This window comes from Macrotis lagotis, chromosome 2, assembly GCF_037893015.1.
Source record: "Macrotis lagotis isolate mMagLag1 chromosome 2, bilby.v1.9.chrom.fasta, whole genome shotgun sequence".
NCBI lineage: Eukaryota > Metazoa > Chordata > Mammalia > Peramelemorphia > Peramelidae > Macrotis > Macrotis lagotis.
The window spans coordinates 42,714,648-42,831,429 of record NC_133659.1 but is presented as its reverse complement, the minus strand read 5'-3'; the positions used below and the strand labels follow the sequence as shown (position 1 = coordinate 42,831,429).

At 38.2% G+C, this 116,782-nt stretch overlaps 2 protein-coding genes across 2 annotated transcripts; both read left to right on the top strand.

The window, feature by feature from the left end:
• The first annotated feature begins 16,277 nt into the window (after positions 1 to 16,277).
• Positions 16,278 to 56,949, top strand: LOC141510976 (calcium-activated chloride channel regulator 1-like). The gene is made up of 14 exons (XM_074220343.1): positions 16,278 to 16,595; positions 21,692 to 21,832; positions 22,009 to 22,156; positions 26,188 to 26,293; positions 27,713 to 27,890; positions 37,249 to 37,470; positions 38,597 to 38,824; positions 42,329 to 42,503; positions 45,396 to 45,502; positions 47,753 to 47,968; positions 48,635 to 48,896; positions 54,160 to 54,324; positions 55,389 to 55,625; positions 56,359 to 56,949. The coding sequence occupies exons 1-14, from the start codon at positions 16,437 to 16,439 to the stop codon at positions 56,739 to 56,741; spliced, it is 2,727 nt and encodes a 908-aa protein (XP_074076444.1). The 5' UTR covers positions 16,278 to 16,436; the 3' UTR covers positions 56,742 to 56,949.
• A 22,871-nt stretch (positions 56,950 to 79,820) lies between these two features.
• LOC141512657 (calcium-activated chloride channel regulator 1-like) lies at positions 79,821 to 112,071 on the top strand. The gene is made up of 14 exons (XM_074221760.1): positions 79,821 to 79,989; positions 81,973 to 82,113; positions 82,290 to 82,437; positions 83,713 to 83,821; positions 86,385 to 86,562; positions 91,433 to 91,660; positions 95,341 to 95,565; positions 98,316 to 98,493; positions 100,946 to 101,046; positions 102,355 to 102,579; positions 105,245 to 105,512; positions 106,290 to 106,460; positions 106,889 to 107,125; positions 111,360 to 112,071. Exons 2-14 carry the CDS (start codon positions 81,976 to 81,978, stop codon positions 111,704 to 111,706), a joined length of 2,553 nt encoding a protein of 850 aa, XP_074077861.1. The 5' UTR covers positions 79,821 to 79,989; positions 81,973 to 81,975; the 3' UTR covers positions 111,707 to 112,071.
• The last annotated feature ends 4,711 nt before the right edge of the window (positions 112,072 to 116,782 follow it).

The following is a 116,782-nucleotide window of genomic DNA, read 5'->3' as shown; positions in this document are numbered from 1 at the left end:
TCAACAAAGTCCTTGCCCAAATGTAGCCCCAAAACTTGAGGACAATTCACTAGATATGAGCTGACCAGGACAGAGATTGATTTCCCCTTTGGGCTACCAGATTTGAGGGTATGGGATGTTCAGAAGGATATCACTTTTGGGATGATGACTTGTTGAGAGTTTTTCAAGGCTGCTTATTGCTATGACTCCAACCAGTCATCCAGATCTCATCTGTGGTTTCCAGAGTCTATAGAATGTGCAATAGCCACACCTTAGTAAAACAATCTTTGCAAACAGATTAAATCTGGTTAAGTGTTGGCAAATTGGGGGATAATCACACCAAACATGTAAAAATTTCCCCCAATGGAATGGACAATTGAAAATAATTTGTTCTAAGGGCTATGAAGTTGGATGCATGCTTAGATTTTGGCGAGACATTGAAGTTGCCAAGGTCACCCATTACATCTTGGGCCATCACCAGTTACCTTGACTTTTGTCCTACCACTGGACTTTGATGAATCTGTAAGAGAAAATGAAGTTGACCACTTTGTACAACTCTGCCTTACTTAAATCCAATTCATGTGCAAGTCAAGATATCACCTGTGATGTCACTGATCTTCGTCAAAACAAAGGATGAACAGCATCACCTCCTGGTACAAGGCATTGTCTCAGATGTATATTTGAAAGAAAGATATAAAATCAGAAACTGGCCCTAATTGTGACTGTAAAAAGTACCACACTTTGTGGTGGCCATTAAAAAAAGCTATTATAAAGAACTATCAAATATTTCCAGAAATAACTACATGATTTGAATCAGTGACTCTATGGCCTGAACCCAAACAAATGATCAATATATTTTCAGAATCAAAAGTCTGAAGCAAATCATTTCACTAATCATAGCTTCTGTTTAAATAAAAAGAATGCATCTGTGAGTTAAATTGCATTAGCCCAGTAAATCAGCAATAGGAGGATGTCTACCCCTACAGTAGATGCTTTTTGAATTTCTGTGGGCAGCCAGGATTGAGTTCTAGACCCATAGTCTCATTTCCTTATGCCTTATGGATATATGTCCATAAGGCATAAGGAAATATATATATTTGCTTATATGTTCCATCAGCATATCAGGTTCAAATTCTAGCTCAAATGGAATCCTTTCTCTTCCCTCCCCTGCCCTTCCTCCTTCTTCTGATTTCCCTGTTTCTAAAAAGGGTATCACTAGTCTTCTGGTCACCCATGCTTATAACCATATGATCATGTGGCCCCAAGGTCTGTCCAGTCGATGTTTGCAATATTCCTGTTCTTAATCAGGTCTCATTTACCTTGACTATTACAGTAGCATCCTATTATATGACTTCCCCATGTCTGATCTTCCCCTCCCCCTCAACCTATTCTACTGGGCTGGCAGATCAAACCCTAAAGCTCCTGTCTGACCATGACACCCCACTTGTCAAAAATTCCTTGTGACTTCGATATTGCTTCCTGAATATCATTCAAAATTCTCTTTTCTAGAAATCAAAATTCTCCATAATAGAACTTCTTTCTGAATTGTTATATGTCCACAGAGAGCATGAAGGAATGGGTATGAGTGAGACATGCTTCCATGCAGACCCCAGAGAGAAGCTCATTGAGTAAATAAACCATGCCAAGACCCTAGACTGCTCTGATTCTCATTCCCTGCTGAGTCTCCCATTGAAAAGGTACTTCCTTCCTTCCTGAGCTCTCTGCTGGGAAAGATACTCCATGATAGAAAGAGATGATCAGCTTAATCAATGGTCAAATCCATCAACTGTTAATCCTCTTTCCATTCTAAGCACTGAGGATTCCTCTCCAGTTCCTTCCATCAACATAAAGGACACAAACCCAACCCCCCCCCCAAACCCCCAACAACTTGTATAGATTTTCAACTACGAACTTTAATGCCCAATACAATACTAGGACACTCAGTGACTTAGACAACTCTTCTTGAAAGCTCTAAATGACAGATCAGGTGTCAACCTGCATTAGTAGAAGGTGGTTTTTTTTTGATCAATGAGCTCCCTGGACCAATGAAATCATAGATCCAGACTCTGTTCCAATCCTAATTTTAGGGAAACTGTACTCTTATTATTATGAAAGTGTTAACCTGAGAAGAAAGATTTGTATCAGAAAGATCTATTTTATCCACAGAAATTTTGGATTATTTCCAAGGAAGGGCTAGCCATTAAGACTGACAAAGTCCCTAAATACAGAACTGAATCCTCCTTAATGTTTTTGCAACTAAAAGGCACAGCAAAGAATTCTGATGATCCTTTCTACCCTTCTTTGTACCTGCATAACTTTATTCCAGCTAAAGAATTTTGGGCTTAAACACTGTAATGTAATATAGAATACATTTGGCAATTAGGAGACCACTGGTCACTTTGAAGAAAGCCATTTCAATTAAATGATTTCAAAGATAACAAGTGAAAGCTCAAGAGACTGGAATGATAATGATGTCCTTGAAAAACATTGCTGCTCATCCTTCATTTTCCAAGTGGATCACTGACTTCACAGGTGACATTTTTACTTGCTCATGAATTTGATTTAAGTGAGGCAGAGTTGCATAAAGTTGGCAGCCTAATTCTAGAATCATTGAAGTCCAGTGACAAAAGTAAAATCGACTGTCAATGTCCCCCAGTAGGGGATGACCTTGGCATCTTTGATGTCTAACCAAGCTCTAAGCATGCTTTACTGGCCATTGGAACAAGTTGTTCTCATTTGCTCATTCTCCTGGGAGGAATTCTTCCCATTGGGGTAGACATCCTCCTACTTCTCTAATGGATTTGAAGTCTGCTGGTTTAGCTTGTCTACTGGGGTATGGACCACTATACAGGCTACAACTTCTAGGAAACACAGGTGAGAATTGGGTCGCAGATTGACACTAAAGGTGGGTGAGCAGCCCTCACACCAGAATACCAGTTCTTCCTGAACATCCTATATGTCCCTTTGGCATGTGAGCACCTGTGTCCCTGAGAGGCTTGGTCTCAGGTCTCTAGTTGCACCTTCTTGTCTTTTTTTCCTGGAACATAGATGATTGAAAAGAAATCCTAAGATGAATGTGTCCAGATTTAGTAACTGCCACATGAAGTTGAGAACTCCTGAATCCAGGTGCTAATTGCCCAGCAGGAGGCAATCTCTACAATAACTTCTCAGAGGAAATGACCACTGCCAGAAAGATCTACAATGGAAAAGCTTAAGAAAGTATATAAATGGATTTAGACAGAATTGTCATTTTTATTATATTATATGAAATCAGTCTACTCATGAACAATGAATATCTCTATAATTCTTAAAATCCGTTTTTATTTATTTATATACATTTATATAAAAAGTTTTTTATAATTTGTTTATATAGTTTCTTTGTTTTAGCAGGTATACTCCAGGTATTTTATACTGTCTACAGTAATATTAAATAAAAAGAGAAAGTTCAAGCCAGATCATGGCCTGCTCTATAGATCTAGGATTAAATTTCTAGGACAGTGTGGCTTCACCCAGCTTAGTCTTATATAGTGTTTCCTTTATTAAGAATCAAAAATCTTGGATAGTATGTTTTTGTTTTTTTGTTTGTTTTTTTTTTTTTTGCAAGGCAAATGGGGTTAAGTGGCTTGCCCAAGGCCACACAGCTACACAGCTAGGTAATTATTAAGTGTCTGAGACCGGATTTGAACCCAGGTACTCCTGACTACAAGGCCGGTGCTTTATCCACTATGCCACCTAGCCGCCCCTCGGATAGTATGTTAGAAGCAATGGATTGCTGTTTTGAAATTTAAGAATTTACCAATATGCAATTCTAAGTGTTTTTATTTTGTGGTGGAATAAATTAGCTACTTGATACCTTAAGTAATTGTTCAAAGATTAATTGTTAATCCCTTTTAGAGCAGATGCTGGACAGGATTTCTACCTAAACTCTTATTTGAGATTTCCCCCCTAGAGTTCTGCACTGGTATGGGAGCATAAATGGGCTAAAGAATAGAAGAAAAGCCTGATTCCTTGTCTTTGGGGTCAGATTCCCTCAGGGTCACATCCAGAGCTAAGGGTCCTTGGTGAAAAGAGAAGTGCCCTTCTCCCTCCCTCCCCAGCCCCAAGCTACAGGTTGTTGTATACAGCATTGCATCTGATCCTCATAATAAATCTATGAAATGAATGATGTTATCATTCTCACTTTACAGATAATATAAAAAGAGCAAAATGATGAAGTGACTAGGATACAGCTAGTAAGTGTTAGGGGAGAGATTGGAATCCAGTTCTTCCTGACTCCCAAGTCCATCATCCTGCTGACCACATCACACTGTCTTAAGAATCAGCAGAATTTCTAACTGCAAACTGGGTCCACTAAAGTAGCTTAATAGTTATGTGGTCCTGGTCAAGTCACTCTAATGTTAGTTTCTTTATCTGTAAAATAAGGGGTTGAACTCATTGACCTTGGCCTTTCTGGTCCTAAATCTATGAGCCCGGGAACTTTTTGTTGATCTTATCTTGTCTTTTAATTTAATTGGAACATGCTAACAAATGCTATTAAGAGGTTGATGCAGGAACATTCACTCTCAGGTAAACAATGCTTTGTAGACTCATGGCTTGCCTGGAATCTGATCTTGGAATCATATAGGATCTCTCAGACTCCTTAATTAAAAATGTGGTGGCTGTCCTTAGTAAATCTCTATTTTCTCAGTTAATTAACACACACAGGCAGGGGAGTGGTGCTTAGTTAATATACATCCCCTCTTGATCATGTTGATAATATATTCCATTGGTTTGGCACATTATTCAGTTCAATAAATGTTGAGTATCACCTATGTTCAGAGAGTTTTTAGGAATTGGAGATAGCAGTGCATATAAAGTAAGGATATGGCATAGTCTGCAGCTCAGGCAATGAAAATTCACATTCATTTAGTACTTTGCAGGTGATGCAAAAAAAGGAAATTCCAAAAGGAAGTTTGTTTGGAGATTAAATATAATACACATAGTGAGAGCTATGATGGAGACTGCAAACCATCCATGACTGCTCATTCTGTATGGTTCATGTTGGAAGGTGAGAGCACAGCTTTCCTGCCTCTCCTGTCTTATATCTGTGAAATGATCTGGGAGCAGGGTTTGGCTATGCTGAGAGAGCTGAGGGAATTTTTCTCTAGAACCTGCATAGATGTTGTCAGGTTCTTGTTCTCAAAGAGGGCCATTCTATAAGGGAAGTGACATGACAAGCAAGTGAATTGGGTTTAAGTGAGGGAGGTCTCTTCAAATTCTTATTTTTTCCTCAAAGGCCATCTGGGTTCAATGGTCAGATATGAATCTGGATAGCTGGAGATATCCCTGGTCACAATAGGGGACCATAGCCTTTTTAAACTAGGGTCTTTTAACAGGTCTCACTTTAAGTGAAGCAAGGTTCATTCAGTGATTGAGACTAAGTAAGAAAGAAATGAGGCAGGGGAGGGGGACTCTTTAACCTAATAAAAAATCAATCTGGGAGGGGAAATCAAGGTTTCTAGGCAAAATAGAAACCATTGCTATTTCTATTCACTATGAGTCAATCACTGAGTTTGCCTTGAAGAATTGATGGAATGTAGAAAGGGAGAGGTTAAATTGTCCATAGCCAGTCTTATATGGATGTCCTACCTGGCTCTCTCAGCTGCTGAGAGGGACTGCTTCCATTAAGGTTGTTCATCTCACAAGGTTGTTGGTAATGTGGACATTTTTCTTTTGGTTCTGCTCCTTTCACTCAGCATCAGATCCTGTAACTCATTCCATGCTTCTCTAGAATCCAAGCAGATTCTAGAGGAAGAAAAACAAAACAAACAAAATATCCTTCAGAATATGATGAATACTTTCTAAAAATTATTTCTTATATATCTCCCTTAATCCTAATTCCTCATACCAAAAATGACTAATCTGTAAACATGTTTATCAAAATATGTATGTACAATGCTATGTTTGATGCTGAGGGGAGGAGGAGTGTGGGAAGAGATGGTAGAAGGAAATTTTGTAACTAAAAAATTAAAAAAAAATAAAGTCCAAAAAAGGGAGAGGTTTGGGGCCTAAACAGGAGGCTGGTTGCTAGAGGAATTGGAAGGATGATATGTCCCTTGATAAAAGGTGAAAGACATGGTGGAGTTATGGGGGAGACAATCCTAGAGATTTGTTTTGATGGAAAAGATAGGATGAGACATATCTTCTCATCCTTTGATGGTAATCTCTCAAGGTCATACCACAGTCCCCTTGGCTAAGGGCCAGCAGAGGTATGCAACCTTGACTTTGGAAACCACTGATTCAGTTATAAATACATGTGAAGTTTGGGCCAAAAAGAAATGGTTTTAAGAGAAAAGCAAAGTACTCACTCTTGGTTGTGCCAGCACACCAGGCCCATACTTTATGTTGGCCTAGGTCAACCAGATGAGGAAACAGGATACATGGCTCAGATTAGCTAAGTCTTGTCTTATTCTGACAGCATGGTAGGACATATTACACGAAGAACTAAACAAGGCATAGATAGTGGAGAGGAAAAATGGACATATTTTCTCAAATATGCTCGTGTTCACAGATCCTCATCCCTATGGTCTACCTATCTTCCCCAAACAGGCAATGAAGTTAAATAAATAAATAAATAGACAAATAAATAAATAATAGTTAGCTAAGAAAATGCCTTTTGGGTCTTCTAATTTTTCTAAATTCCACATACCACTTGACATTTAGTGGAGATAAGAAGCATTTGGAGGAGAATTCTGATGATTTCCCAGAGAATGTGGGAGAAGCACCTCGAGGTAGCTTTATAGTAGGAATGACATAGTGTCTCAAAGACCCAGGTTGGTAGCCCAAACTAAGAAACTTTGTTCTACCTCGTGCCTAGATCTTTTTTTTTTTTAGTTTTTTTTGCAAGACATTGGGGTTAAGTGGCTTTCCCAAGACCACATAGCTAGGTAATTGTCTGAGGCTGGATTTAAACTCAGGTACTCCTAACTCCAGGTCAGGTGCTCTATTCACTGCACCACCTAGCTGCCCCCGTTATGCCTAGACTTTTAAAGAAATTCATGGACTTGTGTGAGAATCCGTCTATTTATTGAAAATTGGCAACAAATTGGTCATTCTGTTTCTCCTTGCCTCCTGTGGAGCAGAGTCCACTATATGCATCCTTATTCATGGTCATCCCACTGTCTTCCAAGTGGGTGGTTTGGCTCCATCCTTCACCTGACTGATTTTAGCTCTTACTCATACTCTGACCTGGTGAGGATGATCATTTAGCCCAACCCAGATCTACCACCCAGTTCTCTGGTCTTTATTGTTCCAGGTCACAATACCTTTGCCCTCATCCCTTTTCACCTCTAGTTCTGGAAACAGTCATCTAATCAACATCAACATTACTAGGAAGAATGTGTGATTAAGAGCTATGTGATATCATTCCTGGAGGGGAGGGAAGGAGGGAGGAAAATGTGGAACTCAAAATCTTATGAAAAATGAATGAAAAAATTTCACCATATGTAACTGGAAAAAAAATAAAATACTATTTTTAAAAAAGAATGTAAGCTTCTAGAAGATAAGACCTCTACCTTTTTGTACTGGCATCTCTAGCTCTTAGAACTGTGATTGACACAGTAAATATTTATAAAATGTTAAATAAATATGAGGTAAGTGCTGACATCCTCAATCATCACCATTTTACAGATGTAAAATAAAAGATTTGCAGAGTTAGTCTCTTGGGCACCTTACACTCTAAACCATATGATGCCTTGATTTTAAAATTAGAATCTTGGTTCTGGATCTGTGAATCTGTAAGTGTAAAATGGGTTTATAATTAGCATCCTCTCTTCTCCTACCCCCAAACCTACTCTCACCAAAATATATAAAATAGGGGGTGGAGTCAAGATGATGGACTGAGGGCAGGAATTCACAGACATTCGTCCTCCCCAAAACTCCAAAAGCCGTCAAATTATGACTCTAGCCAAAATTTAGAGGGGCATAAACCACAGAAAGACTGAATAATACAATTTCCCAGTTCAAGACAACTTAGAAGATATGCAAGAAAGGTCTGTTTGAATGGGTCTGAGGGTTAGAAAGAGCTGGCAGCACAGCCAGGCCAGGGCAAACCAGTCCAGCCTTTCAGGAACAGCCCATGGAGCACCTGGATCCATGGCAGATGGGGCAGTATCCAGACTTCTTGACACTGGGATCATCAGGGAAAGCTTGAAAGGGTAGTGAGAGAACTCTAGGACACCAATGAGAGCAGAGCCCTGACCAGCTCCAGTATCAGAGCAGTCCTGTGGTGGGAACCTGTAGCAGGAACTGTGGAGCCACCCAGCACTTCCAGAGCTCCCAGTCCACAGAAGGTAAGGGGATGGGGAGAAACTGAAGAGGTCTCTCTGCTCTCCCTGGGACAGGACTCTATTTACCCACATTCAGATCCAGGTAACAGTCTGGGCTCCAAACTACCATAGAGAAGCAGGGACCCTCCTCACAGCTCCAGCACAAAGAGGAGGGCCTGTAGTCATCCACAAACCAGAGCACAGACGAGAGCAGTCAGAGCCTTTCATAAGCCTTTAGAGGAATTGAGGTCCCTGTGGGGTGTCCCCAAAACCCCCTAAAGCTTTGGATGTGCAATCAGTAATAGACTAAGGAAATGAGCAGACAACAGAAAAAGAAGAACCTGATCATAGAAAATTACTTTGGTCCCATGGAGAATCAAAATACACATTCAGAACTTCTGTATCCATAGCCTCCAAGAGAAATAGGAAATGGGCTCAGACTATGGAGGAGCTCAGAAAAGACTTTGAAAAACAAGTAAGGGAGGTAGAGGAAAAACTGGGAAGAGAAGTGAGAGTGGTGCACGTAAATAATGAAAACCAAGTCAGTAGCTTATTGAAAAAATATAAAAAATATTGAAGAAAAATACATGTTAAAAAACAGTTTAGGTCAATTAGAAAAAGCAACCCAAAAGGGAAATAAGAAGACTGCCTTAAAAAGCAGAATTGGCCAGCTGTAAAAGGAGATACAAAAGCTCTTTGAAGAAAATAACTCCCTCAAATTTAGGATGGAACTAATGGAAGATGAAGACTTTGTGAGTAATCAAGTAATAATAAAACAACACCAAAAGAATTAAAAAATTAGAAGAAAAATGTGAAATATCTCATTGGAAAAACTACTGACCTAGAAAACAGATCCAAGAGAGATATTTAAAAATTATTGGGCTACCTAAAAGTTGGGACCAGGAAAAGAGCCTAGGCTTCATCTTTCAAGAAATAATACAGAAAAGTTGAGATCCTAGAAGCAAAGGGTAAAATAGAAATTGAGGTAATCTACCAATCATGTCCTGAAAGAGATCCCAAAAGAAAAACTCCCAGGAATATTATAGCCAAATTCCAAAACTCCCAAGTTAAAGAGAAAATACTACAAACTGCCAGAACAAACAATTCAACTACTGTGACTCTACAGTCAGGATTACACAAGATTTGGTAGCATCTACATTAAGGGCTCATAGGGCTTGGAATATGATATTCCAGAAGCCAAAAGAGCTTGGATTACATCTAAGAATCAATTACCCAGAAAAACTGAACATCCTCTTTCAGTGGAAAAGATGGATTTTAAATGAATCAGAAGACTTTCAAACTTTCTTGTTGAAATGACCAGAGCTAAACATAAAATTTGATCTCCAAGTACAGGACTCAGGTGAAGCATAGAGAGGATGGATGAGAAGGACTAATTATGAGGAATTTAATGATATTGAACTGTGTGCATTCCTACATGGTAAGAGATACTGATAACTCACATGCACCTTCTCATTTATAAGAGCAGTTAGAAGAAGTATATATGACAAGGCACAGGAGAGAGTTGAATATAATAGTATAATAGAGTAAAAAGATAAGAGTCAATGGGTGAAAAGGAAATGAACTGTGAGAAAGGGAGAAGAGAGGTAGTATACTAAGATATTTCTCATAAAAGATTTGAGAAAAAGCTTTTGCAATGGCGTGGAAGTGGGGAAGGAGAGGGGAGAATGAGAAGCCTTCATTCTCATCAGAAATGGCTCAGTGAAGAAATAACATACACATTTGATAGGGTATAGAAATCTACCTTACCCTAGAGAAAAATGAGAGGAAAGGGATGGGATAAGGAGGGACAGGGGATGGAAGGGGGAGAAGGTAATAGAAGAGAAGGAAGATCATGGGAGACGGTAATCAAATACAATATACTTCAGAGCAGGGATAGGGTGAAAGGAGAGAGAGAGAGAGAGAGAGAGAGAGAGAGAGAATAGAATAGAACGAATGGGAATTGGGAGGAATAGAATGCAGAGAAATACAGCTGGTAATAGTAACTGTGTGAAGAGACATCAAAGCAACTTCTCTGGTGGACTTATGTTAAAGGAGTCAATTCAACCCAGAGACAGAGCTGATGGAATCTGAACACAGACTGAAGTACACTTTTTTTCCCTCTCATTTCATTTCTCTTGAAGTTGTTCTATTTGGGGGAGGGATGGGGGTGTTATGTTTACTTTCACAACAAGAATATTTTAATAATAATATAAAATAAATAAATCATAAAAATCAAATATATTAAATAATCTCTTCTCCTTTCCCTATCCTGATGATTAATCCTCCACTAAATCTGATATTGCTTGACTTCAGTACCACCAACTCCCTTTTCTTATCTGTGATACATTGCCTAACCTGGAAGAGTCACTGCTATTTGGGTCTGTTACACAGTCATGTTCTAAGTATTCAGGAGATGAATAGAGCACATTTCAAAATTCAGGATGGTAAACAGCAGGATTGATTGACCATTAACTCAGATTTATATTCAGACATAATTCTGACTAAAGGACAGTGTTCTAATTGCTCACTGTTTCTAAACTTTAATTTACCTAGTTAAAAATTTTTTAACAACCACAGATATAACCACTTGAATGCTTTGAGATCCTACTAATTAGAAAATGTCAGAGAAATAACACCTTGCATGTATGATAAAAAAAAATTTTAAAGTCTCAGGCAAGACCCTTCACTTCCCTGAGCTTCAATCATCTTCTCTGAGGGCATATGAGGGTATTGTATTTAACGGCCTCTGAGAGTCTTCCCCGACCTCCCCAATCTATGATCCAATGAAAGCAGAGAACTCTCATCTTTCGTTTATAATTCTGAAGAAGTAACTAAATAGTTCAAAAAATGTGTTGATGTTCTATATGAATGACTTTGAGATTTCTTCAACATAGAACACTCCCACTGTAACAACTACTTTTGCCATATAGCCAACTACCCATCCATTGCCCAGTTGATAAATCCTGGAAAGTTTCCTGAGCTACAAAGACTAGCCCAGGATTATTCAGCTACTTACGCTCTAGGGTGGGATTTGAACCCAGATTTTCCTGACTATCTATGAAGTCAAATAGCCTCTATTTAATATGTCAATTTAAACTATTATTAAATATTTATGTCTGTACATTTTATATGATTAGAGTTTGCATTTTAATGAACTATGAAAGATCGTCAGTATGATATTTTTTCTTTTAGGTTTTTGCAAGGCAAATGGGGTTAAGTGGCTTGCCCAAGGTCACACAGCTAGGTCATTATTAAGTGTCTGAGACCAGATTTGAACCCAGGTACTCCTGACTCCAGGACCGGTGCTTTATCCACTGCACCACCTAGCCGCCCCTCATCAGTATGATATTAACACATCAGTTTATACTTGACAATTTTAACTATTTCATGAAATAAGAATTCATAAAAGTCCTCCAAAGATAAATTAACTTCAAATATGAGTGAATATTCCCTTCTAGTTTCAAAGAACAACGAGGATGGATGATAGAAGGCCTCACAATCATTCCAGATTAGATGGAGAGAACTTGGTGTGTTCAGATTGGGGAGTTGAGCTGGAATAGGTAAATAACTCAGTGGATAAAATGCTGACCCTAGAATAACCTATGTTCAAATCTGATCTCAGACACTTACTATCAGTGTGATCTTGGGTAAGTCACTTAAACCTATTGCCTCAAAAAAAAAAAGGAATGATAACTAATTTGTGATATTTGAAGGGTTAGCAGATGGATGAGAGATTAAGTTTTTTTCCTGGTTGACCTCAAAGATATAACTGGTAATAATAGAAGAAAGATGTAAAGAGGAGAGCTGGGAAGACAGTCTATGGAAGGGCTAGTGGGGAACTTCTTTTTTCTAGACTTAAAAGATGACATGGTTAAAACAGAAGCTTTGGGGCTAAGGGACGCATAAAGGGGATCTATACCAGTGGTGGTTACACTGGTGTGGAGAAATGAACAGCATAAAAATTCTCTCTACTACTGAACTTTGGCAACTTAGAAGCAAAGATTTAGAGCTGAGGCCATCCAGTTCAAGCTCTTCATTTTACAGATAAAGAAACTGAGGGCCAGAGAAGACAACTGACTTGCCCAAGACCACTGAGCCATTTAATAGCAGAGTCTGAATATATTCCAGGGTTCTCTAATTTCCATCCCCACCTATTGCATCACACACCCTTGCTAGTCTCTGTCTTATTGACTGAAAAGAATGGTCTGGGTGCCTGCGCAGGGTGCCAGGTTCATCAAACGCAGGATTTGAACTTAGGTCTCCTTGACTCTGAGGTCAGTCCTCTCTCTACTCTACCATGCTGCCTGTCACTCAGGAGAGCAGTAGCCATCCTTGACTTTGAGCTTTTGAGAGAGAGGTTAAACATAAAGTAGTTCTTCTTTGACTAGGACTAGATGAGGCCACCATGTGCCTCACCTAGTTCTTTCTTTCTATGGTCCAAAGGACCCCTGAAGACTTTGTCTTGTTCTCTTTTCTTCTGTTCTGAAGGCTGTTTGTTGCTCTGATTTCTTATTCCTCTTCTTCACAAACAACAGTTTTCAATTACTTTTAAATTTTTTTCAGTTACATGTAAATAAAAATTTTAACATAAATTTAAAAATATTTTCTCTTTCCCTTTTTTCCTCCTTACCCCTCCTTGAGAAAGTAACCAATTTTATATTGATTTTACATTTGCAGATGTAAAACATGTTAAAAAAGAAAAGTTAGACTATAAACCAAATAAATAAAAGTTTTTAAAAGTAGAATTCAATAGCCATTCAGACTACATCAGTTCTTTCTCTAGAGATAGATAGTATCAGTTTCTTCATTTCCTCATTTTCAATAACTTTTTGTGTTTTGTTGAGTTAGAAATGTTCCCCTTTTTCTCTATTTCTCTTGGTTTTACATGGTTAATAAGTAGCCTTGATAAAGAAATTAATATAGGTTTCATTTGCTGATTTGGGTCTTACTGGCTTATTGTCAAAACTCTAGTAGAAGCTGTAGGAGTTGAAGAGCAACACTTGAACCCCATCCATCTGGATGAACAAAGGTTAAATGACTAGGACAAAATCATACAGAGAGTCAGTGACTGATCCAAGTTTGGAGCTCCATTCTAAACCCTTCAATTATAGGGTTTCTTATTGTCTTGGTGGGCAGAGGTTGCTAGTAAATACTGAAGCCAAGAGGAACAGCAGTAAAAGATAAAGCTTAGGGCAAAGCCAGGCTGTCAGCAGGTTGGCAGGCACCAAGAATGGCAGGTCAGAATGTATGCTTTGACATAAAACTGAAATGTCCAAATGACTCACCCAAGGCTTTGTGACATCCCACTTCAAGTAAAGTTCAATGTCCTCCATCAACTCCTGACTAGTGAAGTCAATTCCTATGACTATTTTCTTCTCTTCCTCTTTCTATGTTCATGATTCTTTTTATGATGCTGTTTTGGTGCAAAGAGAAACATTTTCTGAGTTTCTAGCCACACCTTCACCTAGCCATAGGATGGAGTCACTACTAAAATGATTCAGAAATGTCAAAGGAGTGAATAACAGAACCTACCTTATGGGCTTGTGATGAAGAGTCAATAAGATAAGAGGAGCAAAAGATATGGAAGATATGAAATCTATATAACAGAGATGGCAAAGATGTCCTTTGACAATCTAGTAAAAAAATTAAAAACAAAACTATGGACTTCTCAGAACCATAGTCTTAAATAGTTGAAAGAAATGCAAAATTTCAGGTATAGAGTTGTGAAGATAAAGATGACATTTATTTTTCCATCTATGGACAATCTGAGATTAAAATATTAAGAACCTCTGTACTATACAGATATGAGTTATTAGTTTTGTTGAAATGTTATTGTTGGTATTATTATCAGTTCTTTTTATTACTTTAGAAATTCTTTAACACTGAATTATCATAAGCATTACACATTAAAATCTAATTTCCCAAATTATCCTCAACATTACATTTCATCAGCATTTTAACAAATATATACTCTATTCTATTACTAGACTTTTAAAGTAAAGTTCTATAATAAATTTGGGACTTTAAAAAATGAAATTTAAAATAATAGAGATGATGATGATAAAATTTTCAATTAACAAGAATATTCACTTCCCAGCAATGTCTCCTTCTGATTTCCTCCTCCATGATGTTGATGGCCATGAGCTCTTTAAGTACATTGCCAGCACAGTTCAAACTATGGTAGATTCTTCCAATCTGGAAAGGCTTCAAGCAAGGGCCTGTTGGTGAATTGTATCTCTTGTTTTCTGAGAACCAGTTTCAGGTTCATTTATTAGCTGCTTCTAAGGTGATGCAGTTTCTGAATATAGGCAACTCAGAAAGACCACTTGCAAAGGCTGAATTTCTTAACCTTTCCTTTTTTTGGCACGATGAACACTTGCCTATCACACAAAGAAATAGATCTACAAAAGCAGCAAATTGTATTGAAAGACAGTTATTAAAATACTTATTTAAAAAATTTGTGGACCTTAAGAAGCCCCACATGAAGAGGTTTGGAAATATGAGTGCCCACACTTAAGAAAACACAAAAGCTTCAAATACTGAAATAATTCTATTTTACATTCTTGAAGTTCCTACCTCAGGAACACATCCATATACCCATGTCCTTAAGAAATCAGCTTTCATAGTTAGGAATAATGTTTTGCCATCTGGCAAACATATTAAAAGACATAATGCATATATAAATACATACACATATACAGAGATTTGTGTGTTATGACTATGTGTATGTGATAGAGATTGGATTTGGTATTTCATTGAAAAAAAAAGAGATTTCCCAGATGAGAACATCCTGCCCTTCTAGAGAAAATACTTCCTAACACTGAAAGGGGAGAGGGTATGCTCTGTTTCCCACAGGCAGCCTGGGTCAGAGTCAGAATTTGAATGCAGGTCTTCCTCTCTCCTCTGCCATCTCTCTATCCACTCTGCCAAGCTGCCTTTTTTCCCTCTATATAATAGAGGCATAGAAAACAGCTATTTGCTTTATACTTTGTTCTGTAACAATGGTCATATGAAAGCATTGTGTAAATATTGAGTTGAGCTTGATGCCATTGGCTGGGGCTTGTGAAAAACCAAAGGGATCCTCAAAAACATGGAATCAATTCACACAATTCTCTGATCCAGAAGTGTAAGGTGGTTATGAAAATGGTAAAGGTAACAAGTAACAAAGCACAGAAATTTGGATAGCAAAATGGACTAGATTCCCCACAGAAACTCACAGAGTTCCTTTAAAAAGTTGAAAGGTAAAGAAAATGAGTTCCTAAAGAAAGATAATGAAGTTAAAAAAAGAGGGGAAGACCGTTGCAAGATCCCACCTGCAACTAGGTTGGTAAGACCAGCAGCATGGCAGAGAGAAAGGGCAGAGTTTTCAAAGGGACCTAGAATCTTGTCTGTGTTGGAAGCAGTTTGGGGAGAAGTAAAGATTAACGGTAGAGAAGGTGCTAAGGAGTGGAAACACCTGAATGCGACTGGTGTCAGTACACCATAATGATGATGATGATGGTGTTTGTCCGACCTTTTTGAAGAAGACCACAATATTAGGGAAGTGATGCCACAAGTGAATTGGATTTGAATGGGGGGTGCTAGGTTAAGTCACAAACCTCCCTTTCTCCTCCAGAGCCATCTGGATTCAGTTGCCCAATATGAATCAGGACAACTGGAGATGGTCCTGGATGTGAGGCAGTCAGAGTTAGATGACTTGCCCAAGGTCACTCAGCTAGCAAGGATCTGAGAATGGATTTGAACTCAGGTCCTCCTGACTTCAGGGCAATGCTCTATTCATTCTGCCATCCTGCTGTTGTCAGACATACAGCCAGATAGGTGAGGGGTTTAGTTTATTCCTCTAATCTCAATGGGTTTACATCTCAGAAGGGGTTGAGGTCTAGATAATAATGAGAAGGAAATTTGTCACCCACAGGATATGACAGCCTAGCACAGAAAATACTTCCCTTAATATTTCCACAATATCATTTTCCCCTACATACTGTTTCTGACGGATAATGATGACCAAGTTCTATTTTATGAAAAACAGGGTCAAAGTCCTAAGTAATTTGCTTTAGTAGCTATGAAGAGCACACACATATATAGCAGCAGGAGGCAAGTTTCTTAGATTGCAGTTTTCTCCAAGAAGGACTGTAGCATAGACAGTCAGTCATGGTGTCGTCTCCACTGCTTGTTTTAACCTTAGCCTTGTACCTGCTTCAGGGGGCCAGCACATCCCTCATTAAACTGAATAGCAATGGTTATGAAGATGTGGTCATTGCAATTGATCCAGATGTGCCAGAGGATGAAAATCTTATTCAGCAAATAAAGGTAGGAGAGTGTTCCATTCAATTTTACTTGAAATACATACATGTAAGGGGAAAATCTTTATTGTTAACTTTAATTTGAGAGGGTTCTTGGTATTTCATTAGCTTGCAAGCACCATAAAAATTGACAGTAAATGGCAAGCAAGAAAAATGATGCAATCTTTTAAAAATTTTTCTCATTGTTCCCTTTTGTATTTACATTAGTTAAATTTAAAAGGGAAGGAAGGAGATCTTCTCTCAGAAGTAACTAAGAATTACTAACCAGAAATTCAGAATCCCCAAGGGTGCAGAATCTACTAACAAGACCAGAGAACACCTTTGAAACAATCATCTATACTATTTTGCCATCTCTGCCACTCAGAAATACCATTCTTTTCTTCTTCCATCTTCCCAGTTTGAGGTTATTATCATCTATAGAAGCCTTTCCCCATAGTGCCTGGTTACCTGGGGAGGTCAATGGGTATCACAGGGCAAAGTAAATCCTGCTGCCCTCCTCTGCCAACTGCCTGGCTCTGACACTCCTCTCTGCCCCTATCAAGGATTGGAATTCCTCATTCTTACTAACCCCGCATCTGCCCTCAGTGTACTCTGAGATGAAAGGACAAGTCTCCTTAGGGTGCTTTTCACCAGATACTCCATCTCCTTACCCTGTATCTATCATTTTCTGGCTCTTTCCCCTTCCCAGAACTCTCTCCCTCATCATCTCTACCTCCTGGGCTTCCTTCGAGCCCCAACTAAAATCCAGCCTTCCACCAAAAGTCTTTCCTAATCACTCTTAATTCTGGTACTTTGCTAATTCCCAGCAGAACTAGCTACTTTCCGCACCTGTATCCTTGCATTTATCATGTCCCCTTGTATTATAACTATTTGCAGATATGGCTCTCCCCTCTAAGAGGTTCTAGAAAGGGTTCCTTTAGGGCAGAGGTTTGCTTTTTGCCTTTGTATCTTCTGTGCCTCTCTCAGCATCTGGCACAGAAGAGATTCTTCCAAAATGCCTGTCCCCTAATGTGGGCATTTGAGAAGTTCCTATCACAATTGGGCAGTGAGGTAGTCCAGTGACTAGATTGGACTGGCATCAGAAAGAAAGACCTATCTGACCTCAGACATTTCCAAGATGTGTAATCCTGGGCAAGTTTTTTGACTCTTATTTTCTCAATTTCCCCTTCTGTAAAATGAGCTGGAAGTTACCCAGCCTTTCTGATCCTGATTCCTTATTTGTAAAATGGAGACTCAATGCTTGATTGGCATTGTTCAGTTGTGCCCAACTCTTTTGAGCTCCATTTAGGGTTTCTTGGTAAAGATACTGGAGGGTTTTGACATTTCTTTTTCTAGCTCAGGAGTGCTTGGTTGAATGGACAATGTCAGAAGGCTGGAGAGGACCAAGAGGAGGGTAGATTTGAAAGGCTTTGAATGCCAACCAGGGACAGTCACTAGAAGGTACTGAGTAGGAGGCTGAGATGGTCAGCTCTGCTCTTTGAAGATCAGACAGCAGAATGGAGGATGAACTGAAGTGGGGGAGGCTTGTACCTGGTTTCATTTATCCAGTGGACCATTCAGTTCAATTTAAAGAGACTTACTGAGCTCCTATGAGAGGGAAGTAATTTTGGTAAGCACTGGAAATACAAAGTCAGAAATTAAAATTAGTCCCTTCTGTGAATGAGCATAGATTTCATTGGAATAAAAACAGAAAAATAAATAACAAGATAATTTGTGAAGGGAGAGAACAGGACTCACAAGGGGGACCAGGAAGATTTCCCATCCCTCCTGATTTCTAATAGAACAATAGTGTTCCATCACATACGTATACCATATTTTGTTAAGCCATTCCCCAATTGATGGATGTTCACTTAATTTCCAATTCTTTGCCACCAGAAACAGAGCTGCTATGAACATTTTTGTACAACTGATTTTTTTGTACATTACTAAAATATTCTTGTTTAAGAGTAAGCATAATACCCCCCCAAAAAAATATAGAACCTCATGAGAAATAGAGAGAAAAAAATGCATTTCAGTCTGTGTCAGCTCTGTCTTAGGTGGATCATATTCTTTATCATAACACCATCACAGAAGTTACTTCCATATTTTTCGACAGTTGCTGTTGTTGATTGTAATTCCCTCCATTCATTCCTCCCCACTACCATATATTATATTTTCACTCTGCTTTTACTCTGTCCCTCTTCCAAAATGTGCTGTACAGTAGCTGAGTGGCCCAAAGGACTGAGTACTGGCCTGGGCCCAAGCCCACATACCACCACTGAGATCCAGCAACCACCCAGCCCCATGGTCCCAATCAGGCCACCCAATCCCAGCCCCTTGCAAGAAGTTAAAAAGAAAGTGTGTTATATCTGACTGTTCTCTCCTATGATCTACCCTTTCCTCTATCACCTACATCCCCCCTTCCCCCTTTCCCCCTTCTCTCATTTTTTACTCTAGATGTCTATACTCTATTGATTGTGTATGCTGTTTCCTCTCTGCACCATTTCTGATAGGAGTGAAAGTTCCTTCATTCCCCCTCACCTTCCCCCCTTCCATATCTTTGCAAAAGCTCATTGAAAAAAAAACTTTTATATGAAATATCTTAGCCTATTCCACCTCTCCTTTCTCTTATTCCCAGTACATTTCCCTTTTAGCCATTGATTACATTTTTATAATATATCTTCAAATTCAGCTCTCTCCTGTGCCTCATCTATAAAAGCTCCTTCTACCTGCTCTATTAAATTACAATATTCATATGAGTATCATTTTCCTATGCAGGAATACAAGCAGTTCATCATCATTAAGTCCCTCATATTTTACCCTTCTCTTCTGCTCTCTATGCTTCACCTGATTCCTGTATTTAAGGGTCAAACTTTCTGTTCGGTTCTGGTCGTTTCAACAGGAACATTTGAATTCCTCTAGTTCACTGAAAATCTACCTTTTCCCCTGGAAGAGGATGTTCAGTTTTGCTGGGTAGTTGATTCTCAGTTGCATTCCAAGCTCTTTTGTCTTTTGGAATGCTATATTCCAAGCCCTACAAGTCCTTAATGTAGTTGCTGCTAAGTCCTGTGTGATCCTGACTGCAGCTCTACGATATTTGAATTGTGTCATTCTGGCTGCTTGTAATATTTTTCTCTTTGACTTGAGAGTTCTCAAACTTGGCTATAATATTCCTGGCAGTTGTTTTTCTTTGGATATTTTTCCAGGGGAGATTGGTGGATTCTCTCAATTTCTATTTTGCCCTCTGCTTCTAGGATATCAGGGCAATTTTCCTGTAGCAATTCTTTAAAAATGAGGTCAAGGCTCTATGTCTGATCATGACTTTCAGGTATCCCAATAATTTTTAAATTAGCTTTCCTGAGTCTGTTTTCCAGATCTCCTTTTCAAGGAGATATTTTACATTTTCTTCTAATTTTTCATTCTTTTGGTGTTGAAGTATTGTGTCTTGACTTCTCATAAGGTCATCAGCTTCCTTTAGCTCCATTCTACATCTGAAGATTTTGTTTTCCTCAGAGAGCTTTCTTATCTCCTTTTCTATCTGGCCAGTTCTGCTTTTTAAAGTATTCTTCTCCTCAATAACTTTTTGAATTGTTTTATCTATTTGACCTATGCTGGTTTTTAACATGTTATTTTCTTCAGCATTTTTTTTGTATCTCCTTGACTAAGCTGCTAACTTCTTTTTCATATTTTTTTCCTGCATCTCTCCCATTTCTATTCCCAATTTTTCTTCTATCCCCCTTACTTGATATTCAAAATCTTTTTTGAACTCTATTATAGCTTGAGCCTAACTTCCATTTTTCTTGGAATCTTTAGATGCAGAAGCTTGTACCTGCTCATCTTGAGATTGAGTACTTTGATCCTTCTTGGGATCATAGACAAAGTATTTGTCAATGTCCTCTTTTTTTCTCTGTTTACTCATTTCCTCAGCCTGTGCCTGGTTTTGGGGGTGCTTCCTGAGCTTTTGAGTTTTAATTGGGCCACCCCTTCAAGGATCTCAGTGTATGAGGCTCTATTTTCCTGGTCTGTGAATAACCACAAGAGCACCCCTTTGCCAGGGGGAATTAGGGGGGAGTCCTTGCTCTTTGGGGGGCCCTAGACTGTGACCAGGGTCTGAATGTGATCAGATCCCCAGAGTCCTGTTCCAGGGACAGAGGACATACCTCGGCAGTCTCCCTCCACTCCCATACCTTCAGTGGGCTGGGTACTCAGGGCACATCTACCTGAAGGTGCCTGCTTCTGTTTTCTGGATCTGCCTCCATGCCTCAACAACTTCCCTGCTTCTGCTGCAGGGAGCCATGGCTCCCAGGTGTCCTGGAGCTGTTTCCAGGGGGCTAAAGTTCTTTCACTCTGTCAGCGCCACCCCTCTAACCCTGTGAAGCAAAGTTTTTCCACTATTTTCCAGGTTACCTTAGGCTGGAGAATTGCCACACTGGATCTTTCTGTGGGTTCTGTCTCTCAAAAATTTAGTTAGAGTCATAATTTTAAGATTTTTGAAATATTTTGGAGAGAACACCTAGGAGATACTCTTCTCCATCACCATCTTGGCTCTGCCCCCTTAGGATGCTTTTCATCAAATACCCCATCTCCTCACTCTGCATCTATCTTTTTCTGGCTCTTTCCCCTGCCCAGAAATCTCTCTCTCCCTCCCCTCCCCTTGCTTATTGACTCTAAGGATGGGGATGAACAATGTTGGGACCCCACTAGGACATGCATCAAATCCTGGATGTTTTGGAATAATCTTCTAAAGCAACTAAGTTTCCTGATAAAGACTGAAGAAAGATTCTTACAGCATCCCAAGTAGTCTGATCTCACTGAGAAATTGGTTAATTATGATGCAAGGAGAGCAATTGACCCCAATATCACAGATAAATACACTGAGAATCTGGTTAAATATCTTATTCAAAATTATAGCATTTATGGGGCTTTTAGAAAGGGAGACTGAGCCTCCACCCCAGAACATCTGACTCCCACTCAGATACAAGTATATCAACATATCTCCATTTTTATTTGATTAAAATTCTATATTTTTTAAACTATCAATCTTCATTGTGAGGTTCAATGATTGGTTGTTTATCCTTCCATCAACTGGTCATGTTTCCTGATAGATTTTTTCTTTCCACATAGAACATGGTATCAGATGCTTCAACCTACCTGTATAAGGCCACAGAACAAAGATTTTACTTCAAAGGAGTCTCCATCTTGATTCCTAAGACATGGAAAACAAACCAAGAATATGAGAAACCCAAACTTGAGACCTACAAAGATGTAAGATCATCAAAGTGTCATTTTTTTATTAAACATTATTTTTATTAAATATTAAGTCATGTGTGACTGTTTTTTAAATGAAGTACTCTGATAATTAATGAAAATTTCTTCAGAATCTTTCAATCCAAAAGTTTTGTTTATGAGATAAAAAAAGACTTTTGAAATAAATTTTCCAGGCTGATATCATCATTGAAGTCCCTAATCCACCAGGGAATGATGCTCCACGAACTGACCAGTTTGGAGAGTGTGGAGAAAAGGGAGAAAGAATTCATTTAACACCTGATGTCATCTTGGGGAAAAAGTTGAATGAGTATGGACTACCAGGTACATTTGCTGATGAAATTGTAGTATTACATTATATCTGTACTATATTTCATAACTTTTGTTTCACAATATATAGAATGTGGTTCTCTTGATTTGAAAATACAGATTAAACAAAAAGATTGCAGTGGCATGCTTTCTTTTCATCCAAAAGGGTGTAGCACTATTTTACTTCTCCTTTGGAATTATAATTGTTTTAAATCAGTATTCTCTAACCTTTTTTGATTGTCCTCATCAGCAAGTAAATTGTGAGTGCAATACCCAGTATGTAAATATGTACTTAATTACAAATTATTATTGTATAAATGATTATATATGTTCAAAAACTTACATAAACATTTTTAAAGGATAAGAAAAATTAATCAATATTTATTCCAAGACTGATTGCTATAATTTAATTGAGTAGAGGAATGACACAGTCAGAACTGCACTTTAGGAATATCATTTTGAGAGTTGTGTGGAGGATCAACTGGAATGGGAAAAGGTCAAAAGGAAGGTAGGACACAATTCAGAAGACTATATTGCAAGAGCCTAGATGTGAGATGATGAGGGTGTCACTCAGAGGATTAGCTGTGTTAGCAGAGAGAAAGGAATGGATGTGAAAAATAGAACTGAAAACAAAAGACAACTGTGTATATGGATGTGGTGTTATCTCTAAGAAAGAATAGGAGAGCTTATTGCATTTGGGAGAAAAGCAAAAGTAATGAGATATTTATGTCAAGTCACAAGTGACCCTTCCCATTCATCCCTAGAGGATTCTATGCCACCCTGGAAGAAATGGGGGAGGTGGAGCTCTTATTCATTGTCATTGTCTTCAAAAGGAGAGGAAATTGTGAGGTGGGCACAATTTCTTCAGTGGTATCTTCAGCTGATGTGCTTAATCTAGTGAGTTTAGTTAATTCTTTCTTAGAGGGTGTTGACATCCTTCTCAAAAAAGGCTAAATTGGACAGTAGAGCAAAAGTGGAGAGTGGGAGAGTTTGGGAGATCAGGTAGCTATGGTTCTGTTGGAAACACAACTATAGCAAAAAGGGAGGGAAGACTGATTCCACACTACTTAGGATCAGGCCATAGCTCCTCATAGGTTGGTCCTTAAATGTCCTAGGAACAGGGCTAAGTAATGGTTATACAAAAAAGAATCCCTCCTCTCAAGGGGGATTACAATATAATGGGGAATATAGCTAGTAAATATGCACAAACCAGTTATATATAGGAGAAATGGGCAATAATTAACATAGGGAAGGTACAGGGTTTGGAAATGACTTCCTTTAAAAGACAAAATTTTAGTTGAGACTTAAAAAAGAGGTCGAGAAGGTTATTAGTGGGAGTTATTAGAGGGAGAAAATTCTAGGCATGGGGGAGAATCAGAGAAAATACTTAGAGTCGAGATATAAAGTGTCTTGTTGGTCAAACTTAAGAGGCCAGTGCCACTAGACTTAAGAGTATATGTTGCATAGTAAGACATAAGAAGACAGGAAAAGTAGGAGGCAGTGTAGGTTTTAAGGGACTTTGAAGACCAGAGGATGGTATATATGATTCTGAGGGTGATACAAAACCACTATAGTTTATTAGGGGGTGAGGAATGGCTGCAGGGTATGGATGGTCAGACCTATACTTTGGGGAAAATCATTTTAGTTCCTGAATGGAGGTTGGATTGGTCTGCGGATAGATTTGAGGCAGGCAGACCTATCAGAAGGCTATTGCAATAGCCCAGATGTGAAGTAATGAAGGACTACACTAGAGGGTTGGAAGAATCAGGTGAGAGGAGGGGTCATATTCAAGAAATGCCTTGAAGGTAAAAGAAACAGACCATAGCAGCAGATTGAATGTTGTGGGTGAGACATAGTGAAGAATTCTGGATGACTCCTAGGTTGTGAACCTGAGGGACTGATGATGGTTGACCTCTATAGTAATAGGAAGAAGAGGAGAGGTTTAAGGGAAAGATAATGAATTTGTTCTTGGACATATTGAATTAATGATGTGCACTGGATTTCAGTTCAAGATGTTTAAAAGGCAATTGAAGAGATGAGAATGGAGGTAAGCAAAACAATTTAGGCTGGAGAAATTCAGGAGTGTGATAGATTATCAACTAAAACAATATAGAGGGAGAAGAGGGTTTACCTCAGAACTGTGGGAACAACTCTGAGGTTAATGCCTGGGCTTCCCAAGGGTCTGGGTTTTTAAAAGACAATCCTCTAAGGAACATATTCAATTAAAGTATTTCTTATATAAAACATTTATAAATCAGTGTAACATTCACTATGAACATAAGAATCTAAAATTGCTCCAAAAGGATTCAGGCATCTAAGAATAAAAGGTTATTAAAATAATGGGAGTCAAAACTAATTTGACTTATTTTATAAATTCAACAAGTATTACTAAGTACCTATCATATGTGAGATACGGAGTAAAGTGTAGAAGATACAAATATAAAAATGAGACTCTGTGCTCTAAAGTAACCACAGTTTACTGGAAGGATATAAAACAGACATAGAGAATTAGAAAACAGAGTAAGGAGTCAAGAGGGAAGAAGAGAGAGATCATTCAGTGAGCTCCAGGAAAATCTGAAAAGGGACTGCACATGGAAGAATGGAGGGGGCAGGAATCAAGCATTACTTCATAGAAGGGGGGGCACTAAAATTGAATTTGAATGAGTATAAGGATTCTGAAAGGCACATGATAAGAAGGACATGTATACTAGGAATGGGACAGAACTTGGGAAAATATATAGAGAAAGGAGAGTGGAACTGTGGGAACAGCCAATTATTCAATTTGACTGACAGAAACATAAAGAGCACAAAGAGAAGTAAGAGGGAAAAAAGGTTACATTGGAGTTAGAATCTGAAAGGCTTTACTTAAAGATCAGATTGAATGATCTGCATTTTATCCTAATATAATAGGGAGCTAATCAATATTTTTAAGCTGGAAAATAACTTGGTCAGATGAAGGATCATAGACTTTAAGGGGACTTTAGAGGAATCTAGTCCAATAATTTCATTTGGCACATAAGGAAAATGAGGCCCAGGGACATTAAATGATAAATCCAAGGTGACATGAGCAGCTGGGTTTGGGCCAACATTCATTCTACTACAGCACATTGTTAGCCAACATGTCCCTAGAAAAGCATAAGGCACTGAAATGTGAGGATGGGGAAAGGATAAGGAATCAGGCAGTCACATCAAAGAAAACTTCATGGCAGAGAGAGTGCCTGAGCTGAATCTTAAAGAAAGATGAAGCTTCTAAAAAGCAGAGATAAGGAAGGAGTACTTTCTAGATATGGAGGACTACTTGTATTAAATGGAACATCTGTACTGACAACCAACACAGAATACAAAATATCCAAGGGACAGAAAACATAAACATCAGGTGCTAAGTGTAGGAAAACTGAGGGATAGTCCATTGGTACCCATACAATGTCAAGAAATTTATTCAAAGACACACTCCTCCAGAGTGTTGATTAGGCTCCCTCTGATAGATCTGTGTTGGGGAAATGAGCATAAGATGGGTAGAGTTGATGATGATAACTGAATCAATGAGATCACAGATCCCTTGAGTATTAAAGTAAGAGTGAGGGGAGGAAGGAAGGAAGGGAGGGAGGAAGGAAGGAAGGAATTAAGGAAGGAAGGATAAAACGTTTATTATCATCTAATATGTTCCAGGTTAGTGCTTTATAAGGATCATCATAATACAATTGAGGAAAATGGAACAAAGGTAAAAAGATTTTCTAGTAAATATATAGGACCAGTTGTGAACTTGGATGTTCCTGACTCCCTCACAATAATCTATCCACTGTACCACCTAGGTTAGCTTGAGTAGAACACTGGTCATCATGAAATCTAAAAGAAGAGTCTCAATGCTTTGGGTAGTTTATTTACCATGGGAGACCATGAATAAGAATTTCACAGTAGAAGACAGCATGACTAGGGGGTGATCTGTATTGAGGAAGGAAATACCCATAGAGATGTGAGGGAATAACCACAGAAGCATGGTACTGTAGAAATAACTATATTTTTGCATTTCAAATATATTCCCACAGGTAAAATTTTAGTTCATGAATGGGCCCATTTACGATGGGGAGTGTTTGAGGAATACAATGATGCTGAGCGTTTTTATGAGTCTAATGGAAAAAATGTACCAGTAAGGTATGATTAGCATTTAACTTTTTGATAAACACATCAAATTGAAATCTTCAACTCAAGTTAATTTTTTCAAATGAGTTCAGTCTCAAGGTTGTTTTTTTCTTTTCATTTTTAGATTAGAATAATGGTGTGAGAAGCATAAATTTCATTGTAACCTTCTTTATATGAGAATTGAATGGCTCCTACCCCAGTATACTTCAGAGCAGAAGCAGTTATAACAAGATACATATTTCTGAACTGGAGGCACAAAATTATCAGAGAGCAACTCTTTGCTGTTGCAATATATATCTGGACCTGGGACATGTGCTAACCTGGCCTCAGAGATGCGCTACCTCTAGAGAGAGATAGACCCAATCCATGTCCTTATTGCCTCCTCGACAGCAGCAATACACATTGATGGACAGAGACAGAAAAGTCCTACAGAATGACAGAATGTCACACCCTCACTGCACCAAAGGACCTGGTCCTTTTCCTCTTTCTCCTCCTACATAATCAGTCTAATTCCTCAGGGTGTTGAATGGGTTTAGGAGGAAGCACAGGTAACATTCAATTACATCTCAGTGCTTAGATACAGCAGGTAATTACAGCTGTCAAGGAGAGAAAATTCCAGTATCCTTCCTTGTGAAGGCTCCATCTGCTCCCTTCCTGTCCCTGTAGGAAACCCACATTGCTCTCCATGTTGGGGCTAACAAAAGGTTTGACCAACAATCATTCCACAAGTAAAGAAGCCCCTGATGCTGTCCTAGGTGCTAGGGATACAAAGAGAAAAATGAAAATCTTGGATCTCAGAGATCTTGTGGGGAAAACAATATGGAGTCATATAAATATATACGCAAAATAGCTGTGAAGTAAATACAAGAAATCTGGGAGTGCCCATGATTCCTCTCCATGTTTGGCTGGGGCAAAGGGCTCTGAGAGATATTCTGCTGAACACTTTTCACCTAAGGAATGAATTACTCTTATGAATGAGGTCACTGGAAAGCATATTGCATTCTTAGGAATACAAATTAAGAAGCTTAGTGCCCCATATATTAGAGGTGATGTCACAGCATCATCAGCTACTCCATTTACTGAGAATGAGACAGACTCTCTCTATGTTCCCATGAAGATGACAATGAGAAACCTAGGACCCATTCCTGTGAGCAGCACAGTCAGGGACCCCAGAAAAGCTGATGTGGTGCTCCCCACAGACAGGCTAACATCAGAATATTCCAAGGAGCCCATCTGAATCTCCCACCAGGAGTTCTCTGCCAAACAGAAATGGTTCTTTCCAATAGCCTAAGACTTTGCTGCTGAGATGCTTGATACCCGCATCTTCTGTGATAAAGAAATAAGTAAGGTGATGACATGAAGAATACAGAAAGGTTGCAGTGATTTTAAATGATCTAATCACCTTAAAATCTAATCTTAATATCTTTTCAGATGTTCGGAAGATATTGATGGTCAAAATAGGGTGTTTGCATGTTCTGGAGGAAGCTGTGTACTTAAATCATGCAGAACAGATCCAAAAACAGGAAAACTTAACAAAGACTGTTCATTCATACCTAACAAAGTTCAGCATGCAAAAGCCTCCATCATGTTCATGCAAAGCATCGATTCCGTAAGTTTTTGTTTCATTAATTCTGAAGTTTATAAACAGAAGAAACAGGACATATTCTGGCCCTAAGAATTGGCATTTATTTAGCGTTAAGATTTCAAGACACTTTGCCTCTATCTTCTTGTTTGTTGCTTAGAATGACCATAGTCTTCATTCTTACTTCACACATGAGGAAATGGAGATTTGGGAAATGAAGTGAGTGGTGCCTGGTCCCATGGTTAGCTCATGGCTCTTTCTATGACATGCTCTCTCAGAACATCTGTCCAGATGACCTGAGGAGCTTGGAATCTTCAAACTATTCTTAATACCCCTTAAATCAGTAAAATAAATCATCAAATTGAGAACTTTGAGGGAGAATACATTCTTGAAAGTAAAGTTGGGTAGAGATGTCAGAATATCCTCAATAACTCATTTTTAATGTTTAACATTCTATTATATATATTTATGAATATACATCTCTGTATGTGTGTATAGATACACACTTATATAGAGATATATTCCTGACTTGGTTCCTTTTGTTTCAATTTGCATTCTCTTAAAGAGTGAATTTGGCCTCATTATCTATCTTGGTGTATAAAAAGCAGCAAGGTTAAGGTTAGGTGGTATATGTCACAGTAGCAAGGGACAGAGTCAGAATTGAGACTCAAGACCTCTGAATGCAAACCTGGTCCTGTCTCTAGTGAATGATGCTTCCTCTCTTCTAGTCCCTCATGCTGACTTTTCAGTTCACTATAACTATTAGGAGAGCAGCTAGATGATGCATGGTCCTCACTCTCCCACCCAAGGTTACTATGAGGATCAAATGAGATAGTAATTGTGAAGTGATCAGGATGGCCTTTTCATAAAGACTTCCTCCTTTATTCTCCTCATGGACTCCTTTCTAGACATGTACTTGTGATTTTTGATCCCATTCATCTCCTCACTTTATGGGCCAACCTCACTTTTTGTTCCAGCCTGTTGAGGTTTTGGGGAATCTTGATATTGCCACCCAGTGCATTAGCTATTCCACCCTGTTTTGCAACATCTGAAAAGTAGACATGGATACTTTTTATGCCTTCATCCAAGAAATTGATTTGCATATATATATATATATATATATACACACATATATGTATATATATGTACATTTGCTGACAATTATATATATATATATGTATATATATATATATATATATATATATATATGAAATTCACAAATAAATAAAATAGAACAGGACCAGGGAATTCCATGAAACATGACCTGCTAGATCAATACCTTTATATTACTACCTTAGCTGCTACTTCTGAAAACAGTCAAACATAGCTGAAGCCAATTAGCCCCTATTATTTTTCTTTCCATATTTTTTCAACACGATAACAAAGAAACTCAAACAGTTTACTGAAATTCAGATGTCTGAGAAGTTTTCATGATCTTCTTGTCTAGTGAGGTGGTGATAAATGAACCTAAGGCCAACCTACCAAAAGTGGTTCTACAAGACTCCTGCTAGTTCTCAGTCATTGCCTCTTCTCCTTGAAAGTACTCACCCCCCAAATAAGCTCAGAATTCTAGACTTAGAGAATCCTCTACTTAGAAAGGAATCTGGAAATCACCTAATTCTATTCTCAAATTATGGACCGGGGAACCCTATGGGCAAGGGTACACTGGCACAGGTTTAACTAGCTCTCTGAATATTTCCCAATCTCCTTTCCAAGGGCATGGACTGCCTAAGTACTCAACAAACAATAAACTTAGCCCTGATTTGTAGTATTTGCTGATTTCTGAAATGTAAATGCTCATGCTGAATATTTGCAGTTGGCTCTCAACAATCCATTAGACCTGATTCCAGTGCATTCTGCCTGTAGTCCCTGAGACCCTTTCTGGGGTTCTCTGAGTTAAAACTATTTTATAGCCACACTAAGAAATATCCATTTCTAAGGTGGTAAACAGCAAAAGATAAAGTCAACATAAACAGGATGGGGTGGGTGGGGGGAAAATATGTCCTCAATAATTTTTTAAGCATAAATAAATCTCAAGAACTACTGTTCTAGTCCAATCTCTTCATTTTGTAGGTGAGGAAACAAAGGTTAAGTCTTGATCAAGATAGTTGACTAGAATCTCAGTGGTGTTGAAGAGTTTTTCAAAAAGTGGTTTCCCCCCCCAGCCCAATGATGATCATTAGGTTACTTGTTGGATTTCTTATATTTGTGGTTATTGAAAATGTTCTTTTTTCTTTCTGTGTTATTAACTCCTCAGTCAGATGGTGAAAATTTTGGGGGGACCCTTCTCAGAATCATGTTTTTTAAATGCTTAAAATAATGTATTCAGGAAGAATTTCACCTGAACTCTCCCAAATCCCCCTCCTAACAACTTTAAATAATGCCTCAAAACCATTTCCTGAGTGTCATAACTCACAAAAGAGTGAGTGAAACATTTTTTCAGCCCAAGAAAGCTTAAGTCAGCAGGATAGGTCAATTTCATTGAAGTGGGAAAGGAACACATGCACCCCAGCAAACCAGTCACAGACCTTGGGAGCAACTGAATAAAGAGACAACTTCCAGAGTTCTCAGTCCACAGAATATCCTGTCTGAATGAGATTACAGGGATCCCTCTGTGGCGATATTGCATTGGCCATATGTGAACTGAATTTTGCTATTCTGCATTACAGTCTCATATCAAGGAAGAGCCTTAGACCAGGTAGCCAAAGAGAAGCAAGAATCTGGTCACAGTTCCAGTGTGAAAAGCTCATAGACTAGAGCATAGACTAAGATAATAGTCAACACATCTTAATGTGGAAGAGCTAAAAACTTACAGATCCCCATAACTAGCCTTGAAAACAGCTACACAAAATAGATATATCTATATCTATATCTATATCTATATCTATATCTATATCTATATCTATATCTATATCTATATCTATATCTATATCTATATCTATATCTATATCTATATCTATATCTATATATCTATATACAACAGCTACACAAAAAACTCCATGAAAAACCAAAGTGCAGCTTCCACCTAACAAACACAACTCAACATTAACACAAAGATGAACTTAAAGAAATAGACTTAAAGCTGAACAATCAACAGAAAAAAGATCATGATCTGGGAAAGTAACTATGGTGACAGAGAAACTCAAAAAACAAACTCAGGAGAAGACAGAGTCAAAGTGTTTTATCAAAATCCTCAAAGAAAAGTCTGAATTGGTGTGGAGTCCAAAAAGAATACCCAGAAAAGTAAAAAATGAATTTTAAAAATCAAATAAGAAAAGTAAAGGAAAATTGGAAAAAATGAGAATGATGCAAGAAAATCATGGAAAAAGAATCAACAGTTAATAAAAAAGCACAAGAAAATATAGATGAAAACATAATATCTCAAAAAGAGTAGACTAAGTCAAATGGCACAAAAATATACTGAAGAGCATTCAGTAAGAAACAGAATTGTCCAAACAGAAAAAAATATTGTAAAATTCCTTAAAAATCTGGTTAAATTGAAAAGGAGGTACAAAAGTTAAGTGAAGAAAATCATTCCTTAAAAATTAGAATTGGGTAAGTGGAAACTAATGACTCTATTAGACATCAAGAAACAATCAAACAAAATCAAAAGAATGAACTTATTTTGAAAATAGATCAAAGAGAAAAAATCTAAGATTTAGATGGACTATTTCAAAGTGATGATCAAAAATAGAGCCCAGACCTCATCTTCAAGATATTATCAAGGAGGGGCAGCTGGGTAGTGCAGTGATGGAGCACTGATGCTAGAGTCAGGAAGACCTGAGCTCAAATTCATCCTCAGACAATTTAATAGTTACCTAGTTGTGTGACCTTGGGCAAGTCACTTAACCCCATTGACTTTCAAAAAAAATAGAAATTATCAAGGAAAATTTCCTAATATTTTAGAACCAGAAGGCAAAATAGAAATTGGAAAAAATCTACCAATTACCTCCTGAAAGAGATCTCAAAGTGAAAACTTCTAAAAATATTATAGCCAAATTCCAGAGTTCCTAGTATTGGAAGGCATGTTATATGATATTTCAGTGGGTAAAGAAGCTAGGATTATAACCTAAAATCACCTATTCAACGAAGTTGAGTGTAATTTTTCAGGAGGGGGAAATGAATATTCATTGAAACAGAGGACATTCAAGTATTTCAGTTGAAAAGACCAGATCTAAATAGAAAAATACAAGAATCAAGAGAATGTTTAAAAGGAAAAGAAGAAAGAGAAATCATAAAGAATTGCATAAGGTTAGCTTAATGACATTCTTACAATAGGAAGATACTTGTAACTCCCAAGAACTTTCTCATTATTAGGGGAGTTAGAAGGAATGCACAAAAAGATAGGGAATGGGAGTGAATTGAATATGATGACATGAAATCTAGAACAATAAAAATAGAATTAAGATGGGAAAGGAATTGGGGTGGGGGTGGAGGATAGGGATTGATGGAAGGGTGGAAGATTTAAGGAAGCAGTAATAAGAAATAAAATATTTTTGAAGATAGGGTGAAAGGAGAGAGAGCAGGGAAATATACTGTAAGTCATTTTATACAGTAAGTTTCTTTAATAAACACCTCATTTCTCAATAAGTGGAGAATTGGGTCAAATTTACAAAAAAGAGCAATTTTCCTAATTGATAAATGGTTAAAGGATATGAACAGGTAGTTATTAGATGAATTAATCAAAGCTATCTATAGTCATATAAAAAAGCTCTACATCACTAATGATTAGAGAAGTCCAAATTAGAGAAATATGAGGTATCACCCCACCCCTATTAGATTGGCTAATATTACAAAAAAAGAAAAATGACATGTTGGAATGAATGTGGCAAAAATGAGACAAACCATAAGTGTAACCTCCTGAGTGATCTTGGAAACTTGGAAAGTGTTCCAAGAATCAGAAGACTAGAAGATACCCCATCCTATGATGTCAGCACAACCACTCAATCCCCATTTCTCATTGAAGCAAATCAGAGAAAGAATACTGTGTTTAGATCTAAATAAGTCTGGAAACATGGGGGTAAGCCAAACCTGTCTCATTCTTCTGGATGCCAGAGGAAGTGTTTATTACACTTGGAGGGCACATAGAATATTAGGTTAGTTGGAAATTACATAGATTTCATGGTTTAAAGGAAACTAATGTATTATTGGTAGGATTGTGAACAGCTCCAATCAATCTGGAGAACAATTTGGAATTATGTCCAAAGGTCCTTAAAATTATGCATTTGATACAGAACTAGCATTTGGAAAGTCTGTATCCCAAAGAGATTTAAAAAAAAGAAAAAGGATCAATGTAAAAAAAATTTTTGCAGCTCTTTTAGTCATGGCAAAGAATTGGAAAATGAGGGGATGTCTATCAAAAAGGGAATGGTTGGAGTTTGGGGGCGGAGCCAAGATGGGGACAAGATAGGATCATTTCTTAGGTGCTCTTGCTCAAAATTTATAAGCTAAGGACTCTAACTACATTTTCAAAAGACAGAACCCACAGAAGGATCCAGTGAATCAGTTCTCCAGCCCAAGGTAACCTGGAAAAGAGGGGAAAGGCTCTGTTCCACATGGTTGGAGGGGTAGCCCACCAGAGCAAAGGAACTTCAGCCTCCTGGAGGCAGACCCAGGGTGCCTGGGAGCCATGGAACATGGCAGCAGGGGCAGTTTCCTGATCTACACCCCGGGGAGCACCAAGCACAACTTGGAAGACCAGTGGGGGGACCTCTGCCATAGCAAGCACGTGAAGCCCAGCCCTCAGGGCACACAGTGAGCAGCATGGTTGTGGCAGCCCAGATCCAGAAACCAGAAGCAGAAACCAAAAGCAGGCAGAGCTGGTAAGGAGGAGACCCCAGAGCATGAGTGCTGAGCCTAGAGAGGGGAGTGGAGAGAGACTTCTGAGCTCTGTCCTCTATCCCTGGAACAGGACTCTGGGGTTCTGACCCCATTCAGATCCTGATCACAGTCTAGGCCCCCCATAGAACAGCAGCCTGCCCCCCCCACTGCACATCAGGACCCTGGCAGAGGGGTGTGCTTATGGTCATTCACAGACCAGGAGTGAAGACAGAACCTCGCACACTCAAAAGATCAGGAAGCACCCCAAAACCAGGCACAGGTGGAGAAATCAGTAAGCAGAGAAAAAAGAAGAACACCATTGAGAAATACTTTGCTGTGATCCCAAGAAGGATAAAAACACTCAATCTGAAGATGAGGAAGTATAAGCTCCTGCATCTAAAGACTCCAAGAAAATCAGAAATTGGGCTCAGGCTATGACAGAGCTCAAGAAAGACTTTGAAAATCAAGTGAGGGAGATAGAAGAAAAATTGGGAAAAGAAATGAGATGCAGGAAAAACATGGAAAAGAAGTCAGCAGCTTAATCAAGGAGATACAAAAAAAATGCTGAAGAAAATAACATATTAAAAACCAGCATAGGTCAAATGGATAAAACAGTTCAAAAAGTTATGGAGGAGGAGAATGCTTTTAAAAGCAAAATTGGCCAGATGGAAAAGGAGATAAGAAAACTCTCTGAGGAAAACAAATCCTTCAGACAAGAATGGAACTGAGGGAGGTTGTTGATTTTACATGAAATTGGGACACAATATTTCAAAACCAAAACAATGAAAAATTAGAAGAAAGCGTGAAATATCTCACTGAAAAAACAACTGATATGGAAAACAGATTTAGGAAAGTTAATTTAAAAATTATTGGAATACCTGAAAGTCATGACCAGGAAAAGAGCCTTGACATCATTTTCAAAGAATTACTACAGCAAATTTTCCCTGATATCCTAGAAGCAGAGGGCAAAATAGGAATTGAAAGAATCCACTGATCTCCCCGAGAAAGTGATCCAACAAAAAAGCAACCCCCAGGAATATTATAGCCAAATTCCAGAACTCCCAAGTCAAAGAGAAAATATTACAAGCAGCCAGAAGGACACAATTCAAATATCATGGAGCTGCAGTCAGGATCACACAGGACTTAGCATCAAGTACATTAAAAGCTCATAGGGCCTGGAATATAATATACCGGAAGGCAAAAGAGCTTAGAATGCAACCAAGAATCAACTACCCAGCAAAACTGAATGTCCTCTTCCAGGGAAAAAGATGGACTTTCAATGAACCAGGGAAATTTCAAATGTTCCTATTGGAATGGCCAGAGCTGAACAGAAAGTTTGATCTTCAAATACAGGACTCAGGTGAAGCATAGACATCAGAGGAGAAGGGGAAAATATGAGGTACTTAATGATGATAAACTGCATGTAATCCTGCATAGAAAAATGATACTGATAATACTCATATGAACCTTCTCATTTAATAGAGCAAGTAGAAGGAGCTTTTATAGATGAAGCACAGGAGAAAGCTGAATTTGAAGATATATTGTGGTGTAAAAATGGAGTCAATAGATAAAAGGGAAATGTAATGGGAGAAAGAAAAAAGAAAGGAGGAATAGGCTAAGATAATATAATAACATTTTTCTTTATTATGATGAGCTATTGCAATGATATGGAAGGGGGAAGGCAAGGGGAATGAGGGAATCTTCACTCTCATCAGAGGTGGCTAGGAAAGGAAAGAGTATATATATTATATATATAATATATATATATATCATATATATATATTATATATACTCAAAGGGGTATAGACACCTAGAGTAAGAAGGAGAGAAGGAGGACAGGGAGCAGGGGGTGATGTGAGTGATGGAGGAGAGGATGGACCATGGGGGGGGGGGAGTAGTCAGATATAATACATTTTCTTTTTTACTTCTTGCAAGGGGCTGGGATTGTATGGCCTGACTGGGACCATAGGGCCGGGTGGATGCTGGGCCTAAGGGGTAGTATGTGGGCTTGGGCCCTCTTGGCCCCAGGGCCAGGGATCTGTCTGCTGTGCCACTCAGCTACCCTACAGCAGAGTCAGAGTGAAAGGAGAGAGAAAATATAGTACATGGTAGTGGAGAAGTACAAATGGAGGGAGCTGTGATCAGCAAAGGCAATGGTGGAAAAATATGGAAGTAACTTTTGTGATGGACTTATCATAAAGAATGTGATCCACCCATGACAGAGCTGGTGCTGTTGGAAAACAGACTGAAGCACATTTATTATTATTACTATTATTATTTTTTGAGGGGTGCATGGCAAATGGGGCTGGGTGGCCTGCCTGGGGCTGCACAGCTGGGTGATTGTTGGGTGTCTGAGCCTGGATTTGGACCTGGGTGCTGCTGGCTCAAGGGCCAGTGCTCTGTTCACCACCCGGCCACCCCTACTATTATTATTATTATTACAATTTTATTTTATTTTGGGTCTTTTTCTTTTTGTTTTTTGCAGGGCAATGGAGTTGAGGTGACTTGCGCAGTGTCACACAGCTGGGTGATTGTTGGGTGTCTGGGGCCGGATTTGGGTTTGGGTGTTCCTGGCTCCAGGGTCGGTGCTCTGTCCACCGTGCCACCTGGCCATACCTACAATTATTATTATTATTATTATTATTATTTTTTTATTTTTATTTTTTCCTCTCCCCTTTATCACTCATGCAGGTCCATATTTTTTGGGGGGAGGGGGTATTGTGTTTACTCTTAAACAAGAATATTTTAGTAATGTATAAAAAATTATTTGTACAAAATAAAAATAAATAAATAAATGATATAAAAGGGAATGTTAAACAAGCTGTGGGATATGACTGTGATGGAATATTATTCCTCTAAAGGAAGTGATGAGTAGGATACTCTTGGAAAAATCTGGAAAGACTTACATGAACTGATGCAAAGTGAAATGAGCAGAAGTAGATCACTAAACACAGTGATAGCAATATTGTGCAATGATTAATAGTGAATGACTTAGCTATTCTCAGCTACAAAATGATTCAAGTAAATTCCAAAGAGATTTGATAAGACAACTGTTATCAACTTCCAGAGACAGAACTAATAGAATCTGTTTGTAGATCAAAGCATACATTTAAAGACTTTTTTTCAGTTTTTCTTTTTGCTATGTGTATGTTTCTGTCACAGCCAAACATAATAAATTTTTCTTGGATGCACATATATAATTTAAATCAATTTAATTGACTTCTTAATGATGGAAGAGGGGAGGAAAAGAAGAAAAGGATTGGGAACTCAAATTTTTTTCTTTTCTTGTTTTAGTTTTTGCAAGGCAATGGGGTTAAGTGACTTGCCCAAGGTCACACAGCTAGGCAATTATTAAGTGTCTGAGGTCAGATTTGAACGCTGCCTGGATGCCTCTGGAACTTAAAATTTTAAAAAATGAGCACAAATTATTTTTACGTGTAATTGGAGAAAAAAATGTTAGATTAAAAATTTATAATAACTTTTTTTTCAAAAAAGTTCATGGAACTCAGGTTAAGAAGTTCTGGTTTATAGTTTTCACATTTATTTTGTGACTTGACTTTTTCAGGTGGTTGAATTTTGCACAGAAAAGAACCATAACAAAGATGCTCCAAATTCTCAAAACAACAAGTGCAACCTCAGGAGCACATGGGAAGTGATCAAAGATTCTGATGACTACAAGACATCCACTCCCATGACAGCAGCACAACCACCCAAGCCCAACTTCTCACTGAAGCAAATTGGAGAAAGGATCTTGTGCTTAGTTCTAGATAAGTCTGGAAGCATGTTGGTAAGCCAAACCTATTCCATTCTCCTGGAGGCTGGAGGGGTCTGTTTAACATACTCCTGAACACTGAATACTGGGTTGTTGGAAATCAAATTGATCTCATGGTTTAAAAGAAAGTAGGAAGCATGCAACCATTAATTTCCTTTAATTAAATCTTCAAACTCACACTCCCTTTCCTCTTCCCCACAAACAATGAAAATTACACATACTTTCTTCAACAAAGATTCATGGCAAATTATTCCATTTCTAAATCCAGATGACATTTTGATCAACAAACAATGATTAAATTAAGAATTTGCTCTATAGTTAGTTTCCCAGCCCATGGACAACTTTAGTTTCAATCAACCAAAATACCCAATCTATGATTTCATATTTTCCTCCTTTGTTGATAATTGGGCAACATCCTACCTAAAAATGCAGCACCGATTCCAAAGTTTAAGTGACCTGCAATTCCATCAATAATTTCTTTGATCAACATAGCTGAGAAACCATAGAACACAATTTCATTTGTTTGCTTGGTCAAAAATACTTCATTAAGAGACAATGTGGTAAATGTTGATGGAAAGCTGATCCTTGAATTCTGACCACCTGCTTTCAGTTCTGGCATGTTCTCTTACATAATTCACTGAAACTATAACTTGCAGAATAGCTGTCAACCTTGATATAGAGAATTTTCTCATTTGGGAGTCCCCTAACCTAATGAAATAACACATCTAGTATCTCATTCCTAGTGATGTGCCTCAAATTAAAAGGCAAAATTATTTCACAGACGCACAATACCAACCTATTCAAATTATGTTCTCTCTTATAATCTCATGTTTCAATATTCTGAGAATCTGCTCTTTTGTTAACAAGGGTTAACCAATGCACAGACAAACTCTTCCACCACTTAAGCTTTGATAATTATTGTGGCTGAAGTACTCACTGCTCCTATGGTCATCTGGTGATGTGTGGCCTTGTCTTCAATTGACAAATATACAGCCCATCCTCAAATTCCACAGTACTCTAGACTTTGTATTCTGCTGTCCAACTGTTGGATAACTTAAACCCCTAGAGTTACATGTATGGGCTTACTCAATTCTTTCTTGTAAATAACCACTTACCAATTTTATTTGTTGTTTTCATTCAGAATGAGGGCCGACTAAATCGATTGAATCAAGCCTCCAAATTCTTCCTGCTTCAGATCATTGAAAAGGGATCCTGGGCTGGGATAGTCACATTTGACAGTGCAGCCTCTGTTCAAAGTGAGCTGATACAGATATTGACTGATAACGACAGGAACCTCCTTGCTACAAAGTTACCTGGTAGTGCTTCAGGAGGAACATCTATCTGCTCAGGACTCACATCAGCATTTCAGGTGAAATCATCTTATCTGTACTCTCTATTGTAGTAGATATTTTAAAAGTGAATTTCTATTCTGAAGGTCCCTCACATATCTACTGTCTGGTATAAATCTGATGTCTCTAAAAAGTAAATGCATTTTCAAGGGAGGGAAAGAATATCCATAAATGGTTATTTTGGAGAAAGCCTAATTAAATTCAGTTCAACTCATATTAAGGACTTGGTGTATAGAAGAAAGGAAGGCAGTCTTATAAGTTAAGAAGACCTGAGTTCAAGTCCCTCCTGAGGGATGACAAAAGAGAGTGTATCAAACAGTCAACTTGGAATCAGAGAGAGCCAAGTAGAAAGCCTTAGAAACTTAGTAGCTGTGTTATTTGTGTCAGCTTCAGCTTTCTCATCTGTAGAATAAGGGGCAGGGGTAGAGTTGAAGATCTCTGAGGTTCCTTCTCACTCTAAATCTATAATACTCTAGACCATTGGGGTTGTGCCCTTGTGAAACCCTTGATAAAGACCTTGGGCAGGATATATAGTAAGGCTCATGATATGCAGTTGAAACATCTAGAGAAAACAGGTGCAATGATCTTGAATCTAGGTTCCATCTGGCAAAGTTAGACATTTCTGTATCTGTTGCTTTATTAAACACATTTAGACAATGAGCTGTTAGGCATCCAGTTGGGAGATATAATAGCAAAGCAAAGGAATGATGAATTGGGTGTTTACTCCCAGTGTGAAGGGCTTTCCACGTTTTGAGACCCCCATACTACCTCAAAACTGCTGCTCTTGATAGGAAATAAAATTATAAAACTATCTTGGTGATCATGCAGTCCAACTGTCTCATTTTACCCAAGAGGAAGAGGAAAGAAATAAAAGACAAGTTAGTGGATAGGAACTGAAACACTCGGTATAGTGTACATCTGTAGAGTAAATAATTTGTTCATAAGAAGAATGAGATAAAGGTCAAGAAGAATAAGGACTGAGAACTTGTGGATGATGTTGTAGATACATGTTCCAAAGGGAAAGAACAGATGGAAAACAGATTGCAGGAACTTGAGTGGCCTAGAAGTGAAGGTGAACAGTGAAGAAGAAAAAAGAGAGAGCTTGAGCCTGTTGTCAAGGTCAAGTTTACTTGCATGGCATGAGAGTAAATTTGCCTCTAATTGTGGCAATTGTGTTTATAGGATTGGAGGAAGAAATTAGTGGAGGGAGAGACTGAAGATATGTGACAGGAAAAGCAGGGAGGTCAATGGAACAAGGTCCTGGAGGAAAGGGAAGGGAAGGGAAGGGATCAAGGACCGTGTAGAGAGGCTGGCACTTTGATGCTGTTTCCTCTGATACAGGAAGAAGGAAATAAGGGAGAAACAAGAAAACTTGCAGGGCAGCTTCAATTTTTTCAACAAAATAAGAAATGATGTCACATGCTGAATGTTGCTAGACATGGAAGAGAAACTGGGTCTGAAAGAGTCAGGAAAATATGAGGGATGTACTAGAGAATCAGGAGTAAATACAATAAGCAGAGCAAAGGTCTGACTGAAGTGAATGTGATGTATGTCCCTAAGGGGATGAGGCAATTATCTGAAGGATTTTGTACCAATTCTCCATTGCTCAAGTACAGGAGCAGAGATTTGAGTTAGTCACTGTTGGAGAGTAACAGGATGTCAAAAACAAAAGGGTAATGGGGCAAGAGATTGATGAACTTTGGATAGGGAAGTCAGAGGGAGGATAAGAGTAAAGAGGGCAGAAGAAAAAGAGTAGGGTTTTGGGGAGTAATTGCGATTGAAATAAGAAAGTGGTAAGACAGTGAGATTGTAGTAAGACAAAAATCTTCAGGCCTGAGATTTTTTCCATGGAATGATTTCAAAAAATGGTAAAATCTATAGTGGGGCCACTTTTGCAGAAAATAAATCTTGGGTTCATTAAATATATGGTCCCCATAAAAGGCAATGAGTGAATAAAGTATTGGACTCAATGTATGGAAAACCTGTTCTCGCATCCTGCTGGAGCCACCATGTTCCTGCTGGAGCCACCATGTTCCTGCTGGCAAGTCATTCAGTCACTACAGGTCTCAATTTCCTGACTTATAAAATGGAAAAATAGTACCTTACTCATAATATATCAAAGGAAAGTTGAAATAAAACCGAAGACATGAAGTGATTTCCAGACTTGAAAGACTAGAACAATGCCCATCTTTATTCTGATCAATGCCCTGATACACAGATACACTAAAGGGCAGTAGTCCTTGTGCTCCTCTGATATTGTCCCAATGGCCCAAGGACTCAAGAAACATTCCCTAGTGCATTGAATGACTCCCTTGTGGTGAATCAGTAGAAGAATGTAGTTGGAGACATGTAGGTAGGTGAAATAATAAATATTTCATAAGGGCCTACTACAAGCTAGGCACTATGAGAAGTATTTTATAAATAGTATCTCACTGGATCCTCCTAAGAACTCTGAGAGTGAGATGAAGAAGTAGAGGCAGACTGAGGTTAAATGACTGTCCAGGACCACACAACTAGAAGATCTGAATTAAGACCTATTCTAACCATTGTGCTTTAGACAGTCTCATATAGGATGGGCAGGGATGGATGGGTTGTGACTGGCATCACTGGAGGGGATACCCATGTAGATGGAATTCCAGATCCATGGAGTATTAGATGTGTCCTATATAGCCAAAACTGCTCCACAGAGAGAATACTGAGAAAGATGCAAGTTCAAATTCTGCTCATGACATTTTTAATTATTACTATGCACAAGTCAATGAACATCAAAGTATCTTGGGCAGCTAGACTTATCATCTGGCTTAATGGAGGACATTCCTATCACAGGATTTGGAAAATATTCTCTGACTTGAGTGCAATTAGTCATGTCTTTGTTTCTAAATGTACAGTTTGCAATTGATGGAGATCATGGCTTCCCAAAGTTTTTTTTTTTTTGAGGAGACTCTCTATTGTTAAGAGGTTTAGCCAGATGAAGCATAGAATTGGAGCTGGAAGAGATCCCATAGACCACCTATCTCTTTCATTTACAGATGAGGAAATTGAGACCCACATAGCCTCAGACTACAAAGCCATTGCACTTTTCACCATATTGTATTGATTCATTAGCTTTTTCCTTGTTAGCACTTTCAGTAATGACAAAAGACACACAAACAATTCCTTGCATGTTGTAGAAGTTGATTTGTCCACTTTCTCATCAGGCCCACTGAATTCTAGAGCCAGAAAGAACACCTACCCTGGCTAGGACTGAAAATCCGTGTACAGAAGCTGGGCCACTCAGTTTGAACAGAACAGTTCTGCTTCCAAATGGCAATATCAGCTGTGACAAATTTTCTTGAATTAGAGTTTTAGGATGGAGTTTTGGAAAGTTGCACATTTCATATTTGAAAACTTTAAGACTGAAAGATCCTCCTGGGTTTCCTGGTTTCTCGCCTTTATTTTCTTCTTTCATTCCTGACCAGTTCCACTCACTCAGGGTTACCCACTGGGTCTGCTTACCAACACCTGGGATGAATCTGTGCTTTCAGGTAATTAGAAAGAAGTTCTCAACTGATGGTGCAGAAATTATCCTTCTGACGGATGGGGAAGACAATACTATCAGCACATGTTTCAATGAAGTAAGACAGAGTGGGGCAATTATCCACACAGTGGCTCTGGGACCATCTGCAGCAGTAGAGCTGGAGGAGCTAGCAAAGATGACAGGTAAAAGACAGCCTGGGGAATACATTTCTTCAGTAGGTGTGAAAGATTATTTCTGTGTAAACTTCTCCTGGAGTTCTTCTCTAAGATCTATAGGTGACCTGGTGTTTCTGAAAACTTGAGAGTGGGGAACTAGTTCTGGAAGGTCAGTCAATAAACATTTAAGTACCTACTATGTGATAAACCCTGTGCTAAGTCTGGGGACACAAAGAAAGCCAAAAGAAAGTCTCTGCCTTGAAGGAGTTACATCTAATGGGGTATGGGGGAAAGAGGAGATAAGGGTACCCACCAAGAGGGATATATTAAGTCCAGAGGAGTGAAGCCTGGTGGGAAAGGGATAATTGTTTTGGTCACCTTGCTTAAATGGAAGATAAAAGCTCTCTATACTTCTCCTTTTGCCCTGTATAATGCAATCCCTCCATTCAGAGAGTGGGAAGAGCCCCGGGGGTAGGAGAGGCTGATGAACTGGGATACAGCAGTGAAGTGAATTTCGAGGACGAGGTTCCTGGAGCAAGATGGAGACTTTCAGAGAAGGACACTGGGAGGGAAATGAAATGATGACTTGTCTTACCAAACTGGGGAGGCTTCAAATTAAACTCAAGAAAAAAATGGCCTATATATCAGCTAATGACATGCAGAGCTACCTTCTGAGAGCTTCACATTTGTATTTGCTCTGTGGTGATATTTTTCCTAAAATAAATCTCAAAGATGCTGAATTGCAGCATCTCAAACTCTTGAGATTCAGCAAAGACCATCTAGTCCAACCCAAGCCTAAGAAAAGAATTCTCCCAAAAACTGTCATGGTTTTGTGGACTCCTGGACTTTCCAAAGACCATGAAAGCAAAATTTAATTCAATTTGAAAAAATTCAGCAACTGTCTATTCACAGCCCAACATGTTTAAGGCCCTGTGCTAGGAGCTATGGGTAAACAAATAGATGAGAAGTAACACCAGCACTGCCATCAGTAACTTAACAATCTAATGATGAATGAGGAAGACAATGAGAAATGGACATGAAAATGCCAAAAAGTTTGTTAATCCTAATCTAAATTTTAGGTCATTCCTTTAAACAGGAGAAATAAGCAGAATACCGAATAAAGTAAGACTTCACTCTTTTGAGTCTATCAGTGTCTGCTAGTATCTTTGGGGAATGAGTGAACTTTCCAGACAATCCTAACTTTACCATCTTGAGGAGAAACTGCTTTTAAATTTTAACCAATTTGGATGAAAAGTTGTTTAAAATACATTCTATGCTTCTCTAAACTATTAAACAGGGCTTCCCTCAACCTTTTCCTTGATGACTCAGAATGATCAATTATTTTATTGTACTACAAAGGTATCTAGGAAGGGATATGCAAACTGTACCAGTCTGTGGAAATCCACTGTAAATTTAAACCTTGGAAATTAGCAAACACTACAAATCTGGGGTTAACTTCCTATTTTATTTACTTAGAAACATGAGAAAGTGATACTGAAAATGTAATGATGGTCCAACTTTAAAGTATGTTATGAGTACATATTTTTGGAAGAGACAGTTCTTAAACATTTACTAACAAAAATAATATTGTATATGAGTCTATTTGCTCATACAGATGTGATCTTCAGAGATCATCTAGTCATTGGAAAATAGAATCACAGATCTATATAAACTCTCTCATTTTACAAATGAGATAGAAAAGGAGATAGAGGCAAAAATAGTTATGTGACAATTCTAAGAAGCATATGAAGACAGAATTTGAACTCAAGCCTTTCTGACTTCAGGTCTAATGCCTTGTTCATCATTCTACAGAAGCCAAAAGTCAAAGAAATAAAGAATTCATGTGACAAAAATTTCAACCAAACCATGCTTTCCTGGCTCTTGTATTCTTTTGAGTTCTTGTGTCCCTTTTTTATAAGCTTTCTGTTCTCTCCTTTGATGTCACAATGTAGTATCCTGATGCTACTTAGTGTGAATTAATTAGCATTACCTATCTTCTTTTTTTCTTCACCAATCTTCTAATTTGTTCTTTTAATTAGGGGGAGGGGAAATCAAGTCAAGCTCATTAAATTTTGTTTGAAATTATCCTAAGTCCCTAATAAAAGTCTATCCTGAATCATCATTCTGAAATTGACCATATAGTCTCAATGGTTATTCCACTAAGGTCCAATCAAGGTGACAAGGCTATGGGTGAGACCATTGTCCAGTGATACTGATTTACCAACTTACTAATGCTCTTTTTATTCATTTTCCAGAATTTACTTATTCATGTGCATGTAATTTCTCTCATCTCACTTCCACCTTCAAAAGGGAATGTAAGACCACTGAGGATCAGAGATTTTCTTTGTATTGGATAGCTCTCTCACATACTAAAAGCTTAGTGAAAAATGGTGTAACTGAATTGGAATTGGCCAACATTGTCAGAGCTGGAAAGTTAAATCATTGGAAGATTGTCTACTATGCAATGAATTTTTCTGGTCATAGAAACTCATTAAAAAATCTGCTAAGACTATAGTCAGCTTTGGTACAGGGAGTTCCTACATAGTTGGATTAATTGATTTTTGAAGTGAAGAGGATCCAAGAAGCTCAATGATGAATGAAATACATGAACTGGTTTAGATCATGGATTTCTTGGTCACTTATTTGGTTCTTTGTTAGTTAGTCTTTTTACCTCTTCCCGAAGCCTTGGTTGTGTTTTAGATAAATAAAACTTTTAACCATAGCATATGGTTTATACACCACAAAACTGAACATTTTACATTCACTTCCTAAAGTGAGATTGTATTCTTACTATAGAAATGATTGCAGTTTATGAACCAGTGCAAAACCTTATGGGAAAAAAAAACCTTTGATAAGACTGTTACTTTGTCATTAACTGTGCCAAGTATTTAACATCTAGTAATGTATTCCAACTTTTAGGGGCTCTGCAACTAACTTCTACAGACATTGCTCAGAACAATGGGCTCATTGATGCCTTCAGTGCCTTCTCTTCAGGAAATGGAATGATCAGTCAAAGGTCCATCCAGGTAAGTTTCGATCTCTCAAGTCCTATTCCGTGTTACATAGAATCATGGCATTCTAAGGTCAGAGATTTATTATTTCAAAAGACCTTTGAGGTTTACGGAATCATACATCATATGACCATATCATATGAATTTGGAAGCAACTTCAGTCATCCAGCCCAAACCTCATGTACTATAGGTGAGGAAACTGAGGAAAATGGACTTGCCCAAGGTGATGCAGGTAATGAGTGACCATGACAAGATACATACTTTAATCCACATCCAGCACGTACTTACTGCACCATGCTGGCTGGAACATTGAGATCAAGGGGAAATGACCATATTAATAAAAGATATATTAAGCACCCATTATGTGACAGGAAAAAATTTCAATTATTTTTTCCATTTGATCTTCACAACCACTCAGGGGAGTAAGTGTTATTAACAACCCCATTTTACAGAATAGAAAACTGAAACAGAGGTTAGATAACTTGCTCTGGATCATATAGTTTATAAGTTTTGTAGGCCAAATTTGAATTCAGGTCTTTCTGACTCCAAGGCTAGGGCTGCCTCTGTGAGTATTTCCCCTGGCTGCCTGGTTTTGTTTATATTAAAAAATGAGACCCCTAAGTGAAATAGTATATAGAGAGAAGACAAGAAGACTCAGAGCAGTCCTGTAATGCATGATTAGCATGCATGGTCTGGATGAAGATTCAGCAAAGGAGGCAGAAGATGTGTTTGGAGATGTGGTAGGAGACCAGGACAGAGCTGCATCAAGAAACACCAAAGAGAAGAAAATAGCAAGGAGAAGAGACTGATCAACATTGCCAATGGATATAGAGAGATCAGGAAAGCTGAAAATTAAAAGAAGGTCAATAGACATGGCAGTCAAGAGAGTGGCAATCAGAGAAGTTTCAGAATGATGATGATGTTGGAAATCAGACTATAGAGTGTTAAGAAGAGAAAGAGAGGAAAGGAAGAAGCACCTATTGTAGACAGCCTTCTCAAGTAGCTTATTTGCCAAAGTGAATAGATACATGGAATGATAACTAGTGGGGATGGTCAAATTGAAGGTTATCAGTGGATGGGAGAGACACATGGGTATATTTTTAGTAGAGAAGTAGCCTAATGATAGAAGGAGCCAATCATACAAGAAAAAATATATATGAGAAGTTTACAAATGAAGAAGAGGATAGGTTGGGGGTAGGGTGGGGGGAATGTCTCAATGTCTCAATGAATTACTTCAATGTTTTTCAATGAAATAGGAGGCAAGATTTTCAAATTAAAAAGGGAGGGGAGGGGGAAGCCATATGGCACACTGTAGAACACCAGCCCTGAAGTCACTGGGACCAAAGTTCAAATCTGACCTTAAACAATAATTACCTGCTTGTGTGACATTGGGCACACTACCTTGCAAGGAAAAAAAAAGTGAGGGAGAGGGCCCCACAGGAGGTTTGAAGAGAGATGAGCCTTCTTGGGAGCAGGTTAGTGAGTTAATCAAGAGGACTAAGATAGGATGACAAGGACCAGAGCAGATCAGACTAAGAAAGAAGGGTGGCTTAGTGGAAAGAAACTTGGATTTGGAATATGCTGGTGCTTTCCTTCTGAAACTATCTTCCATTTGTAATGTATGTATTTAGTATAATTTTTTTCCCAAATGTTGTTCCCATCCCCTAATAAGGGTGTGATCTTCTTGTGGACAGTAATAGTTCTAAATCTTTGTGGTTTCATTCCAGATATTCCTTTCATTTAGCAAAAATGCTGCCTAAATTCCCTGCTGAGAACCTGAAATCAAGGAGCTGAAAACAAGAACTTGACTTACATGACTATTTTATTATCTCCTCTCTTAAATTGGAGGGAATTTGATTTAGAAAGAAAGTTGGATAGAAAAAAAGAAAGGAGACAGAGAATGAATGAATGAAACTTGAATATTATCTTGGGTAAAAAATAAGGGATTTCATCTGAACCTTTCCTTTCATAACTTTTGTGCCAGGAGTATTATTCATGCACATTTGTATGACCATGTCACCCAGCACCATTCTTGATCATCCTGTTTCCTAATAGATGCTAACTAGAGAGAGAGGGAAGGGGTCTCTAATTTAATTGTTGTAGGAAAATTCCAGGTAAGAAAATTTCCTCTATCAATGCAAGCTGATTCCTTTTTTGGCAATTTATAGACATTTGCCCATTGGCATGTCCTTCATATTAATTATGACTGTTGAGGACTCATCCTTTTGCCCAATCAGTAAATCTCTTGTTATATTTTCTTAACAGCTTGAAAGTAAAGGAGCTGTTCTAAAGAATGGGGAGTGGATGAATGGCACAGTTATCATTGACAGCACAGTAGGCATTGATACTCTATTTCTTGTCACATGGACAGTTCAACAACCTGAAATGTTTGTCTCAGATCCCAGCGGGAACCTTTATAAAACATTTTCAGTGGATAACAATTCCAAAATGGCGTATCTGCAAATACCAAATACTGCTGAGGTAAGCAATGAAATTTTTCCCTAGTGCTTTCTTAAAATCTTCAGAAAATAGAGCCAAAGCTTCAAGATTAATATTGTAATAATTCTAGAGTGACAAAAGGTTTTTTAAAATTAAAATATTCATTTTTACTCTATTCATTCTTACTTAGAAATGTGATGAAATAATGACAAAAAACAAAAACTTAAACAATGTAACTGTAGCAGCAAAGGTATCAGAAGCGCAGAAATGGAGCTAGAACAGAAGGAGGGTTATTAGGGCAGGCCAGGAAGTTATAGAACCTTTTTTGATTGATGGGAACATATTTATGACACTATTTTCTCATTCAAAATTTTAAAAGTCATGCTTTTTGGCATTCGATATCTTGGTCTGAGGAGCATGGACTACAACAGGGGCATACTTTTCAGGTCACCTTTTTCATAGCAAATCTTTTGATAGTAATCAATATTACAAGGAAAGCTCTTTTCTAGATGCTCCCCTTATAAGGAAGAATGGTTTGAAATGGCAGTCATAGCTGATGGAGAATAAGAGTTATGCAAATTCTCTAGCAGAAAATTTTTTAACTTCACTTGTATAAATCAGATAAGGTGTTTTGATAATAAAGAGAAGGTAGGTAGGAAAAGGTCATAGTACTGTTTGACTTTAATGAATTTCTACTGAACTTTTCAGGTTGGAATTTGGTCTTACAGCCTGAAGTCAACCACACAAACCCTGACTGTGACAGTAACCACTCGAGCTGCAAATCCTACTATACCCCCCATTACAGTGGATTCTAAAATGAATAAGGACAATGGCAACTTTCCTAATCCAATGTCTGTTTATGCACAAGTTCACCAAGGATCCCTGCCTATTATAGGAGTCAATGTAACAGCCTTCATAGAATCAGCTGATGGAACATCAGTCACTCTGGAACTTCTGGATAATGGTGCAGGTAACAACCCCACGGAAACCTCAAGGTTCTTTCTTTTTTAAGAAAGAAGTATGACATTTTTACAAAGTACTTTATTCTTTCTAATTACATGTAAAGACAATTTTTAATATTGATTTTTTTATAAATTCGAATTCCAAATTTTCTTTCTCTTCCTCCTCACCTTCAACCTTCTCCAAGGAAGTAGCAATTAAATATACATATATATGCATATATATATATATATATACATATATATATTCAATCACATAAAGTATATTCATAAAGGTCCTGTTCTGAAAGAAGAAACAGTTTGGAAAAAAAAATAAAGTGAAGAGGAAGTTTTGATCTACATTAAGTTTCCATCAGTTCCTTGTCTGGTGTGGATAATATGGAGAAAAGCTAAGGCAATCATAGTTGAACATTACACAATGCTATTGTTGCTGTGTATCAATGTGTTCCTCTTCATCCTCATTTCACTTCATATCAGTCTTGTCTTTACAGGTTTTTCTAAAATCTACCTGCTTATCATTTTTATAGCACAATAGAACTCCATCAGAACTCTTTTCCCCAGTGGATGGGCATCCTCTCAATGTCCAATTTGTTATAACCATAAAAAGAGCACTTATAAATATTTTTATTTATGTGGGGTGTTGTCTCTTTACTATGTTCTTTGGAATACTGACCTACCAGTAGATCAGATGGTGTGCACAGTTTCATACCCCTTTAGGCATAGTTCCAAATTGCTCTCTAGAATGGTTGGATCACTACACTACTCCACCAGCAATGCATTAAGGTCCCAATTTTCCCATATCTACGCCAATATTTACCATTTTTATTTTCTACCATATTAACTAATCTGAGAAGTATGAGAATGTATCTTAAAGTAGTTTTAATTTGAAATTCTCTAATCAATGATTGATTTAGAGGATTTTATATGACTGTTCTCAGTTTCTACAACTGCGAAATGAAGGGAAAACTAAATAACTTCAAGCATTCCAGTTCATGATCCCTGAAAAATAGGCTTCATTCCCTTTGACAGGATTTCTGTACTTAATCAAAAGGTTTCCTCCCTTTCATGAATAAGGAATCTATTCCTTCCTCACCTCTGACTCTTGGAATCTTTAGCTTCCTTTAAAATACAAATAAGGTCCCATCTTTTACACAAGATTTCTCCTGACATCTCCTAATAGCTATTTTCTTCTCTAATTTTCTCCAGACAAAATTGCTAGGCATTTACTTTTTATACACTTTGTATGACCTTTTCACTGCTTATCTTTGATTGAGGTTTTCTACTACTTATCTGCCAAGTTAGATGCAATGTCCTTGAAGACTGGGTCTGTTTCCTTCTTGTTGATGGATCTCTAGCTTTACTGAATTCAATTGAATGAATGTCAACATCAGGCTGGAGGTCCAGGAAGACTGTTTACTTGGAAATATAAATAGCCCCCTGTTAATCTAACAAAAAAGGTACCCTTTTTGTCTTAGATTAAGTGGATAAACTATGAACAAGCAAGCAATCAAGGTTCTCTCTTAGATCACACCAGAATCTAACAATTTGGATTGGGTGAATCCTTAGTAGAGAGTAGTCCACAGAAGGCTATAATCACTTATCAAATAAATTTAAAAGGTATTTGGTAAAAGGCATGTTCAAAGCTATTAAACTTTAAGGAAATACTTTTGAGCAGGGGTTCCCAAATTTTTCCATGATTTCTGGGATGAACAATTCACAATTACCAACCATAAGCACCACCCTGTCTGTTAAGTTTCCATCAGTTCCTTGTCTGGTGTGGATAATATTTTCCATCAAGAGTCTTTTTGAGGGGTGGCTAGGTGGCATAGTGGATAAAGCACCAGTCCTGGAGTCAGGAGTACCTGGGTTCAAATCAGGTCTCAGACACTTAATAATTACCTAGCTGTGTGGCCTTGGGCAAGCCACTTAACCCCATTTGCCTTGCAAAAAAAAACCTCAAAAAAAAGTCTTTTTGAATTGTCTTGAAAAATTTTACTACTGAGAAAAGTTAAGTCAATCATAGTTGATCATCACACAATGCTACTACTGTTGCTGTGTATCAGTGTTCTCATATTTCTCATTTCACTTTGTGTCAGTTCTTGTCTTTTCAGGTTTTTCTGAAATCTTCCTGCCCATCATTTTTATAGCACAACAGAATCCGTTACATTCATGTATCAGAACTCATTCCCCTAGTGTATGGGCATCTCCTCAATTCTGAATTTCTTGTCAACACAAAAAGAAGAGTTATAAATATTTTTATTCATGTGGGACCTTTTCTCTTTTCTATGTTCTCTCTGGAATACAGCCCTACCAGTAGATCAAAGGATATTCAGTTTTATAACCCTTTGTGCAAAGTTCTAAATTGCATTCCAGATCAGTTCACTACTCCACCAGCAGTACATTAATGTCCCAATTTTCCCATATCTACTCCAATATTTATTTCTCTTTTCTACCATATTAACTGAAAAGTGTGAGAATGTACTTTAAAGTTGTTTTAATTTGAAATTTTCTAATCAATTATTAATTTAGAACATTTTATATGACTGTTCTCAGTTTCTACAACTGCAAAATGAAGGATAGATTCAATAACATCAAACATTCCAGTTCATGATCCCTGAAAAACAGGCTTCATCCCCTTTGAAAGGAATTCTGTACTTGCGCAAAAGGTTTCCTCTCTTTCATTAATAAGGACTCTATTCCTTCCTCATCTCTGATTTTTGGAATCTCTAGCTTCCTTTAAAATACAAATAAGGCCCCATCTTTTACACAAGATTTCTCCTGACATCTCCTAATAGCTATTTTCTTCTCTAATTTTCTCGCCACCAAATTGCTAGGCATTTACCTTGTACACCTTGGAATGATCTTTTCACTACTTATCTTTGTTTGAGGTTTTCCAGTACTTATCTGCCAAGTTGGATGTAATCTCCTTGAAGACAGGGTCTGTTTCCTTCTTGTTAATGGACCTCTACCTTTACTGAATTCAATTGCATGAATGTCAACATCAAGCTTGAGGTCCTGGAAGACTTTATTTGGAAAGATAAATAGCCCCCTGTTAATCTAACAAAAATAGGTAACCTTTTTATCTTAAATTAAGTGGATAAACTATGAACAATCAAGCAATCAAGGTTCTCTCTTAGATCACACTGGAATCTAGTAACTTGGACTGGGTGAACCCTTAACATAATAGAGAGTAGTCCACAGAAGGCTATAATCAGATATCAAATAAATTTAAAAGGCATTTGGTAAAAGGCAAGTTCAAAGTTATTAAACTATAAAGAATACTTTAGAGCAGGAGATTCAAAATTTTTCCATGATCTCTAGGAAGAACAAGGCTCACAATAACCAAACATGAGCAACACCCTGCCTGTGTCCCTAATTCATCCCCTCCAGGGAATGGGTTATGTGAACAATATTCAAGAGTGATTTCTCCTCTATTAGTGGAAATGTCAGTGTACTATGGTGAAGGGCGGTTTCCATTATATGTTGTATCCACTTAATGGGAATGAGTGGTGGATCTGAGAGGCATTTATTATATTCCAACTGACAATGATATTTGTCCTTCATTCTAAAAGAAACCATGACATCTGGTTGGTGGCTTTATGACAAACACACTAATTGGATTTGAGTGAGGGGGGCTGTGCTAAGTCACCAGCTTCATTTTCCCCTTCAGAGTCATCTGAGTCCAGTGACCAGATATGAATTAGGACAACCGGAGATGACCCTGATGTGAGGCTATCAGGGTTAAATGACTTGCTTAAGTCACACAGCTAATAAGTGTGAACTGTCTGAGGTTGGATTTGAACTCCCATCTTCCTGACTCCAAGGCCAGTGCTCTATCCATTGTGCAATCTAGTTGCCATATATTCCTCCTAAATTAAGGCACAATCCCAGGAGCTAGGGATACATTAACGAATAGCAAACAATCCCTGTCCTCAAGGACCTTACAGTTAAACTAGCTGAATATGACATGTACATCACCATAGTGCACAGACAGTTCCACAAATAGAGGAGACATCACTGTTGAATGCTGTCCACATAACCTAAATAATCCCTGGAAGAGATGAATTAGGGACACAAGAAGGGGGTGTGCAATGTTCAGACATTGTGAACATTGTCCTTCCCAGAGATCATGGACAGGTAAATTCAAAGTATTCTATGTGTGGGAGAAGATAGGGAAGAAACTAACAAATAAAGGGAATTTGGAAAGCCCTTGAGTAGGAGATGGGAGCTAAGGTATGCTTTGAAGGAAGTTAGGAATTCCAAGACTCAGAACTGAAGAAGGAGCACAGCAAAAATGAGAGACCAATAGGATATTCAAGCAAAGATAAAGAAGAGACAGATTAAAGAATCTGTCCAAGTCATAGCTACCCACCAGTCTGACAGAAATGGAGAAAACAAGAAAGAAAGCAATAGGAAAAAATACTATAAAAGTAGGTGGGAGTCTGATTGTGAAGGAATTTAAAGCCCAGACAGGATTTCTGTAGAGGTAATAGGGGCAGTTGAAGAGTTTTGCATGGTAAAATCAAATGTTCAGATCTGTGTGTCAGGAGTTTCAGCTGAGGAAGGAGACTGGAGTCAGGAAGACCAAGGAGAGAGCTATTGTAATCATCTAAATGCCTGAATTAGGGTAGAGGCTGTGGGGCAGAGAAAAAGAGATTGGTGCAAGAGACAATATAGAGGTAGAACTGACAAGACTTGGCAAATGATTGAATATGGAGATTGAGAGGAGATGAAACATGGATTCAAATCCTGCTTATTACACTTACTAGTTCTTTGATTGTGAAAAAGTCACTTAATTGATCTTAATTCCGCTATTCTCATTTATCTAATCAGTATAATATCATCTTTTAGTTATGGGATGCTGGTACGTTTGTAAGAACTGGTTCTCTGGAAGAAAAAAGAACATACAACACACTTCAATCTTTAATCTCCACTATGATCTTAAATCTAGACATTCAACCAAACAATAAATCAAGTCCCACTTTTTGTTGATATTTCTAAGGTGTAAATGCTCACGCAAAAAAATTGAAAAGGCAACTCTAGCACACTTCATTATATTATTTACCTCAGAGGGTGGTTGGGAGATTCCAGTGAAATCATGTTTGTGATAAGCTTTGGAAACTCTGGAGTAATTTATACATATGGGTATCTGTGTATAGAAGTGTCACATAGGCACACACATACTTAGACTATTATGTTGTAATGTCCAGGTTCTGAATTTATTTGTTCCTTGATTACAACACTGCTCATTAACTCTTTTATTTCTACATAAAGGTGCGGACGCTTACAAGAATGATGGGGTCTACTCAAGATATTTCACATCCTACAAATCAAATGGTCGATACAGCTTAAAAGTGAGAGCCATAGGAGGAAAAAACACCCAAAGGTCAAGACCTCAAGTGAATGGAGCTTTATACATACCAGGCTGGGTTGAGGATGGTAAGCAATCAATCTCCCATTAAAAAAACAAACAAAACAAAAAAAAGTATACTTTTCAGTCATGGCAAGAGGAGATCTAATTGAAATTTGCCACATCTTAAATTTCAAACCAAAGAGTGTTCATAAATTATACAACTGATTGAAGGGTGTAAGGATTTTTAGCCCAAAGAAAAGACTTATCTGTCACATAGTTGAAGGGATCTGTGGAGGAAGAGAGATTAGATTAGACTTGTTCTGCTTAACCCAGAGAGCAGAATCAGGTTCCTGGGTTCAAGTTGCAAAGAGGAAGATTTAGGCTTTGGTAGAAGGAAAAACCTCCTAACACTTAGAGCTCTCCCATAGTGAACTGAGTTGCCTCACCAAGGAGAGTTTGCCCTCACCGGATAGGCTCCCCATCCCTGAAGAACTTCAAGTCTAGTCTGAATGATTTTTCAGGTTTGTTATAGAAAGGTGGGGACTCTTCCTCATATAATATGAACCAGACGGCCCCTCAGGTCCCTTGCAACTCTGAGGTTCTGCCACTTAGTGGCTACCTACCAAGTGCATCTTACTGTAAGCACAATATGTCTGTCCTACATAGAAAATCCAAAAGACTAGTACAATAAAGGAAGCAGTCCCAGCATATATGTAACTGGTAAAAAAAAAAAAAAACAGAACAGATTTTTCAGCTAAAAAAAATTCCAGTATCCCCTAGCCAGCAAAGGCTTAGTTTAGAAGTAAAAGTCAGTGTTTAAGATGATAGAAGGAAGGGAGATAGTAATCATAAGAATGGTTAACATTTACATGTCTCTTATAATGTGTGAGCCAAGCATTTTACAAATATAATTTCACTTTCTTCTCACATCTGCCCTGGGAGGCAGGTTCCATTATTATTCCCATTTTACAACTGAAGACACTGAGAGAGAGGTGGCCACCCTTGATAGTGAGGGAGCATCTAATGTCCCACTGAAGCTATGGTTCTACCAGATGCCTGGGCTACGTTCTGGGATGACACAGAAATGCACAGCATTAGGTGGGCACTAAAAGGGACAAGACTATTGCTATTTTTCTTTCCCTCTCTGCAGGTGAAATCAAAATGAACCCACCCAAACCTGAAATTAGTGAAGACGAAATTCAAGCAAAGGTGCCAATTTTCAGCAGAACAGCCACAGGAGGTTCGTTTAAAATGTCAGCTGTTCCAAGTGGCTCTGTACCTGACCAGTTCCCACCAAGTAAGATTATGGACCTGGAGGCTAATATTGAAGATGATCACATTATAATGACCTGGACAGCCCCTGGGGATGACTATGATATGGGGAAAGGTAAGCAAGCCAATCACTTTTGATTCTGAGACAAATGCTCTCATAAAAGGGGGGAAAAACACAAAAAAGAGGGCTTGGTTTTAAAAAGAACAAATTTAACAAGTACTGAGAATCACGATTTTAAAGCCTGATTTGAAAAAAGTCATGTCAGAAATTTGACAGCTGATAAGGAAATAATTCAGAGATGGAGCCCAAAGTTTATTCACAGCATGTATGTGGAAGGGGATTAGATGTGTGATACAGATGGCCCTGATCCCAGAACTATAGTCTCTACCAGGCCTTTCTTTAGCATAACTTTGAAGATGAAGTAATCAGGGCATTTGGGGCTGCTCCATTTGAGATCTACTCTCTCGATATACAGGTCCCAGTCCAAACATCTTATATAAATTTCAACACTGCCAAGAGGCATATGGAGGTATCTTTCCTCTGACTGGTCAAATAGGCCAAAAATCAGGTGTAATTCAACGTGGAGGGCCCTTAGGATTAAATTCCCTTCAAAAACTGATGCCAGTCAGTCAATATTTGTTATCGATCTACATGGTAGATTCAAGTCCCCTTTAGGGTCCTTTAAAATCAAGCTTTCCTAAGAACAAGTCATTCTTGTCCAGTTTTTCCAGATGGATTTTTCTGGCCTCTGACAAACTTGCTAGTGAATAACCATACTGTTCAATATGGTCCATGGTCCTGAACCTGAGCCAGCAATCTCTGAGCCAACACTCTCTTCTGTTTTCAGTTCAACAATATATCATAAGAATGAGTAAAGATATCCTCACACTAAGAGAAGAATTCAACTCTACTGTTCAAGTAAATACTACTGACTTGATTCCAAATGAGGCCAACGTCAAGGAAGTTTTTGTGTTCAAACCAGAAAATTTTATAACAGAAAATGATACCACCATCTTTCTGGCTATTAAGGCAGTTGATAAAGCCAACCTGGAGTCACCTCTATCGAACATAGCGCGAGCATCTCTATTCATTCCTCCTCCTCCAGAAGATACTTCCACCAGTCCTACTGGTGTCAGCATTTCGACAATAGTGTTGTCAGTGGTAGGCACAGTTGCAGCTGTGGCTATCATTGCAAGTGTCACAGTGTGTATTCTGAAAAAGAACAGGTAACAAGATTGAAGGCGGAATAAAAACAAAAAGCATTCTCTGAATTTTGTGAACTGATTGTCACAAGAATTTTTAAAGTAAATTATATATTTATTATCAAAGAATAAATCAATTAACTATAAACATTTGGGAAATGTACATAAGGTAATGATATAAAAGTGTGATCACCCTTTTCATTCATTAGTTAATATTTTATTTACTAGACAATAAAGGTAACCTTTCATATGTGTGTGTGTGTGTGTGTGCTTGAATGTCATTTTATTTCATTGTAAGAGATATAGGAATTAAGAAATAAGATGTTAAATAACCTAAAGCAAGGAGCTAAAGCTTTTAAAATGGTTTTGCTCTTGGTGAGTCCACTAAGACAGTGGGGAAAACTGACAATTATTTGGAAGGCAGGGGAATGTGTTTCAGGCAAACAACTGTCAATGAGAAAACTGTAAGAGGAAGAACCGCCCCCCCAAAAAAAACGTTATCAGCTATTGAATCTGTTATATCCCCAAATGTACTAAGACACCAAGATTCCTGGGGATCTTTTCACAGTGTGAAGTCAGCAAAGCCAGACCCACGAGATAGCCACACAGAAAGATGATCACAACATTACAAGAGAATTAATTCTCAGTGTAGCACAGTGGAAGAATGACCACCTGGTAGAGCTGGGTTCAAGTTCTGTTGCTGACATGTATCAGTTATGTAAATCACTTCAGTTTTCTGTGACTCAGGCAGTGGACAAAGACTGAGAATTACAAAAGAGTTGCTGGTCTACACTGGAGGAGGGAAGATCTCATTAAGAATTCCCTACAGATGCAGCTAGGTGGCGCAGCGGAGAGAAGACTGGGCCTGAGTTCAGCAGGTCCCGAGTTCAAATCCAACCTCAGACACTTACCTAGCTGTACCTTAGGGGACCTTGGGCAAGTCACTTAACTCCATCGTCTTAAATAAAATTAAAACAACACCTGGCACCAGCAAAACTAATAGTGTTTAGTAAAATGCCCAGGCTTTCTCGCTCCTGTTAGGAAACTGGTCCTGGGTGCAATGGGGCCTCCGAGCCGCAGACCCCGCCCTGCCCCTCCCCCCCAGCAGAGCTCTCGCGGTGATGTCACACCCAGGAGAGCCCCGGATGACCCTGAGGGGAGGGAGCCCGGGGCTGGGGGCGGAGCGCTTCACACTGACGGATAATCCGGGCATCCCCTCCCCCTCCTCCCCCTCCCCCCGGGTCCCGAGCAACAGCCGAAGCGCGAGGGGAGGGAGACGACCTCGAGGATGGAACCGTCCGCGCACGTGACTGAAGACCGCGCATGCGCACATCAGTAAGGGCACAAGGCCGCGGCCCCGCAGGGCGAGGGAGGCCGAGTCCCGCCTGGTGGGCCGGAAATGGAAGCCCCTCCCCCACCGCTGTCCCCGCCCCCAGGCCCTGGGACTGTCCCTTCTTCTCCTGGAGGCTTCCGGCCCCGCCCTCAGGCCCCTGGGAGAGACAGGAGGGAGGAGGCCGCGCAGTGTCTGCACCTGCGCCTGCCTAGAGCACGTGCCCGGGGCGGGGCCCGACCCAGGGCGGGCCTGGGCGGGTCTGGTGGACTGGCCTCCGAAGCTTCCTTCTCTTGGGCTTTTTAACCCGGAAATTCCCTGAGCAGAGCTTCACTGATTGGGCCTGGGGGCGGGGGCGGGGCGGGAGGTGGGGGAGGAGAGGCAAGAAGGACCGGATGTGTGAGGCCTCAAGAGGGTGTGACTTCTGGTGGGCGGGGCTGACCGAGCCGGCTTCTCGCGAGATCTCCGAGCTTCCGATGGGCGAGTCTCAGAAGTGAGGCGAGGTCTACTTCAAAAAGCATTTGGGCCCTCTTCCTTTGGAAGGGCTCTCCAAGTGGTTCAATATTTAAATTTTTACATTTATAATTTAACTATTTAAAATTTCGACATTTTTATTTATTTAACATATTTAAGTTTTTAATTTTAAAAATTTTGTTTTTTATTAAATTACACTATTTAAAATTTTTGCTTTTTGTGTAACTTTAACATTTTTACATTTTTATTCAGTCACTACATTTTTTAGTTGTTTAAACTTCATTTTTATTTAACTTTAAAATTTTTACATTTCTGTTTAGATTTTTTTTGCATTTTTGCTTAAAGTTAAAACTTACATTTCTACTTAGCTGTTTAAAAAATTTTATATTTTTACTTAGCTATTTAACATTCTTTTATTTTTATTAAAGCATTTTAAATGTTTACATTTTATTTAATTAAAATTTCATTTAACTGTTTAAAAGTTTTTCTTTACCTATTTTAAAATTTTTATATTTTTGTTCAACTGTCTAAAATTTTTACATTTGTTTAACCATTTATAATTTTTACATTTTTAAAATTTAACTTCAAAACTGTTACATTTTTACATTTTTATTTAGCTGTTTAAATTTTTTCAATTCTGTTTCATTAGATATTTAAAATTCTTACATGTTTGTCTAACCATATAAAATTTTTACATTTTTGTTTATCTAAAATTTTTATCTTAAAATCTCTTTTTTTAAATCTCTATTTTTGTCAAAGAGCATGTCTGATTTTTCTCTTAGATTGCCTCTACCTGTAGGAAAAGCCAATACTGAATGGAGGTGTTATTGTGGGTTAAATTTGCCTTCCTGTTATTGGATAATCACCAAAATCAAAGGTCTGAATCCCTTTTTTGTCACCTTACTAGCTGAGGGATCCTGGGCAAAGTCCACCTTACATGAGAGATAATAATTGTAATCTTCAGCTCCTTAATGTGGAATCTGCTAAATCTTGTGTGATCCTTAATTATTATTTTTGTCATTGCAGAAATGTTGCCTGGAAAGGGATGTAAATTAGTTGTATAAATCTCATAAGGAAAAATAATATATAGTCCCAATGGTATCCACACATAGTGTAAGAATATTAAGCCTTTATAGTAGGCTTCAAATTTTAATCCAACATTTTCTCCTCTTGTTTATCAGTTATGAATCTCACTTACACAAATACATGAATTCTGACAAAGACATCTCTATGTGGTTTTCCTCAAATGTCATGTCTAAGAAAGTTCCCTAATTTTGGGGGGTATCTCTTTGCTACCTCTACCATCTCCTTTTGCTCAAGATGAGGAGAAACCCATCTATCTTATGGCCAGTTAGTCAGCAGAGATAACCCATGCTTCACTAAACCCATGACCCCCCTGCTGATATACCATTTTTTATCTGATATATCATTTTTGGTCCTCAAGACAAGGTCTAAAACCAATGGGATTTTTGTATTTTGTTTTGCCTCTTTAGAGTGTTCAGGAGTCAAACCCTGTATCAAACCCTATATAAACAAGGGCCTAGAAACCAGGTTATTTCAAATCATGAAGAAGAGCTGAGATCCAGAAGAAACCATGGGCTTATTAAATTGCTATTGACTTGGAGCTCTTTCTCAGTCTTTTTTCATGCAGACTGTACCATTTTGAACCCCACAAAACCTGAAATAGCATACTTGATATGCCTCTTGATGTGGCCTCCTTATGGTTAATCTATTAAAAAGAGGTAAAGATGTATTTGTTCTGAGACACCAGCTATGTTTCATGAAGTTGTATACTAAAATTTCCTAAAATGTCAATGCCCCACATACACCTATTTGAGCAGACCACTTTTGCTGCCTTGTGTTTTGAGTTGCTAATTCCAGATCTCGTCAAAGGTCAATCTCTATCATACTTTATATTGTTTTCCTACCTTAGAATTAGTCCATTAATTCCTGGTTCAGCCATCTCAATTAGATCCTGCTAATAAATTAAGAGAGTGTCTTCAATTCAGGGCATTATAGTCAGAAATTATATTACTAGGAAAGAACGAAGACAGAAGAGGTCTCTGTTTTGTGCCCTGTCCTGTTCTCTTTCTGCCTGCATGGTGATCTTAGTTCCCATGGTTTCAACTATCATCTCCATGGAACCAACTCTCAGACCTACCAATGAGTCCTCTTTGTTCTGAGCTAGTTGATCCAGATCTCCAAGTGCTGTTGGATGTATCCACTTAGATATCCCAAGAGTATCTCCAACTCAGGATGTCCAGACCAGAGCTCTGTCTTCCCCCATAAATCTATACTACCGCCTAATTTTCCTATATTTTTTGAGAGTACTACAATTCTTCTAAAGTTTACACACTAGGGTCATCCTCAACCCTTCACTCTCACTCACCCCCTATATTCAGTTTGGTGACAAGTTTTGTCAGGTTTTACCTCCCCAAAATCTCTCATGTCATCCCCCTCTCTCTGTTCAAACCACACCTATCCCAGTCCAAGATAGAATCTCTCACCTGGACTTTACAATAGCATTCGTATTGATTTCCCCAATTACCATTCCTTCCCCCAAATTCATCTCCATTCAGCTTTCAAATTGATATTCCTTAGGCACAGGTTTACTCATGTCACTTTTGTGCTCAATAAACTTTAGTTCTATATTGAATATAGAACCAAGTACAAACTTAATTTTTACTTTCTTTTGTATGGCAGAGACACTAGTGACTCAGTGGCACTCTGGCCCTGAAGGCAAAAAAAACCTAAGTTCAAATCCAGACTCTAATTAACCTGTCTGACCCTGGGCAAGTCATTTAACCTCTGTCTACCCCTCAGTTTCATGAACTATGGAATGAAGATAGAAGTGCATACCTCCCAGTGTTGTTGTGAGGATCAGAGGAAAGATTATTTTGTAAACCTACATAGGAGAAGGTCCCTTTCATCTAAATGACTCTCAGATATTTAAATTCCTTTACCACCTGACTGCAGATGCTCATCAGCTCACCAGCCTCTCTTTCCAGGTTAAATTTATGTCCCCCCACCTCATGCACTGGGAGATGACTAGGTCAAAAATATGGAACTCAGAGAACAATCTACCATATATGAGAAATATAGTAAAAGTCAATTTATTTAGATCATGAATGGAAATGAATGTTGGCTGTAAAAGTTAAGTTGTAAAGAGCTTGAAAGGCTAAATAAGGGAGTTTTATTCTGTGTCAGAAGCATGGGAAGCTACTAGAGTTTGAGGAGGGGAATAACATGGTCAGATGTGGCTTACATAAAATCACTTCAATGGACTGGAGTAGAGTCATTTTGGGGTCAGAGACCAATTAGGAGGACTTTGAAATTATCTAAGCAAACGATAGTGAAAATTTAAAGGAAGATAATGGTGCAAAGTGTGAATGGAGGTAAGGGTCAAATTTCAGAAATGTTATGAAATAACAAAATGTGATATAAAGATATTATTATGAAGACAATAAAGAGTTTGGGGAATTATATTATTTAGATCATGAAAAGAACATGAAACCTGTCATTTCAAAATGTCATAGCATGACTGACACAGTTGGCATTCAATCTCCAGCAAGGAAGTATTTAACCTGCAAAACAGAATGCTGCCATTGATCTTTTACCTTGAATTCAAAGTATATTAATTTAATGTCACTGCCAACTTTAGCTTTACACCAGTTCCTAATGTAGGACATACCCAGCTGCCAAGAAGGGAAACTCATTCACGCCAGCCTTGGGTGAAATTGAGAATTATGTGCTAGATGGTACTACATTTAAGAGAATTAATATCTTTGTAACCCTTTGTAGAAACAACCATGCTCACCGAAAGGCCAGACTATATCTCCCTCCCTTAGAGGGGTTATTGTTTTCTTCTCTAATGCTATCATCTTAAGCTCCACTCTGGAGTGCTTTTAGCAATGTTAACAGCCAATTAGTGCCCCAGTATCCTTTAACCACTTAATATCAATTAGTTTTTACAAACTAATATTTATTGAGAAGATATAACAAGGACAGAAGTTAAAAATCATTCACTCCCATCAGAACACTTGGAGGCACACTCTTTGTTACCTTAGTCCTAGGATCAACCTTAAAACAAGTGCTATAAAACACTTTCCCCACCAACTGTACTAGAATTTCTATCCCTGTCTTTTGGTTGTTGTCAGTCCATTTCTATGCTGGGGGAATTAGGTTGCTCAAGATAATGTAATGGGCTCATCAGATCTATAAAATCTGACATGGATTCCAGTTCCTGGACCTCCTCTGGTGACTGGCTTGCTAGTCCTTTCAAAATCCACAGGCATAACCTAAAGCAATGCTATTTCACTTAAGAGCAGAAAAGCCTTAATTCGTGTGTTTCCATGTTGGCCCTAGGAAGGAGAAAAAAGACCTAAGGCTATTCTCCTAACACACAAGCTTAAAGGATGTCTCTTTGATCAAGACCAGAGAGGAAAGAAGCCTGAGTTGCCTCTATATTTTTTCTTTCTGCCTTCCAGTTTTTATCAAACTTCACCATAAGAAGAATTGACCAGAAACGGTCAACATACTTGCACATGATCTGAAATGGGTAGGGAGTCAGACCTTTCTATTATGTTATCATCCCTGTTTTGATAACAGATTTCCCTGTCTCTTCCATATTTTGAGGAAGTTGAAAGAAGGTATATCCAGTGCTCAAGATCTTGGCCAGGGCCACATTGTCTATATGGAGCAGTGAAGGCTGAAAGAGTCCTAGAAAATGGAAGATGCTTGAGAGGAAGAGGTCTAATTATTATTATTTTAATATTTTATATTATTGATAGAATGGGGAGAGACATTAGAGGAGGAAATGACGAACTTCTCCAGTGTCTTTGCCAAGAAAATCCCAAATGAAACGACAAAGGGTCAGACAAAACTAAAACAATCGAACAGCTACAAGAGCTAAACATATAATATGAATATCTTATACTTAAATCTAAATTTAAAAAAATACACAGGGACAAGATGGAAGAAATCTTTCTTAATATCGGTTAATATGAAAAATGCATTGGGGGATATTAGTTAGGTATAGGCTCTAAAGATACGAATCATTTCCTCTTCCCTGTATCGCCATAGCAATGTTACAGCTTTCCTTTGCCACAGTAACTGAATGTGAAAAGTTTGAGCCTTCCTCCATTTATAGAGGGGGCAGCTACTCTATTCTGCATCAATCATAGGAGAAAAGCAACTAAGCCTCCACCTTCCATAGTACCCAGACACCAGGTTTCTCTTCCCCAAGACCTGAACCTTTAACACCAGGTTGTCAGCTTTAGGTGGGTCCTCAATCATCAAACCAGAGCATTTTCCATATGCATGGTATCTTCTAACTTTCTGTCAACATCCACCATCTTGAAAAAGAATCTGTCTGAAATGTGAGTGCAGACAGGCCCTTGAGGACCTGATAACTATTATTTAAAGACCTTGACTCCCAATTCCATTTCTATTGCTTGTTTTTTTGAGAGAACAAAGTAATTCTGGCCACTTTAATTACAGAGCCATTGTTGATGGGAGCCCCAGGAGAATGAAACTCAGGAACAAAGAGACCATCTTCACCCCAGCACAAGCAATTGAACTGTTTGCAGAGCCTAATTAAGAGATTGCCGACTTCGGTGCTCAATGAGAGAAGAGGAAAACTTCAGAGAAAGGATTTGGATAATGCAATAGAAGCTGTGGAAGTATTAACTTTTCTGGAAGATACTTCAAAGTGCCTATTCCCTGCTAATCTCTGTAGCTATTATTGAATTCCTGAAATCTTCCACCTGTGCTCCAGCAGGCCTCACATTTGTCTGAACTTTGTCCTACATTTTTTCCTGGAACTATTTCCTAGGTTCACTGTTGTTCCATCCTGACTCTCTGTTTCCTATTGCCTAAGTGTGTTCTGAAAGGATAGCAATCTAAATATGGGCTGGACTACTACCTCAACTGTTAGCTTTTCTACAAAAGTTCCCTTTTGCCTATGTTTGCCCATGCTGAACTCTCCTAGGGGAGAGTGGAATGAAGGAAAAATTCCTGAGAAGAGAGCTATCAAAAAATGGAATGGTGGGGGGGGGGGCAGCTAGTCGGTGCAGTGGATAGAGAACCAGCCCTGGAGTCAGGAGTACCTGGGTTCAAATCTGGCCTCAGACATTTCATAATTATCTAGCTGTGTGACCTTCGGCAAGCCACTTAACCCCATTGCCTAGCAAAAACTATTAAAAAAAAGTCAATTAGGAGAACAAGAAATTAGTTTACCTGTTAGATCTATGGAAAGGGGAGCAGTTTGTGACCAAAAAAGAACTAGAGAACTTTATAAAAAACAAAATGGATAGTTTTCATTACATTAAATTTGAAAGGTTTTGCACAAACAAAACCACTGCAACCAGGATTAAAAGGAATGTAGTAGGTTGGGAAACAATTTTTACAACTAGTGTTTCTGATCAAGTACTCATTTCTAAAATACATAGAGAACTGATTCAAATTTATAAAAAGATAAGTCATTCCTCAATTGATAAATGGTCAAAGGAGATGGAAAGGCAGTTCTAAGATGAAGGAAATCAAAATTATTTATAGTCATATGAAAAAATTACTCTAAATCATAACTGATTAGAAAAATGCAAATTAAAACATCTCTGAGGTATCACATCACACCTTTCAGATTGAGCAATATGACTGGAAAGAAAAATGATCATTGTTGAGGGGATGTGGGAAAACTTGGACACTAATGTGTTATTGATGGAGCTGTGAACTGATCCAATCTTTCTGGAGAGCAATTTGGAATTATGCTCTAAGAGCAATAAAACTGTGCATATCCTTTAATTCATCAATACCATTGCTGGGTCTGTATCCTGAAGAGATCATGAAAAAGGGTAAAAATTCCACACGTACACAACTATTCATAGCAGCTCTTTTTGTAGTGGCAAAGAATTGGAAATTGATGGCATATCCATCATTTGGGGAATTCTGAACAAATTGTAGTATACAAATGTGATGGAACACTATTGTTCTATAAAAAATCATGAGGAATGGGATTTCAGAAAAGCATGAATTGGTGCTGAGTGAGAGGAGCAGAACCAGAAGAACATTACATACACCTTAACAACAACATGAGGTGATGATCAACCATGATGGACTTGTTCATTTCAGTAGCACAACAATCAAAGACAATTTTAAAAGACTTGTGAAGGAAAACATTATCCATATTGAAAGAAGGAATTGTGGAGTTTAAATGAACACCAAAGTTTATTATCTTCAATTTTTAAAAGTTGTCTTTTATATTGTGTCATTTCCCCCTCTCTCTAATGTTTTCTTTTTTCTATTTGGATTTGATTCTTCTCTCACAACATGATCAATATGGATCTATGTGTAGCATGGTTGTAAACATAGAGCCTACCTATATCAGATTGCTTTCTGTCAGGAGGAGGAGGGAGGATAGAAGGAAGGGAGAGAGAAAATGTAAAACTCAAAACCTTGCAAAAAATGATTGGTAAAAACTACCATTGCATATAGTTGGAAAAACAAATAAAATATTTTTTAAAAACCTAAAGAAGCAAACAAAAATAAAACACATTGTATTTTCATTCTTGTCAAACTATGTGCCTGTCGCTGGACTTGGTGATTGATCACAGTCATAAAGACAGATGCAGAAGTTTGCAGGTCATCTGAGAGGAGGGAACAAGATTTACCATAACAAGACTTAGAGTAAAATGAAAGCACATTGTTTATTATCATTATTGTTTAGAATTTAAAAAATTTTAAATTATAGAAGACAGAAAATTGAGAGGGAGAGATAGCTAACATGTTAGTAAATGGATTCAGAATTCAGAAAGATATCATTTGAATGATGAATAAAATTTAATAAGTTTAGCTATAAAATGCTATTCTTAGCATTTGAAATGTATAAATTAATAAATCCATAATGGAAAAGACATTTAAGCAATAGTTTGAAGAAGATCTGAAGTTTTCATCTCAATAATGTTTTATAAATAGTGTTTTTGATGTGGTAGTTAAAAGAACTTCCACCCCAGATTACATTAAGTAAGACTCTTAATATTACCCAATATAAGAGAAGTAATTATTTCATCATATTATGGGCCAGTCATTAGGTACTATAAAAATCCTGGTTGTTATAGTTATCAGGTGTAAATTCCAGGAATGGGGGGGCGATGGGCCCTCTTTATCCTGGAACATTTTAAAAGATTATTGATAAACTAGAGAGTGTTCAGAAGGAGAAAAGCCAGGGTTATGAAGGACCTTGAGTCCACATCTATAGAAAATCCTTTGAAGGAAATGAGAGTTTAGGAGAACAAGGAGCAACAAGTTTATTTATGAGGTATCTAGTAGATACTAAATATCAGGGTAAGCTATTAGATCCTCCCAACAACCCTGAGTATACTTGCTATTATGACCTCCACTCTATAGCTAAGGAAACTGAATTGGACAGAGGTAAAATGCCTTGCCCAACCAAAGTCACATAGCTAATAAGTGTCCTCAAACCAAATTTGAATTCAGGGCTTCTTGATTCTAGATCCAATGTTCTTTCTAGCTCTTGTTATGTAGGTGATTTAGACTAAAAAAAGAGGAGATTCAGGCTATAGGACAGCTGTCTTCAAGTACTTGAAACACTATTTGTGGGAAAAGGATTAGACAAGGTCTCTGTGGCCCCAACTATGATAGTTAGAACTTGCAAAGAGGAAACTTTACATTTGTGTCAGGAAAATCTCCCTGGCAATTAATGTTCATCCTTCGTTTTCAAAGAAGACCACATCAGGGAGGTGATGCCATGGTAAGCACAGTGGTCAGAAATGAATCAGAGTAACTGAAGATGGCCCTGGATGCCAGGCGATCAGGATTAGTGACTTGCCCAAAGTAAGTATCGGAGGCTAGATTAGAACTCCCACTCTCCTGATTCCAAGGCCAGTGCTCTCTCCATTATGCCATCTAGCTGTAATTGGCACTGTCATTGAGTGGTTTGGGCCTACCCCAGACAAGATTCGACTTCAAAGAAAGTCTTCAAGCAAAAGCTGAATGGTCACATGATGCAGGTGTTAAGGTCCGAGAAAAGTCCCCAATTACAGAACAGAGGCACTCCACACGATGGACATGCAATAGCAAGGGTTTATTAAACTAGCTCGAGCTAGGGTTCCGTCCTAGGTCAGGGCTAGGATCCTGGAACCCCGAGTATGCGGTGTGTTCTTATTGGATGCAGGTCTTCGGAGAAGCCCCCCCCCATGGTCCCAGGGCTGACCAGGCAGAATCTTCAGAAGCTGATCTGGTAGGAACTCAGCTAGCTGACCAAGCAGAGACTTAGGGGCAGAATTTAGGCAACAGTTCATAGGTTTCGACATTCAGGGTCTTACAGGCATTCAGGCTAAAGTTCACAGATTTCGAAACTCGGGGTCTTACACAGGTAGAATAAAGAGGATATAGAATATGTCTTGCTCTGATATGAGTTGGTCTGGCTAACCTTCTAATGACCCTTTCCCAGGGATCATAATTCCATGATTCAAGGACTGCACTAATTTTCTTATTTAAAAGGAAAGAATGGCAGAAGTCCCTTTTAAAGTCATGACTCCAGGGTGGCTGGGTGGCACAGTGGATAGAGCACCGGCCCTGGAGTCAGGAGGACCTGAGTTCAAATCCGGCCTCAGACACTTAATAATTACCTAGCTGTGTGACGTTGGGCAAGCCACTTAACCCCACCGCTTTGTCAAAACCTATAAATAAATAAATAATTGAAAAAATAAATAAATAAACAAACAAATAAATGAATAAATAAAAAATAAAGTCATGGTTCCATGGATCATCTTGATGCTGAGAAACAAGAGTGATTAAATATTTTCTCTAAATATTATTTTTGGTAAATGTTGTGTACCTCTTATATGCTTCTAATTATATTTCCCAAACTATTCATCAGAGTCTTGTTGCTCATGTAATAAGAGCCCACAAGTAGATGCAGAAGAAATTTAAATTAGTACTCTTTCTCCTACCCATTAAATGCAAATTAATTTAATTGATCACTAAGTTTGCTTCCACTCCTGTAGGGCACTTAATAGAAAATGTGCTCCTAACCCTTTAAGTGAATTTTGTCCCCCAAATTTAAGACTCACTATTTCTTAGCCCTAATACCTATCTCACTGATAGTTGAAAAGTTTTCCAGGTTCAATCTGATAAGAACCATAACTTTGAAAAATTCAACTGTCTATTAAAAAGCAAGCTTTTGGGCAGCTAGGTGGCGCAGTGGATAAAGCACCAGCCCTGGAGTCAGGAGTACCTGGGTACAAATATGATCTCAGATATTTAATAATTACCTAGCTGTGTGGCCTTGGGCAAGCCACTTAACCCCGTTTGCATTGCAGAAACCTAAAAAAAAAAACAACAAGCTTTTGTAATGATGTCAGTAACCACTACATAGGAAAATAGAATTGAGAGTACTGATCATATCTTGCTTAAATATAAACATGCACAGCTTCCCCTTAGTGAAAGTTAAGGAAGTTTGACAAGTTCAATCCATTCTTTAAGCAATTTCCTTCAAATACAGGGATAGGGGTGGGGGAAGGGGGAGAGAATCAAAATTTGGAAGAATAATTATTTTAAACATCAACATTTAACACTACTAGGAGCAGCTAAGTGGTGCAGTGGATAGAGCATTGGCCTTGGAGTCAGGAGGACCTGATTTCAAATCCAATTCAGACACTTAATAATTACCTAGCTGTGTATCTTTGGGCAAGTCACTTAACCCCATTGCCTTGTAAAACTTTAAAAAAATTTAACATAACTAGAGTTACCCGAAAGCAGAATGGAAACCTCGGGAGAAAGCCTGAATGGCTTCTTTCAGATATTTGATAGAGGAAATTTTGGTTCAGGGAAAAGTTAGAATACAAGAACTCTGAGATCACTTCTGATTCTGATATTCTGTGACATCTAATTCAATCAATATGTCCTATTGAATCTTTCAAAATATTTCTCATACTAATCCTTTCTTTCCATCTTTACTATATTAGGTAATATAGTAAATACAGTCCTTGGCTTAGATTCAGAAAGACCTGAGTTTGAATTCTAGATATATTTACTAGTTATGTGATCATGAACAAGTCCCTTAATCTCTATTTGCCTCGGTTTCCTCTGCAAAATGAGGATAGTAATCATATTAACACCTACCTCCAGAGTTTCTATGAGGGTAAAACAAGATAATATTTTCAAGCTCTTTGCCAACCTTAAAATTCTGAATAAATGTTAGTTGTTAGTATTATTACACAGGCAGCATGGCGTGATGACTAAAGAACCTGGGCTGTTTACAACATAATCTTGGGCAAATCATGTCATTGATTTGATCTTCAAAACCAGCATTTTGAATTTGTCAAGCGATGTCCTGCTTAACTATCCTTGGTAATAGAGCACTCCGAGAGACGGGGGTGGGTAAGAGGAGACAGAGACAAAGCAGAGAGACAGAGAGAGAAGAGACAGTCAAAGAGAGGGACTGAGACTGAGACAGAGATAGAGAGATGAGAGAAAGAGACAGACAGACATTTTGTTTTATGGGAGTAATTAGAGAGTTGTTTGCAAGTTATCTTTCCCATTAGATGAACCTTGAAAACAAGGACTGTCTTCTACTTTTCTTTGTATCTCCAGGGACAACAGTTTCTGACACAAAGTAAATAAGTCTTTTCTGATGGAATGTCTGACCCACCATCGTTCAACTCCTTCCAAAATTCTAAGCAGATCAGGGCAAAATATGTAATTGGATTGAGGAGGCAGGGTTTTTATTTTTTATTATTAGCAGTAAACAACCCCTTTGTTTATCTCCTGAAAAATGGGGAAACCCGATGGTGAAATGTATGGGAAAATATGGGAAGACATGATGCTCAGGGAAGGAAGCAAAATGAGAAGAAAAAACACATAGAATGACTATAATAATGCAAATGGAAAGAAAAAAATAAGAATTGAAATGGAATGATATGTAATAATAATGATGAAACTGACTCCAAATATACTTTTTCCCTTCTTTCCAGAGGTGGGAGAGACGTAGGGGTAAAGAGCCATATAAACTGTTAGATTTGTCTGATGTATCAGTTAATTTTAATGAATTGTCCTCTTTTTGCCCTCTTTATTATTTTTTGTTAAAAGGGATCAAATAAATTATATGTTTTATTTAACTCAAAAATTTGTCCCTTGAGGATTAGAAATTTTTTTTTCCACTTTCCAAAGGATATCAGCCATTCTCCAACTTGGGTAGATCTCACATTCTCTGTGGAACAGGACAATCCACAGGATTCAGAGTCACTCATGATACCTGGAAACAAAGTCATCGGCCAGTGAGGATTCAGACACAGAGAATTCACACCTTGTCTGGGAGGCTGCTGGGCGGGGGTATCTGATTCCTCCCAGCACAGGTCTAGCCTCTTCAACTCTCAAGGTCCCATGATTCATCCATTGTGGTTGTGGGTCCTCCCTTGGGTGACAGAGATCACAACTGCGCTAGGCTTTTCTTCATAGATTAAACTGGTGAGTTTCTCTACTTTGCAAAATTTATCACCAGCAATGAATCTTGTCATGAACTTCTCCAAATTTAGCTAGAGGAGATAGACCTGGTACAGACCTGAACTCATTTACAGTTTGAAAAGACTCATTTAGGGGCTGGCATCACCTACAGGAAATGAAGGTCACCTCCACACCATAATTTGGCATCTGGGGAGGACTGTAGCATGCTATGACAATTTGAAGGGAACTGTGCCTACAGAAATAAAGAGATGAATGGGTAGAGAAAAGGACTAGGAGAAGGTGACTAGTAAGCTGTTATCAATCAATCCACCAGCAAGAATTAAGTTCCTACAAAGTTCCATGAGAGGCTGAATATACAAAGAAACAACTAAAAATCTTGGCCCTTCAGGAGCTTAGGTTACAAATATATATTGCAGGTAGAAGCTAATTTATTTTTCAAGATTCTCTATGTGTGCACATAAATACATATATGTTTGTGTTAACTTTACATTTATGCTGTACATATTTTATATAAAACTTGGGGAAGCTAGGTGGCGCAGTGGATAAAGCACCAGCCCTGGAGTCAGGAGTAACTGGGTTCAAATCCAGTCTCAGACACTTAATTATTACCTAGCTAGCTGTGTGGCCTTGGGCAAGCCACTTAACCCCATTTGCCTTGCAAAAAAACTAAAAAAAACAAAAAACAAACAAACATTTTATATAAAACTCCTTCTAAATCATGATTCTTTCATTCTTTGTTCTTGCGTCCCCAGGGCAAAACACAAGGGAGGTGCCTGGTAAATAATTGTTCATTTACTTTATGTGGAAATAGTTGCCAATTTGTGTTTATTTGACTTTGTTGTTAAAGATATCAGGATTTTTAAAGCAGCAGGAAAAAAATTACTTGGACATAAATTAATCTATGAGTAAAATATTTCTTTATCTCTACCCTTCTGATGAACAGAATAATATGAATATATGGATAAATGAAAGAACGAACAAAAATGTATTTATTCTGCTCTTATAAATATGTTAGTCATTAAGATCCAAAAGTGAGGCAGTTCGTGTCCTCAAGGAGTTTAGCAGAGGGAGACAAAAAGTCCTAGGTGCTGTGAGCAGATCCTAAGGAAAATCACACCTTAAGAAGGAGGGCGAGGCGAGTCTACCAAGGGAGCAAGTGCTCAGGATCATATTCATATCGGGGTAGCTGCACATTGTTCTACTGCTGATACATGCTGTACCCCTCCCCACCTTTTCTCTGAGAAGCTCCAAAGTTCCTGGACTTTTCTGTTTGATTCAGCTTCTGCCTTTCATGATCCTTCAGTCCCTTCTTCCAACTGAGGAAAAAAAATTATACTTTCCACCAACCCACTTGTAGATAAGGGACTATACTTATATTTGTATATATTTTGTATAGAACAAATGTGGGCATGTTACTTTCCCTAGTATATAATATGCTTTTTGAGGGCAGGGAATATTTTTTAATTAAAATTTTATTTTATTTTTCCAGTTAGATGCAATGGTAGTTTTTAACATTCATTCATTTGCAAATTTATGAGTTGCACATTTTTCTGCCATTCTCACTTCCTTCCCTGTTCTCTATGGCGTCAAACAGTCTGGTAAAAGTTGTATATTCCTGTTTAACATGTTTACATATTAGTCATGTTGTGAAAGAGGAATTAGAATTAAGGGGAAAGGAAAAAACCATGAGAGAGAAGGGAAAAACATAAAAGAGGTTTTTAGTATGTTTTGCTCTCCATTCAGACTGCATACATTCTTTTCTCTGGAGGTGGATGGCATTGTCCATAGCAGGTCTCTCAGGATTGTCCTTGATCTCTGAACTGCTGAGAGGAGCTGCATCCAGCGGAGTTTATCATCTCACAATGTTGGTAATGTGGACAATGTTCTCTTGGTTCTGTTCACTTTACTCAGCATCAGTTCATGCAAGTCTTTCAATGCTTCTCTAGAGAATGACCCTTCATGGTTTCTTATAGAACAATAGTACTCCATAACATTAATAAATCATAACTTGTTAAGCCATTCCCCAATTAATGGACATCCCCTCTACAGTTACTGTAAATAGTTTTGAACATGTGGGACTTTTTGCATTTTTTATTATTTTGGGTGATATAGACCCAGAAGTGATATTGCTGGATCAAACTGTATGATCAATTTTATTGCTCTTTGGACATTGTTCCAGATTGCCCTCCATAATGGCTAAATCAGTTCACAACTCTACCAACAATGCATTAATGTCCCAATTTTCCCACATCCTCTCCAACACTGATCATTTTCCTTTTTTGTCATCTTAGCCAAGCTGATACATGTGAGATGGTACCTCAGTAGTTTTAATTTGCATTTATCTAATTTATAATGATTTGGAACATTTTTTCATATGATTATAAGTAGTTTTAATTTCTTCTACTGAAAGTTGCCTGTTCATATACAGGGAATGTTTTGACTAGCCTTCAATGTCCACATAGGAAACATGTCATAAATACTTGTTGATTGATTGTTCCCTTAATTCTCCCTTTTTTGTGATTTCTACAAAAGCATCTAACTCATGTTTATCTTTGGCTTCACTAAATTTGGCCATTCAATCTGACTACTGAAAATACACAATCTCCTAATTTTTGCTCCATTTTTTTAATTAAAAAAAACTAGATTTCCTCATCTTGCCCAGACTGGGAATGGGTCAGACCCCATCATCAATCAGCTTAAGAGCTTAGACCTATTCTATTTCTGATGTGGGCTGATGACACACTCTGTAGACAACCTGGTGGCCTCCCTGTTCCCGTGGCCTGCCATATTGATTCCCAATCAATTACTGTGAACACCTGATATACATAATCCACTGCAGCTCAGAACTCCAGAGCTCAAGAGATTTACTGGCCTCAGCTTCCCCTGTAAACTCTCTTAACCTTTCCCATATGGTTAACAAAAGACAGAGACATCAGAAAATATAAACTTCTCTTTATAACTCAAATTGGAATTTCTTCTAAAATATCTTTGACATGACCACCCATCCTCTCCTTTAATATTATCTCACAAGGCAGCCCATTTCAGTTTTAGGCTATTTTAAATAACAGAAAGTTGTTTCTAATATGCCAATGGATCTCCAATGATGCAGCTCCAGATCCATCTATGCCAGTCCACTTGGCATACTTCTTGACCATGTCCTTCCATAAATTCATTATAAAGTGTCCATCTAATATTCTCGAGGCCTTCCTCACATTCTCTTTACTCTTTGTGAGTCTCAACATAGCAATCATTAATGTTCATCGTTGTGGCTTGCTTCCTTGGGGCCCACAGCGGTGACCTCCCTCCCGGAGGGTAGCTGAGAATAAGGAGTCAAGCCATTACTGCCTTATGCCTCCAGCTCAATTTTATTACTGCTTAGCTATTACATATATACTGTTAGGTCTTCCATGGTAGAACAAAGGATAATGAGGGAATTGGGGGGTTACAAGCAGGGTATGTTCAGCATCTCACATTACAGGATAAAGGGGTATGTTAGGGGGGAGGTGGTAAAACACAGCTGTGCCTAGTGCCCTTGGTCTGTGGAGCAGTATGTCCAGCTCCCAAGGACTCCAGTGCACCTTATCTCTCAGGGCAGGGTGCCAGCTCCTGAGACTGTCCAGGTGGTGGTTTACTTGGAAATGATTTGTGTCATGGCTGTTAGAATAGCCTGTGTACCCACAGTTCATCATTTTAACTTCTGTGCTTCCTCAAGAACAACTCACCTTTTCTTCTCACCTCTCACTCTATGAGTACATTTCTTTCATGTCTCTTTGTAATTTCATGTGCATACCATAGGTTCATAGTTACACATCCAACTCTCATTTTACAAATAGGAGAGTGAAGTGATATAAAATACTTGGGAGTCTTGCTACCAAGATAAACCCAGAAACTATATGAACACAAATACAAAAATGCTTTTCATACAATAAAAACATATATGTAGATAGATAATTGGAGATATTAATTACTTCATGAGCAGGGTGATCCAACATAATAAAAATGACAAATCTATATATTTCACTTATTTAATGCCAGTTCAAAGTATCAATGTATTTTACAGAGTAATAATCATCATCATCATAAAATTCATCTGGAAGAACAAAAGGTCAAGAATATCAGGAGGATCAGTGTTTTTTTAAAGATGAAGGAAGGGGTTTAGCTGTACCAGATTTCAAATTATATTACAAAGTGGGAATTATAAAAACAAGCTGTTACTGGTTAAGAAATATAGTGGTGGATCAATAGAATAGATAGGTACACAATATACAGTAGTAAATGACCATGATAATCTAGCATTTGATAAATCCAAAATCCATCTGATAAAATTTGCAGGTCAAACTAGAAAGCAATTTGATGAAACTAACTCTAAACCAAACCATATCATATACAAGGATAAAATCAAAATGGTACATTATTTTAACATAAATTGTAATACATAATATGTAAATTAGGGAAACATGGAAAATTTTAGACAGATCTATGGACAAGGGAAGTTTATGACAGAGAGGATCAAAGGAAATAAAATAGGTAATTTTGATTAAATGAAATTTAAAAGGTTTTGCACAAACAATAATAATGCAGTCCAAATTAAAAGGAAAGAAGGAAAGTGGAGGGAATATTTTACAGCACTTTCTTCTGATAAAGTCTTCATTTCTCAAAGATTCCGAGAACTAAACCAAATCTATAAAAAAAAGTCATTCAGCAATTGATAAATGGATAAAAGATATAAACAGACAAATTTTTAGAAGATATCAGAGCTATTAACAGTCTCATAAAAATGCTCTAAATAGTTATTGATTGTTGTTCTTTCTCAGGTGTATTCAATTCTTCATAATCCCATTTGGGGTTTTCTTCGCAAAGATATAAGAGTGATTTGTCATTTCTTTCTCCAAATCATTTTTCAGGTAAGAAAACTTCACAAATGGGATTAGGTAACTTGCCCAAGGTCACATAGTTAATAAGTGTCTCAGACCAGATTTGTACTCAGGAAAATGAGTCTTCCTTACTCCAGATGCAGGGCCCTATCTACTACACCACTTAGCTGCCCCAGTTAAGTAATGCAAGTTCAAACAACTCTGAAGTTCTACCTCACATTCATTGACTAACATGAAAGAAGAGATTTTAATGACAAATAGTACAGGAGATGTAGAAAAGCAAGGACATTAATGTGCTGTTGGTAGAGTTGTGAACTAGTCCAACCATTCTGGAGAACAATTTGGAACAATATCCCAAGGGCTATAAAACTAACAGATATCTCTCTATATCTAGAGATATCTAGAGATACATATATGTATATATATATATATATATATATATATATATATATATAATGTGTGTGTGTGTGTGTGTGTGTGTGTGTAAAACTAAAAATGACCTATATAGATACAAAAATAGTTATGGCACCTCTTTTTGTAGTGGCAAAGAATTAGAAATTAAAGGGATAGCCCTCAATTGATGAATGACTGAACAAATTGTGGTGTATATAATTGTAATGGATTAGTAATATGCCATAAGAAATCATGAGTAGGATGGCTTCAGAAAACACCAGGAAGGCTAAAAAGAACTGAGGCAAAATCAAGTGAACAAAACTAGCAAAGTAACAGCAATATCATAATGTTGATCAACTGTAAAGAATTTGGCTACTCTGATCAATACAATGATCCAAGACATCTGAAAGGACCTGTGATGAAAAATGGTATCTACCTGCAAAAAAAGAACTGATGGGCCCTGAGTATAAATTGAAATATACTTTTTTCACTTTGTGTTTCTTGCTTTTTATTTGTTTGGGTTTTGCTTTTTGCTTTTTTGCAACATGGTTAATATGGAAATACAGTTTACATGACAACCTATGAATACTGTAAATGATATCATATTGTTTGCCCCCAATGGATAAGGAAAGAGTGGGAAGAAGAAAGAAAATTTGGAACTCAATTTTTACAGGGAACATTAAAAATTAATTATTATTTTTTTAGGTTTTTGCAAGGCAAATAGGGTTAAGTGGTTTGCCCAAGGCCACACAGCTAGGTAATTATTAAGTGTCTGAGGTCAGATTTGAACTCAGGTACTCCTGACTCCAGGGCTGGTACTCTATCCACAGTACCACATATCCACCCCTAAAAATTAATTACTTTTTAAAGAGTGTGGCCCAAGAAAGATTAAGAGACTTGCCTAATCTCCATCTCTAAGACATTTCCTTTCAACTGTATTGCCTTGCCTCCATTGCTCTTTGAGTGACCATCAACTTTTGTTCTTTGTGGATTGTAGAGTCATATTCATTGTTGTTGTTGGTCTGGATCTATGATTTCTATGGCATAAGGCACCACCATGAAGGCAGATCAGCAGCTGTGTTTTTTAACTTCAGTTTTAGGAACTTATTCCTACATTGATTCTAAGGTAGGTGCTTGGTTTTATTCAAAGAGCTGAAGTTCTTTCTCATTTGAGATAAAATTGATCTCACCATAGCATCTACCCCCTGAACCTAGCCCTACCCTCTGATCAAATCTAATTCTCTTTTAAGAAATAGTCCTCCACATTTGAACATAGATAGTATGTCTCAGCACAGTGCTCAGCTTAGGATAATATCCATTCTATCTAATTATTGATGAAGATATATGACCAAATCTTATAAAATTGAACAACTAGGACTGATATATTATGAGAAATGAATGCTGGCTTAGGGTGCTGAAGGAACCTAGGAATACATTGGCTGCTGATTTCAGACAACAGGAACATCCCCCCCAAAAAAATGAGCTCCTGGAAGAAGCCTTCTATCTTGAAGGAGGGTAAGATGACCCATGGCACACGACAAACATCAAGTCAACCTCAAGATGTCGAGAGTAACCAGTGATGGAAGTCTATAAGCAGTTGTTATTGCTTGAAAAATTCTGAACAGTACAAAGGGGGCAGATTGGAAAGAAAGAATGTTTAACTTAGGACATTAAACTTGGACTCATGGAACCAGATTTGAAATTCTGCTCTGAATCTTGCCTCCTTTATCACATAAGGCAAATCCCTTAACTCCTTTGGTTCTCAGGTTTCATATTTGTAAAATGAGAGAATTGGAGTAGATGGCTTTCCAACTGGCTCTGTTTTGCTATGATTCCCCAAGAAGTAAATAGGGAGCATTCTTAATGCTGTTGGCAGTCAGGACCACCAGTTGCTTCTGCTTCTGGAGCCCTCTATTTGTTTCCTGCAAGAACTTGAAGGCTTTAAGCTGCTAGCTGTTTTGTATTCTGACTTTGCTCTTTCTATATACAATGTGACTTCAGATCCTTAAGTTCCAGAGCCCCAAGATTTTGAGGAGATAGTGTGGTACAATAGGAAGAGTTCTGAATCTGGAGCCACAGGATTTACTGCCAGCAGAACCATGGAGCAGTCCCTTAGCCAATCTAAGTCTCAATTTCATTATCTATAAGAAGAGAGGATTGGATTAGACATTCTTTCAGATTCTATCCAGCTTTAAGTCTGTGAGCAATATGGGTAATGATAGGGTTAGCCAGTGGTGATAAGCAACTCTAGGCTGGGTCTTTATTTTGTTTGAGGTATAAGATCGACTCACCAGTTTCTGTAGGCTTGTGAGAGGGGAAGACGAGTGTGCTAGGGATTGGGGCAACTAACAGGCCAGAGGAAGGGATTTGCTTATGATGCAGTTTGGAATGGGAAGGACATAGTCCAATATGATTGGGTAAAGAAACACTGCTGGGTCAAAGAACGTATAAGGGTAGAACCAGTTCAGAAAGTGAGACAGGCATAGAGAAGAACAGGGGGCAGAAGGGAGAGCCCCAACCTGGGAGATGCACCCAAAGATGGAGGATGGGAAGAGTGGAGAGATTGGGGGGAGGATGTAAGTTCAAAATTGAGTAGCTGAGCCATCCCGGGAGACAAAGAAGTCCAAAGCTAGAAGATGGGGCTATTATATGATATAAGGAACCAAAGAAAAGAATCACAAAGCAATATAACATGGAAAATCAATCAGGACAGATTCCTTTCATGGTAGTGAGTCTATACCAGTCACACACACACACACACACACACACACACACACACACACACACTCATTTGGGTCCCCACTCCCTTTGTCCCTAATCATGGACAAAAGAAAAGACGGTCAATAGGGCAAAAGAACTCCAGAGGGGAAGAACTACAAGGGGCTCTTGGCCAGCTTTCCCAAATGTATTCTTTCTCTGACCTTCCTGGACTCATTGAATTCCAGGCCAGGCTCCCACCTCCACAAAGTATCTACTGATGAAGGGAAAACAAACCTGCTGCTCCTGCCGAGAATAGGTTCCCTCTCTGACTACTCAATTCTTTATCTCCAGCTCATCATAAATCCAGATAAACCAGAAAACATGATTTTCTTCCTCCTTCCCAGACCCAAAAGAGAGAGCATCTCCTGGTCTTAAGGGATTAAGAAGAACGCTTCCTGTCCAAGGAACTGTTCCTTTAGGTTTTAAATGAACCTTTGAATTTAGTTTTTTCCTTCCTGATCCTCTCTAACTTCCATTCAACACCCTTGAGCCTATTAGTGAATCATATGCTATTTTATATGACAATTATAAAAAGAATGTCTCCCTCACTGGGATCAATCACTTAGAGAATAGCAAAGATTTAGCTGTCATAATAAGTAAGAAAAACTTTTTTTTCAGAGACTTCTAGATTCTTAGGATAAACAAGTTATGCAGAGTTCAGCTCCAGAGGCAAGATTATTAGGGATGTTTTTACTCATATTTATGCAAATTTTCTGGTCTGGATCAAATCCCTGAAATTGATCGTGAGAGTATATATAGTCTTCCAATCACATTTCCCATGGCTTCATTCAAATTGAGCAAAAATGGGGTCATTTCCAAATGTTATTCTGTTCCTGGTATTGGGTCTCCTGCAGGCAGGAGAAGGGTCAATGATATAGCTAACTGACAATGGATATGATGGTATTGTGATTGCAATAAATCCCAATGTTCCTGAGAATGAAAAACTCATTCAAAAACTAAAGGTAAGGGATAAAAATTGTTACTTATGTACTTCTATCTCGGTAAACAATTTTTACTCATGCTGTCAATGCTTATTCTATCCCTTCTCTCCTCCCCAGTATGTTGATTGTACTTCTATTTTATGCAGTATTCTCTAAAATATCATTTGAGGAGTTATTCATCTGTTCGATATATGTATGTCTTCTTTGCAGGCTTTCAAAGCTTTTTCATTTTACAAATGCTTGAACTTGTAAACAGTGTACCTATAACCATTGTTTTCTCAGCCCAAGATATTGAGGAAAGGAAGAGGAGGGAAGTCATAGGGCAGGGCTGAATTTTTAGTCTAAAATGTATATTGTCTACCTGACAACTCCTTTTATATTCTACCTCGTTTCAAATACTTACTATATTTGAATACTTACTATATTTCAAATACTAACTGTAGGTGATCACAAGAATTATAGGATCCTAAAATTTACTCCTAGAAGATTTGAGGAAATATAGGAAAAACAAAAAGTTTGCTAAATATCAAATTACTGAAACTACAAAAACACGTGAGCTCCACTCATGTCCTCTAAGAATAGAAAGGATAAGAGAATAAACTATTGGCTACCACATTTTAGAACAGAAAACATAATGTAAAGTTAGTCATTTTTCTAATCTGATAAATATTCAGTCCTTTTGAAATTGTATAAAGAGACTCAAATTCAGCTTCTGAAGCCAATTACCTATATGCATGAATTCTGGAAGGGCCTATTTTCCACTTTTCAATAACATCTCTATTGCTTTAAAGAGAGTCTCCACAAAGGTTCATTTCCACCTAATATCAACTAACACCTAACAGACAAATCATCTACAACATAGAGCTAATAATATCACCCACCTCAAGTCGTTGTGAGGATCCAACAAGATTATCTATGTAAAGTTCCTGCCATGCTAGATATTATTAGTAATATAGAATTTCATCTTCCTTTATATTTACTTACTTATCTGAACACAAGATTCATTCCTCCAGGCACATGGAATTTCCTGAAGAAAAAGGACCATTTCATCTTTTATCTTTATAGTCCTCAGTGCCTTACACAAAGTATGAATTTTAAAAAATGTTTGAGGATTTGAATTTCATTAATTTGAGTAGAGGACTGTACTTTGGACACATTTTCACCTCCCTGATTTCATATTTTCATTGTCAAATAAGGAAGTTGGACTAAGATGACCTTTAAAGTCCTTTCCGACTCTAACTTGCTATGTTTCTATTCTGGATATATTAAGAAACTGAGCGAATCCATTCAAGTTTAGATTTTTTCCATCAATATTAATTGAAAAAGTCCTTCAATTTTGTCCTCACTAATCTACCACAGAGATAATCCATGCACAGATGATGAAGACTGGAGCATTTTATCATCAAACATTTATTAACTAATTAACATGTTCCACACATATGAAACATCTTTTCCTAATATTCCTACTACCTCCCATTACTCTTTAAATAGGATTCCTACCACAAAACAATATACACATTGACTACAACAATGAAAATAGAAAGGAAAAAAGTTGGAAATTTTTCACTGATCATAGAAGAAGTAGGAAGATATAACCAAAGGATAACTGTCTGTCTGTTAATGTTTTGTCTAGTTTTGCTGAATTGTTTGTTTTCTTTTAAAAATTCTTTGTTATAGGAGATGACTACACAGGAAGGGAAAAGAGAAGAGATAAATTAGGAAATTTAGATGATGTCAAAATGATTAATATGGGTCATCCCTTTCCAAAATAAGGCTTTTCACTTTAAAAAACCGAAATTTTAATTTTTAATTAATAGATCAAATACACACATTTTAGATAATAACCTAATCCCTCTCATTTATCAAGCTGATTTCTTTTTAGTCAATTATTTGCCTGAATAGTCAGAAATACATGTCAGGGATATGGTTTCTGATGTTCATTTTCACTCCCTATTCCCATTTGGATGTAAAATCATGACTCTATATATCTTTTTAATATGTCAGGAAATGGTATCAGATGCTTCAACTTTCCTCTTCCATGCTACAAGTAAAAGAACTTATTTCAGAAATGTGAGCATTCTACTTCCCATGACGTGGACCTCAAAATCTGAGTATTTAACCCCCAGACTGGAGTCCTATGAGCAGGTAAGAGAGAAGGCGGTGCTCACAAACTCTGCCACTCCTTCTTGCAAGGTATTTCAAAAAAAAAAATTTCAGTGATAGGATTTACCTTGTTTTAGAAACTACATTCCACATGCAATCTTATTATTTGCTTCTTTTTAAATTCTCCTTTAATTGTCTTTTCTCCCCTTACTTATTAGGCAGATGTCATAGTTGCTGATCCTTATGTGAAATATGGAAATGATCCCTATACACTACAATATGGACAATGTGGAGAAAAAGGAAGATATATACATCTTACTCCTAACTTCTTGCTAGATGATAATTTGCATATCTATGGACCCCGGGGTACAGAATATGCTTGATTTTTATTTTTTGAATTTTGCTCTAAAAATACGTGTGCTGTTGTGATGATTGCTGTTATTAAAGATTTTTAAATAGGAAAAAAAGTATGCAACACTGATAGTTTTGTTTAGAAACCTGTGATAGCAGAGCTTAGCCAGGTAGATTTCTTGGATAACAACCTTTTTCTTAGAATTTAGAACCAAATTTGTTATGTATTTGTGTATCAGACATGAAGACAGATATAATACTAATGCAATGAGAGTTTCTATTGTCCTTTGCTTCTCTGACTACTCCCTGTCCCCAACCCCCCCCCCCTTTAAATGACCAGTGGAAGGAACATTGATACTAGGGTGGAAGGATCTGGGTTCAAATCCTACCTTCTACCCTTATTATTTTTTAATTTGAGGCAAGTCACAGTCTCCCTGGGTTTCAGGTTTCTCATCTGTGGAATAAGGAGCCTCTGAGAATCCATCCAACTTCAGGTGTGTGAGCCCTTTGGAGATCTGCCAGTTAATGAAGATGGTAGTGTTGTTGCAAGTTGTCTCCCTGAAGGAAATTCGGGAGACACTGGAGGAAGCAGGCACGCTTCACACACACACACACACACACACACACACACACACACACACACACACAGTTGTGATGAACAATGTGCTTAAGTGGAATTTTTCTATAACTCAGTTTTCCATCCCTTACCCAGTAGCAAGCTCCTGAGCCTCTCATTTCTTCCACCATCCCTTTAGACTTGATTTATCTCCTGGCCTCCGTTATGGGCATGAACTCATACCATTCAGGAATATGATCTATAATCCCTTCTATCAGCTCTGGCTTCTACTCCTGCTATCACCACCCCTGAGCCCCAAACCAACCTCCCCACCAGCCAAGGATCTCTCTGCTTCCCTATAACTTTGTACCTTCCTCCCTTTAGCTAACCTCAAGCTTTATTAGGTAAAGCTTCTCCTCTATTCTCCCCCACAGCCTAAGATTGGTGCTACGGAATCCCCACCTAGTCCCTGTTGGGTCTGTGCCCCCTTCTTGAATGGGGCCATTGAGAACAGTACACCTGTGGAGCAAACGATTTTATTTTATTTTTAAATTTTATTTATATAAGGCAGTGGGGCAAAGGGATTTGCCCAAGGCCACACAGCTAGGCAACTATTAAGTATCTGAGGTCGGATTTGATCTCAGGTCCTCCTGTCTCCAGGATTTTAAATATGTCAACAATGAACAGACACTGTGTGTTGTTACATGTTTCTAAGGGTTAATGTTTCCTCACAGGTAAAGTGTTTGTCCACGAATGGGCCCACCTCCGGTGGGGAGTATTTGATGAATACAATTTTGACCAGCCATTCTACTTGACCAGTAAAAATACTATTGAAGCCACAAGGTATTGATTAAAACTTTTGCTTCATCCTGTTCTCTAGAACAGATATAAAACTAAGTGAAGAGGGCAGCAGGGAGCTCAATGAGACATCCTGCTCTCAGGGAAAAGGCATTGGATTGGAAATGGAAAGACATGAGATTGACTCCCAGTCCAGTCTCTTTCAAGGGTTGGGGCTTAGGCAAATCACAATTATCCTCTCTAAACCTCATTTTCTAATCCATAAAGTGAGGAGAAGCCCCCCACCTCAAGCAGTTGTTGTAAGGATCAAATGAATAATGTTCGTTCAGTTCTTTGCAACCTTAAAATATTGATATAAATATAACCTATAATTGTTATTTATTTCAAAAAGTCAGGCTTTCCTTTTGCAACAGGAGGTGGAGCCAAGGATGCAGTTAACACACTTTTTTCTAGTATATGGAGACTTCATATTGGTTTAAGATTTGAAAGAAAAGAACCGATGATGACTGATCACATCTGCGAAAGCTCTGTTTCATCCAAAAGTAGTTGCAGGCTCTAGAGCCTAAGCTCCCAGTGATCTGAAGTTGGGATCAGAATTCCAATACTTAGCTTCCCCTTTTCAGGATGTTTTTAAACACTGGGGAATCTGTTGCATTGAATCTGTAGCAATTCACCTCTGGAGCAAGTCCCTTGATCTTAAAAACAAATTATTTCTCCCAGCAGAGAGTGAGTAATTTTGTTCAGAATTACAAATTTACACTAGTTTTAGTCATGAATTCATAGGCTGCCTGAAGCTCATTGAAAGAGGAAACCAAATCTTATTCCTGCAGAAGAGACCAGAAAATTTGCCTCCTTTCTAACTTTGCAGAGGTAAAGCATTATGGGTATGGAACATTGTAAACCATGTCAGACTTGCCTGATTTTTGGTTAATTTTGCTGAACTTATTTACTTTCCTTTTTTTTAAATGTCCTTTTTAATGTTTAATCTACTTTGTTTTCCCTCTTTATTTTAAATTTTGTTACAAGACATGATTATGCTAGATAAGAAAGAGAAGAATTATTTTTGGAAATGAATGTGATATAAAAACAAAAGATTTTGATAAAAAATTTAAAACATAAATTTTTTCATCTGTCTCCCATATAGAAAGTCAGAGACAGAGAGTTAGAAACAGAGACATATATATATGTGTGTGTATATATATATATATATATATAGATAGATAGATAGATATAGATATAGATATATACATATATATATATATATATATATATAGAGAGAGAGAGAGAGAGAGAGAGAGAGAGAGAGAGAGAGAGAGAGAAAGGTGGGGAGGAGAGAGAGAGAGAGGCCAAAATACATTTATCCCAAAAGCAGTGACAAAAGAACAATATACATCATGAATGCAACTGTGGAGGTTAGGGAGAGAGTGTTGAATCTGGAGGCAAAAGACCTGGGTTTAAATCTTGATTTTGCTACTTACTACCTATGTGAGAGGTTACATTGGTCCTTTTCATATTCTCTTGTGTAAATGAAGACAACATCAAAGTGTCTTACTCCAAGTGAAATACAATAGACAATTTAGTACCAAATTACTCATTTACATAGTCACCATCTGGGTTGCCACAGGATAAATGATGGGTGGTGTGTCAAAATCATTCTAGAAGGCAGTTTAACTAATTTCCTAGAATGTACTTACTGGAAAGTTTAGTGTAAGGATGCATCTATTCAATTAAAAATGGTGGGAAATGTAGTATTTCTGCTAACATATAATGTTTGATGCACAACTTATTTATTTAAACACTTTTGCTATCTTTTGTTTTGATATCAACTAAATTGTATGGTTGATCCACCCCCTTCATAGAGTTATCCTTTTTAATAAATAATTTTAAAAGTTAAAAGAGAAACAGTTCAGCAAAACTAATCAATACATTTAAAAATTTGATGTTATGTTCTGTGTTCCATATCTGTAAGAATGACAAGGAATACCAGATTCTTTGGGTCAAGTTCCATTACTATAATTTGGAAACATTCCATTTAAATTATCTTGTCATTATTTCTTCTGCTTACCTTGTTGTAGACATGGTATAATATTGTTTTCTTGGTTCTGCTTACTTCACTTTCATAATTTCATATAAATTTTTCCATGCTTTTACTTATTAATTATATTCAGTATTACTTACCACACAGTGGTAAGGCATTAAATTCTTTTACCACATTTTGTTTATCTTTTAACCACTCTATTGTTTCCAGTTCTTTGCTGCTCCCACAAACAGTGCTGCCAAACATATTTTGGTACATAAGGAACTTTTCTGTCCTTGATCTCTTCATATGCCTGGCAATAGAATCTCCTGGTTAAAGCATGTGAATTCTTCAGTCATTTTCTTTGCATAATTCCAAAATGCTTTCCAGAGTTGCCAAACCAATTCACAGATCTGCCAGCAATGTATTTGTGTTCCTATCTTTCCACAATCCTCCCAACTTAATCATCCCATTTTTGTCACCTTTATGAAGTAGCATTTATTGTAATTATCTCAATCAAAAGATTTTGGGATGGTGACCCTCTTTAATAATTAATTTACTGATTTTTTTCCATTTTTTATCTTATTGTAGATGTTCAAAAGACATTACTGGTGTTAACAGAGTTTTGAAATGTAGTAATAACAGCTGTGCAATCAAGAGATGCAAAACGAACCGACAGACAGGAATGTATGAAACAAAATGTCAATTTATACCAGAAAAATCCCAGAAGGCAAAGACATCCATAATGTTTATGCAAAGTTTAAATTCTGTAAGTATCTTAACCATTTTTTATACCCATCTTGAGGTTTGGAATGGCCATGTCTTAGGAATGAAGAATAATTCAATCAAGGAAAACTGGGTTTCTTTTCTGGGTTAGAAATTCCCATTGCAATCTCTCTCTCTCTCTCTCTCTCTCTCTCTCTCTCTCTCTCTCTCTCTTTCTCTCTCTCTCGATCTCAAACTGTACTGTGATACTTTTCTAAAATACCTCACTCTGATTTTTAAAATGTCATTTCAACCTTAGAACCTCTTATAAGAGAGAGAAAGGATTTGTCCATACAATGCCTTCCCTCAAGGAACACAGTCTGAATAGACATAATGGGTGGAAGAAATAAGAAGCACCAACTAATGAAGAAAGAAGAATTCCTCTATTTGAACAGTTTAGAAAACCTATGGAGATATTTCAGGCCCCACACTTAATTTATTAACTTGAACCACAGAGTTGATGGCCAACTATCTTCTTGACTATTTGGTGCTAAATCTATTTTGGGTCAGGAACTGGCGGGGGGCGGGATGGAGAGACCAAGAAGTAAGCCCTTACACTTCCCCCATCATTAAGCGGGGTTGTTGTGAATAAGGGATGATTGAGGTAATTTTGTCCCCTGTTGGACTGATTTGGAACTCAGCTATGACACTTTGGGTGAGAAGAACATCAAAGTGTTTGAAGGACTTTGGGGGAAAGATCCTAAAACCTAAAGATCCTAAAACCAAGGAACCTCCTTGCTGACAGCTTCTTACCTCCTTACTGATGGTTTTTATCTGCTTTCATATTTGTGAACTTTTTAACAGCTTTAAAAGCTTTCTTTGTGGGGGGGAGGTATATTTTAATCAAATGGATTGTTTGAGTTCTTGGTTCTGTTTTGTACCAGAACAAGAACCAGGAAGCTAGGAAAGACATTTCCTAGAAGCCAGAAGTATATAGCAAAGAGCTCTGGATTTAGAGTTGGGGACCCGCTTCAAATTCTGCCTTTACTACTTAACCTCTTTAGTCTTTGTTATTCATCTGTATAATAAGGGAGTTGGACTAGATGATCTCTATGTCACTTCTTCTAAATCTGTAATCATCGGACCGTAGATGAGGTTATATAGGGAAAGGTACTAAAGAAGTGAAAACCACCACCCTCTCTAATCCAGTTTGACATCTTAGACCCTTTGAGAGCTGTCAGAGACCAGACCAGGGTCCAAGTTAGGTGCTCCTGGCTCCAAATCAGCTCTCTCCATTCCATCACAAGCACTCATAGAGGCAGAAAGAATTTTAAAAAATACTATGATTTATTGAAACAGATCCTCTCCTAGGACTCAGAAAGTAAAGCTAATTTTCTTAATGTCAAACCACTGACATCAAGGGATCAGAATTTCTAGGAATGATGCTTCATCATTTTCTATTCTTTCATGTAAAAATTGAATGTTTTGGAAAAAACATGGTAGGCAAGCACCAATATGTGCCTTTAATTATCCCATTACCAGAACATGAAAAGGGGTTTTTTTTGAGGGTGGGGGGGTTTATAAGGCAATGGGGTTAAGTGACTTGCCCAAGGTCACACAGCTAGGAAATTATTAAGTGTATGAGACTGGAGTTGAACTCAGGTCCTCCTGACTACAGGGCTGGTGCTCTATCCACAGCTACCCCAAACATGAAGGTTTCAGTAAAGATATATGTTTGTTATTTTCTTTCAAAAACCTGATACAAGCTAAATATTTACATGAAAAGATCCCAGGACAACGAGACAGTCCCATAAATATTTTCAACCTCTGATTCAAGAAATCTTTTTTTTGTTGTTGTTCTGGACCTAGCATCTATCTGATCTGTGTTTGGAAACTCCCTCTCCTGGCCCACATGACAAATTCCTCCACTATTTATAATTTTACAATCCTAGTGCTCTGAGACATTGAGTTGTTGGCCCTTACCAACTTCTTCAGTCCATTCTGTCACATTGACTCTCATGTTGGAGCCTTATTGTCGCAGCCTTTAGCAGCTGATTAGTGATGGCTAGCATTTCTGTAGCCCTTCAGGGCCTGCAGAGCACTTTGCAAATATGATCTCAGTTGATCCTTCTAGCAACCCTGGGAAGTAGATGCTACTATTATTTTTATTTCCATTTTTTCCAAGGGAGCTGGAGAAGGTTAAGTGATTAGCTCAGTCATACGACTAGCAGTGTCTGAGGCAGGTTTTGAACTCAAGTCTTTCTGACTCCAAGTCCAGACTCTCCACTGTGCCAGCTAGGTGCTGATGGAGAAACCGGGACCCCAGTAGGAAAAATAACTTGGCCATGGACACATAGCTAGTTATAACTAGCTAGATTCCACTCTTGTAATAGTATGTGACTCTCTGAGACCATGGATTTTAAAAGAACAATTTTGAGGGAGTGTGTTAGCATAGAACACAAAAATGAAATTTGAGTCGAGAAGAACCCAGGTCAAAGAAAGGGTGGTGACTATAGATTAAGAGTAGACAAACCCTGTTTTCTAAGGAGATGAGAAGATGGGACTGCTGAGGAAGCTGGGCTGAGAGAGGCATCAGCAAGACAGTCCAAGCAGTTAACAGACTCAGTGTTCCACAAAACAAAACTTAAGCTTCCATAAAGGAGATAATAGATAAAAATCGGAAGAAAACATCAGTAGCAGCTGTGAGATTTCAGTAAATGAGGCAGAGGTCAAAAAATAGAGTGAGTCATGAACAGTAGAAAGCCAAGCCACATCTCTTAGGGAGGTGGTGAGTTCTCCCATCCTGGGAGGAAAGGTCTGGTTACCCTTTCACTAGGCACCTGGCTAGGGAGAGTCTTGGTCTCGGTGGACTCTGAGATCTACCTCAGAGATACTGGGCCATGTCCCAACCTGGGTTTATTTATTAGCATTACTCATATGATATAACATCCAGGTAAGCAGATTTGGTGCATTCCTGTCTAGTACTTCTTTCTCCTGGTATATTGATTTTCGAGCATTTCTTTTCACCTCAAAATTAAATTTTCCTCCCTTTGATGTGAATGTTGCATTGAGTTAAGGAGCTGCCATTTGTGAAGCACTTGGTAGTTTACAATGCATTATTTCATAATCCTGGAAGGCAGAGAGTACCTTCTCTTCTGAGATTACCTTCCATCTACTTTGTTTAAACTTTTGTATGTGTGCAGTTGTCTCTCCACGTAGAATGAAAGCTCTTTGAAGGCAAGGATTGTTCTTGTCTTTCTTTGTATCCCCCATGCCTAGCACTCACCAGAACCTTCATAAAGGCTTGTGGACCATTAATGTCTTCATTTTATAGATGAGGATATTAAAGCAGACAGAGCCTAAGACATTAATAGTTTTTGCCCATTTCTGAGATATAAATGCTTATTCTGAAATGTTAACCATCAGCTAGCCTATGTGCTGGCTCTAGCACAACCCTGCCAATAACTGTATAAACAATAGATAAGATCAATTGATGACCAAGAGTAAATCACATAACCTACTTAAGACTGATTTCCTTGTCTTTATCTTTATTTTAGATGGGAGTGTGACTGTAGTTGGTGTTGAGTCATTTTAGTTTAATTTGACTCTTTGTGACCTCATGGGTTTTCTTGGCAGAGACATTGGAGCAGTTTGTCATTTCCTTCTACAGCCCATTTTAACAGATGAGGAAACTGAGACAAACAGGGTGAAGTGACTCATTAGTAAGTCACCCAGCTAGTAAGTGTCTGAAATCAGATTGGAACTCAGGTTCTCCTGACTCCAGAGCCAGTGTTCTAGCCATTGAAGCACCTAGCTGCCCCTAGAATAATACCTGGCATCAATATAGTATCTACTCTCTGCTGTTGTAGTTGTAGCTCATTCATTTCAATCATGTCTAATTCTGCATTACCCCATTTGCAGGTGTTTTTGACAGAGATTCTGGAGTGGTTTGTGCCATTTCCTTCTCCAGATCATTTTTCCAGTACTTTGAAAACCTGAACATGCAGGATAAATACTAGCTGGTGTTATTTTTGCTATTATTATTATTAATTATTACCATTATTTTTGTTTTTGATAGTGTCTAGCTCTTGGAGACCTCAAGTTGGGGTTTTTTGACAAGAGACAACTGGAGTGGTTTCCCATTTCCTTCTCCACTTCATTTAACTGTAAGGAAACTGAGGCAGACAGAATGAAATGACTTGCCCAGGGTCATGTAGCTACTATGTGTCTCAGACCAAATTTGAACTCAAGTCTTCCAGATGCTAAGCCTGGCCCTTGATGCATTATGGTGCCACCTAGCGGCTTTATGGAGCACTTTAAGCTATATCTCATTCCACCACCCTGACAAGCCTGGAAGGTAGATATTATTGTTATCCTTATTTTACAGATGAGGAAACTGAGGCACAAAGCAGTGAAATGATTTGCCCAGGGTCATACAGATCATGTGTACCTGAGACTAGATTTGAACTCAAGTGGTCCTACATTCTATCCACTAAGCCACCAACTTCCCTGTGACTTTAGTGCTTTCCTCAAAGAGTAGAAGTGAGATGAGATTATGAAATAGCATTAACCTATCTGGGAAATAGTGTAAGTTCAAGATGAGTCATTGAAAGAATATGGAATTCCACCCAAAATAAATAAACAAAAACCAAACCCTAATGAAATCTTGAGCTACAGCTTTCAGGAGCAGGAACATGATCATCCCACCATCCTCCAGGTTTGCCGGGCCTCCTCTGAAGTCCTGGGCTGCACCATTAGAGGGTAAGAATGAGTTGGACAGTGTCCAAAGGAGGGCGTCCAGGCCAGTAAGGCTCCTGGAGTGTCTCTCCTCTGAGGATCAGTGAAGGTCCAGGGCATGTTTAGTCTGGACAAGAAACAGCCCAAGAAGAGTCTAAGCCATGGGCATGATAATTCCTTCTCATGGACTTTTTCAGGTAACTGAATTCTGTACTGCAAAAACCCACAACCCAGAGGCACCCAACTTACAGAACAAGATGTGTGGGCAAAGGAGCACATGGGAGGTCATCATGAACTCCGAAGATTTTAGAAACTTATCTCGACTGGCAGGAGTCAACTCTCCACCTCCACCCACATTTTCTTTGCTGAAGACCAAGGAGCACATAGTCTGTTTAGTTCTTGATAAATCTGGAAGCATGAGCACGGTAAGGAAACTTTTGATTTAATTAAACTCATCTCAGGTTGGGAAGACTATGAAGACTCCCTGTTATACAAAGACAAAAAGGCAGAGTAGCCCATCAAAGACTGTAAGCAGGGAGATCCCCACAATGGCTCTTCCTTCTGGGAGCTTGCTTCTTAAGCACCTATTGAATACTAAATACTATGCTAAGCACTAGGGATACAAAGAAAAGCAAAATATTTTTTTATTTTTATATTTATATATATATATGTATATATATACATATATATATATATACCCTATCCTCAAGGAGCTCACAGTCTAATGGGGAGACAACTGGTAAACAGCTATGTGCAGACAAGCTATGGACAGGATACACGGGAGATAATCAATAGAGGGAAGGCACTAGAATGAAGGGGGATTGGGAAAGACTTCTTATGGAAGGCAAGATTTAAGCTGGAACTTAAAGGAAGTCAAGGTGATTAGGAGATAGGAATGAGGAAGGGAGAGTTTTCCAGGTATGGGGAAAGCCAGTGAAAACACCTGGAGCTGGAAAATGAGGAGGCCAGTGTTGGGAAGTAGCCAGAGCCAAGGGTGTGAAAAGACTGGAAAGGTAAGGAGGCAAGCAACTGATTTTACAAGTGATTATGGAGATAACAGAGAATCACTGTAGTATATTGTGTGGGAGTGGGGAATGGGAAGATGATGATATGGTGGCTATTCAGTTGAGTTCAACTCCTTATGACCCTAGTCCATGGGATTTTCTTGACAAAGGTATTGGCATGCTTTGTCATTTCCTTCTTCATTAATACAAACAGGGCCAAGTGACTTGCCCAGGGTCACACATCTAGTAAGTATCTGAGTCTGGATTTGAACATAGGTTTTCCTGACTTCTGTCTATTGAGTCACCTTGATGCCTCCTGACATGGCCAGACTTGTTCTTTAAAAAGATTACATTGGCAACTGGGTGAAAGTTGGATGGCAGCAGGAAGAGATATATAAGGAAGACCAACCAGCAGTATTGCAAATATACAGACCTGAGGTGATATGGGCATGCACCACAGTGGTGGCAATGTCAGAAGAGAGATGGGGGTGTATACTAAAGATGTTATGAAGGTAAAATCAACAGGTCTTGCTTAGTTTGAGGAATGAGAGAATGAGGGGTGGGGGATTGATGTTACTGTTGCACGTCTGGGAGAATGGGATGTTAACTATCCCCCAAAGTAGAAGGGAAATTTAGAAAAGGCGAGAGTTTGGAAGAAAAGAGAATGAATTCAATTTTGGACATGTGACTTTAAGATCCATCCAGTTCTAGATGTCTAATAAGCAGTTGGAGATGTGAGACTAGGGGTTAGGAGGGAGGGAGAGCTGATAAATAGATTTGACTATCACCAGCACAGAGATGAAAATTAAATGCCTGAGAATTGATGAGATCATCACCAAGTGACATAGCACAAAGGAAAAATGAGGAAGGTCTAGGACAGACCCTTTGGTCTTGCCACATAGAATGACCAGGATGGAGATTCAGCAAAGTGGTCTGAAAAGGAGCCCCTGAATAGGTAGGGGAATCAAAAGAGAACAGTGTTCCAAAAACCAAGAGAGAAGGAGACATTTGTCAAAGCTGCAGAGAGCTCATGAATGGAGGAGCATCTTTAGATTTGGCGATTAGGACATGGTCAGTAGAAGTTCCAGTTGCATGATGAAGTTGGAGGTCAGACTAAGAAAGTGAAGACCAGAGGGAGAGGAAGAGAAGTGGAGATGTCTATTATAGAAGGCCTTCCTTAAGGAGGACAGCCATAAAAGACAAATTTGATATCAGATTTTCTGAATACCAGTCCTGTGGCAGTAGAACTTCTATCTACTATTTTCAATGAAATATGGGGCATATTTCTCAAGTGAGAGGGCAAAGGGTGGTAGAACCAGGGGAAGCTTAAGGAGGGGTGGAAAGGTTGTAAAAGTTGCTGTGATGAGTGAATCCAAAGTCAATTAGGGATGTGAAGAAGGATTGTCCGCTTCAGTAAGGGCTGCAATAATGGCAGCCGAGATTTGTAGTGGCTCCAGCCACAGCATATAAGCAAGAGTGAAGACAGCACATGATGGGCATATTCCAAGACTGAGGCTTGGCAAGACAAGATTTGCAACAGAGCAAACTCAAGAGAAGATGATAGCAAAGAACTTGAGCTGGTTAGTTAAGGGTTCAAGATGGCAAAGGAAGGCGAGTATAGACAGTGCAAGGGTTATGGCCCAATAGAGAATCACAAAACACACTGGAGAATACTGGTCAGGGAAAGTCCCTGGCATGATGAGTGAAGTCTAAGAGGAGCAGATTGACAAAATTTCCCATTGATTTGATTCTGGTTCCAGAGCTGTAGAGGATAGGTTGAGAGGAGGGCTTACATGAGTCTGGCCAGGGTGTAAAGTATGAGACTCCTATATAAAGTGAAGGACAGGAGGTGCTCTCCAATCAAGATTTCAATCCCAGCATTGAAGTAACAGAGATGAAAGTAGCAGAGCCTCATCTCCTTTTCTGATTCCCCCAAGTACCGTGCCTACCTCACCAAGCTAGGACCAATCTGGTGCAGCTTCATCCCTCCTGCCCACTACAAGGGGAGGCTTTACTTAAGACAAGGCTGCCCCCAACACCTGATTGGTCCTAATTTTCCCTGTGGCAACATCCTCCCCTGCCACCACTCCAATCAACATGTATAATCCTAAAACAAAACCTGATATTTGACTGATCTAGATTTATATTATAAATGTTATAAAATATAAATATTTATAAAAATTATGTTATGGCTTCCTGATCGTGTAAGGACCTAAAACAGTTTTGGCCCTGAGTCCCTTAGACTGGATGAATTTCTGAAATCCAGGAGAATCCCATTCCCCTGCCCTGCTGATCAGCCATGTTTCCGTAATGGAAACTAGAGGAACTTCCTCCAAGGAAGCCTATCTTTGCTTTGTTAGGGTAAAGGAAATCTCCCTTGTGAAATGTTCAGGGACTTGATAGTACCTCCTTTCATCTCAACAACTAACCTGAATTAAGAGGATGAGGTAATGGTGCTACATCTCTAATACTGCCCAAAGTGCCTCATTTTCTTTTTTATAAACTTTATATTTTTTTATAAATAGCTAAATGGTGCAATAAGCAAGCCCTGAGTTCAAATGTAGCTTCCCACACTTAATAGATGGATAATCTTGAGAATGTCACTTAACCCTCAGTTCCTCAGTTTCCTCAGTTGTAAAATGACACTAATAGCAGTTCCTTCAGGATTGTTGTGAAGATCAAATGAGGTTCTGAGTTCAGGGCCCCAAACTTAATAGGCACAAAATAAATGCATATTCCTTTCTTCTCCCAATTCCTCTACAGTAAAATATTAACTCCTTGGGGGTAAGAGCTGTCTCATTTTTAGAAGGATGTCTATCCCCATGCCTACCACAATACCACTTAATGATGTTTAATGATTTGACATAGGTTCAACTTAATAAATGCTTGTTCAACAACTGATTTCTAGCCCCAGTGATTATAAACTGATAGAAATAACAGCACAAATCTTAAAATGAGGAAGGGGAATTTTTTTTAAATAAAAATTTTTCACCTATCAGCTGCATTTTTAAGGTTGGATACTCCCTCACCTTTGCTCAGCCTCCTAAATTACTCCTGAAATCCTGAAAGTCAAATCCACTCTTCATTTTTTTTTAACCCAGGGTAACCGACTTTCAAATCTGGTTGAAGCAGCTACAGTGTACCTAATTCAAATTGTTGAAATGGGATCTTGGGTTGGGATGGTCACATTTGACAGTGATGCTGAGATCCAAAATAATCTGACTCAAATAGTCCCTGGAAATGCAACCCAGGAAATCATCAAGAGACTGCCTAAAATAGCAGATGGCGGGACTTCAATCTGCAGTGGACTCAAAGCAGGATTCCAGGTAAAAAAAAATAACTCTAAAAGGTTTTCACCAAATATCACTTTCCATTTGTTGTAATATGTACTCTAATGTGTGCTGTGTTATAATCCTTGAGCCAGGCTTTTTCTTCCTGTGTCTAGCACTGAAAAATACTAGAACTTGTTCTGCATAGGTCATTTAGGAAGGAAAATAATTCTCTCTTTCCATCTCTGCAAGCTGGGACATCTCTAGGTTAGCTTTTTGAGATCACCACTCCAGGTGTCTAAGGGAACTCAGAGTACATCTCATTTTGAAGAAGTGGAAACTGAAGCCCAAAAGAGATTAAGGGTTTTAACCTCCATCACCCTGCTAGTAAGAATAAGAGACAAAATTCGAAATCTGGTCTTCTTGACCGCAGGTCCAAGTTTCCTCGCAAGCTGTGGGTTGTTCTCCCCGTGACTGCTGGATATTAATCTTTTCTTTTTTGGAGGGACCCGGATCAGGAAGAACTAGGCAGAGAAATACAGGGACCTCTCAAGCTAGAGAATCAGAAGAACTGAATTTGAACCCTATTATGTGACCATGAAAAGTCACTTAAACACCCTGGGCCTATTCCATTGAAAAGAAATGATGGTGTGTACAATCTCTTGGAACTGTAAGAAGTTACAAGGAGAGTCTTGTAAACCTCTTCAGCCATGTGTACTGCTGCCCATATGAGAGCAACACAACCAGACTGAAATGCAATAGGGAAATATTCAACAAAATAAATAAAAATGTAGTCGTACATAGATAACGAACGGTACAATGCAATGCCAATATATAGCCTTGAAATGATCCTCACGGGTAGTTCAATGATTCTTATTTCAATTTGCATTTGACTCGCTGATCTAAAGTATTATATAAATATGAGCTATTATTGTTGGCACCATTCCCTGAAGCATAAATGTCTGGGGGGATTAAAATATTGATTTGAAAGGATTGTAAGATAGAAGTTCATAACATTCCCATATAATAAGTCAAATTTTCAAGTCAAATTCAGTTATTATTGATTGGAGAGAAGATTCATGGTTATCTGAATACTCCAAGTAATAACTATAGGAAGCCAAACCTACTCTGCTTAATTCTTCCAGTGATACTCTTAAAAAACACCAGAAAAGGAGAATTGACCATTTTAATGACTTCAATTCAGTTGTATTGCTGCTTGGGCCTTATCAAATCTTATTAAAATGAATAAACGAATGAATATTTTTTTAAAAAACACGTGTATTTCAAGCCCTATAATAAGCACCCGAAATATAAATCCAAAAACCAATGACAGTTCTGCTTTCAAGAACCTTACAGCTAAGTCCCAATTAGTGTGAATAATGAATACCTCAAGTCTCACATGAATTTGAATTTATATTATTTGAAGTTATAGTTATATAATGTGATAATTGATTGGAATTAAAAGGGGTTCCCAATGGAAGCCCAAAGGAAAGATGCAGTGTAGATTCAAATAATATAACCATTTCACAAGATTCATTATTTACTCTAATCAGGATCTAGCTGTATATTTTAATATGGGAAGAGAATGATGTCCAGGGCACGGTAGTGAGGTTTGGAAAGTTACAGAGAAGCTGAGTAGAGCCAAAGCGGTTGACATGCATTTCCAGTAGGAGTGGTGGTAATGAAGTGATTATAGTTCCAGAACTAGACAATAGGAGTGGGGGTGGAGGAAGGGGTATATGGGGGGAGTGTTCACAGAGGCAAGGTAGCTGATGAGGAGACGGCAGGGATAGCTTTATCAAGTCCCTGCTGTGTGCCAGCATGATGATGAGAACTGAAGCCCCAGGAAGGATGTTCCAGAGATGAAAGGGTCACATCTTCCAGTTCCTGTTCTCTGGTTCTGGAGGCAAAGTGACTGGCAAGGAACTGGCCAGGGAAAAAGAGAAAGGATAGCTGGAGTCAGCCTGGCCTGAGGTAACAGACCATGTGAGACTTTCCAATCAATAAGATGGCCCAGGGAAGGACCTTCCAGGGATAAAATCTCCATAAGATGCTGATTTGTTTAATCAATTCAACAGAATACAAATATTCAAAAAGTACAAGAAACCAGAGGAAAAATCATTAAAGAATATTTCCTATGAGAAGTTTAGGACTTTTCCCTAAAACGGGTTAAGAGAAGCATGTCTATCTTTATAGTTGTCATCCTTGCAACACCACTACCCAGAACTATTGATTCCTAGACTAGAAGGTGACCTCCAAGTTCCTCTCTAGTCCCCACCCCCTATGGCATCCTAGGATCCCAACATTCATCAAGGCTTCCCCTTGAATGGTCTCCTTGTTTCTTTTATGGGAGTGTAGTAGGGGGCTTCAAGAAACAGAGGGTGATTGACAGCTCTCAACAGATCAGCATACCTACCACTAATTCTCGAACTACAAATTAGCCTGGAATGACAAGGTAAAATACCTCATCATGGAGAGAGGAGGGAAGGAATAAGTATCTATTAAGAGTCACCAGGGGTGGGGACAGCTGGGTGGCACAGTGGATAAAGCACAGGCCCTGGAGTCAGGAGTACCTGGGTTCAAATCTGGTCTCAGACACTTAATAATTACCTAGCTGTGCGGCCTTGGGCAAGCCACTTCACCCCATTTACCTTTCAAAAACCTAAAAAAAAAAGAGTCACCAGGGGCTTTAGAAACATTATCTCATTTGATCCTGGAGCATTGAATTAACCAGGGCAGTAGTTTCATGTTAGTTCAAACTTGATCACGGAAGAGTCCATAATTAATCCCTCATGTTTCACTTTCAGGTAATTACTCAAAGTAATAGAAGTATTTCTGGTTCTGAAATAGTTTTGTTAACAGATGGAGAAGACAATGGAATAAACAATTGTTTTGATGAGGTCAAACAAAGTGGAGCTGTGATTCACACCATTGCTTTGGGACCAGATGCTGCCCGGGAGCTTGAGCAGCTGTCACTTATGACAGGTAGAGCACAATTTTGGAATATTTTTTTAATATCCCTATTTATATGTAAAAATTTTCAACATTCATTTTTAAAAATTGAGTTATAGATTCTTTCCATAACTATCCACCCCTCTCATTGAAAAGGCAAGCTATTTGATATATGTTATACAAGTGTAGTCATACAAAACATATTTACATATTAGTCATATTATAAAAGGAAAACATGAACCAAAAGAAAAACATAAGAAAAACAAACACAGTAAAAAGTATACTTCAATTGATATTCAAACTCCATTAGTTCTTTCTCTGAGGCCGGATAGCATTTTCATCTTAGGTCCTAAAGAGTTGCCTTGGATCATTATATGGCTGAGAATAGCTGTTATTTACAATTCATCATTTTACAATATTGCTGATACTGTGTATGATGTTCTCCTGGTTCTACTCTTTTCACTTTGATCAGTTTATGTAAAAATTTCCAGATTTTTCTGAGAGCATCTAGTATTTATTTCAGCATGTTCATAAAATATGACTTGTTCAGCCATTCGCAAATTAATGGACATCCCCTCAGTTTTAAATTTTTTGCCAGCAGAAAAGAACTGATATATTTTTGTACATATAAGTTCTGTTTTTTATATTTTTATTTCTTTGGGGATACAGATCTAGTAATGGTATTGCCAGGTCAAAGAGTATGCATGGTTTTTTTATGTCTTTGAGCATAATTCAAATTGATCTACATAATGGCCAAATCAATTCACAACTCCTTCAACAATGCATTGGTGTGTTAGATAGGAATACCATTTTTTTACCATAGAAAATGAACCAAGAACCTATACGGGCAATTGACAATTAAAATAAAATTTATCAGCATATATAGTATTTCTGTTTTGACAGGCCTACCTTAAATAGACCTATTAGTTTAGTAAAATGCTAATAATAATAATAATAATAATAATAATAATAATAATGTGTATTATACTTATTCATTTTCTAAAATTATTTATGTGAAAACAATTTGTAAGTTTTTAAGGAAGTAAAGTTCACTGTAATGCTAAGTATGACATTATATCCACAGCTTCCTTTTTTAAAAAATAACTATTCTCTTCCTTATTCTAACTCATTTTATTTCTGCACAACCCAACTTTTAAAACACTTTCCAAGTATACTAATGACATCCTTTTAGTCAAATACAAAAGGTTTTTCTTAGTCTTCATCCTTCTTCACATTTCAGCATTTGGCTCTATTACCAAAGACTCCAGCCTTGTGTGAAGGCTAGGGCATATCTTTCCCCTCTCTGGCCTGGACAAAACCTATTCCTTTGATTCCCTGGACCCTCCATTTCCCTCATGTCCCTGCTTGTTTCTCATAGTTAAATATTTCCATTGGCTTCTTTTGAAAATACTTTATGAAAATCACACACCTTACAAATTTACTAGAGAATTTATTTTTAAAAAAAACAACTAAATACATCTCTGTGAGAAGATCTTAAAGAAAATGAAATATTCTAAGGCTGCTAGGAGGTATGGTATTGAAGGGTTAATACCCATTCTGATTCTGGGCAAGGCCATATGCTGGTTCCCCCACCCAAGGTCCCCCATCACCTTTGCATCAACTTAGTTGTCTTTGCATGTGCCAAATGCTCCCTCTAGGAACTAACCATTCCTGGTAGTTGAATCCTGGGAGGGTTGGCTAGCCGCCTGGAGGTTCAACGTTTAATTAATTTCAGAACCTTAGCTGTGAGTCCTCCCAGGTCATGCATGTACTCTTCACATGATCATGCACGTACGCTTCACTTGTCCTGATTAAGTGCCCAAAATTCTTATATAAGCCTATTGGCAGTGGGCCACCTTTGACAGGGGGGCCCTTAAAAGTCCCTAGCATTGAGCAGCCCCTCAGAGTTTTGCCCATTGAAAGGATGCTTTGCCTGGGATGTTTCCCAATTGGGACTCTGAAGGCTGTACCCCCCACCCCGGAATTCCCCAGAAGCTGTTGATTCAGATGTTGGTGCTCCCCCCCTCAATTGGTGGTGTTTTCTTTTAATATCTATCTTTATATAGGTTTTGCTCTTCTTTTTATTATATTGGGATTTATTGGTTACTTTTGCTATAAAACTGATTTATTTCTACCTGTTTTATAATCACTTTATTAAATATACTCATTTTAGTTTTATAGGTGTGAATGTGTCATTTTGTAGGAGTGAATCACAAACAAAACTCCTTAATCAAACAGGTATATAAAGTCAGGATAACCTGAGTTAAATTCTAGCATTAGACTTGTGACCCTGGGCAAGTCGTTTAATTTGTTTGCCTCAGTTTCTTCAACTATAAAATAGGAAGAATAAGAGTTCCTACTTCTTAGGATTATTGTAAGGATATACTGAGATAATATTTGTAAAATACTTTTTCAAACTTTAAAGCACTATATAAATGTTAGTCATAATCATCATCATTATTAATAAGAGACAATCTCATTTCAGGAGGCTATAGAGTTAGTTCCAAGGGAAATATGGCAGACCTCATTGAAGCGTTCAGTAGAATTACATCCAGAAGTGGTGACCTCTCTCAACAGGCTATTCAGGTTTGTATTACAAAAATATTCTTCACTTTTTCACAATTTTAACATTTCACTATAAGAATTTTTTAAATGCTCTAATTGTAAATAATTTAGGTTTGAAGAAAGAAAAATTCTTTATCAAATGTGTTTGTCACATATTAATCCTCAGTGTTGAATATAATTATTTTTAAATTTGGTCTGTGATTTTATTGATATAAGGAAGACCTGGCCCTGTGCCAGGGCATAAACCTAGGACATCTTGATGCTGAGTCTGTATAGAGCCTATACCATGGTTACTCCTCCTTGGTTGTTGGTCATCCAGGTGTGCATGTCAGCCCCCCTCCTCAGGTCAGGTCTCCTGAGCCCCACCTGAAGTCCCAGACCCTTGGACCTCATGACTAGTTGTAATATCAAGCTTGTATTCCTGAACTCCCAATCTTGTGGTTCTTATTTCCTTCTCAGACTGGAGGTTCTACTCCTTGTATCTGGAATAGAAAGATCTAAGGAAAAGGCCAAAGAGTCACTGGGGACTCTATGGCCAAGGAGAAGGTGGGGAGATGCCTACAACATTTTCCCCTTCAGTATGGCTGTAGGGGTCACTTTCCTCCCTCAGATTTGACTGATACAAAAGCCATGGTCAGTTGATAATTCCAATGATTAGCCAATAGAAAAAGGCTCTTCCTGATCATGATGTAGGCCAGCCAGAAACAACTGCCAACTATCCATCCATGTGCCATCCAGGCCTTATAATTCCACCTGAATTTTGCCAGCTCCTCCATGTCCTCCACATAACATCTCAGCAAACTCACAAGTCAGACCCCCATTACGGTAATAATATTCCTCATCTTCTGCCAGACAGGGGCATGGAGGTGATCCTGCATTGTCAAGTAACATGTGGTTGGGCAGGTCTTTGGAGCAGCAGAGACTTTGAGCTCAATGACTGGCTGTGTCTGTGGCCCAAGGACCAAGTTGGCTAAGTACAGAGAGGCTCAGAGCCAGAGGGTTGGCTCTGATCTGTGGCAATGAAAGGAAAACACAAATCCCTGAATCATTGTTATCAATAGTGTTAGTGATGATCATTTTCATTTATTTAACCTTTTATAGTTTACAAAGGATTTTTAATAGACAGTACTTCATTTAATCCTCAAGTCCATCACCTTTTCTAACATAGATTTCTTATGCTTTAGATTAACAAAAGGTGTTTAAAAAATAATTATATTAGGCATGGTCCTTTTGAACTCTTAAATTGGATCTGAATAATTACCTTGAAATAGCTAAATATTTAAAATTTATTAATTCAGACTATCCTTTTTCCATTCATGTTTATAACAGCTTGAAAGCAAAAGCATAATGCTCAATGCCAAGGAGTGGGTAAATGGCACAGTAACTGTGGACAGCACAGTTGGAAACGATACTTTCTTCCTTATCACATGGACAGAGAGTGTTCCCAAAATCCATCTTCAGGATCCCAAAGGAAAGGAATATCAAAATGCAAATTTTTCATTTAATGAGCTAAACAATAAAGCTGCTCGTCTCCAAATCCCAGACACTGCAGAGGTATGAATTTTAAGACTTCTCTAATTTACTGAATGTTTTCTTATTTTCCCCAAACTTTAAAAAAAGCAAGGAATATAAATTTCTAATAGATGAATGGAAAAGTAATTTATAAGTGTTAATCATATGCCAAGTATGAGGATTCAAATAGGAAGCCCAAATCCAGGCTACCAAGAAGCCCATGTTCTGCTGGGGGAGACAACACAGAGAGGAGGTTTCAGCTGCAAATCAGAAGGAAGAACCTCCCCCCGATTTCCAGCTGTCCCACTCCCATCTCTCTCTGGGTCTTCAGGATTCAGCAGCAAAGCCTCAATACAATTTCCTCTGATAAAATTTTATTAGTTTCTGATGCTGAACTCTTAATTGTTCCATGGCCTTTGGGGCAGAGATTTCCCTTCCCCCTAGTCTTCAGTAACTTGGTCCTCAAACTCTTGATTTAATGAATGGAAAACTGAAATGTGACCATTTTAAAACTAGCTCTTTTTTATAGACAGGTTAGAGACATGTGGTAGTACTACAGTACAGGAGGGATGATTCAGAATTGAGGGGATCCCTAGGCCCCAATGTCAGATTGTCCTATGACACCCAAATGTCCTATGGGTGTTTGACTCTGTGCTTCTTAAATCCCCAATCCATCTTCTGCTGATTAATATATGCTAATGACTTGGATGAAGGTCTAGATCCAGATAGAACTCCTGATCAAAGATCTCCTGGTGAAATCTGCAGTTTGCATAAAACACAAAAGGCTTGTTGTTGTGTTGGATAACAATTAAAATTCACAGTAGGTTAGAATGATGGACCACATATATTTAAATGTTTGGGGTTTTTTGGTCTAGGCTGGGGATCTCATTAGTATGGGGGCTCCTGATGTGGGCTGCAGATCAGCGACTCGTCATCTGAGAGCTTCCTGGGACACCCAGATGACCCGAGGTCTTGTCGCCAGCATATGTCAGAGGCAAGACCTTGACCCAGATGACCTCTAAGTCAGCTCCCTGACCATGAGGCCATGCTTCTGAGATGAAAGTTAAGAGAGAAGAATGCTAGTCACCCTAGGTTGTGTGGAGGAGACAATCGGGGGGTCTGGAATACGGGGGATGACAACTCTGTTGTACTTTGCCATAGAGTACAAGAGGACTTGAGCAGCAAGGTGATATAGGAGGGAGAGTTATGAACTTAGAGTCAGGAAGATCTGAGTTCAAATCTAGATTCAGATACTAGCTGTATAACCTGGGCAAGTCATTTGAAAGCTATCTGCCTTGGTTTCCTCGTCTGTAAAATGGACATAACAATAGCATCTACCTCATAGTTATTTGAGGGGAAAATGATAGGGACAGCTCATGTCTTAGTTTCCTTAAATTTGGGAAACAGCATCTTTAGGCTGCTAGGCACCTAATTCCCCATAAGAGTGATAACACAAAAGACACCAAGAACTCACACAATCACAGATTTTTCTGTCTGGAAGTGGAAGAATGAGAAAACTGAGGCTCAGAGTTATACTGACTGCCCAGAGTTATACTGATATCAAATAGGAGTGCTGGGACTTGAAATTCAACTTTTCTACAGGATCCTGTAATCAAATACAGAAGCAGAGTCCAGTCAAAGCGCCCACTGGCTCCCTCAGAAGGGAATTAACTTTAGGGATGCTGTCAAGGCAATACTCTTGGACAATTCTCAGAAGTACCCCATCCATAGAATGTGCCACAGTCTCCCCAGGGTTCTGGACCCCATCCCCTCGAGATGATAAATTAGTGAAGAGAGATAGACAAAGAGACACAGATCTGATCTGAGGGCCAAAAAGTCCCACCTCTGACACCTTCTGGCTGTGCCCTGAGCAAATAGAAAGGGTTCCTGCCTACACTGGCAGGAGGAGTTTCTTCCCCTGAGAGTTCCCTTAATCAGTGAAATCACAGGTTAGTTCCCATTCCTATTTGAAAAGGTAAAGAGTAAGCAAGGCCTTTTTCATAGTACTCTACACTGACCCAGTAACTCACTGTTAAATACTTTTGAGTTAAATACTATTGAGAATTATATGAACTGAGCCCAAGGGACAAGTAGCCCTCTTTAGAGGGTCTGATACCTGAAATCATAACTTCTGAACTTGGGGTTCCCCAAAAAAGTAACTTCCCAAGCAAATGCTGCTCAGGAAGCCCCCCCCCATGAGAAGACTAGGTTTCCAGGTCATACTTTTCAGGGAAATAAAGACCCCATTCCATCTTCCAGATCGAAGTCTAGCCTTAGGAATGCAATCATAATTAACTCACCATGGTCTTCCCCTGTCTGTCTGCTTCTAGGAAGGGGAATATGGAGATGCAGAAATCTCCTCCTCCACTGCCCCCTTGATACATTCTAGAAAGGGGGGGGGATGCTGAAAAAGAGAATCCTAGAGAAAAAGAGAACTGAAAACAGAGCAAGGGGATTTCTTTTATAAGCCCCGATGGGGAGGCTGATTTTTTTCCCAGCATCCTTCAGTGGCCTCTCATCAGGATACAGGGGAACCCTCAAAGCAATGAGGCATCACTGATCCATCCCTCCATCAAAAATCATATAAAAATAATGAATGATTCTCAAATTACCAAATGCTTATAACCAAAAGCAGGGTGGGGTGAAGGTCAAAACGTATTCAAAAATTTTAAAATAAACATGTAGAATACTTTGTTTTGACTTGCAGACTGGAAATTGGATTTACAAACTTCAAAATCAAAATAGCCTTCAAACTCTATCAATGACTGTGACCAGTCGAGCAAAAAGTGCGGCAGTTCTCCCTGTGATTGCAACTGTGCACGTGAACCAAAGCAGAGGCCATTTTCCTAGTCCGATGACTATTTATGCTCGTGTGACTCAAGGATTTTTGCCTGTTCTTGGAGCTAATGTGACAGCCACTATAGAAACAGAGCATGGATCACAGGAGACCTTGACCCTTTGGGACAACGGAGCAGGTAGCAGGAATCCTAGATGACTTCTAAAGGCTATGAGCAAAAATGCTATTTGCCATACTTCTTTAACTTAGGTTTTCTATATAACTAACTGCTAATGTGGGGTGTAATGGGAAAAAAAGACTGATCAGGTGAGCTGGCTTCTCATCCCAAATTGGCCACTAACTAACAGTGTGATCTTGGGCAGTTTCCCTAACAGCATTGAGCCTCAGTTTTCTCATCTGTAAAATAAGGAGTGAATCATGTGAACTCTAAATTTCAGTGCTAAAGTTCTAAATCCCAGTCTTATTTTTCATCAGTTTTTTTTGAAACTTTTCCTCCTCGGATCTAGACTAAACCAGTCTAATTTTTCAAGAACTTTAAATTGAAGTCTTTTATCTTACTTGAGGGGCAGAGTGGAATTGTGGATGGTGAATTGAATCTGGCCTTAGAGTGGAACTGGGCTCAGATCCTGCTGCTGAGTCTTACAAGTTTTTGTGGCCAAGGGCAAACCAATTAGACTTTCTGTGTCTCCATTTTCCTCATTTGTCAAATGGGGATGATACAATTTGTAGCATCTACCTTGGGGCATTGTTGTGAAGCCTAAAGGAGACAATATATGGAAAGTGCTCTATAAATGTCAGTCATGTTTAATTAACAACCCTGGCTTCTGATATTCTTGTTTGCTATCTTATTAAAACAGCAATGTCACCACAGTGCCCTTTTGTTGACATCCTTCCTGCTCACAAACAATTGGCATTTTCCCTTGGTTTTGATCTTTATTTTCCTCTCTCTCTCTAGGTGCTGATACTGTGAAGAATGATGGAATCTACTCAAGGTATTTCACAAGCTATCATGAAAATGGCAGATACAGTTTAAAAGTGAGGGTCCAGGCAAGAAAAAATACAGCTAGGCTGAGCATGAGACCACCCCAGAGCCGAGCTATGTATGTACCAGGCTACATAGAACATGGTGAGCAGTCTATAATCTTGTCCTCCCTTAAATGTCCACCCCCCTCCCGTGCTGATCTCCTCTGCAGGGCCTGAATACAAATCAAGACTCCATCACTTGCTACCTTTGTGTCCTTGGGGAAGGTATTTGACTTCCCTGGGATTCAATCCCATCATCTTTAAAGATAACCAGTGAGGCCCCTTCCAACAATTCTCTATGAAAATGTATTTTTAATACAGAATCTATGTATTTATATACTGTGTTTAAATTCATATTACATATACAAATATATAGTATACTGTTTATCTTTATATACATTATATGCTGTATTAATGTTTATATACCATCTGTAAGATTTTGTAAACAAAAGAATAGGCTTTTAAAAATTCGCAGAAAGAAAAAAGGAAATGTATATTACTGTACTGAAAGAGAAAAACTTTTTTTGAAAGGTGAAATTAAATTGAACCCACCAAGACCTGAAGTCAAAGACAAGGAAATGGAGGTGAAGATAGAAGATTTCAGCAGAGTAAACTCTGGAGATTCATTTATAATGACAGGAGTTCCTTCTGGACCCCTTCCGGATAAGTTCCCACCGGGTAAAATTACTGATCTGGAGGCTAAATTCCAAGCTGACCACATTATTCTCTCATGGACAGCTCCTGGGAATGACTTTGATAAAGGAAAAGGTAAGACTGACAGTCTGTTTTAAACTTTCCCCAGTAGGATCCCAATGGGTTGTCTAACATCTGTTAAGGACCCTCTAGCAGTCCAGGGCTGAAATTACTTTACTCTGAGTAAAGCTAGTAAATATACTTAACATTTGCACATCTCCTCCTTCCCAGAAGAGACCTTTTTAAAAAAAAAAAAAGGATTTTGTACATGAGGTTCCAGCGATCATGTATCACAAGGAGAGGTTCCAAGTGTACAACCAGGAATATCTTCCTGGAAACTTCTCTACCCAGTGGAGAGAGGTGATATTGAAGAGAAGTAGTAAGGGGACAAGGGCAGTGCAGGCATTCCCTTTGTCCTAGTTAGACCCATAGAGCAATCTAGGAGTGACCAGGTAATCAATTAGTAATCACTAATTAAGCGTCTCCTACAAGTTGCAAAAGAAAAAAAGACAATAAAAGCTTGATATCAGGCAAAACTTCTTAACATTTAGAATTATCCAAAAGGATGGAGCACCAATGGTTTCCCTTAAATTTGGAGGTCAACAAGAAAAGTCTGGATGACTGCTTCTTAGGTATATCATCAAGGGGATTCTTTCCAGGTAAGGGTTGGACCAGGCAGATACTGTATTCCCTTCCAAGTCAAAATGTGGTTCAGTGTCTGCTGTCAGGTACAACCTTCAGGAATGCTGCAGGGAGGCTACACTCATCTTTCACAGCAAAAGCAGACAGATTTTGAATGTTGAAGGAACTTTCAGATGAAGAAATCAACCACCAAAGTGGTATGTAGTGAGGATGCCAGTGGTAGTGTGGCTTAGTAGGGAGCTGTCTTCAGAGCCAGAAGACTTGAGTCCAAGGTCCATCTCTGAGCTGCGTGACCCTCAGTGAGTCCCAACCTCCCAGCACTCTCTGACAACAGTGTAAAACTCAGATAGAACATAAGGTCACTAAACCATCCCTGGGGGCTGCAATACTGGCTTAGAAAACCACATATTAGCATTGTATTTTTATGTATATTGCTAGCTATCTCCCAATTACGTTTTAATTTGATTCAGGTCCCATTGGGAGTGTGGAGGCAGTGATGAGATGAACTTCTGTCCCAAACTATCAAGTGCAGAGCCTGAATCTACCTGCTTTGATAGAAAAATGTTCTCCCCAGGAATTCTCCAACCTGTTGAAATCACAGTCCCTATCCCTCTTTCATGCCCAATATACTGGGCTCTTGGGAATGGCAGCTCTGGTTTGGGAAAAGAACACTAGACTTTGAGGCTGGGAAGTCTGGGTTGGAGAACAAGTTTAGGAGCTGAGTGATTCTGGGCAAGTCACTCCATCACCCCGAGGGTAGATCCCTTGTATGGATAATGGAGGCCATACTGTCTACTTTTCAAAGTATGTGAGGCTCCAATGAGAGGATTATGTAAAGCTTTAGTAAGGTATGTAGATATAGTGGTGGTATTACAGAAACATGGGATCCAGGCTCTGCTGCTCTTAAGGAGCTTGTAAGGAGCACATGGGAAATGGGTGGACAACAACTAAGTCTAAACTAACAGATACTGGGAATGGGTATCAGGAATTATTTGATTAATGAGTTTCGGTTTCGATTAGCTCCTACAAAATGACACATTCACACCAACAAAACTAAAAAATATATTTAATAAAGTGATTATGAAACAGGTAGAAATAAATCAACTTTACAGAAAAAGTCCTAATATAATAAAAAGAAGAGTAAAACCTACATAAACATAAATATTAAGAGAAAATATCACCAATTCAGGGGGAATTTCAACATCTGAATCAACAGCGGTTAGGGAATCCTGGGGTACAGCCTCCAGAGAACCGATCAGGAAGGTCCCAGGAAGAGCGTCCTCTCCATGGGTGAGACTCCAATTAGGCTAAATCTGATTAGATCTTATTTTGCTTGAGAACAAAGAAGGCTTCTTGCCAGTTTTGTGTGAAATAAAACCAAATTTTCCAGGTTGTGCAAGGAGGGAGCCACTCTTTCCCAAACCCCAAGAATTACGGTGTTTACATTCAGGAATGACTAGTTCCTGAAGAGATAGGCAATGTTAATCAAGTAAGGTCTTGAGAGCCAGACCAGGACCAGTCAAGGATGTTCAGCGGTTCTTTTAAATACACAAACTGTTTTAAATATATGCATAAGATCAATCCTGCTCATCTCCCCTCCCATATATCAGGGGTGAATTGAGGGTCAACAATTCTCTGAGGCTAAACTATAAGGCCTTACCATGGAAAATCTTATATCTTATATATTAACCATACAGGATCTTTGGAGAAATCTCCATGGAGAGGTTGGAAGACCTTCCAGACATAATGGGAGGGCAGGACTATTCATGGAAAAGTGAAAAATGGATAAATCTACCTGAGAGGCAGAACTGAGTGGTGGCCAGACTATAGAGAGTAAGCAGAAAGCTTATAAATTGAAAAGACACTAAATCAATAAATAAAAGGAACCAGTCCTTCAGAGACATTCAAAACTTTAAGACTTCTCTGGAAAATAAAACTTTATTTAAAAAAAAAATCTTTGCATGATGGAAAGAAAAGCAATTAAGCTAAATCCCAGAAAATAAATCTGTTAACTAGAATATCAAAGACTATATAAATTATCAGAGGTCAGCAATATATGCACAACCCAGGTGAACACAGAAGTGCTTAAAAAATAATTAGCCCTGATGGAACTCCCAGAAATCTGTGTTCCCTTACCTCATCTTCCTCCTTCTCTTTGTCTTCTTGTTGCTTTATCTACCTCACTTCTAATCCTAGTCTTATTTCAACCATTAGCTCCTTTTCTTTTTTAGGTCTTTCTTCTGCCTCATTCTCTTTTGATCTGGCTCTCTCTCCCCATATTTCTGCTTTTCTCTCTCCTCTTCCTCTGCCTTACCCCCTTCCCTCTCATGCAGTGCTTTTTTCTTCTCCTTTCTCCAAATAATTCTGTTTCCCTTAACTGGCTATTTTATGGTACCAAAGAAGAATAATCTCTTTTAAAAATTAAGTCTTAATTCCTAATTCCAAGTTATTTTTTCATTTCTGACTCCAAAGAAAAAACCCCCATTAAGTTGCTCTTTCTTTGTGTATGAACCCTGATTATTTTCTTTGTGTAGGCTTCAGATGGGGGTGCAGAGAAATCTACCCTTTGCTACATCTAAAGAAAATCAATTCATAGATTATTCAAGCTGCCAGTAATCTTAATGATTATCTATTCCAATTCCCTCATTTTACAGATGGGAAATTGAAGCTAGAAAAGGTGAAGTGATTTGCCTCATTCACATGGAATATAGATTTGTTTGGAAGATATCTATCAAGGGAATCCCTAAATTAAAATATCCGTAGCAGAGAATTGTATCCCCACTACCCTGCTCCATGTATTGTTATAGTTCATTTGTTCAGATCAATGTAATTATATTAGCATACTGATGAAGCCCCTATAAGCTCTGTGGATCCTTACCTCCTCTCCCACTGTGAGGTGGTACCCCTGACTAAAACTTTTTTCTGCTCTTCAGAATTCTAGGCTTCAAATCCTGCCTCAGACACTCAATTTATTTAATATCTCTGTGGCTCCATTTCCTCATCTGAAAAATACGGGAAAATACCTCCCAGGTATCTACTTCCTAGAAAAAAGAAACCACATATGCTATTTAACAGATGCTAAATGAAAGAACATGTCATAAATAGCCATTAAATGAGATGATAGACAAATAAGAAATACTTTATAAATCTTAAAGGATTCTACTCATGCTAGTGATCCAGTGGCTAGCACATAGTATTTATTAAATGTTATTAAATGCTTCTCTATTGGTTGATTGATTGATGATTGTATGAAGTACTGTGGGTATTACTAGGAATGTTCCATCAGGGCAGTGTCTAAAGGAAATGAAAATTAGAGTGTACTGATAAGTCTTGAACTCCTTCAAAAGGTAGTATTGTACTTAGACTATGCTTAGATTTTTTTTAAAAGTTAAACCAGAAAGTGACCATGATCAAATTCCTCCCTACCCCATTCTCTCAGATTACAGGTGAGTACCTGACTCTATTCTAATCCCTCCCCAGAGGGAAAGAGCATCTCTGTTCATAGAACCATTGCCCTAAGGATCATGGGCTCCTAGGTTATCCACATACAATCATTGGAGTTTGTCTTAAAAGCATATTTGATGCTTCCTCAAATACTGTTTGTTCCAAGCATTACAATCACTATTTGTGTTTCCGGGCAATACTAAAAGTATCTTCTTTTTTCCAGCTGACCATTATAAAATCAGAATGAGTAGGAATTCCCTGCAACTCCGAGACCATTTTGACAAAGCTACTCCAATAAATATTCCTGGTCTGAAGCCCAAGGAGGCCAACTCCAAGGAAACATTTAAGTTTAAACCAGAAACTTTGAAAATAAAAAATGGCACCAAGGTCTACATTGCAATCCAGGCTGTTGATAATGCCAATCTTACCTCAGAAGTCTCTAATATAGAACAAGTGTTCATCCCTCCTCCAGTACCCGGTTCTAATAATGACAGCATTGACCACAATATTCATGTTGCTATGATAATTTTGGCAGTAGTAGGAGCAGCTGCAACTTTTAATATATTCTAAGCAAGAAAGTACTTTGAACTGAAATTTAATTTTTACTCAATAGCAATTTAAAATTAATATAACTTGGAAACCCACTTTAAATTTAACCTAAATTGCTTCTTTTTTGTCCTAATATTCTCAAAGTGACTTTATCAATACTGTATATTTCTTAATTATGGATATTAATAAATATTGAATCAACTATCTAAATGTCAATCAAAATGAGAATATATCTTTCAATAATTCATTTTCAATTTTTGAAGAAAGGATGTTTTTCCACAAGGAATATTTTAAATTTTGTTTTAAAAATATGTTAAATATGGGTCAATTCCACAACAAAGAAAGTAATAACAGAATTAATCCAAGTAAAATAAAGAGAAACTATAAGCCTTAAACAATCTTACTGTGTTGGTGGCATTATTTGTAGTATTATTCCTACTTGCTAATGTCTAAATTCTAAGGGACATATAAGTGGTTTTGACAAGAAATAACTAAATAAGATTTCAGCTCTAGACATGGAAGAAACTACTCTGTACATGCCTATGTTCAATCATTCAATACACATCTATTATGCAGGGATTGTGTACTGAATCCAACTGGAAGAAATTCAATAGTGATAAATAAAAAGTTCTACACGGGTTAAGAAATCAATGACACAAGTACAAGATGGAGGAGGTGTAACTAACAATTTGTATGAAAAGAGTGGGAACTTGAAGTTCAATATTAATCAAAATATCCCAAATAGATTCTTAGACTTCATTGGTAAAAATATAATATCCCAAATAAGAGAGTTGATTTTTCCACTGATGAGTTCTTCCTGCACCCTCCAGTTGGTGAAGAAACCAGACCCCTTTCCAGTCCTATTCCTGACTTTCTGGACTTCAAAATCATGGCTCCTCTGGGTACCTTAGCCCCTTCTCCCCCAACCTCTCACCTCTCTACTCCCCTAAACCCCCCACCCTAGCTCTTATTAGCTCCCTTTTGTGTGTTGTCTTCCTCATTAGAATGTAAGCCTCTTGAGGACAAGAGCGTTCTCTTTGTGTTTGTGTCTGTATTTCCAGCCCTTACTTGGAACCTAATCAATACATAATAAATTCTTGTTTCCATCCTTCCTTTTCTGGTCTGGTCAGACCACACGTGAGATATTGTGAACAATGTTAGGTGGAGCTGAGTGTGTGAGGAGCAGCAAGGAGACTGCTGAAATAACGGTGATGGGACATAGGAAGGAGTTCAGATAACTGCAGCGATTGGGGAAGAGATGGCACCCAAGCTGAGCCTTGAAGGAAAATGAGGCCTCAAAGTGGAGGGGAAGGGGGAGAAGGTTATGAAGGGGATCAAGACTGGCTTGTGCAAAGGCATGAAATCAGTTCTGCTAATAGCTAGCAGTCCAGTTTGGCAGGAACCAAGACCTGGCCAACGGGAGTGACAGGAAACATTAGAGAGTAGTACTTTTGTGATTCTCAAAATGATAAAGAGCAGCCAGCAGTTCGGTTGCCAATATCCATCATAAACACATAAATTTTAGAACAAAGGCAAAAGGCCAGATAACTTGTAACATTGTTAAAGCCTTCTAATTGGTTTACCTGCCTTGAAGTCCCTGACTTTCCAACCCATCCTCTACACTACAAGTGGAGAACTTTTTTTGCTTCAAGAGACATTTGGATATTTATAACATCAGTCATGGGTCATTCAAATTATCAACTTAAAAATTAACCTGCTATATTTGGTCAAACATTAATTAATTCACCACTGAAAAGCTCACAGATTTATTGAATTTTGAGTCCTGCCAGCAGTTGCCATGATTTCATAGGCCTTATAGTGGACCCAACATTCCCTGCCCCAACTCTACACAATTGGCAAAGTGGTGTTTCTAAGGTCCAAATCTTACCAGGCCATGTTCCTGCTCTATAAATTTCAGGGATTCCCTATTTCCCTTAGGAGCAAATCAAAACTCATCTATTTGCCATTCACCATCTGGCCTTCAACCATTTCTTCTGGCCCTCAACCTGTCCATTTCTTTATATTATTCTCATTTATGGACTGTCCCAAACTGCCGCTCACTTCATCTCTCATTTCTTCACTAGTGCACACTTCTGGAAAGTTTTTGCTTATCCTTAATTCTTATCATCTCTGGTTTCTTTCAAATGCTACTTCCTTCATGTAGTCTTTCTTGACGCCTCTAGCTTCTAGTACCTCCCTCAATCCCCACAAAAATGTTCTGTGTGTGTGTGTGTGTGTGTGTGTGTGTGTATGCCCCAAAGTTCTTGGTGCAGTTAAGCTTTAATAATTATTTTAATCATTAAAGTATTAGTATAATATAATATAATATAATGTAATGTAATGTAATATAATGTAATATGATATGATATGATATAATATAATATGATATAATATAATATAATAATATAATATAATATAATATGATAAGATATGATATGATATGATATGATATGATATGATATGATAAATATAATAACTATTAAAGTATAAAATCACACTACAACTTTTAGGACACTGTTTATATACATTCTGGGGCAACTAGATGGCATAGTAGAAAGAGTGCTAGGCCTGGAGTCTCAGAAGACTCATCTTCATGAGTTAAAATCCAGTCTCAAATATTTAGCTGTGTGATCCTGGGCAAGTCTCTTAACCTCGTTTGCCTCAGTTTCTTCATCTGTAAAGTGAGCAGGAGATTGAAATGGTAAGCCACTTCAGCATCTTTGCCAAGAAAACGTCAAATGGGCTCACAAAGATTGAAATGACTATATATATGCTGAATCTTCCATTAAAGTCCTTGAAATCAGGACTTTCATTTTTGTCTCTATATCCCCAGGGCTTAAAGCAGTGAATAACACATAGTAGACATTTAATGAATGCTTATTGATTTGGCTAGAGAAGAAAGAAATTGAGTTAGATCATGAAAAAATTGAGTCAAGGGAAGAGGCAGAGTAAAGCACTGAGGTGGGAGAAAGGACATTTACAAAGACTAATAATTAGGAGGAACTTTTGAAGTTCCAGAGACAATGAGGAAAGAATTTGATCCACAAGGAAATAGTCCCATTAAGGAATAGTAGGGCAATAGATTGACCATCATGGCCAGCCCAATGGAATTATGCTCTCTTCAGCAGAGTTTGAAAGTTTGACTGTTTCACCTGAGAAAGAATCTCAGCGTCCTGTACCTTAATCTGTCAGGGAATTTTCAGAATCTTCCTAAAACAATTCAAATGGAAGTGATTCAGTTTTCTGGCATGGAAATGTTAGACTGTTCAGGGTCAACAATGATAGGGACTTACAACAATGAGGCCAGTACCACAGCTCTGTAGACCTTTAGCTTGGTCATCAGTCTAATATCTCTTCTCTTCCACACTTTCATTTGGAACCTCCCAAACACCAAGCCAGCTCTGGCAATGTGTGTCATCTAGGTGGGCATCCCTAGATAGTATGTTGCCAAGGCAAATAAACTTATCCACATCATTTAAACTCTCTCTATTTGCTGTAATTGATCCTTCTGCATGCAGTGCTGGCTGATGGAGAACCCATGTGGTAATTGTCAGGCCATAATTAGCACAAATGGCAAAGAATCAATCCATTCTCTATTGGATCTCAGCCTTAGAGACTGAATCATTTATGAACAAAAGTCATAGACCAACTCTCCCTCTACTTTAGTTTTGGCTTGTAGCCTTTTCAAGTTAAATAATTTATCATCATCAGTGAAACAGCTTAACTTGATGGCATCTGATTGATATCCTCACTGAAGGCATCTGACAACATGGTTGAAAATATTATAGTAAAAAGCCTGGGACCAAGGACACAACCTTGCTGCTCTCCACTTGTGACTGGGATAGTAATAGAATTTTGTACATTATCCAGAACCCCAGCAAACATGCTTTCACAGAACTAGCATGTGATACTTACAAATTTCTCCAGGCAATCAAATTTTACCATGATCTAAACAAAGGAATGTAGAGTTTAGAGCTGAGCCAGGAATTTAAGTAGATAGATCTATAGCAACTTTGATCTAATCAATAACGGGGTAGCTGCTTAGCCCCTGCTATAGAACTGAAATAAACAAATAAATGAATGAATGAATGGCTGATTAGAAGGATGGCTAGATAGATGAATCAATAAATGAATGTATGAATAAATAAATAAAAAATAAATAAAACTCTGGTCTGTCCTTTATTTCAAAAGGCAGTTGTTAAGTCATCCTTATTTGATATCATCAAGTTGAAACAACACAGGGGACAGAATTGGGGGAAGGGGAGAAGCTTACAACTACTGTCCTTAAATGCCCCCTGGAGTTAATTGGAAACAGAATCACCTGGGTGAGGGTCAGTTTTCCAGCCACTAAACTCTTATCACTAAAATAAGTCAAGTCGCACCCCCTAGTGAATTCGATATTTACAGTTTTATAATAAATATGACAAGCTAACTAATCCTCTACTGCCAAACAATGGGGTCTAAATAAAGGGGACACCTAACATATTTGTAGAACCAGAGATCCAGAACTGGCGGAGAATTTAAAGATTCTATAGTCCAGATGATCTTAACTTGGGGGTAGAGGGGAGGTCAGTGCATTTGGTTTTTTTTTTAATCTTTTGGTAACTCTTTTTCAATATAATTGGCTTCTTCTGCAATATCTTATATTTTATTTTTTGCATTTAAAACATTCTTATAAAAAGAGGTTCATGGGTCTATAACACAAGAAAAGACTGACCCGCTTTTAGTACAAACCTTTCATTTTACAGAGAGAGTTGAATGCCAGAAAGGTGTGGGATCTACTCAAAGGTACACCAAAACCAGGATTGAACCCATTTTCCCCCATCTCCAGGTCCATTGCTTTTTCTTCTATGCTGGCTATTCTTCAAGTGTGAATCCCAAAGAATACCCAAGACACTTTCAAGATGACTCTGAGGTTATTATTTTCATAATAAAACTAAGATGTTTAAATTCCTAATATAGTCATTGTTGAGAGATATAATCCATAGAAACAAAAGTTCTTAGGGTAGGGAAATCCTTCATAATTTATGAGTGCAAAAGATCCTGAGGTTCTGGGGGTGAACCAGTCGTTAAATTTCATCATATATTTTCATTAAT

What these genes read in the sequence shown, in the direction of transcription:
- LOC141510976 (XM_074220343.1), top strand. Translation starts at nt 16,437, where the DNA reads ATGGTGTCGTCTCCACTGCTTGTTTTAACCTTAGCCTTGTACCTGCTT. An exon ending in TCATGCAAAGCATCGATTCC is followed by an intron (nt 27,891 to 37,248) that starts GTAAGTTTTTGT and finishes TGACTTTTTCAG; the next exon opens with GTGGTTGAATTTTGCACAGA. An exon ending in ATAAGTCTGGAAGCATGTTG is followed by an intron (nt 37,471 to 38,596) that starts GTAAGCCAAACC and finishes GTTTTCATTCAG; the next exon opens with AATGAGGGCCGACTAAATCG.
- LOC141512657 (XM_074221760.1), top strand. Translation starts at nt 81,976, where the DNA reads ATGGTATCAGATGCTTCAACTTTCCTCTTCCATGCTACAAGTAAAAGA. An exon ending in GCATATCTATGGACCCCGGG is followed by an intron (nt 82,438 to 83,712) that starts GTACAGAATATG and finishes GTTTCCTCACAG; the next exon opens with GTAAAGTGTTTGTCCACGAA. An exon ending in ACCAGGCTACATAGAACATG is followed by an intron (nt 106,461 to 106,888) that starts GTGAGCAGTCTA and finishes TTTTTTTGAAAG; the next exon opens with GTGAAATTAAATTGAACCCA.